Genomic DNA, 144,179 nt, shown 5'->3' with positions numbered 1-144,179 from the left:
TGACACAATCAACATAGTAAAAGCGCTATAGAAATAAAAATTAATTTAACTGAATTATACATGTGTCCAACTTATTGTGTTTTTATTAACATCTGCACCAAAACCAACCCAAAACCTACTCCTTAAAGTGATAAAAAACTGTAATAATTGTTGTACAGGATCACAAAAACGATGCTATATTAATTATATTATAGCCTTAATCCAACCTACCCTGACCAGAAGTCCCATCCACTCAGAGGTCTCCAGGCTGCATCAATGCATAGTTGCATTTTAATGGATGTGTGTAAATAATAACATTGTCTGTTTGTAAAACATTTTTAAAATATAAAAAGCATTCATTTTTAGTTGTGTAAATAGTAGAAGCCAGCATTTTATTTAACCATTTCAAACACACTATTTGCAAGGTTATGAAATTAAATGTTGTCTACATAAGCAGCTGACTGGCTTCCTTTTAAAATAATCTACACTGTAACAAATATCTGTAAATTGACAGTTTTCCGTATTTTGTGATTCATTCATTTGTTTTCTCACTTATTTATGCTTTTGAATTGCATTATGGGACCTTGATCTTTCCTGCAAAAGCTTTTTATGTTGAAAAGTTAAAAAAAATACACTTTTATTGACATTTTTAATAGTTTGAAATAATATTGTAGGGCTGGGCAATATGGCAAAAATGCAATCTCAATAATTATTTTCCATATTGAAAGATAACGATATATATTTCTATATAAGTTGTTGCTTCCAGATTTAAAAGAGCACCCCAACAATGACTGAAGTCACAAAAATTAGAGGATCCATTAAATGGCATAACATATTTTCGGCTGATAAATTTTTGTTGGCCAAAAATTCTGTACATCTGTAATAAACACACTTTTAGATTTCCATTGTTGCACATTTCTGATTTGTGATTGGCTCTTAGATCAATATAGAGTAAAAAAGTCCAGAGCTTATCATTGTTATTGACATAAATTATATCGTGATTCGATATAATATTGTTTATCAGCCCAGCCCTAATATATTGTCTGGGTTGGTACTAGGGCTGGGTGATTAATCAAAATGTAATCGAAATCCGACATTCAGAACCTAAAATCTTATTTTTCCAGGTCAGTTATTTCAATTACTTTCACTACTGCATGTGGAGTCACGTAACCCTGTTCTGTTAAAGCTGATTAATACTTCTGCGTAGAACGCACAGGTATCGAGCTTCGCAAGCTCGTATACCTGTGCACCTCTCAAAAAATGTAACTACACATCCCACGTTTGCACTACATTGACGGCAATTGGAAGCTGCACCAGAGATGCCTTGAGACGGCCCTAGTTGGTGTTGTAAGTTACGGTACAAAAACCTGGTAATAAGCTGCTATTTTCTGTTATTTTACAAACTTAGTTCTCTATATATTATTTATAAAACAATGTCAATATAAGAATTTTGAACATCAAAAGTAGACAGAGCAAAGACAAAACTCCCATAATGCAATTCACAACCGTTAACAAACAGAAAACACCTGTGAATCACAAAATATGGAATATTTTTACAGTGTACAGTCCAAGAGGCCTAATAGCTGCTAGGCTAATCAACCAAGACAGTGAAAATAGAAAATTTCAAAAGGTTAAATCATTATAACGAGACCAATCAACATAATCATTCCATAAGCATCCATGATGCTTATCACCTGTCTGAGGCTGATAACAATCTATTAAAATGTCTGTTTAACTGTGTGCATTTTCCACTTAACAATCCCTCACTAAGCTGTGTACATTTTTACAGCAAGGCAGCTATTACAGCAATTCAGCCTAACTATTCATCTCTGGGGTGCATTTTAGCATGCAGGGTAATTATCTCAAAATACTTGGCATTTACCATTTGGAAAGCTCATAAAATCTTCATTAACCATAGGTCATGCGTGATAGTTACTGAAGTGTGAGGGTATTTTTGTCATTTGAAAGTCTCAAGAGGCAAATTCAGCTCAAACGTGGCCTGACGTACACGTGATGTGAGAGGCTAACAAAAACAGCAGCACGCAAAACAGTTAAGGACGCCTAGCGTTTATAGGGTCAGCCAAGACAACCAACACACAAAAATCACTCCAACTGCAGGATTTCCTCATTTTGTGTCACTCGAGGCTGTTTGATCGTTCTGTTCAGCCGGATTAGAGCTTCCCGTGACCCTCGAGAACTGGAAACTATGATACAAAACACAAATAAAAGCCTACCGAAGGAGAAACCCAACCAAAACCACAAATCACATCAAAATCACTTTACTATTCAATACTTCAAGAGGAAAACAGATCTATCCTCCATTTGTTATATTTTTGAATATATTTGAATATATTTAGAATATATTTTGAATATTTTTAGAAGTCATATTTTTAGTCTTTATTGAACATTGGGGTCAAATCTCTGGTCACATTGTGTCATGGCTTAGTGGTGCATGGGGTAGGGTTCTGATAGGATGGTCTACTGTTCCACTGCATCAAAGCTCAAGGGCATACACTAAAAATACACACACACAAAGTTTTCAGGCACATAAATCAGGAAGCGGCAGCACAGAGTAAGGCCAAGTGCTAACTGTGAGCACGCAGCATTATAGCTGGTCAGCAATGATAGAGGACACTGGCTGATCTGCACTGTCACTGAGGTTTGTGTATCACTAAACTATCCCTTATTTATATGGACAGTTCACCCGAAAATGAAAATCCTGTCATTATTTACTCGCTAGATCTCCAATCTTGTTCCAAATCTGTAAGTCTCAATGTTTTTCTCTCTTTGTGGAAAGTCTAAATCTGCTTTGTCTTTCACTGTATCAGCCAGGGAAGGGTTGAACAGCATTTATCATAATTGTTGTGCTAGCAATGAGAAAGCTGACAAAAACGAATCTTTAGAGTGCAAAGGCATTCACCGTGTGATGAAGTCTATTAGAATACAGTGGAGATGACACTATAATTTAAATCATAAAAGCAAATAGTGCGTTTAAAATAGGGCCGAATGATATTGGAAAAAACTGACATTGCATTACCAGTGCTTCCCACACATAGACTTTACTTGAGCTCTGCAGAGACCCACAAAGTTGCGCCTTTTCCGGACTTTAAAATGCGTCCATCCGGGGTTTCTAAATCTCAGAAAATGTCTGGGATTCGGCTTTTGGTTTCGCTTTCTAAAGCCCTGCTCACACTGTGAGATTTCAGCCACGATTCTGTCATCTGAGACAAATTTGTGAAATCCTAAAAGATTCCTGAAATCCTAGACTAAAATCGGTGATCTTTGATCGTTGGTTTGACATGTTCACAGACAGCCGCTTAGTGACCATTGCGATCAGATTTTGCCTCCAATAAAGTTCTGGCAGTGTCAGAAGATTTCAATAAAGTTCTTGCAGTGTCAGAAGATTTCAGACACTTTCCTACAGTGTGACAACAGCTGCGATGAGCGTCAATCCAAGAACCAATAAGAGCTTCGAAATTGATGACGCGATTCATGCGACAATTCAAGTGACCGCGGGGAAATGTCAAAACTGTTTTTTTCTTACTGGTTTTATTATTGAGACATGTCGTGTGCAAAATTGCCCCTACAGATTGTTTACATTTGCTGCTAGAATCATTTCAGAACGCATGATAGTGAAAGTGTGATGGATGACGTCAAACTCCGGGGGCGTTTTCTTTCGTGTTTATGACAGCTGAGATCTTACAGTGTGACATGGGAGCCATGTTCATGGAGTCTGACATGCTACAATCGTTCCAAAGCTTGTGAAAACGTATAGCGTACGTTAATGGTTTTAATTTATATTGGGTTATTTATTAAGAAATGTATCTGTACAGTATATGACAGGCATGGGCAAACTCGATCCTCGAGGGCCGGTGTCCCTGCAGAGTTTTGCTCCAACACTAATCAAACACACCTGAACACCCTAATTAGTGTCTTCAAGATCACTAGAAAGCTACAAGCAGGTGTGTTTGATTAGGGTTGGTGCAAAACTATGCAGGGACACCGGCCCTCCAGGATCGAGTTTGCCCATCCCTGGTGTATGACATGAGCCTGTTGGTTAGAAGATTTCTGCAGTGGTTTGAAAGTGTCAAATTGTAAAAGTAAACTTTTCAAAAAAATAAATAAACAATATCCTACTTAATAATATTTTTTTTTATTATTGTTATTAAGTAGGATTTTTTGTTTTATTTGATAAATAGTCTACTGTAAATGAGGCCTACAACCATTAACGATTTATATGATTTATATAATTTAATTATGAGATTACAATACAAGCTAGCTAAGTGATTTTATATGGAATACTCTCATTAATATGTGTAAAGGAAACATATATAGGTCCTACATGTGTTGTTGACATTTATTTCAATTAATATGGAAAACGAGTGCATGTTTATACCAAAACTAATATCGGATTTTTTAAAAACGTGTGTGCTTGTAAAACAATATAGTTTGCACAAAAAAAAAAAATTTTTCTCTAAAGAAGTAGTTACTCCAGCCCGTTTAGAGCATCGTTTAACGTTATAACTAACGTGTTTGAAATGATGGATCTGCGACAAAGCAACTATGGTTTTGGGAATTTCTCGTCACTACATCGTTCTTTTCCCAAACAATGCATCGTACTATTATAGTTCAGCCGCGAGTTATGTCGTTGTTTGGGAAACCCTTGATTAAATAACCAAGTAAGGCCTTTAAATTGCTCATTTCTACAAGTATTTTCAAAAAATTTCTAGTAAAATATTATTTACTGTCATCATGGCAAACATAAAAGAAATCAGTCATTAGAAATGAGTTATTAAAACTATTAGGTTTAGAAATGTGTTGAGAAATTGTAGAAAAAAAATCTAATAATTTAAATTCAACAGATGGGCTATTCATTTTTACCTCAACTGTACAATTGTTACTAAATTATGTACCATATTTAATCTTTAAACAGCAGACATTCACATGACTGCAGCATTTCGCTTTTGTTTGCAGCATGGTCAAATGTCACCAGTGCTTTTCTCAAATCTCAAATGCCAATTGAAACCAAGTCTGTGTCCGTTATATTCCTGTGCCAATGCTGGCACCAGGAATCATCAGACTGATTAAGACGCTTGCCAATTGAAAACTAGGATACATTGAGAAAAAGACAGAGATCGCGACGACAGCGCGTGGGCATCAAACAGCTGTCTCACAAGCCCCTTCATACTGCACATCAGAGCACTGAGTCAGCACTTCCATGCAAATCTGCCCTTAGCCTGAGCGGAGTGCAACAATCCTTCATCTTCAGTGTGCAATGGAGGGTCTCAGAGCACCAGTGGACTGCAGTGTTGGCTATCGTGCGTGTCTATCTCCAGTGACAGATCTGTAATAGTGAAACACACCCTAAACGTGTCTGAATCCATACACAATGACAAAAACACCCTCTTCCCATATATGTATGTGTACAGACTACAGCTTCAGGCATGGGCGGGCTTCTGAGTGTACAATGTTAGCACTAAATAAGATGTTCCTGTTTGACTGTGCTGGAGGGTGTGCTGACGGAGAGTGGGAATGGAGACGGATGAGGCAGAAGAGGTGAATTCTTTGGCTTTAAACCATACTATTACAGGCGAGCGATCCAAGCCAAGCCCTCAGCAGGAGAAACATCATGTGACAGGGAAGAACAATGCATCCAGATCTCTGCAGTGCCGAGGCTTTATTTTGGGAGTTTGGCATTGCTTTTACACCTCAGTGTGGAGCAGCTCAGGGGTCTGGCATGCCTCGCATTTTAGCAGGACGTGTAAGTATGCAGAGGATGGACTGTGAAATCCTGTCACATTGCCACGTGTCCAATGACTTCACTTTTAAATGTACTATTAGACAAATAATAACATAGGACAAAAACTGCTAAAATAAATTAATTGAAAACAATTGTAAACAAACTTTTCTCTTGTCATGAAAACAAAATATAATGGTAGCACCATGGTAATAGCTCAGAATTTTTTATATATATTAGTATTGTCACGATACTGGTATTCGATACCAATTGGTACTAAAATTTTTAATTTCTCGTAAATTTCGATTTCCCGTTAACATTTGAACGCTGTTGAGCGCATTCTTAAACACAGCTGATTTGCCATTGTGTTCACGTACTCAACAGAAATGACTGTGATTGGCCATGATTGTACAAGAGACAATATAGGCGGTCGCCTATGGCCCCACGTTTCTTGGAGAGCCCCACGAACGCAGATCTTGCATATTTACTATAAACCTAAGCGTAAGGACAAGTATGTACATATAATTCATAAACAATGTGCATTACAATGCACAAACCCTATTAAACGCAATATAAGACATACATGACCAACAGCTGAAAACACAACAACAGTATGGATAAAAGCTGAAAATATTAGAAACATACTCAGCAGCACCACACTCTATTTTGCATAACACTGCCCGCGATCGACTATTGGATGAACAAGAATGATGTAACTATTCCTACACAGATTCCACATATATCTCCAAATTGTTCACATTTGATATTTTGATATTCGAAAATTGTCTTAAAGTCTTAAGTAATAAGGCTGATTTATACTTCTGCATCAAGCGCACGCTGCATCAAGCGAAACGATCTTCATCAGTTTGACAGCACACGTGTTGCAAATTCTCACAACACAAACAACTGAAGAAACGCGCAGCAATTGGTCACAACACAAACAACTGAAGAAACGTGCAGCAATTGGTCACAACACAAACAACTGAAGAAACGCGCAGCAATTGGTCCTGACAAAAATCTACGTAAATATCCACGTGACACAACGGAAATGTTTCGACCCAAAACCATGACGGACCCTGCTGAGATATGGATGTGTTATTATGTCGTGTAATCAGGATACTAAAATAAATGAAAAACAACTCACCTTTCAAAGACCACCAACAACTTCACTGAGCAACAGTGATGGCATAATTAGCATATAAAGAGTTCAGATGCAAAAACCTCTAAATGCCATCTGAAATTTTCTTCTAAAATTAGCATTTAGCTCTTGTGTGTATGTTCAGTGGATACACTTTTATGACAAAGAATAGGTGCTTTGCATTGCCTTTAAAGTGAAATAACTGACAAAATTTAAGAAGCTGAGAAAAATGATCATTTTAGAAGAAAATTTCTGAGGTTTTTGCATCTGAACTCTTCAAATTCACATAGCATGTGTTTACATCACAAACCAAGAAAACTAAGCAAATACCATAATATTACCACAGCAACATGTACTGGACAACAAACAATGGCAAGTACTTTATGAAAGGATTACTAAAAAGGTTTTCCAAATGCTTTTGCCATGAGAACAAACAACCAAAATGCATAAAAGGTTTTCCATTAACACTGTTGTGTAAACACCCCTAAATGTTGTCGGTTCTGGAACGTAGCAAGGGAATACCGGTTTAACCTACTGCATGGTTTAATGAATGTATCATGTGGGAAACCCCGTCAAACCCTTCCCCAAGCTGCCTCCAAGCTGTCCTCTACGGGGTCAGTCAAGGGAAAGCAAATGAAAAGCTCAAGTATGTACGCATCTTTGCCAATTGGCCCTAGATCTATTTCAGTGAAAGCCCAAGGAGCCAGCATGAATTCAGTCATTTTTTACAATGACAAAATAATCAGTACAATACAATATGGCTCTGGGTCACTGGTCTAGACTTGGTTGGCAAAGAAAGCCAAGGAAATGCATATGAATCATTCATTATGCGTCTCATGCATGCATTTCTCTAAAGGACTGGGACATTCCAGGGGGTTTCACATATAATTGTAGCTTCGCAGCCTTGTCTCAACATACATGTGATTCTCATTATGTTGTAGTACATTGTGAAGGCCTCAAGGCTCCAATTACGATCCGTCAACGCTGAATGTGGAATCCTCATCACTGATCTACCTAAACCATAATAACTGGCTGATGCGTGCACTGAAATTGTGTTTATGAAGTGCCGTCAGACGTTGAGGAAAACCAGAGCGACCAGCCAAATTCGTCTCCTGACTGCCTTTAGCTTTACAAAACTACGCTGGAGTGGATTTTAGAGAGAAAAAAAATGGAGGCAGTAAAAATGTGTTAGTGTGTCATTAAGAAGCAAGACACAAAGTCCCCTGAGGAGCTAAATTTGACCTTGGTAACAATAAACTGTGACTTTGGTCTGTGTGCCAACAACAGCGATGTACATTCTAATGTGAATGAATGAGTGAGTGTGTGCTAATGAGCTCATGAGTGAGTGACCTATCCAGTCACTCTTTAAATAGGCAGGTCTACAAAGGGACAAACACAATACGCAGCCGTTTCCCCGTATGACATCATGTGTCCAGCGGCTCAGCAGAGTTTCCTGACGCTGCCCTACTGAGACTCCCTACAGGAAAACGGCACTTACAATTTTTTCGCATAAGCACACATGCACTATGATGCACAATATCTCTATCTATAAGGTTCTGACCTAGTGATATACACTGCATCTGAAAAGTATTTATAGCGCTTCACTTTTTCCACTTTTTTTGTGTTACAGCTTTATTACAAAATGGATAAAATTTATTTATTTCCTCAAAATTCTACACACAATAGCCCATAATGACAATGTGAAAAATTATTAAAGAGTTTTTGCAATTGTTGCAAATTTATTAAAAATAAAAAAGCTGAAAAATCACATGTACATAAGTATTCACAGCCTTTGTTCAATACTTTGTTGATGCACCTTTGGCAGCAATTACAGCCTCAAGTCTTTTTGAATATGATGCCACAAGCTTGGCACACCAGTCTTTGGGAATTTTTGCCCATTCCTCTTTGGATTAGCTCTGAAGCTCTATCAGGTTGGATGGGAAGCGACAGTGTACAGCCATTTTCAGCTCTTTCCAGAGGATTTAGATATGGGCCCTGGCTGGGCCACTCAAGGACATTCCCCGAGTTGTTGTGAAGCCACTCCATTGATATTTTGGCTGTGTGCTTTGGGTCATTGTCCTGCTGTAAGATGAACTGTCGCCCCAGTCCGAGGTTAAGAGCACTCTGAAGCAGGTTTTCATTCAGGACGTCTCTGTACATTGCTGCATTCATCTTTCCCTCTATCCTGACTAGTCTTCCAGTTCCTGCTGCTGAAAAACATCCCCACAGCATGATGCTGCCACCACCATGCTTCATTGTAGGGATGGTATTAGCCTGGTGATGAGCGGTGCCTGGTTTTTTCAAACGTAACGCCTGGCATTCACTCCAAAGAGTTCAATTTTAGTCTCATCAGAGATTTAGTTTCTTATGGTCTGAGAGTCCTTCAGATGCCTTTTGGCAAGTTCCAGGTGGGGAGTGGCTTCCGTCTGGCCACTCTACCATACAGGCCTGATTGGTGAATTACTGCACAGATTGTTGTTCTTCTGTAAGGTTCTCCTCTCTCCACAGAAAAATGCTGGAGCTCAGACAGAGTGACCATCGGGTTATTGATCACTTTCTTGACTAATGCCCTTCTCCCCTGATCACTAGGCCCACACGGAATCTGCGTGCGCAGAATTCCGCCGATTTCTGCAGATTTTTAGCCCATCATTAATTCTGTTTATTTACTTGAGTAAATGTGTGTAAATCTATATTTATTCGCATAATATGAAAATGTTCATCTGATTTATGTACAGTGCAGTTTGTACAGTAATATTTTCTGTCTTTTAGTAGATATATTATATGAGAGACTTGCTTTGTTTACCAAATAAAGTGAATCTAATTGGATTTGCATTTTAAACATTAAATAAAAGTTTAAAAGATTAAAAAAAATTCACATATTAAGATTTTAGTTATGATACTCCCAAAATAATTCCACAGAAATCCGCAGATTTTTACCAAAATTCTCAGCAGAAATAGCAAAAAACGTCCACAGAGTCCGTCTGGCCCTACCAATCACTCAGATGGCTCTTACCTCTTACAGATGGCCGGCGAGCTCTAGGAAGAGTCCTGGTGGTTCCAAACATCTTCCTCTTACAGATGATGGAGGCCACTGTGCTCATTGTAACTTTCAGAGCAGCAGAAATTGTTCTGTAACCTTCCCCAGCCTTAGGTCTCGAGACAATCCTGTCTCGGATGTCTACAGACAATTCCTTTGTCTTCATGCTTGGTTTGTGCTTTGACCCAGGGACCTTATATAGACAGGTGTATGCCTTTTCAAATCATGTCCAATCAACTGAATTTACCACTGGTGAACTCCAATTAAGCTGCTAAAACATCTCAAAAATGATCAGTGGAAACAGAATGTACCTTCATTTTTAATAAATTTGCAACAATTTCAAAAACGTTTTTTTCACATTGTCATTATGGGGTATTGTGTGTAGAATTTTGAGGAAATAAATGAATTTAATCCATTTTGGAATAAGGCTGTAACATAAAAAATGTAGAAAAATGCTATGAATACTTTCCGGATGCACTGTAGTCACTGTGGCCATTATTAATCCCTTATGCCCTTAACTGTCACCGTCCAACAGGTTAGTTGTTATTCACTACATACTTAATGCACCATATTAATTGCATCCAAACCTCAACTTATTTTGACTATATATAATATGCATGAATCAAATCTAATTTTCTAGTTTGATCTCGAAAAGTAGGGTAGCAGTTAAGAGGATAAAGACATGTTCGATTTTCATTTTCATTGAAATTTAAGGACAGAGGAATGTAAACAAAACACCAAAACTAAGCAGGGACTTTGCTGTGAATTGGCACTGCATTCAGATGATGTGCCGGTGAATCTAAACCCATGCTGTTTGTTGCATTCTATTCATTTCTCAGAAAGTTACGTAACATGACAGTTAGTTGAGCCAAACTTTTTTTTTTCTAGAGACAGAAGGCCATTTCTGCTCCATTTTAAACTAGCAATTAGATCATTCACAGATGCAGGGTGAACTCTGGCTCTATTCAAGGTTGCCTGTTTCATTTAAAGTAGGGTTTTGTTTACATTCAGCATCTTGGTCTAAGAGTACCAGTGTTTTAAAACATGATACTGACACATGCTGGCATGGATGGCTGAAGTTCATACTGGTAAATATATACCAGGGCTGCATGCAAATTCATGCATAATTCCCTACTATATACAGAACATAACACAGAATGTGACAAATGAAGACTGTCTGAATTGATTGTATTCTTAAGGACTATGAACAAAATACAACCTATTACTTCCAGCCACAATCAAAAGTGTGTATATATTTGATAGGTACCTTAATATTTCCAATGTCCACACGGGACAGGATTTGTGAAAAGCAGTGAAGCAACATAACCGGTAGCAAGCCGAAAGTAGTACATCCAAATTACATTTATACTAAAATGCTATTAAGAACAGAAGTACTTAGTGTTACCCAGGGTTATGTCAGGTAATTGAAGTTTACATAGTTTATTTCATTTCCAATTATGTGGTACTTTAAAATTATATAAAACCACTTTAAGATACTTTAAGACAGGGGTGCCCAAACTTGATCCTGGAGGGCCGGTGTCCTGCATATTTTAGTTCTAACCCCAATTAAACACACCTGAAACAGCTAATCAAGCTCTTTCCAGGTATATAGAAACTTCCATGCAGGTGTGTTGAAGGAAGATAGAGCTAAACTATGAAGGACACCAGCCCTCCAGGACCGAGTTTGGGCACCACTGCTTTAAGACATTCATACATGCATTCATTTTCCTTTAGCTTAGTCCCTTTATTTATCAGGGGTCACCACAGTGGAATGAACCGCCAACTTATCTAGCACATGTTTTACACAGTGGATGCTCTTCCAGCTGCAACCCAGTACTTGGAAACTAGGTTACACACTCATTCACAGACATACACTAAGCCCATTCACCCACAGCACATGTGTTTGGACTCGTGGTTAGCACCCGGAGGAAACCCACATAAACATTGGGAGAACATGCAAACTCCACACAGAAATGCCCAATGGCCCAGCCGAGACTCGAACCAGCGACCTTCTTGCTGTGAGGCGACAGTGCTAACTACAAAACTACCAATGTTGCCCACATTAAGATATTAAAAAATGCTAATAAAAGGTTAAAAGGAGAATAAGTGACAAAAGGAAAAAAGACTATGTTGGGTTTGTGGAATGTATATATTGTGTATGTGCTATTGTTGGTGTTCTTGTTTTACTTTAACATGTTGTGCTTAGAACTTTAGCAATTCTGTGTAGTAAGGTGGCTTTACCCAAGACTGAAACTGGTATTTAAAATAAACATATTAATTTTCAATTGCATGACAAGGCTGGTCATGTGACCCCCAAAATGCCGGCGCCCATGAACAACCGATCATGAAGAATAAAACAGCTTTTTCTTGACTTGTTTTCTATTCTTCAGCTCCTCAAAACCTTACTAAGTGAACATTTATTTTTTAAACATCAAAAGTAAACATAGACACGAATATGCTACAGTAATAATACACACTGGTACGTCAGAATAATATTCTTCCATGCTATTCTGAATCCATAAATAAAAGATTTCTTCAGACATGTCAAAGCGAAGGCCTGCTGCAGAGTATCCACCTTGCTTCAGCAGTAGGACTCATAAAGGTGAGCTTCACATTCCACATTCATGCACAAACCAGTCCAGCGATGATGTCATCTTCATTTCTGTTCCCCCCTCGAAAAACAACTCAATGAGTTTTCCGTACAGCAACTTTTGTCTGGAAGCAGCTGGCTAACGTCAGACGATAAAACAATAGTTTGTTTGCCTCTCGCATATGTCAGTGAATGAATAACTAAACAACTGACGTGTGGGACGCGTGAAAAGACAAGCCGTGCAATGCATGAAATGTGCGTCTTACCCCAGTCTAGAAACTCCAGGACGTTTTTCTCTCTTCTGATGGGAGAACTGCTGCACTCGTCGTACAGGCAAACTAAGATATCCAACAAGGTCTCCATGCTGAAGCACTGGCCGCTGGACTGAGACGGGCCATCCATAATCAGTTTCTCCAGCTTCTTTAAACGCACCTCCACAGACATGGTTTCAAATGGTGCTGATGCCTCACAGTATGCTCAGTATTTGCTCTTTGCAAAATAAAGCTTAATGACTCAAAATTATAAGGAGTCAATCATGGTCCCTCTCGCAAGGATTCCTCCATATATCAATCCACAACATCATGAATTCGCAGTCCGTAGGTGCAGAGAACTTACAGCCATCGACCCTGCCCTGGCCGGTGGATTTGACGTATATAACCTAGGCTTATGTATTCCCGACTGCAGCGTCTCCTTTGAAGGACACTTTGCACAAAAGAAGTCACCAAAGAAGTTTAAAGCAATCCCCTGAGATATGGTGATATCTGTGGTTATCCATTATGCAGTAACAAAAGCGCATCAGCAGCACGGGATCTGCATTGCTACAAAGCCCCATATGCCCCTCCTCTGGCAGGACTGCGAAAGCCTTAGCAAGCTGTTTTTTCCTTTAAATTCCTCTCTTCTTGGATACAAAACGCTGGCGGAGGGAGCAAGTCTTGCTTTCGGAGACTGTTATGCACTTGTCGAGGCGAGGGGCTGGAAATGTGCGTCCTCCTCGGTCATGTCGGTGCGTGGAGGACTCTCTGCCGCCGCTGCTCCCGGTCACCGTGTGTCTGTGTGTGTGTGTGTGTGTCTCTCTCACTGCTCGCTGCTGCTGCTGCAGGCAAAAACCGACATCATCATGGCGACCGGCACGGCATCTGCTGACGGGAACGGACTGAGGGATATGCTGGAGGAAAACAGCTCGAGTAGTGTGTACTAAAGCAGTTAGCAAATTTTCCACCAATTATTCGCTGACCTTCGGGGGGGTCGACCCTTTTTTGAGAGATTTCTGTCAGTAATTTGCTGTTTCGCGTATGCGAAGATGTATTTTAGTGCAGTGCGCTATCAGTTGTAAGTACTGAAGGAATGAAAAAAACGCTTTAGTTTTGTGGTGAATAAAGTGATAATAACAGCAGGACTTTTTTGTTGACGTATGTCTGAAGGTGACGGAAACAGCTCGAACTACGTACTGTTGCTATGGTTACTGGGCAAACGCGACTTGTGTTCTTGAGCGTCTTGTCTAACGCAGTTTGACTAACTTTTATGCTAAGCTGATTTGGTTGCTTCTTTGGTTTCAAATTGTTTTGAGTTCCACATGGGTTTATTTGAGTTTAAGATTACTAAAAGTTAACTTCTTAACGGCGTTGAACTTTTGTCTTCACAAAATAAACAAAAAATAACACTAAACACCTTCAAACAGAAAATGGTCATGCTTGCTAACACCAGTGTAAATGCATGACTTATTAATTCAAGTCACTGATGAAAAGAATATTGGGAAAAGAATATTTTTCACTCTTTTTGCCTCTAAAGTAAGAGGTGTTTTCTTGTTATTGTGAAAATTGAGCTCGTGCGCCCTCTTGTGCCCGCTGTACCGCATTGCAATTGCAGTAAAAAACTATGACTGTACAGAGAAAAATCACCACATAAAACATCAGCAGTTTATAGAATAAAACAAAATATATGTTTTAATTAAATGTATAATTTGTAATTCTAGGGAAACAATTTCAAGCACTGAAAAAAATGAAAACATTTCATCCATCCATCCATCCATCCATCCATCCATCCATCCATCCATCCATCCATCCATCCATCCATCCATCCATCCATCCATCTATCTATCTATCTATCTATCTATCTATCTATCTATCTATCTATCTATCTATCTGCCTGTCTGTCTTATGTTTAACAGAGCAAGGAAATGTTTACCGTATGTCTGATAATATTTTTTCTTCTGGAAAGTCTTATTTGTTTTATTTCGGCTAGAATAAAAGCGGTTTTTAATTTTTTAAAAACAATTTTAGGGTCAAAATTATTAGCCCCTTTAAGCTATTTTTTTCTATAGTCTCCAGAACAAACCATCAATATACAATAACTTGCCGAATTACCCTAACCTAGTTAAGCCTTTAAATGTCACTTTAAGCTGTATAAAAGTGTCTTGAAAAATATGGCAAAGATAAAATAAATCAGTTATTAGAAATAAGTTGAAGAAATGTGTTTAAAAAAATCTCTCTGTTAAACAGAAATTGGGGCTAAAAATTTAGGGGGGCTAATAATTCTGACTTCAACTGTATATATGCACCTCATTAGAGAAACTCAAGATTCATCACCTGAAAGAAATGTATCAATTCAAGACAGATTTAGAAACAAAAGTTAACAGAAATGTATAGAAATATGCTTGACATATTATGAAAACTTCATTCATTCATTGCCCTTCGGTTTGGTCAATTTATTCATCGGGGGTTGCCCCAGCAGAATGAACCGCCAACTTATCCAGCAAATGTGTTACACATTGCCTCAATGTTGTCGATGACCTGTTATAATACATTTTGATCAACATGCAATAGGACATTAGAGAATTGCACCAAATTGACTGTAATATTTTCTACAGGATTCTATACATCCCAGAAAAAAATGATATCTGCAAAATTGTTGCAGACAATTTATGTGTTGAATTTGAACAAACAAATTAATTTTAGTAATGTTCAACTTAATTTTTTTGTTTAAATTCAGCCCAAATAAATTGCTTACAATCACTTTCCCTAAAAAAAAAAAAGAGTAAATGCAAGGAATCATCTTTGAATAATTTTTTCAGTGTACATATTTGTGTATATACATTACATTAGTAGGTACCAAAGTCAAAACTAAAGCTATTTTAACAAAATAACTTAAGATCATATAATAAGTGTGTCGCGGTGGCACAGTGGGTAGCACGATCGCTTCACAGCAAGAAGGTTGCTGGTTCGTCCCCTGACTGGGTCAGTTTGCATTTCTGTGTGGAGTTTGCATGTTCTCCCCCTGTTCGCGTGGGTTTCCTCCAGGTGCTCCAGTTTCCCCCACAGTCCAAAGACATGCACTATAGGTGAATTGAATAAACTAAATTGTCCGTAGTGTATGTGTGTGAATGCAAGAGTGTATGGATGTTTCCTAGTGTTTGGTTATGGCTGGAAAGAGTAAGATGGCAGTTCATTCCGCTGTGGCGATCCCTGATAAATAAAGGGATTAAGCCGAAAAGAAAATGAATGAATGTATAAGTAAAAATCAAAAGAAACAAAACAAATATTAAATTATTTTGAAATTTTGTAGTGATTTAAATGTATTATCTTTCTACTCCTGATAATGTTTAGTGGCCAAACTCTTATTTAAATTAATATAATTGTTTAAAATAACTATATATTTACTGAGAAATGGATAAGTATTGAATAAAAGGGTGTATGATGTAAGGGTGTAATATATATAAGCATTTCTATCTTCTATCTTTATAGATATGTATATTCAGTTGAAGTCAGAAGTATTAGCCCCCCTGAATTATTAGCCCCCTTGTTTATTTTTCTCCCAATTTCTATTTAACAGAGAGATTTTATCAACACATTTCTAAACATGATAGTTTTAATAACTCATCTCTAATAACTGATTTATTTTCTCTTTGCCATGATGACAGTAAATAATATTTTAGATATTTTTCAAGACACTTCTATACAGCTTAAAGTGACATTTAAAGGCTTAACTAGGTTAATTAGGTTAACTAGGCAGGTTAGGGTAATTAGGCAAGTTATTGTATAACGATGGTTTGTTCTGTAGACTATCGAAAAAAAAATAGCTTAGGGGGCTAATCATTTTGACCTTAAAATGGCTTTTGAAAAATTAAAAACTGCTTTTATTTTAGCCGAAATAAAACAAATAAGGCTTTCTCCAGAAGAAAAAATATTATCAGACATACTGTGAAAATTTCCTTGCTCCGTTAAACATCATTTAGGAAATATTTAAAAAAGAAAAACTAAATTCAAAGGGGGGCTAATAATTCTGACTTCAACTGCCCTACCTAAACAAGCAGGCTGTTTATTCATTCATTTTCTTTTCGGCTTAGTCCCTTTATTAATCAGGGGTTGCCACAGCAGAATGAACCGCCAAATTATCCAGCATATGTATTCCGCAGTGGATGCCCTTCCAGCTGCAACCCATCACTGGGAAACATCCATACACACTCTTGGACACACTCACATACACTTTGGCCAATTTAGCTTATTCAACTCACCTATAGAGCATGTCTTTGGACTGTGGGGGAAACCGGAGCACCCGGAGGAAACCCACGCAAACAGAAACGCCAACTGACCCAGCCGAGGCTCGAACCAGTGACCTTCCTGCTGTGAGACGAACGTGCTACCCACCTACTTGCATTTGTGTATATGCTGAATTTTGCCAACAAAAGGAATAAATTGATCAAAAAGTACTCTTTGAAAAATAAATAAAAAAAACATTTTTAAACAAAGCTGAAAACTGGGCATAAAGTTGATTCCAATAAAAGAGCAGAAATTCAACCAAAAATTAACTACATATGGGCAACTCCAAAACAAATGATAATATGTTTCTGTATGTAGACCACAAAACGTACAGCATGCGTCAATTTAACAATTAAACCTGCTTGCAAGAAAATAATTACTGGGATAATATTTATGAATAAGATTGAAAGAAATTTCTTTTACTTTATTTGTTATTAATTATTTATGAGGTCATAATAAATCATTACCATAGCTATTCCAGAAAGCCATTATATGAGGTTTAGAGACAACATCTCTTTGAAAAAGAGTTTGAATTTCTTTTTTTTTATTATTATTATTTATTGTGTTTTAACAATACAATCATATTAACCATAGCAATGGATGACATCAAGTACAATAACAAAAAAGAAAAATTAATAATAATAAAATAATAATAATAAAAAATTATGATAATAAAAATAGGGTACAGAGGCAAACTATCAAATTAAATAATATTTACAAAGTCCTCATAAAATTTCACAGTTTTAACACTTTTTTGCTGTAAACATTTTGTAAAGTAGTAATTAAACAATTTAGGTCACAAAGAAAATTCTGCAACTTAGCTAATGATGAAGAAAATGTACATTTGTGAATATAATATTTACCCATTAAAATAAATAAATTGCCTATAAATCCTATGTTATGTTTGTCATGAGCAGGGGCGGATTTAGTGATTTGTGGGTCCTAAGCAACTCCTGCCATGGGGCCCAACAGTCCTAAACTGCACAATTTCTACTTTTATTTAATTTTTATTAACAGTTCAGTTGATATGAAGTAAACTAGAAATCCACTAGAGCTGCGAAATGAATCAACGCAACTCAATGTAATTGTTGTGATTAATTATAAATGTTATTTTCTCTACAAAACAAAGCATAATCTCACAGACGTGTCTTATTTCTGTTTTATTTCTTTGCTTAACCAAAACAAAACAATATGATCTAGGCTATCACAATCATCTTAAAGTTTACAAATAAGTAAGTATAAAAAATTGCCAAACATTAAAACCAGTACATTTTAATGTTGTTTTGAGATATTTTGGGGACCAACAGTTCTAAAATGCACCCTTTCTTTTTTTATTAAATTTTTATTTATTTAGATTTTTAATTTTTATATTACATAAAACGTCTTTTCTATGCTTTACTTTTTAAATGATTAGTCTTCTTAAAATTAATTTACAACTAAAAGCTGGACTGCACTATGATTGGGGGTGGTTGACAAATTTGTGCAGATGTAATAATAATAATATTATTTTACAACTTTAAATTATTACAATAATATTTTATTTCAATTCATTCATTTATTTTCTTTTTAGCTTAGTCCCTTTACTAATCTTGGGTCACCACACTAGAATAAACCACCAATTCATTCAGAACATGTTTTATACAGCGGATGCCCTTCCAGCTGCAACTCATCACTGGGAAACATCCATACATACTCATTCACACACATACACTACGGACAATTTAGCCAACTCAATTCACTAATGCCACATGTCTTTGGACTTAAGGGGGAAAACGGAGCACACTCACGCGAACACGGGAAGAACATGCAAACTCCACGAAGAAACACCAACTGACCCAGCCAAGGCTCGAACCAGCGACCTTCTTTCTGTGTGGCGATTGTGCTACCCACTGCGCCACCACGTCGCCTATTTTAATTTATATTAAATAATATTTAATTACGTTAAAATTGTAATAGCTTGACTCTCACCTTACAAAATATGATAGAAAACAATGTTATATATAGTTTAAAGGTATAATTTATACTTCTAGATATTTATTGGGGGCCCTCAGATTTCCTGGGGCCCTAAGCGGCCACTTACTTCGCTTATTGGTTAAATCCGCCTGGTAATAAGAAAAGTAACAAATTATATCACACATGGAAATATAAACGTTAAACTTACATTTTAGTGTAAAAAAGACGGAGAAATCAGACCAAAACACTTCAACATGTGGGCATTTGACAAAAAGATAATCAATCGATTTTATACTTGAGTTACAGAAGACACCATTTGAATTAGGAAGAGTTCGAATCTGGAAAGTTTACTTGTAAGCTTTGACGTTTGAGAACAACGTCTTCTCTTAAAATGGCGTACAACACAAACCTCTATAAATCTCAATCTGACAATCGCCACACCAGCCCTAATAAGGTGCTAATCGTGTCTTTCATGTCAAAAACATTTGATGTTAGAACCAAACTGGCGGCAGGATGTAGGAAATTTTGAACAGGAAGTTAACATTCGGCGATTATCTCATTTGTGCTGACCATGAGAATTTTAGTCAATAAACATCCTCCACCAGCACGCTTACATTTTTCAAAAAAGAAAAAAAAGAAATTAAGTAAATAAATATACAATCTCAATTACTGATAGAGAGTACACACGGTTTTTAACGCAGCAATGTTTACAGTCGTTAGCCTACCTCTTTATGACGTCGCAGAATAGTTTGTTGTTTTATCAAACCGAGGCGGGATCCGCTTGAATAGGTCTGTCTTTCGTATGCAGTGCAGAGGTGTTAATTAGCACATGTTTTGTTGATTGGCATGTACCATCCTTTGATTAGGAGATATACTACCCGTGAGAATTAGATGGTACTTATATTGACAATAGGGCCTCAAAATAATCGACAAGGGAAGGAAAGAAGACTGAAACAAATCACACAGGGTCTTGGACTTGCGTTTACTCATGCACGGATCATGTGTATTGTGCAAAGAGAGTCAGCAGACCCGTAGACAGAGGATTGTTGGTGGTTATTTCACATCTATTTACAGTTGTTAGCATTAAAAATATGTGCAAAATATAAATATTGCATGGCATTTACAGCATGCATTTTTTAATATGTATGTGTTTGTTCATATTTCATAGTCCATGGTTATTAAAAGATTGTCAAACAAACATGTTCATAAAATGTTGTATATAGATTATTTCAAAGTTTATTTCATGAAAAACACCAAAATCTAAACAGATGACTACTAATCATCTCTTGTAGCCAATATGGTAATACTCCTGTTGCCTCAAACAGTGAGCTCTTTTGTCTGATTCTGCATTTGTATTGCATTAATTTGCCTCCATCTCAGGCCAGTCATTTGTCATCTGTTCTTCCTGTGAGCTCCTTCAGTCTGTCTGACATCTTAGAGCAAATAGAGGGGCCAATACACATACTCAGACACTGGGCCCTCAGTGCCACTAGCCCCTCTTCTAATGTTAGTGTGACCAAACAAGGCATGGCAAATCTGGCAATGGAATCAGATAATCACCAACCTGTGAAGAGCTTCCCAATCCACATCCATGCAGTAGCCCTGGATTAAATAGTCTGTTTGCCTAATAATTTTAATCTGCGCACCAAGCAGAAGGATGGTGGTCTTGGAATAAACATCTAATCCCTTCTCGGGCCACCCAATGATGATGGACCCACAATGGTGCTTAGAGGTATACTGGGCACTCCACGCTGACGGACTCTCGCCAGACAAGGAATGTTTTACAATGTCCAGGGGAATGTACACATGAGGAACAAGGGTGCTACATCAGCGTGCACATGCAAACTGGGAAAGGAGGGTGCATTGTAGGTTCACTATGTCTGGAAGGTCATCGGTAAAGCCATACAACGTGAACATCATGTGTCAGCAATATAGACAGAATTAAAGACAAGAGACGCATACAGTAAAACATACTCATGTTCATATTTGAATGCATCACAAAGAACAAATCTATCTATCTATCTATCTATCTATCTATCTATCTATCTATCTACCTATCTAAAGCATATCTATCTATCTATCTATCTATCTATCTATCTATCTAAATATAGCATATCTATCTATCTATCCACATATGTATATATATATATATATATATATATATATATATATATATATATATATAGAGAGAGAGAGAGAGAGAGAGAGAGAGAGAGAGAGAGAGAGAAATAGAGATAGATAGATAGATAGATAGATAGATAGATAGATAGATAGATAGATAGATAGATAGATAGATAGATAGATAGATAGATAGATAGATAGATAGATAGATAGATAGATAGATATGCTATATATATAATATATATATATATATATATATATATATATATATATATATATATATATATATATATATATATATATATATATATATAGCATATAAATTTTATCTATCTATATATAGCATATCAATTTTTCAATTGAATTGTTCAAATATCAATCTATCTTTTCACATTTTAGAAAGAATCTATAAAATATAATGTATATAATAAGAAATTACAAATGATTATTATTTATTGTAAATATTAGTTCAATTTTCTCTAAATTAGAAAATGGATCATATTAACTGTTATTGTAGTTCAAAGTTGTGTATTTTGCTTTAATTTCTCCGATGAACCGTGGCTTTCATGTATCACCTTCCCTCTGATGTCGGTCCCCTCCCCTTTGTCAAAGCGCGAACAGCTTGGGGGTCAGTCTGCATATAAGGCCGGGAGGCCCGGGCCCCTGTCAAAGAGTCATTAGAGCCCGAGCACAGCATCAGCACAGCACAGCAGTGACAGCCTCTCCTGCACCTTCACTGAAAAGATGACTTCAGTCCGCGCCGCGTGCCTCCTTTGCGCAGCACTTTTCGCGATGGTAAGGGGTTTCACCCACGAAGACATGAAAGACGCTCTGCTGAAGAAACTGGGACTAAATGAAGTTCCGCAAATTCACAAGAGAGATCTGGAGAACCTTGTGATCCCAACGCACGTAAAGAACAAATATACCTCCATGCTGAAACTTCACCACTCAAGGAAACGCCGCTCGCTTCCCAGTTTGGCCGGCATCCTGAGGGGAATTCCTGGAAATGCAGGTAAGATTACTGAAATGAAACAAAAAATATATTTTGAACCAGTCAAATTATTATACATTTATAATGTATATACAGTGTTATATACCTAGCCTATATTTATATACAAATACTGTACTTTAATAGTTCAGTGTGTTATGAAAATTACCATAAAGGGTAATGCATTTCTTTTTAAAATAAAGATTTCATTTTAACATAAATTGCTGGAATCTTTTCAGACATATCTGGTGAATTCCTATATTCTGACTCGACACGTCAGCGTGTTGTCTTTGAAATGACATCAAGAATCCCTGAGAACAGTGAAGTGACCATGGCAGAACTGAAGCTCTACAAGAAGGCCCCACACAAGCGCTCCATACCGGAGAGAAAGGGCCACAGACCGGTCAACAACGCCCGAGTTAGCATCTACTGGGTGGAACTTCTGAAAGACGGGTCAAACCGAACTTCACTAGTGGATTCCAGGTAAGCAGAGACGGCCACAGACCGTCCTTTCATTATGTTAATTCCTCGGCTGATTGGCGTTAAGGGACATGCGTGCTAATTGTCACGACCATTACTTCCTCAGGTTGATTCCCATTCACGAAACCGGCTGGAAGAGCTTTGATGTCACCCAGGCGGTGCAATATTGGTCTAGGAGCCGAATGGAGATGCCCATGCACCTTGAGGTGTGGATCGAGGGCGAGAGACCCGGCAGTTACGCGGCAGAGATGGCCAAGTGTGTCCACTTCACAACTCAAGACCCAGACGAGAACACTCTGGGAAAACCCGAGCTCGTGCTTTACACACTCAACCTAGAGGAGTTCGGGTAAGCATGCCAATCAGAATTATTTCAGTAGTTTTTACCAATTGCTTAAATTAGTTAATATTTTTTGTAATTTTTCGTTTTAATTTCATTTGATAAAGTGTCATTAATTTTTGTGTTTATTGTTATTATTATTATTATCATTATTATTATTATTATCAGTTTCTGCTTTTTAATGTCTGTTTTTACGCATAATTCTCGTTTTAGTTTTTTCATCATGTAAATAAAACTAAATTAAACTACTTAAAATTACCATGGCAGATTAAATTAAAGGCTTTTTTGTAAAACAAAATACTCAACATTTTTTAATGTAAAGTAGCCTATCTGTCAAAACTGGTGTTGTTGTTATTAAAAAACATTTAGCCTACTACCTTTACAAAACTCATAGGTACCACTGGCTATTTGATCATTTAAATGTAATTAGGCATATAGCCTATATTAAATTATATTTGATTAATAAATATAACAGATGCCTTTACTTAAAAAAAGATTTTGCTGCTTGTTCAAACTACTTAGGCCTGTTTAAAACGAGCTGGAACAACAAAATTCTTGAGTTTTTTTTTTGACAACTTAATTGTTTTTTGTTCTATCCACATAAATTTGTTGCATTTAATCGATTTGTGTTGGGACATCATGAATAAATTGTGTGAAACCCTGCGTTTTCACATAGTGTCCAATATATTTATCAGTGTGTTAAAATACATTTCCTTCACTTTGCAGGTCTAGTGGAGACTGTGAAAACAACAAAAATCGCGAAATGTGCTGCAGGGAAAAATACTTCATCAATTTCCGAGCTCTGACTTGGACGCAGTACTGGATCATCGAGCCGTCCGGTTACCAGGCGTTCAGGTGTAACGGCGGCTGCCGGCAGCCAAAGCGCAACTACGGCTACGGAGAAAGGAAATGCGCAGTCGTCGAGAGCGCGCCACTACCGATGATGTATCTAGTAAAAAAGGGAGATTACACAGAAATAGAGGTGGCTGAATTCCCAAATATGATTGTGGAAAAGTGTGGATGCGCAATGGACAATATTTCAGTTGTATAAGTAGCCTGTTTGTATCGACCAGCAAACTTCATGACGCACTATACTACCTAAAGTTAAAAGGTCCAGAATGGGTGTTATCAATTTAACCCTTGCTAGATACAACCTCAAGCACTTTGTGTAGACTTGTAAATAGAGCTAATCTGATATGCGTTTATTTTTGCATTTGTATATGAGGCCATTGATTTGTAGATGTTATATTTTGAGCATAGCACGGGTTTGTTGTATATGTGAGACTGACTGAATATAAATTAAACTATTTTCATTGAAACTTTGCTCATTTAGTGATTTTATTCGCCCCTTTGTCGACCGAATTTGCATATTGTAATGTTTGCAGATGGCCACATGCAGAGCAGATGTAAACATACAAATAATCACTTATTAAACAGAACAATTTGTAAAGTCTAAAAGGTGCTAACTGTCAATATCCTTATTTAAATATACCTATAAACATCTGCAAATTGTTCTGATGCAAATTCCAAGGTTATTTTCACATGTAAAATAAATAGTAAATTATATACAAAAATGAGGCATTTATGAATCTTGCAAACACGTCTAATCATTTTATGAGTTCTTGCCTCTGTTTAGTCTATCCTGTAAAGCTCGAATGTCTTTAGCCATGTATTTTATCAGCCATTTTAAAGTTAGCAGGCCCACCACTAAAAAGCACAATAACCAATCCCAAAATTATCCATAAAAAGGTGTTTTAGATTTCCCCAGTTGCTTTGGCACGTTCCTCAAGTCAGAATTAATATTCTAAAAATGACCTGAATAACCTCCACATCATAGGCACATGATTCAAAGTCCCTTATGCAGATCATAAAAGCAGTTTATTATTCTTTTGAACAAGTTGCTTTTGTTCTTTCAACTGATTGCTCCAAATTAATTCTAGTTCTCTGTGCAATAGTCTTTCCCAGCAAAAACAAAAGTCATTGAAGGCAAAACTGTTGTTTGACATAATCTGTCAATCATATTTTCTACACATTTCTGTCATACTTTTTGTGAATTTGCCATGACGTGTGCAAGTAAATCTTTTACTAATGAAGGAAATGTAGATCAGTAAATGGTAAACCAGTTTTCTGAAATAGCACATTCTTCAATTGGAAAGCATGGACAGAGGACAACCAAAGAGTTACAAAGTTTGACAATGGATGAACGATCATGGTTAAAATTAAAGTTCTGCCTCAGGGGTGTTTCCATGTGTTTCTATTTTAGCATCTGTACCCATTTATTTTACAGTGCACTGCATACTTCCTTTTATCTTTTCTATATCACAATGTCATGTTGTGTTTTCTTTGGTCAGACCAGTAAAAGTGTAATTGTGAATCTTTTCTAATGTCTTTAAATCAACATCCTAGGTTCAAATGCACAGTGCTCAGCATAACTGAGTACACCCCATTTTAAAAAAGATTTTTTTATGCATTTATCAGTGAATATGGGTAATATATATTGGTGCATTTGAACAAAACAGGTTTATTGAACAGATATTTTTATTACCAATATTTAAACATCTTTAGAAATGGAAAGACAATACATTTAAATTCAGGCAAAATATTGAAAAAAAATGACAAACTCCAACATTTCAACAAAATTGTATATATTATTTATTTCTCTTGATTTTTGCTATTTTTGAAAATGTTATTTAATATTTTTCTCTAACATATAAATTTGGGCTACTAAACCATTATTGTAAGTTATTTTGTTAGATTAGCTCCAGATCTGGCTTCAGTACTGACTAAACTAATGTATATGCACAAATATAATACTGTAAAGCATCTTACAGAAAATATTAATTTAAATGAGAGATATGTGGGGGGTGTACTCATATGTGCTGAGCACTGTACTTTTAAAAGGGATATATGACATGAGAAGTGTAGCCGTCTGAAATTCAGCACAGTAACTGTCAACCAAACAGCTGCCATAGTTTACATCAATGTGACTAGTATTTCTCAAGTGGTATTTACAGTATTCACAGTTTTTACTATTTTCTTTGAATATTTTCTCATGGAGAAAGTCTTACTTGTTTTATTTCTGCTAAAATAAATGCAGTTGACAATTTTTAAAACATTTTAAGGTTGAGAATATTGAATACATCTTGAAAAATATGTAGTAAAATATTATCTACTGTCATCATGGCAAAGATAAAATAATCATTTTTTAGAAATGCGGTATTAAAACTACTATGTTTAAAAATGTGTTGGGGGAAAAAAATCTCTCCGTTAAACAGATATTGGGAAAAAATATAAAATAATAAAAAATTAACAGAAAGGCTAATAATTCTGACAACAACTGTGTACAATTATATATATATATATATATATATATATATATATATATATATATATATATATATATATATATATATATATATACACACACACACTTGTAAATCCAATGGTTGAAAAAAAGTAAGCTGTCATTTTTGTAATATTTTTAAATCCATGTTACACATATGACATTTATATATGTGAAATCCAGATATGAACTTTTATGTCATGCATGTTGTATAAATGCATATTGGCTTATATTAGATTTCTGTGTATTGGCTGACTGCTTGTGAACAATCACACATTAACTTTTGATGGCACTGATGTGTTTATAGACAGAAATACTTACTTTTAAAGGAGATGACAATGGATCTTGAGTGAGTTCCAGAATCAAGGCTTTGCAGGTAATTCGTGCCGTACTTTATTTTGAGAAATACATTCTTCTTTGAAAATATTAATGATTGATTACATACAACTAATGAAATTTAATTAACCAAGTATGGTAGGCTACTTTCAGTAGACCATGAGTAGGCTAACCCCAAAAAGAATATGTATGCAGCTATTTTATTTGTTAAACATTACTCCGGTTATCTTCCATTATCTAAAATGTATTGTTGTGGTAGTTTTGAAAGAACGTTTCATAAACCGGAAGTGCAAGCAATAGTTTCAAACGCGCTTGTTAATGTAAAACTGGATTGTTTTATCCCCTCCAAATTTCATTCATGTTTCAAATGATGTCAAAGAAGAAGCTTTAAAAAACATTTTGAAAATCCGAATAATCCTTTTCACTTGGGAATAAAGGTTATTATGTAGAATAGAAAGCTTCCAGGTGTCAAAAGTTATTCATTTAAACACTGATGTCAATAATTTAAAGAGTAAAGCAATTGAAAAAATTAAATGAAACATTTTCTTACATGTATCTCCTGTTTAAAGGTCCCGTGAAATGCTTTGAAATGTGGAGGTGAAGTGAAAAAAAATCGTCAAACGTTATTTCAGCGGGAGTGGCAAACTGCAAGCTCGGGACGTTTATATCAGTTTTATATTTTCTTAAGGCGAATGGTCACTTTTTTTTAAGAGCACACTAGCTATTATTAACCCTCAAATCAGACTGAAAAACTCTATCAGACTGAAACTAACATCTAAAAAAAGTTATGAGACCTTTAAAGCAGGATGTATTCTGATTAATCGTTAATGTTTTCATTGTTCGTTAGCTGAAAAAAACAATACCCTTCGTCAGTTTATCATTACTAGAAGAACCATTCATAAAACGATATCTTTATTGCATCTTGAATGAGCCTTTATCATAGTTCTAATAGGAATGAAGGAAAGTAGATAATAAAAATAAAACAAATTTACCTCAAAGGTGTATTACATCATTTAATAACACATTTCCTTACATTATGAAACAATTTAACATTCATCTTGTTGAAAAACTAACTCAATCCCAAAATACATACCGACTGCAGTCTCCCAATAACACATAATGCCACATTTTAGAACAATTTAGAAAAGAAACTTCCATCCTCAAAACAGCAAATTTTGCACAAGCAAGGTCTCTCTAGTAAAACACTATCACAAAATCCCCCATGCCATGCTATCCAGTTAGAAAAAAAATCCCTTGTTTCATTTAAGGACGGGGTCAATATATAATTCAAAAGCATTAGAGAGAAGAAAACATTCCCCAAAATAAATTACTTTTATAAAGTCAAACAAATATTCCACTTAAACCATTACATCAGGATAAATTACACCAATTTTAAGTCAAAAATAGCTGCCCTTTTTCTTTGGCCATTTGGCACTCCATAAGAAATATATCCATTCAAAACATCAAGGGCTTGTCTTCATGAAAATCAGCATGGACGTAGATGAGACATTATTGTGTCCAAAATAACGAGTATTAAAATGCAGGTCATATTTAAATTCCTTTTAATAATTGAATCCAGAAATGTTGATATGCTGACTATAACTCCATGTAAGAAAGCATTTAACAGACCTCGGTTATGTGCTGGCTAGAAGATGACGATTTATCATTATGGACACTATTTGACAAATTAATGCAAAAGAAAAAAGATCCAGGAACAAATGAGTCTAAATAGTCTAATGCATATAATGTGCACCAGAAATAGACTAGTGCATTATTAAACAGATCAATATAGTGGTTACAGTTCAAATAACATGATTAGCTTTGGATAATGGGTTAGCAAGGACATTTTATAATGCATCGGCACAAAATGAACAGAATTGATAAGCTTAGTGCACAAGTTTTATGATGGAGTTACTGGATCGGAGTTGAATTGTGTAATGCAATAAGCACAATAAAGTGCTTGATGAATTCACAAGTTTCCTCATTTTTTTAGATATAAAAAGGCATTAAATTACTTGTGAAACAATGCAATGCATTAAAAATAAAATAGCCACACCAACTCAAACCATTTTAAATTTAAGACAGGAAGACCATTAAAAAAAAGGACAGTCTGAGAATAAACCAATTGACATTCAAAGGCTCTTTGAAATCAAAATGTTCAAGGTATCAGTCAAAAGCCATAATAAAAGGTCATAGAAAAGCAAGCACATCGTTTATTGCAAACCTATGAAGTAACTGTTACAGTCTGGGCTTAAACAAACAGTAAAAAGTAAAAATCCAGAACAATATTTTCACTCCTCCACTGAACATGAAGTTGCTTCATTAATGACAAAAGCTTCAAAAAGACCGTATATATGGATTCTTTCACACTAGAACACAAGTCTTGCACAAAAAAAACCTTGACGAATAATAAAATAATAATTTACATTGCGTAAAAAAAAAAAAAAAAACGACATTTTACAGAATAAAAATGCATAACCCTGAAATTCAAAGCATCACTCGCACAAGACAAACGCTGTGATTTCTGATAGAACAATATCAATCAAAGCTGTGACACAAAATTAAAGGGGAAGGAAAAACTTTTCTACGAAAAAATCTGAGCGTGAAGCCATCACACATCCGTCAAACGTAGACTGTTTACTTCAGAGGCGGAATGTTTGTTTGCCACTTGCTTCTTATTTAAAAATGGACTATCTTTTTTAAAAAATTATTTTAAACAAGGACCATAAAAGTGGATGGTTGTTTTGTTTTTTCAGTGGCTGCGCACCAGAGGCCACGAGTCTTTAATACAAATGTGCATTCAATAATATCCTGGATGGTACTGTTGATTCCATGGCTTCTGGTTCCAGAACTAAAAAAGGTCAAACAGAGATTAGTCAGTCAAATTAGACAACAATCTGATTTTGTGAGGAAAACAATTGCAAATCATTTAATCTTACAAATCGTATTAATTGGATACAAATGTAAAATTAATTTTAGTTTAGGTCATAATTCATGCCATTAACTACTGGCTTATTACCTGCCTATTATTAAGATATTAACTGCTCATTAGTAGTTATAAAAGTATGATATTATTCTGCTTTCCTAAGCCTACCCAAAACCTAAACCCAACCACCACAAAAAAACTACTACATGCATTTAAACTACTTATTTAAAATAAGCTAAAGCACAGTTCTTGATTTTTGTTTTATGATCAATTCGGTTAAATTTGTAAAAAACTAATAGGTTGAATCAATTCCTTCCCAAAGCAAGTTATGTAAAACCCAGCATTTTTTTGTGTACCAACTATTAATAAACTGGTAATTAGTAGTTTACTCAGCCAGCAGTGTTAGCTGAGAGAAAAGCTGTACTCACCCCTTGTTGCCAGCTCTGGTTAAAGGCTTGGGCAAAAGAGCCGTTTTTGTTGCCATAACCTCCACGATTCTGCTGGTGGCCTCCTCTGCCGTGGAATTTCTAGAAATGTGCAAACATTCAACATTATTCTCATGTCAAACTCAAAAGTCGATTGTGTACAGTACTGATTTCTTGTTTGAGGTCAGCAAGACACAGAGATTGCCAAATTCAGTAGATCAGGTAATGGACATGTAGGATAATTATTGTGGGTGCTTTAAAATACAGCGATTGAGTAATTATCACTTTAAAGGATGTTTTGCTGTATTCACAGTGGTGTGACAATTCACTTATTAAAGAAAAGCATTTCTAATCTGACCTATGCCACACAACACACTCATTAATATATTTCTTGTAGGTCTATTTAGCTCATTTGTCATCACTGGTAAACCTGGATTAATAATTACCTTATAAGTTGTTTTTAGTATAAGGTGATATTAATTGTATTCATTTATTTCTCCTTTATCAGGGGTCACCACAGCAGAATGAACCACCAAGTAATCCAGCATTTGTTTTACACAGCTGATACCTTTCCTGCTGCAACCCAGTACTGGAAACATCCATACACACACACTACGGCATATTTAGTTTACTCAATTCACCTATACTGCATGTCTTTGGGGGCAACATGGGAAGAACATGCAAACTCCGAACAGAAATGCCAACTGGCCCAGCTTGGGCTCAAACCAGCGACCTTCTTGTTTTGAGGTTTTGTGCCACCATGCAACCCAATTTGTTCATTTTAGAAAATAAAATAAAATCATTAATATAATACATACTTTTAGTTTAATAAAAAAATCCAACATTTAAATTGAGCTAAAAAAGTTTAAATAAGAGATTAATAATTTCTGTAACATGAAGCAGCTTCTTACTGCTGATGCTAATGCACTAACTACCATTTACTAATGAGACCTTACTGTAAAGTTACAAATAATGTTGCAACATTTGTTAGAAATACATGTTTAATACAGCATCAATACACAAATGTTGTTATTATACCTATTTAATACTAGGCTGTTTCTAGGAAAATGACCAAAAACATGGTATTTATAATTTGCACTATTCAAAATTGTTGGTTTTCTCACTCGTAAACTAATTACATGGGTTTGTTCACTCAATAGTGTACACTGAGCACTGAAAGTGAAAAGAATTAGAATCAGAAAGAGCATTATTTGCTTTACAGGATTTTAGGGTACATGCTAATGCTGCACGATATTGAAAAAAAAAAAATTCTAACATTTCAATATTTTGTTATTGCGATACGAATACAATTTTACCAGATAAATTCATTATTTTTAGTTGGAAAAGATTAATAATTCTACATTTAGGATGCCTGCAGTAGAAGTGCATCTGCATAAAATCAAATAGACAATCTATAAATACAATAAAGAGCATGATGCAATTAAAATAAACTGTATTTTTGTCAGTTTCCAAGTCGAACAGTATTCAAGTACACTAATTGTGTGAAAAATATAAAAATCATTCAAAATCAATCATTATGTAAAGCTACAAACAGTACAATTTCTTATGCCTTTTAAAATTACACAGTCACGGGCCACAAAAACATATGCAAACAATAAACTCAACATTGCACTTCCTGCGATGGGACTATTGCAAATGATCACATTACAATATCGATGCTGAAATGATATTGTGCATATAATACATGGGGACAGAAATGAAAGTGAGAGAAATTTATTTCTTTGTCAATAAGCATGCAGTCATTTATAATAAGATTATATTTAAGTGATATAGTGTTAAGTTCGCTGAGTGCTGTCGGTATGACAAAATACGCTTCAACAAAATTGATCTGCATCTTAACACTAAATACAAACAAGTGTCTCTGTTTACCACCAGTGATCAGATCGCAAAACAAAAACCTCACAAAAAGAAAGTTTACAGTATGTAGAAACAAGACCACATTATAGTATGTACTGACCTGCTGGTAGTGTCCTCTGTGGCTGGGACCACCTTGTCCACCTCCGCGGTGGTGCATGTTTCCTCCTCTGTTGGCATGTCCTCCGCGGCTCATTCCACCACCTCTGCTAGCCATGTTACCCCTCATCTGTCCACCGCGCGGAGACATTCCCCTGCTCTGCATCCCACCAGACCCTCCTCTGCTGTAACCCTCTCTGCTAGGAAAACCTCTGTAGACTGGTGGTGGTGGTGGAGGTGGCAGAATGTAACCCCGTGGGCGACGATCAAATCCACTAACACGGGGTGGTGCAAGCACTGAAAGAAGAAAAGAGATCAATTCCAATGGGAAATTCAGGCCAAAAAAAAAAAAAAAAAAACTTTTTTTAAATGAAGAAAAATGTTGGGGAGACATCTTTTTGGGCTAAACTATCCTTCGAACATTGATGACACAAAACACTTGAAATTCATTTAAAAACTGAAATAACAGAATAAAAATAAATAAATAAATAAATTCCCTTCATGAAATACCAAATTAAGCAAATGCTTAAAGCAGGTTTTTGCATTATGCTATAACTTTTTTCCCCTCAAAGTTGAAACGTTTAAATAAACTCAGATTTTTCACTTTTTTTGGGGAAAAAAAATAAAAAATAAATAAAAAAATTAAAATTCTCCTGCATTGCATTGAATCAGTAGAATGAAATATAAACAAACTGCTGTAATAATCTTTCAAACATAAGTAGAAATAAAACTATGCGAGTAATTCCATGCAAATGTCAACCTTGCCATGAAAAAATTAAATCAAGTTCTCACCAAAATAGCGAAACCCTTTCTAAGTTTGAGTAGGTTTGTATTTTACAGGACTGTAAAAATACTCAAAATGTCTCAATGTTTTCAAACAATTATATTTGATTTACCAAAGTCACACATCTGTCACATCCATAACGGAGAGACAGCACATCCATAATGAAGCGGTTTAATTCATGGAATTTCTACAAAGTATGCTGTATACTGTAAACTCGCTAACGTTTTTTGTCACATCCATAACGTACGTTTATTTTATACATAATCATATACTTCCTCTGTGAATTCATATTTTGAGATTTTACTGTAAATGTCACATCCATAACACTGGAAATGCTCATATGCAAGTGCATTGGATCAATGCTTTAAACAGGGTCTCTGCAGGTCTCATCAACACAAATTTAAGACCCTTTTAAGACCATTATGAATGAAGTTTTACACGGCTAAACACTAATGATCATTTTGGGCCAATGGATTTTTGCTTGCCACAAAAAAAAAAAAAAAAAAGGAATTATTTCCTAGCGACATACTTCAAAGTATCAAAACAAGAAAACTCTAGTTGTATACACTATTTTCAATATAATATTTCTTTTTTTTTATTGAAAAGTTTAACATTATTATAGTATATTTATTGTGTAGACAATTACATAAACATATTTGATGACTTTGTCCAAATTGATATTGAATTGAGTATAACTTCCATTAAACCTAATACATTTGTTATAAAACCTTAAGTTTCATGTCCATTTATAAATATTATGTCTACTCCCCTTTTGTAAATAGTTTTTGTATGAATGGAAGATAAAGGGATAAAATGCTGTGATATTATCATGAGGAACTGTGTTGTTGTTTTTAGTTTTCTTTGCCTGATTTTATTAAGATGCATTGTTGGTGATTGGATGGATGCCGGCCCGATTGGGTAGCTTTACTTGGACAGGAAAATTGAGACCAGTTTAAAATTATTTAAGACACACAACATTTAAGTGAATTTAAAGTATAGTTTTTAAAATTTAAGACATTAAGACCCTGCGGATACCCCGTTTAAAGAATGTATAAAAATAAGAATGTTTATTCTTATTTATAAGAATGTTCGCCACCAAATACATAAGATATTCTAATCTATAAATACAAAATGAGAAAGGTCAATTCATTTCCTTATATTTTGTCTTTCCAACAGAAGGAAACATTTTTTTTCCTCAACTAATTTTAACAATAAAAAAAAAAAAAAAAAAAAAAACAAGCTAGAAAGACAGATTGAAGAAAATGCTTCTTACAGGCTCTGTAGTTTCCTCTGGCCTGGAATCCACCCCTGCCTCCACGATTGCCTTGACCACTACCACCACCACTCCTGTTGAACTGGTTCTTTTGCCCTCTGCCTCGTCGGGATCCCCGTTTGGGGGTTGGGGGTCCCTGGTTGGGCTTCTTCTCTGGAGGCAAAGCATTCTTACTCTCTTCCTTGTACTTCTCCAAAAGCTTGGTGGCCTCGTCCTTCTGCAGCTCAACATAGGTGACCTCTGAAAAGCAGTCCCCTTGTTCTGGAAGCGTGTAGAGAGCTGTACAGAGAACAATTTTTTTTTAATCCTGATATTCATATTTTGGGTGTCAGGGTTTTAAATTCATTAAGAACATGCTGGTTTTAGAATGCAACAGTGAACAGTAAAATCACACCATGTCTCACCTTTCATTTTGAGAAGGGCGTGCTCAGGTATATCTTTACCATCCGCTTCTGCCTTCTTCTGCGCTCTCTCCTTTAAGTCTTCATCTGTGGGAAAGACCACTACAGCTTTGCGCTGGAAACCAGCAAACAGACACATCTTCCTTCTTTGGGCTGCTGAAGAGACGTTCGTCTGATCCAAAATGTAGTTTCTTTTTTTGCGGGCAGCAATTTCAATCAACTTGCCCAGGTAAAAAGGAACACGCTGGGAAATGGCCATAAGTTTTGTTATGTCTTTGTTTTGCCTCTTTACGCTGTTAATCTGGGGGAGAAAAAAAAAAAAAAGAGAGATTAGACCACAAAAGAAAAAAGATTTAAAGGGCAGTAAATAATACCTAACTAAAAATACTCACCATCAGTTTCTCCAAGACTGTGTTGGTGCTGAGGATGTTGAACTTCCCAGGATTCTCTTCAACATGCTTAATTACCCAGGTAGTTTTTCCAGATCCAGGAAGGCCGACCATAACAATCACCTTGAAAGCAACACAGTGATTATATTTACTGCATGCAATAATTTATCCACATACATTGAGAACACTTATTAGAAGACTTATTTAAAATATAAGTCCATTGCAACCTTGTTATCTCCTTTGATAAAAAAATAAATAAATAAACAAACAAACAAATATATAAATATATATATTTTTTGAATGGAAATGTATAAGTACCTCGCAGTCTTTCTTGGCCCCGGGTCCTTTAGGACCTCTGATACGCTCTTCCAGAGGAATCTGCTGCATAAAGGTGAAGTCCTCCAACTTGGGGAAGAATGGCGTCTCGTTCTGACCAAAATTGAACTCAACAGTACAGTTGTGACAAAGAACATGAGGGAACAGGGCTTTGTCAGCCAATGAATCCTTATTGACCTTGAAAGCCACACCAAGGTCCTTGCCATTTTTAGAAAAGGAAATCTCCACTTCTTCAGCCTCGAAATTCTAGATTTAAAAAATAAAAAAAGTATATAAGAATAACTGTGACGTAAATGTAAACCATTATTGAAGAGAGATGCGAATGGCTTACGATGAAGCAGCCGATGACATCATTTTCATCAAAGCCCTCCCCATAGTCTTCAGTCACACAGTTTGAAGCCTTCTTCCCTTTATCAGAATAGGAGTAGGAAAACTCCTCCTCACCTACAACAGTAGTAAAAATCATATATATATTTAAAAAAAAAAAAAAAACTTCAATCATACACTATGGTCTTGTAGACACATGTTAATAGTACTTAGCTGAACCTACCCAGTGACAGACATCCATTAGCCAGAGACCAGCCAATATGGACATCATGGAAGTCCATGATTTTGCTGTTTAAATGCTTGATTGGGGTTTTCTCAGTGACCTGCGAATGAAGAGCAACATGTAGATATCCAAAACTTACAACTTGTCAATCAATATGAAGCAGGGCAACACAAAATAAAATACGGCAACATGTCTTAGGTTCACTGCAAATTGTGAATGCACAGTACAATATATGCACTACTTCTTTAAGAGTGAACTGCAGCTTTGTAGTTTATAATTTTGTTTAAGCATTTTAAAACGGTTAAATTTCTGTGAATCAAGGTGTTGAGCTGCATGAGGACAAATGAACAGTGGAAAGTTTCAATCTGAAACTAGTAGTTTTTTTTTCCACTTAAAACAAAGGTTAATTAAAAATAAGTTTGATGCAATTGTTTTATTACTCTATTCTCATACAACACTGATATATTGCCTGAATAATAGTTGCTGCTTAAATTTCCAAAAACAAACAAAAAAAAAAAAACACATTAGTTAACACAAAGTGGATAGAGATGTTATTATAAAGAAAAAGTATAAAAAATATATATATATTTATTAAAAAAAAACAGTATTATTATTAAAATAGTTCTAAGAAAAAAAACAAGTATTGTTCAATATACATTTTGGTTTTAGGACAACTTAAAGGTTTTGATCCAAATGTCAACCAGTGTATATATATAAAAATAATGTCACTAAAATAGCAAAAAACTGTGGGACTGTGACCCAAAAAAAATGTGAGGAAAAACATGTAAACAATTTATGCTTTAAAGCAAAACTAGTTATTTTTCTACAAAAAAAGTCAAGTACATTGGAATAAAAAAGAAAAAAAAGAAGAAAAAAAAGACCAAATCTTAACTTAACCAAATAAACAGTAGCTTTTATGGTTATCATGCAATACAATAACCCAAGTTTCTTACACTCGAGTGAGGTCCTAATACAAAAGCTGTAGGCCTCACCTTCATTTCAAAGCAGACTTTGCCTTTGTTTACACCATAAGATGCACGGCCACCTGCCCAAAGGTGAGCAAAACTCTCCATGGTAAGAGAGGAGGCGCTGTAACGGTTCCGGGACACTTTGAAGTGAAGGTCACAATTGTCTAAAACCAATAAAGATACATGTGTTAGTCTAACTTTGCACAGTTTTTAAAACTTAACACTGGTCAGTACACTTCTTAACATATAAAAAGTCACCCACAGGGATCCAAGCAGACCAGGGTGTCATCAAACTCTTCATCCACTTCCTCCAAAGGCGGCTGAGGAGACTTGGTCCTGAAAGAAAGGCAAAATGCCATTAATGCAATGAGTGAATCAGGAAAAATTGGGGAGTGATGGAATGGCATGCTTCCCACGTCCAGGTACGGTCCTCCATCACAGCCAGGGCAGCAACAATTTATTTTACCTTACATTGATGAATTCATTTTTATGAATGCAAAATTTACCAACATTGCTTACCAGTGTACCCCAAGGAGAAGCCTGAAACAAAACTGAAGATGAATGTCATATTTGTTTTCCTATGTGGAGAGGGCTGTGACCTTTCTGCTTCATCAAATTACAATATGAAAAGGTCTAAGGTTATGCATGTACATCCACATCTTTTTGGAAAGGTCAAATCACGCTAAAAAGCACAGTTGTTTCAACCGATCTTTGTATATACAGAAAGGAAAATGACAAACGCATGAAAAGGGTCAAAATTAATATATTCTCTATACACAGCAAACTTAAGTTTAAATGGCCCTAAAATACTTCAAGCAAAACTTGACATTTAGGACTAAAAGCCAAACTGAAGCTTGTTTTTTTTAAATTGTTTTGTTTTTTGGGAAACTGAAGTGCGATTTTGAGCACAACTGATTCATTGTATGTATGATAATGTAAAGCTACTTGCTTAAAAACCTGCTGTATAAAGAGCTAAATATGTATGCATCACTAAGATTGAATGTTTGTTTGTTACGAAAGTTAAAATGCAAAGCCCAATTATAGTGATTTGCACAGGTTTATATTTATCATTTGATGATCATGTGATCACTAAATCAGGGATGCACTGAATTTTATTGCCAAAAACAAAATCAATGGATTTTTTTTTTGTTTCAGCCAAAAGAGAAAACCAGCTATAAAAAAGGCTATGCTGCGTTGCACTACCTATCAGTTTTCAGTAGACTGGTTACACTCTCCCTCCAGTTAAAATGTCTGCCCAGATTTAATTGGCTTTCACACTGGATGCAGAAAGTGCTGCACTTAAAAACCTATTCATTTCAGCAGAGTGCACCAACTAGCTTTAGTTTTAAATAGCTCAATATTCTGCTTTGTGGATACTAACTGTATTTATATCCAAGCGCACATGCTCAATAGAAAAGTCAATACAATATCATTGCCGAGAAAATATAGGTATGATGTTTATTTTTAATATGTATAATTTAAATTACATTTACAAAGTCTCACAAAATTACTATTAATAAAATAAATATTTACAAAACCTTTATAGTTACAGCTTTTGGCATGCAGAATTTTCCGTTTCAGTGCAACCCTACTTTGAACACTTCAGTGTTGGCGGTAACAAAATGTTTGTCAAAATCATACTATGGCTCAAGTTTCAAGCGTTTTACCTAAAAAAATAAAAACTTTTTTTTTTTTTGCAATGAGCAAATTAGGGCCTTTGGGGGCACCTTGAAGATTTTTAGCCATTACCAAAAATAAATAAGATTGACTTAACCATGTACTACGATTACTGGAAAGATTTCTGTAGAATTCATAATTCCAAACTGAAGACGTTTACATAGCCACAGATGTTATTTGAGGCCCTGTATTGACGGGAGCCATTAAATTGTACATTTCATGATGTGTAGGGGGATGCCACCATTATTATGTCCTCCAGGGCCCCATGAGATCCCCCCAATAAACTAATGGATGTCATTAGTGAATGGATCACTTATTAAAACTGCTTTCTTTGTTAGAAACAATAAATCCTACAGTTTAGGCTCAGAAAGTCAAACAGCCATGAAGATTTTCATGGTTGCAACTCTCCGTTTGGAATTTTATTACAATAAAATGTTTTCAGCCACAAACAATGGTTCACTATAGATGACAAGTACAAAAAAAGATAGTTAATGTATTCAGTCTGAATCTGAGCACCACACACACACACACAAATAACATGCATTAAGATAATAAACAGATTTCCTTTTCTTAATACAATGTGAAGAATCTGCAGATGTTGTACTTACCTGCCGATCACGAATGAAAAACTTTAAAAGGAAGAGTTATTACAGTTCTTTACCCAAATATACACAAATTACATTACATATAAAATCGTAAAAAATAACAGTTTACTTTTCAGAATAAGATTTTACAAACAAAACGGAAAAAAAAAAATTACTACAAGCAACTAAAGATAACAATTTGCTTTATTACCATCAATAACCGCCCCATTACGTCATGACACTGTGCGATAAGCTCTACGTCACTGCCACTGACAGAAAAGCCGTATCCCGTACTATCATGATTGCTTTATTCACTGTCTGAACTGCCACACGCGCACAGTGAGCCTGAGGAGAGTGTGTGTGTGTAACAATAATATTTATCGTTTCTGCATCTGAGGACTGTTGTGGTTCCATGATCTCACTGAAGGTAAGGTGCTTGAATTACTCAATGACCCCCAACAAAATTGTCATTTATTTAAGAGGTAGATGAGGGTTGCATTTCTTTTCAAGGTAAGGCATTGGCACTTAAAGCCAATACACAGAAATATATTAAAATTGGCACTTCGTGGGATAATGAAGGCCTTTACTCCCATCCTTACCGGCTGTATTTGCTTTCTTCAATAAATTCAAAGTAGCCCCTTCCATGATCCTCTCGGCGTCTCTTAACACCCTTCTTATTCTTCTGATCAGCACTGCTGTCTTTGTCCGCATCCCCTTTGAAAATAAAACAAACAGTAATGAAATGGCCGGACGTGTTGGACCCTGGGTTTTAAGGGTGGCCCACACAACAGGAGTGCTCGGACTCCACCAGTTAGAAGATGAGCCGACCACCTCTGATCAGACAGAATATTTTGTTTGGTTATATCATTATGGCATTCAGGATTCAAACTGCAACATTGATCTGACTGTATTAAGCAGATCAGACAAAAATAATGTGGGTGGTGCAATTACAATGATGTATCAAGTGCTTTTCTCTGCAACAATGCAATGCATTCACAAATGAATATTATGTTACAATATGTGTTTTATATGTAGGCTTCTGCAGCTGGCTAGACAATAAAAGCGCACATCTTGGATGATCAACAATAGGCGAACAGTGTCAATATATTGTCCTGAACTGACCTCGAACGGAAGCAGATGGCGCCATCTTGCATTCTGAACAGAAACTAAACAATGCCCGTCTTTCGACGCTCCACCTTATGTAAATTAAATAAAAAAACTCCAACCATAGGACCTATTTTTCCACTATAATCCCCCTATTTCTGAATTATCTACAATAAGGTTTTCTGCACAACAACGTCCAAGTCCACGCGAGGGCAGCGCGCCTCGAGCATGCAGCGAGGCGATTCTCTCGCGAGACATTTCGCCGTTACCTAAATTAGCCAAACCGACCAAAATCGAAAAATAAAACATAGGGACCAGTTACATTGTAGATTAGAGCGTAAATATAACGTTATTCCGAATAAAACATACGCAATAACCAACAAACCAAAAGACAAAAGGCTAAGTTAGCTAGCGCGGCCGTTTCGACTAGCTTAACTAACAAAACGTTAACGTTATATTAAAGACAAATAACTGAAAAATAAAACTCAAAACTCAATCTTTAAAAGCACAAGCTAGTACGTAAGCTAAACTCAAATCCAAAAGATTAGCACGTCGGCTACATACACAAAAGCCCCCGGTTAGCCGTTAGCCACCTATGCTAAAAGATGATCTCACCGGCTTCAATGCGCACGTGAACTCAATCCTCCCGGCGTCCTGAAAACCGCTTTTTTTACACAAAAAAACTCATCCTCTAATAGATGAGATCGAGTCTCACCGTCTTCAACGTCGATTTTGTCAATGATGTCGTCTTCCTCATCCTCTTCATCGTCTAAGGCTTTGTCTATTTCCACCCCGGCGTCCCCATCCTCCTCCTCTCCCATTTCGTCGTCCTGACCGGCGGCTTCTTCGTCGTCCCCATTCTGCTCCTCGGCTTCCATGCTTTCCCCCTCCGGCTCTTCTTCACCCAAAGCTTCTTGTTCGGCTGCAACGCCGTTTCCATCGGCATCGTTTCCTTCCGTAGTTTCTGGCGCGGTCGCTTCTTCCTCTTGGGCCTGGGCCTCTGCGTCGAGCGCGGCCTGCAGACGCTCCATGAGCTCGGCCTTCAGCCCCTTGTCGGAGAGCTGCCGCTTCTTTAGCTCGTCCTTCAGCTCGTTCACCTTAAGCTTTTTCACGTTGATTTCACTCATCTTGTCGATTTAGCGTAGATGGTCTAATAAAAACAGAGAGACTCGCTTGTTAGAATATAGCAATGCAGGGGAGCCGACGGCCGCTTCGCTTCTGTGAGTTGCACACAGCCGCGGTGATTCTGCGTCTGTCCACCGGCAAAACAATTCAATGGCGCCTTGGGTGCTCAGACCCCTCCCAGATCTACTGTACCGAGGAAACATGGGCGTGTCCAGCACAAATGATCCTCCTCGGATTTTACATACCCTCAATAGAATTTTCAAGAATAGTACTTAATAGTTTGTAGTACTTTTCTAATTGGTAATTCATATTGTGTGTAGATAAACCCTTCACTTGTAAAGACTGTCAAAACAGATTCATTTGTTGATCATTTTAATTAAACGATATTATGGGGATACAGCTTACCATTGCAGTTTGTCTCTTTCCTGTTCTCAGTAATGCAAACGTGTGAATAAATGTAAGAAATGCATAGATATTAACTGTCATTTAACGTGATCGAAGGATTTTTCCTCGTTTTTTTCTTCATTTAAAAATTCACATTTAACGCTGTCATAACTTTAATATTTACACTCCTCCTTAAATGTATAGCATATGTGACTGTATGAACTGCTTTTCGCTGTAATCGTGAAAAAAGAGAGTATTAAATGTTGTTCTGTGTCCAAGATGGAACTTGCAGGCATATAGACATGTCCCTCACGCCTCATTTCAGTCTGTTACTAAGGAAAGCGGCTGTGTGCATGTGAGTGATAAACTTATTTAAATATGTCTGATGATAATACTATGTAGGCACATTTATACACACAGTTTCAAAACGTTTACAACAACCGTAAAGGAAAAACAAAATGTATTTCCCACGTAAAAAACTATCCAAAAGGCACATAGGTCTATGTGTTTTTGCGTATATTTGTTTAGAATATATAGCGTGGATTGTAATATAATAAACCGAGAGAGTAAATCTTTGTCATGGACCATATTTCTAATAATAAGCTTGAAAAGTTGTCGTTGGCAGGGCGGTGCTGGCGTCACAGGCGAGCGCCCCAAAAGCACTGTAGTCCGTTTATAGCCTAATGTTAGCATTTTAATTCTTGCGTTTGCATTTAAGATCCAAAAGTGCTAAAAGTTGGTAATTTGGTGTGAGGATTATCTGGCTGGACAAAACATGTAAGTGTAATGAACTGTGTTTGAACACAGTGCTTATTAATTGCAATCTTCAAAACCCTATGGGAAAATCCCGTGGGGGTTTTATTGAGGGAACCAGTTTTATGCTAGCAGCCGATTAGCCTACAAGGTGACATCATAGTTCCCCCACTCTATTCTCGCTCCATGTGGAGGGCGGGTGTAGTGACGTCGGCGCGCAGGGGTGGGGCGGGGCGGGCTGTGGATTCTGGTATAAATACGCATGTCAGCAATTTATTCAGTTTGCCAGTTCGCTTGTTTGCTAAGCTCTCCGCTAATAACGTCAAACAAACAAATGCTCCAAACACTGGAAAGGATTCACGCCATTTACCGCCAAAAGCTTTTTGGCCTGAATGCGACACATCATCCACAAAATCACACCAGGAGTTTGAAACCCATCTGTAAAGCAGCTTACGAAAGGTATATTTTGTTCGTTTGTGTTATTGATCAACGTAGCGGTGATGCTAACCTGCAGCCCGGTTTGAATTGAGCAAAGTTTTGTTTGTGATAAAATAATAGCTTTGCATTTGAATTGAATTGTGCTTAATGTTTAGCCTCAACGAGAAACTGTTATACTTCAGTTTGCTTTGTTTTTTAAGAGTTTTTGTAATGCACTCAGCCGTTTTTATCGTCGTCATGCAGACAGTGATGGTGGAGTGAGTGTTGAATTAAACATTTATTATTTGTATATGCGGATGTGCCCTGTTTTAAATAAACTAGATTCAGTGTGTGTGTTTGTTAATATTTGGGGTGGTTTTATGAGAGCAGGCCTCAGATTGTTGTGCAGGATGAGTGATGTTGAATTGAGGTAAAGTTGGTTTGATATTCGCGCATTCATTCCAGTGTTTCCTTAGGAGCTTTTCCAGCTGTGGTGGCAGACCTTTTACACAAATCTAACTACCTATGGCGTTATTTCAATGACAAATTGAGAAATGTCGTGAGCACAGTATTACAAGTCGAGATCGTATTTACGTACAGTACTCTTTGCTTGCGCGCCGATTTCCTCTGCTTGTGCACAAAACCTCTTGCACGCCCTCTCAAATATACGCGGCTCAAGCGCAGATCTTCTTGTGCGCTCTCAAATAAACGCTGCTGAAATGCGATTTAGCGAGTTTATGTAGTGAGTATGTCTCCAAAATGTATAAGATTTGCTAGAAATGTTTATGAACGTCTCCAATTAGACCTACAGAGCGGTATAAATGCGTCCTGAAGTAAAGTGAAACGGCAATAAACTCCAGCAAGATACAGTGATTATATGCAGAGCCATAGACCTTTCTCTATAAATAAAGTATAATTATGGAAACTGTTCATCTTAACTGAAAGCTACGTTGCGTTTGCTAGCCTCACGCATCATGCACCTGTCAGTCAGTCAGCACGTAACCTTATAGGGTTAAACAGATCTGCAGAACTACTGCGGTTACAGAAAAGTTTGCGCTGTTATAAATCACTTACATTTTAATACGTTTTGGTGCGATTATAGTCCGCTTTTAAAAACAACAACAACAATGACTGAATGTTTTGAATGGGTAATGTAGCCGTGGAGGGATGCATTTTAATGTGGCGCCCCGCCATGGAAGAATGAATGTAGCGGAAACCATGCATTCAATTATATAGTACAGTATATATGACTAAGGTAGACTAAAGATATTCCGTACACAACGATGTTTCGTACAGATTAACTTTTAACACCAATCTCTGAGTAAAAACCGACGGGTCGTAGACAAGTTATATATATCTGTGTAATCTGTGTATCGCTCTTATTCCTGATCACAGCAGAGACTTGGGTTTTTTCAATGGGATTTCAGTTAAATCGCTTAAATAAGGTCCGTGACTAACACAAACTCAAGATACTTTCACGTTTTATTCTACGACATAAAACGCATCAGTTACATCTCACTCTTGATTGTTTTTTAATCGTTTACGCTTCTTTAAAAAGACGGTTGCTGTCAAGTTGCTAAATGGGACTACAAGCGGTGTCGGAGACATTATACGCTTATACGCTTAGAGCTCGCTTGTGTTGGACTTTTGGATTTGTCTGATATTTAAGAATTTTCATGAATAGTATTTCATAGTTTGTAGTACTTTTCTAATTGGGAATTCATTTGATGATCATTTATTTTAATTAAACGATATTATGGGGATACAGCTTACCAGTGCAGCCTGTCTCTTTCCTGCTCTCAGTAATGCAAACGTGTGAATAAATGTAAGAAATGCATACATATTAACTGTCATTTTAACGTGATCAAAGGATTTTTCCTCGGTTTTTTCTTCATCTGAACACATTTAACGCTGTCATAACTGTAATATTTACACTCCTCCTTAAAATGTATAGATTATGTGACTGTATGGGCTGCTTTTCGCTTCAAAAAAAAAAAAAAAAAAAAAAAGAATATTGAATGTTGTTCTGTGTCCATGATGGAACTTTCTGTCGTCTGTTACTGAGGAAAGCGGCTGTGTGCATGCGAGTGATACATGCTATATATATATATATATATATATATATATATATATATATATGTATATGTATATATGTGTGTGTGTGTGTGTGTGTATATATATATATATATATATATATATATATATATATATATATATATATATATATATATATATATATATATATATGAGAATTCATTTTGGAAATTAAAACTGTAGTTGCAATGAAACTTTTAGTCAACAAAATGTGCAATAGGGACCATCAAAGTAAAGTCTTACCAGTGTGGAAAATATCTTTTGAATGCTTTTACAATGTTATTAAATTATTTACACTTTTGTGAAAAAAGATGAGATATGAACATAAGAAATTATATGAATCAAAAATATATTGCAATATATATATATATATATATATATATATATATATATATATATATATATATATATATATATATAAAATTGTTTGAAATGGGAAATAACATTATATCAACCTAATTTCTTCCAATTTTATGCATTGCAGTTAAAATGCAGACCTGCATATTAATTTATAAATAAACAACAACATCGTACTATGAAAAGTTTTAAAGCAAAATCAATAAATTTAAATGTTTATGAATCAAATTTAGTCCCAAAAGTTAAGTATGGGACAAGTTTTTAACTCCATATAGAATTCTTTATTTCAAAAGGACCCAAATGCATTGAGCATTAAATTTGTATTTAATTAAGTATAATATGATGTTATATTATATTAGTACGTGGAAAGTATCACAAAATAAACCAGGATACTCAGAACCCTGACGCAAGGCAATAATGACAAAATGACTCTATTTATTTTGGCTAAGCATAATATAAAATAAATGCTGGCATCACGCTGGCGCAGTAGGTAGCACGATCGCCTCACAGCAAAAAGGTCCCAGGTTCAAGCCTCAGCTGGGTCAGTTGACATTTCTGTGTGGAGTTTGCATGTTCTCCCCGTGTTGGTGTGGGTTTCCTCCTGGTGCTCCGGTTTCCCCCACAAGTCCAAAAACGTGGTATAGGTGAGTTGGGTAAGCTAAATTGTCCATAGTGTATGTGTGTGAATGAGTGTGTATGGTTGTTTCCCAGTACTGGGTTTCAGCTAGAAGGGCATCCGCTGCATAAAACATATGCTGGATAAGTTGGCGGTTCATTCCACTGTGGCGACCCCTGATTAATAAAGGGACTAAGTCGAAAAGACAATGAATGAATGAATAAAATAAAATGCACTTGCAAAAAATAATTTGTAAAAATAAGAAAAGCTACACAATAATTACACACACTTGAAAAAAAAAATTGTCTCAAACAAATATACTTCTTGTGATTGAAAGCGTCAATCCAGTCTTATACACTCACACAATCATTGCTGATTATTCTCAAAATAAAAGGTCAGCAAATGTTCTGACATCTAAAGCAAATACACCAGGCATTCAGTACCAACTGCTACAACACAAACAGACATAAGAGCCTTTTTACGCTTTTACCCAGATCAGCCACTTTCAATCACAACAGTGCAAACCTAGAATTAATCTAGTGCTAACTGTTGATCCTAAAGCACAGCACTGAACAGTCTTCCTGCATTCTCTTTCTGTGCTCCACCAAACAGCATCAGGTCCACCATGGAGCTTCATTTGGAGGAGAAGGACATTATTTCTTTTCTGGGTCTAGACAGTCTTCCGGAGGAAATTACTTTGGCTAAAGCTGCAGAAATCTGGAGGTTTGCAGTGCAGTTCAAACACTGAGATGTTCTTGAGTTAAAATTAATAATGCTAATGTGATGTTGCTTTAAAATGATAGATTTATGATTGATCACAGTAGATTTTCCTTTGTATGGTTTTTATTGTAAATCCAGTTGGTTCGAAATAATGTATTTAGGACTTCAGATTTGTCCTTAAATTGTTGAGCACTTTATTGTTTAGAGATTTCCAAAGTTGATTCAGGGATTATTAATAATTAATTGAACAGTACTGTAATATTGAAATGTCTTGTGTCATTTATTATGCTTCATTCCATTGTTTTCCAATAATCAGGATCAAATAAAGTTGTACGATTGATTAATACAACATTTACAGAATTTAGTACACACACACATACATTAGCACACACAGACAAAAACATTTAAATACAATAGTTAACTTGGAAAATAAATATAAGCTGATTGTTTATCTTGGTTAACGTTAATTATAATGTTAATTCTTTATTATTGAATGGAACTGAGCTAATATGAACTAACAATGCAAATGTGTATTCATTAACTAACATTGAAGAAGTGTAATAAGTTAATTCCTCATTATTAATAATATGAAAAGAGTTTTGAACTCCGTATTGAAGGTAATGAGTTAACCTCATTACTTCAACTTATAGATAAGACTCATAGATTAGTTTTTTAGCTCAAATGGTTTGTGGCGATCGGTTTCCTCAAACGGTTTGAGTTGCCTTAAGTTATTGGGTTTTACAGTACTCAGTTTGTTTCAGTTCTCTTCATTTATTGGGTTTTACTGTGCTCAAATTGCTTCATTTACTCAAATGGATTAAGTTCACAGTACTCATTAGGATTAGTTATTGGACTTAAATGGTTTGTTGCAGTTGGTTTCCTCAAACGCTTTGAGTCACCTTAACTTTTTAGGTTTTACAGTTCTAGGGGGTCAGTTTCAGTTCCTGTTACAATTCTAATTATATATGAGCAATTCCAGCGTTATGGATGTGACATTTGCAGTAAAAACTCAAAACAGTATATGTTAACATTATATTGAAACATTTGTTATATTTTTAAAAACAACTAACCACAGAGTAATGGAATCAGAAAAATATCAATCTGTAAACATTTTTTAGACTTTAAATGAGGGAAATAAACATGCGTTATGAATGTGACAAAAATGCGAGTTTACAGTATACAACATACTTTGTAGAAATTCTGTGAATTAAACTGCATAACCCAAAAGAAATAATGCTAATCAAAAGGACAAGAGTTGGCTCTCTGTAGAACAAAAAGGATTGATTTTATTTTATTTGACATTTTTTGCATTAATGGGAAAAAGCTTTGATATGGATGTGACAGATGTGAAATTTCTTGTGTGATTTCAGTAAATTAAATATAATAGTTTGAAAACATTGACTGAGACATTTGAAGTGTTTTTAAAGTACCGTAAAATACTTGCTTACGCAAAAATGTTTTGCTATTTTGCTGAAAACATTTTTTTTTTCATGGCAAGGTTGACATTTGCATGGAATTGCTCATATATAAAAAAGCAACATTAAAAATACACTACTATTATTAGTGTATTTATGTCACGTTTCAGACCCGTAGCCAGGTCAGGTTTGGGTGATTCGGTCGACCCACTCTCATTGACAAAAGTCCAGAATTTGTCCCATTCATGAGCTCATTTGTCCTATTTTGACTGCTATACTATCATAAATAGTAAAAATAACCCATTGAAAAAGGCTTTAATAGTTAATCAATTGTGGAAAATTCAAGCAATTATTTTTCAAGAGTCCAACATCCAGCTGTGCAAGAAAACATCTGACATAAGCTAAGTCATCTTTCGCTACTGTTTTTATTCTTGAAAGAAAACATGACCTCTAAAAAGTGTGAAACACCAAAAGCGCCCAATATTAAAATCTATTTCAATACTATTTTGGCTATTGTTGTTATCCATTAATTTTCAAATGTACTTTTTTTTACAAGAGAGGCTAGGAAAATTGTGAAGCTCTAAATTATTATTAATAATATTATTATTATGTTAACATTTTTATTATTTGTTAATAAATACAGTTTTTAATTACATTTTTTTTCTAATGATATATGATGTAATAAATTAGTATTTTATAAATAAATATGTCATATTCCTTTATTCTAAATATTTACGAAATAAATTTGGTACATCAAAAAGTGTGGTGAACATCCAAAAAGCTAATTCAGCTAAAAATGGTGCTTTAATGTCATTTAACATTAAATTCAGTATTTAAATCTCATAATAAATAGAAATTTATACGAATAACTACAAAAAGTTCCAGAACCCCACTACCCCTATCACCAGACTGGCTACAGGCCTGGGTTTAAACTTCATTATAACATGTAATCTTTAATAATTGACCTCAGTAACCTGATAATTGAATTCGAGGTGTTTTTTTAATCTTATTTATTTATTTAAATGGGGGAATACAGATTTATGCATAAAATAGTATACAAAGGAATTAAAAAAAACCATTTAATTCAAGCATATTATTCATGTACATTTAAGTATTTATTCAGCAGTAGAGTGAAATTGGGGTGCTAAACAGGGATTTTAAAATGCAGTAATTATAGTTGCATATATGGACCAGAAAACGATGTGTCTTTTTTACTGAAATTTATACATAATCTGAAAGCTGAATAAACAAGCTTTCCATTGATGTACGTTTTGTTAGGATAGGAAAATGTTTGGCCGAAACAACTATTTGGATCTAAAATCTGGATTCTGAAGATTCCCAAAAATCTAAATACTGAAATAATAGGCTTTAAATTTGACCAAATTAAGCAATGCACAGGGTGACACAGTGGCTCAGTGGTTAGCATTGTTGCCTCACTACAAGAAGGTCGCTGGTTCAAGCCTCGGCTGGGTCAGTTGGCATTTCTGTGTGGAGTTTGCATGTTGTCCCTGTGTTCGTGTGGGTTTCCTTCAGGTGATCGGTTTCCCCCACAGGCCCAAAGACATATGGTACAGATGAATTGGGTCAGCTAAATTGTCTGTAGTCAGGGATGGGCAAAGACGCATTTTAATGTATTTTAAAATAAAATACCAAATACCTCAATGTTGCATGTATCAAAATAAACTACAAAATACAGCAGCCAGAAATTGTATCAAAATAAATACTGTATTTTGTATTTTGAAAATACTACATAATACTTTTACAAGGGAGCATGACATTTCTTCGCAAACATTCAATCCAATAGGCGTATTTGATCAATCCCATCACTATAAAACTGACGCTTTTCTCTGAACAAGTTTAAGTCGACTTCTCTGCTATCTCATTCACCTCTACTGTACATGAGGAGGTATTCATAAAAATGTAACTTGTGTTAGTTTTTATTCATAAAACTTGTTGTTCTCTTTGGTTTTAGTGTAGATTTTTGTGCAAATTTCATACAGAAAGTCCTGTCATGAAGATTATCTCTTCATCTACTGTAAAAACCATGGAATGCAGATAATGAGCTGGAATATAGTAATATATCTCTTCATTGTTAAAATTGACACAATCTCTTTATCAAGTCTTTTTAAGATTTTCTGAAAACTACTCAAATTTCCATAAATCATGTTTTGTTTGTAATTGTAATCTTTGAAACAAAATTTAAAAAAAAGAATTGAGTTTTGACAAGTAGACTGGAATATTATTTAATATTTTTTGTCTCAAATTGATTTATTATGTCAGAGTTTGTAGTTAACTATAAAGAGCATCTACAGATCAGCTACTGGCATTTGAAACAGCCAATAGGCATTGACTTATTTATACTGTTTGTTTTATTTTCCTGTATTTCCCGAATCAACTCCTGCTATTTGTCTGTTACTTTCTTTATATGTGATGCATAATTTCCATCCCTACTCCAAGCATTGAACAACTTCAATATTTATCAATTTTCTGTTCTGATCTCAGACCTTGGCAAATAACTAAGCAAGCATAAATCTGAGGCTGAATTTTTATGACGTCATATGCGACATATGTTTTACCCAGCGGATGCCCTTCCAGCTGTATCCAAGTACTGGAAAACACCCATAGACACTTATTCACATACATACACAATGGCCAATTTAGCTTACCCAATTCATCTATACCACATGTCTTTGGACTGTGGGGGAAACCGGAGCACCTGGAGGAAACCCATGCGCAGGGGCAGATTTAACCAATAAGCAAAGTATGCAGCCCCCAAAATTAATACCTAGAAGTATAAATGATACTATAAATTATACATAACATCGTTTTCTAGCATAATTTGTAGGGTGAGGGTCTAAAAATTTTAATTTGAACGTAATTAAAACATCTGCGCAAATGTGTCCCCCACCTTCAATCATGGACCAGTCTAGCAGTCAAATCATTAAAGATTTAGCTTTAAAAATGAAAATAGTTTATTTATTACACTGTAGAAAACGTGATCAAATAATATAAGAAAAAAACAGCAAAATAATAATAATAAAAAAATGTTTTTAAAAATGCATTTTAGAACTTTCGGGCCCCTTGGCTGGAATTGCTTAGGACCCCAAAATCACTAAATCCGCCCCTGCCCACGCGAACACTGGGAGAACATGAAAACTCCAAACATAAACGCCAACTGACCCAGCCGGGGCTCGAACCAGTGACTTTTTTGCTGTGAGGCGATGACGCTACCCACTGCACCACCGTGTTGCCCAATAGCAAAAATTTTAATACAAAAATAAAGTCTTTAAAAAAATGATGAATGGCTGACACATATTTCCACATTATAACCATTTATTAATATCCAGGCTCCTACATGTTGAGGTCCTGGGAAGCAAGACAAACCATATGCAAGAATCTGAACACAAACTCAGTGTCTAACTTGTGTTTGACTTACGTTGTTTGTTTACAACTAGGTTGCTGCATCCATGATAAGCTCAAGATTGATTATCATAAACAATAAGCCAGACGCATTTTACCTTGCTGTTGTAAACAATCAGTGTCAACTCCCATGTGAGTTAGCATACATCATTATCTTCTCCAGACTGTCTTGAACCTCCTCAGGGCCATTAGCAAGGGTGCAAATTGTACATTGGCCATTAGGGAGGTCAGATATATAGTAATGTAAAAAAAGTTAGGACACCATATTGAATTTCATGGTGTTCTGTAATAAAAATAATTTTAAAAACGACATGGTCTCTGACAGGCCCAAAAAGTAAAACCTTAGATAAACAACATAACATGACATTTCACACTGATATTCTTTATTCACCAAAAATAAAGCCAACAGAAAAGCACAGAAGGGTAACAAACTTAGGACACCTTTATTTAGACAGGTGCCCGTAGATCTATTTTAGCAGTAGTTAGTTAAAGTAATCATTTTCTGTTGCACAGTTTTTTTTTTTTTGCTCAGCATTTCAGTCAGGATAATGTCTGGACTTTGTCTGGAATATTGCAACACTTTGATTATTATTATTTTTTTTCATTTACAGCTGTTGTAGATTTGCTGGTGATCATTGTCTGGTTGCATGACCCAGGTTTGGCTGAGCTTCAGCTGTGAGATGGGCATTGTGTTCACACACACCTGAAGCCTCTGACCAGCTTCTGCTGAGGACCAGTTCAGGCATTTAATTGGCATTGCATGACTTTCTTTATGCTATGTTGTTCATCTGAGGTTTTATTTTTTTAAATTTCAAAACCTGCCAAAGATCAGATACTTTTTATGACCTGATATGGAAAAAAATATTTCATAGTGTCCTAATTTGACTGTATGTGTGTTTGTTTATTGTTGATTTTTGTTTTAGTTTGAGTTTTTTGAGTGCTAAAGGCAAGTTAAACACTTAATTCCCTGATGTCCATAATAAGTCCCTTGAATGTTTGGAGTTTTACTGCACATTTAAATCAAGTGCTTAGTCTTAGGGGTGAGAAAATTCATTCATTCATTCATTTTCTTTTGGCTTAGTCCCTTTATTCATCAGGGGTTGCCAAAGCGGAATGAACCACCAACTTATCCAGCATATGTTTTACGCAGCGGATGCCCTTCCAGCTGTAACCCAGTACTAGGAAACATCCATACACTCTCATTCACACACATACACTACGGCCAATTTAGTTTATTCAATTGACTTACAGTGCTTGTCTTGGACTGTGGGGGCAACTGGAGCACCCGGAGGAGACCCACAGGAACACGGAAAGAACAAGCAAACTCCACACAGCAACTGACCCAGCCGGGACTTGAACCAGCGACATTGCTGTGAGGCAACAGTGCTAACCACTGAGCAACTGTGTCGCTTGGGTGAGAAAAATTACAATTTAATTATTATTTCATGATTGTTTTATGACACTCTTGATCCGCTATCAAGAGTTGTGGTTGATCAGATCTCTCACAGTTTTGTTTGTCTTGTATAGACTTTTTAGTTTGTTTGTTTGTTGTGTTCAAAAGGACTGGCATCAAGCTGACTTGATGACATTTTATGCACCGTGTATTAAAAATGATTGCTTAAAGTTCTATTAAGAAAAAAAAAAGCTTAAATCTTGAATGACCTGATAGTGAGTAGGTCTAACTATCCTTTTAATTGCTAAAAAATATTGATTTAAACAAAACATTTGTGTTTGTTTAGAGGATCTTATGCCATCATTAGTTCATCAACATCTAGGCAACATTTTTATACGTTTGTTTGTGCTGAAAAAGTTTCTTTCGATTTTTAAAATGTTCTTCTGATGAAGAAAATAATGGTTCAAATTGTTTTTTAAAGATTATCTGAAGAAACCACAATGCATGGCACAACTGATGCTGTATTTTATCTTTAAAAGGATAGTTCACCCAAATATTTCAGTTCTGTATTATTTACTCACCCTCCACTTATTCCAAACACGTTTGAGTGTCTGTCTTTTGTTGAACACAAAGGAAATTATAATCATGGATGTTAGGGAAAGAACAGACATTACGTACTTCCATATTCTTTGCTACTACTATTGATGATGCCAATGGCTGCTTTTCCCAAACATTCTTCACAATATTTTGTTTTGTGTTCAATAGAAGAAAGAAATTCTAAAAGTTTAGAAGTACTTGAGTATAAGTAAATGGTGAGGGGAAAAAGCTGTTTGGGTGAACTATCGCTTGAAGAGTGCATTTTATCTCAAAATCATTAGCAATGAAGCAACAAAGCCATTATCTCAAAGCCCTGACAACATTTGATTTCCAGGCTATAACAGCAGCACATTCAGCATGCAACCCTTTATGGAGCTGCCAAATAATATCTGATTTCTGGACTGTGTCCTGCGGTTAGGTCCCAATTTCAGTTTTTAAGTGCAGAAAGTAAATTATTGTAGCGGTTCTTTTTTCCTTATTACATATTGTGTTTCTCTTTTCATAAGTTACACTAATGATCAATGTACAGATTATTTAGTGCAATATCACATCCATGAGTTTGCAATGTCTGAGTTTTTCGGTTTAAAAGTAAATCAGGTTTAAATGGCAAGAGCTCCTGTGGGGACTAAAGTAACACTGTTATTTATGTCCCACCGCTAATTGCCAAGCCTTATTTTTCAGTGTTCTGACTCGTTTGTTTTATTAGAATAATGTATATTGCCAATAATAATGAAAAATATTTTAAAAATTATAGAAATATTTAGCATTTTGTGTTGTTGGATTGCTTTTGAAACATTTGATGGAACTGAAATTTAAAATAAAAATGCGTTTATTTATTTATTTTTCATTTTTTTGCAAAATTAAAGAACAAGCCATGTTTGCAGTTAACATTACCAAGGTCATAGTCAGATATATTTAACATAAACAAGATTAATCCAATAAATCTAGCAAATATTGTTGTGTTACTTTCGTCCCTGCCATGGGGGTCAAAAGTAACAATGTGCAACTCTTGTTAAAAGTGAAATTATATTGGAGTTGTTCTACATTGATACAAAATAACACCTGATTTTGTTCACCGCTCTTGTGAGTTAGTAACCACAGCAAAATGTATTTATGCAAAAAAAATTATCTTTTAAAATAAGGTTTTTATGAAAAATGTTACGTTTGTCCCCGCTCTCCCCTACACTGTAAAACATAACAGTCGACTTTATCAAAAGAAATGAGTGTAGTTAACTCAAAATTGACTGAAAGTTAATTTAACTCATTTAAAAAGAGTTTTGAACTCTAATTAAATACCTCATTACTTCAACTTAAATGGAGAAAGTTCACAGTACTCAAATGATTTGTAGAAATCGGTTTCCTAAAATGTTTGAGTTGCCTTAACTTATTGGGTACTCGGCTGGTTTGAGTTCACTTCATTTATTGGGTTTTACTGTGCTCAAATTGCTTCATTTACTCAAATGGATTAAGTTCACAGTACTCTTATTAGTTTTTGAACTTAAATGGTTTGTTGCAATCGGTTTCATCAAATGGTTTGAGTTACCTTAACCTTTTTGGGTTTTACAGTGAATGCAACAACAAAAAAGTTAAATGTCAAATGAAATTAAATTTGACATTTCCTTTCTCTTTCACTAAAATGCATTAATCTCCGAATTTTGCATTAAACTGTGAATCTCCCGAACCATGCACACGCAGCCTGTTGCAGATGTAAATGTTAACCGATGGGTGGCGCTATCTCATGATCAATCTCACTAAACCGTAACCACAACAGCCCGTGATCTCTATTCCTTAGAGCAATGACAAGTGGGTGGTACTGTAACGGAGAACAAAAAAGATGAAGACATAATGCAACAACAACCGAAGGATGAATATAAAAAAGCTTCTTTAACAATACGATCTTTGCATACAGAGTTTTCTTAAGGAAACTTAACGAGTTTCAAAACAACGCTAATTAAACGAACACCTCGCATGGAGGTTTAATTCAAGGACTTTTTACATCTGCGTAAAAACGGAAATCTAATTTCACTTCTGCTCAACTGTATCGCCAAGTCTTTAAAGAGCAAAAAGAGAAATCCCTTCATGTGAGAAGAACATCTCATCTTTTAAAACCAGGTGAATCGGATTTTTTGTCGTGAAACAACGAATGGAAACTTGTAAAGGACGCACTCAGATGAATATATTAAGCATCTGTACGTTGAGAATATGAGGAATCAAACGGGATACTGTGAAACAACAGGCGGTCAGCGGCTCACGGTACGTGTCTTTACTACATAATTTATGTTGCATCATGACTAAATATGATTCATATTGACATGTTTAAATATCACAAACTATAATAACCCTCCAAAAATAATATAACTCGCTAGCATGTGTGTGTTATTTTCACAGATGGCCAATGTTAAAACGGCTCCGGTGCTGAGGGGTCCCGCCGCGCAGAAGGAGCGTCCCGCACCCGAAGGCGCAGGATCTTCAGCTTATGATTCCCATGCAGCACCATGGACAGGGTTTGCAGGCTCGCTGCCGACACCCCTCACAAACTCTCTCCTTCGATCAAAATGGCCCAAAGACTCGTTAAACGGTTACCAGCCTGAATACAGCTCCACTGGGACGAAAAGAGAGTTTTTGGACACCGGACATTTATGCAAAAAGTGCATCTCTCATTTCAACGTCTTCAGAGGGGAAGCGTTAAAACAAGTAATCGACGGAAACCTTTCTACTAAAGTAAGTATATTTGTTAAAATAGAAAGAAATCGCACGCATTTCAGTGCACTGCACTTTATAGGGGGGTGTTGAGTCAGTGAGCTGCATTTCCACCCCATCAGCACAGATTCTGTCTCATATTTCAATTACATATGAGGCGCATGCTTTTTTTCTACTCCTTTCCCTTGAAACGAGTTTAAATCGATTAGCCTTTGCAGTTGGTCTGTGATTCATGTGACACTCGACTAGCCCTGATTACAGAATATGGAGCGTAATGGGCGGAATATGAAAACTCAGTTCCTACTGAGGAGAACAATAAAGTAAATGACACCATAATGCGATCATCTGAGACACAAATGCATTTGCTGCTGGTGGCATTTGTCTCAGTGTTTGGTGAATGTGAAGAGAAATAGGTTACTGGAACATTTTTTTTTCTTTTTTAAAGCAATTACGGTGAAGGAATTTATGATGAATCTAGGTTTTAAAATGTGAGAGATTTGGGTAATTTTAAGTTTCAATTGGTTATAAATTTTCTTTGTTAACATAACCTGCTTTAGTTAACTTAAAAATACTTAATAATATCTTTACTTTTTATGACTAGTTTATGATCTTATGTTAATTTCAATTTTAGTGTTTACTAATGGTTTTCTTTTGCCAAAAAATATATATAAAATGTAAAAACAATCAATAATAATAAATTAATAAATACAATGTAAATCATGGAAAATATGTCTAAATAATAAAAGATTTGAATTACTCAACATACATGATTTAGCATGTAAAATTCAGTCCTTAGACTTACTTAAAAATAAATGGGAGACAGATTTATATGAACCAATCTCAGATGAAATTTGGCAAAGAATAATACAAAGAATTTTCTCATCATCCATATGCCTCAGACATGCTTTAAAACAATTCCAAATTGTTCATCGTTTGCACTGGTCTAAAGTCAGAGACCCTAAGATCAATGCTGACATAGATCCCATAGTGGTAGATCCCATAGATCCAGTGGTAGTAGAGCCATCGTCATTAGTTGCGTTGTTTAGGGTCTTGAGAAGGCCATGAGAACGCTCCCCTCGCATTAAGACAAATTAAAGTGTTTGTCTTTGGCTCTCTTCTGGCTAGAAGATGAATATTGTTAAAATGGAAAGACCCTTCCAACACCTAATCACTGGATCAGAGAAGTGATGTCTCATCCTAAATTTGAGAAAATAAGGCATACTATCAAAGGGTCTGACATTTTATAAGGTCTGGCAACCTTTTTGTGATGGAAATGGACGCACACAACATGACAATATGAGAAAAAAGTAACTAGTGTCATATTTTCCTGTCATGTTTTCATCTTTCATCTTATTTTCTCTATGGGCATTTGATTATATAGACCATTTTGAGGGATGTAAACAAAAACAATGGTCCCAACGTATTTCCTTTTTTACGTTTTTTAATTTCTATCGCTCCCGAAAAGCCAAAAAGAGCAACATGTTGATTAATAATGTCATGATAGCTGTTTTCATATTAAGTTATGATTGAATTGCCTCTTGTTACAGTTATAAAATAGTTTAACAAGGAGGAAATGTTCATGGGCCAATGACATGACCACATTGAAATGATCTATATTGTTCCTAGGTCTGTTGGTCTGGGAAAGGGATGTTTTGTTTTAGTTTTTTGATTGCTTTGTATAACGTGAAAAACAAAACAAAAAACTCTTTATATCTAGACATTTCCTCATAGTGTCATACTTATTTTGGCATGTAAAAAATAAATAAATAAATAAAATATTTCTTTATTAAGATAAAAAACAAGTTCTTCGTATCAAAGAAACAAATGTAAATAATTTAATAAAATACCTGTTTGTTATTATTCATTAATTCAATTTGATAAAATATTAAATTAGGGGGTTTATTCCAACACAATCTCACGGCAATTCGTAACTTTTTTTATTTAGTGGCTAATTTGTACGAATTCGTTGGGTTTAGGGGTGGGGTTAGGTGCCACGCCTCCTTTTTAAAATCGTACAATTTCGTACGACTGAACTCGTACGAATTCATACGAATTAGCCACTAAACTGTCAAAACGTAAAATACTTACGTTTTCTCGTGAGATCAGGCTGTTTATTCCACTGTGGCGACCCCAAATTAATAAAGGGACTGAGCCAAAAAGAAAATGAATGAAAGAATTAAATAGTAAAAAATACATCAAATGTAAATGTATATTTACTATCATGAATTAAACATTTATAACTTAATAAAAAGTACATATTTGACAAATAATATTTTAGAAAAATGTATGATATGAGAGTTGTATATATGTGAATATTTTTAATATCCCTGAACTGCCATGAATTAACAATAACATAAAACAATAAAATCAATATTTTACTTAATCGAACTAATATTAACTAATATCAAACCTAAAGTGTTAACAATTACTGTCATATTTCCAAATTTCATGAAATATTTTTACATTTACAAATACCTGACACAATTCAAATAAGCTTTATTAGAACCACATTACCAATTATTCATTAATTAAACAAATACATATTCATTTACTAGTTGTTAGTAGTTGTTTTTTTTCTCCAAGTAAGTCAACTATCATGAGCAACATCTATCTTTCCATGCTCCCCACAGGATCCCAAAGTTTCCATTCATCTTTATGAGAGCATGAAAGCCCCTGCTAGTGTGGAGTCCTGGGGCAGTGTGGAGGGCCGATGCAGCGTCTGCTCCGCTCACTATAGCCAGCTGAAGCAGGAGGCCATCCGCACCATCCTCACCCAGGACCGGGCCATATGGACTCCCCCATCCACTGCCAACATCCCGTCCACAACCCCAGACCCGGGCTCACAAACGCTCCCCAGAACCTGGAGCCACCGATCTGTCGTCTCAGACCCCCATCAGAGGCCCAGCGAAGCAGCTCCGCATTGCTGGATTAAGGGTCGTCAGCATTTGGAGGCCCTGTGGCCCCTGTCCTCATGCAAAGGAATTCATCCAGAATCCCAGAGGGTAAGTCTTGGGTTTTGTTTATTTATTTGATAACATGGTAACACTTTATGATAAGGTTTTATTGGTAATATTAGCTTGTGCATTAAGTAGCATGAAATAACAATGAGCGCCAAATTTATTAGCCTTCTTTAAGGTTAGTTTATAGAAACGTTGCATTAGCTGTTGTGAAAAATACAAGGCAATCTCAAGCAATTCGTCATTTTTTAATTTAGTGGCTAAATTTAGTTTGTTAGTTCTCGTTTGTATGTTTTACTATGATTTACTCATTCCTCAATGGAATTTGGGTTTAGGGATGGGGCTAAGGGGCATGCCTCTTTTTAAAGCTTTTACATTTTTATACGGATTAAAACGTACAGATTTGTGCAAATTAGTAAATTTTCAGACACTATTTTAAATATTTAAATATTAAGTGTCACATATGGATGCTGACAATGAATCCATGTGCAGTTCTTTAATAATAAGAGTAGCCAGACAGGCAATGGTCAAAACAGAAGCATAAAGGTAATCCAAAATTCGTGGTCAGAATACAGACAAAAGGTCAGGCTAGGCGGCAAAGAATCAAAATGGTTAAACAAAGCAAGGATAGAAACATGGCAAGACAAACAAGGAAAAACGCTTTGTAATGTTACACAGAGTAAAACAAGACTCAGCAATGTGTGTGTGTGTCATCATGAGTGATCTGGAACGGGTGTGTGTGAACAGATAAAATGGGATTTGTAGTTCTTTTGGTGGCAGATTTGTGGTTCTCCAGCCAGGTTGAAAAAAAAAACCATTTGTCTTTATTTTGTATTTAAAATAGCAAAGAAAATTTATGTTTTAAATGTTTCAGTGTTTTTTGTTGTTGTTGAATACTTTGAATAAATGTTTATCTAATCATTATGCATTAGATAATGCATTCAAAATTATAATCTTATTTTTATTTTAAATGAATTGGGGTCTTTTGAAGATTTTTGTTATCAACAAACCCTGAAAAAATATGGCATGTTTTTTAACATTCATAAAAATACTAAAGGTTTTTTTGTGCATGAAAAATCTGCTTTTTACATTAATTTGTACCACAGAAAGAAATGATATATGCATTTATATATATATATATATATATATATATATATATATATATATATATATATATATATATATATATATATATATATATATATATATATATATATATATATATATATATATATATATATGAAAATATAAACAGTTTATTTTATATTAAGTTTCAATTTGTTAACATAACTTGCTTTAGTTACCTTAAAAATACTTTGTAAAATACTTTGTAATATTTTCATTTTTTGTGACTAGCTTATGATCTTATATTAATGCTGAAAAAACATATATATGTAAAAACATTAAATAATAAATTAATGAATATAATGTAAATCAGGGAAAATATGTCTAAATAACAAAATATTTTATTAAGATAAAAACTAATTCTAAGTGTCAAACAAATAAATGTAAATTTAATAAAATACCTGTTTTTTATTATTCATTAATTAAATTTGATAAAATATTAAAATAAAATCAAAAACACATCAAATGTAAATCTATAATTACTATAATGAATTAGAAAAATATAGTTGTATGAAAATTTGTAAAAAATGTACAATTAGCCACATTTAAATTGACTATTTTGTCTGCATCTTTCTAATAAGGGATATATTGTTATGCCTTTATAGCTTTTTTTACTTGAAAGAAATAATTAAAACAAATCTAGTAGTTCAATGAACAGTAGGCACCAGTTAATACAGTTCAAATTTCTATCATCGCCTACACAATACCAAAAATAAATTACACTTTTTTTTTTCCTTCTGTTTCACCTATGTGTAATAAGTGTAAAATTACAGTGGACGCCACAGCTCAAGAATTTTTGTTTTGCCTGGTTTATTTGATTTTTGGACAAACCTTTTTCATTTATATTCCAAGGCCTATAACATTTCCCTCCAGAAACAGAGCTTGCTATTTTTGGTGTTTCAGAACACTCTCTCACCCTTCCAAAACATCTCCAACAAGGCCTGACTCTAGGACTGTGGCCAAGCAGGTAATACTAAAAAAACTGGAACTCTCCTTTACCTCCTTTTCGAATCTGGTTAATGTATATGCCATCAATCATCCATTTGGCAAGGCTCCAATTTATAAGGTCCGATTCTAATTTAGGGATTCGAATCCCTTTCTTGCATCCTTAGACCTAAAACATGCTCAATCCAAATCCAGCATCCCTAAAAACGGACTGGCACACTACCTTTTAGGACTTTGATAACTACACACTACATTTCTATTTTTGTATCTCCAACAGATGAAACCACATGTATGGCAATTCATATTATATTTACATGTAAAGTGTGAAATATTCTGAGACAGTGTTGTTTGTTTGTTCTGTTGTACTTAAAAAAATTTGGTGTCTGTTTTTAACACCATGATTTATATAAAATTCACTTTAATGTGTGTATTGACTAAGAAGTGGTCATAAACAAATATTTTCTCAGTTCAAATGAGTAGCGGCTTGGACCCAGAAGCAGTATTTCATACGTCACGACTTAAAAAGCGAATACCTATTGACAAAGCATTGCAGCATAAAACATAAATCGCTTTATTTATCTGAAAATTCAGATTAAAAGTCAAATAAATTAATTTCGTCTGACAATCTTTTGTTTTTTTTTTTATATATATATAAATTTGACCTTTTAGTGCAATTGTTCACTACTCTTTCACAATATTTTTACAATTTTCTTACCATCCCCAAACTTCTGAATATTAGTAAATGTATTCCTTTTCCAAACACTTGTGATAAAGAGAGAAACTATTTCTCCAATTCATATTTTATATCTAGTGCATCGTCCATGTGCATAATGTAAGAGTGTATGCATTAAATATACATAACTGCGTCTGCTCACCACATGTGTGTCATTTCACGATATACAGCCCGAGCTGACCTTGATAAAATCCAGAGGAAGCAGATACAGGAATGCTGCTGGTTAATGGTTAAAGCCACATACTATCCACACCACAGAGAAGCCTATTAGAAAAAAAACAAGAAGCTTGATCGATATCGCTGTAATATTTAATGAGCAGTGAAATATTCATACAGTGCGCTCGTAAATACAGATGAAATGAGAATGCATTATGAAAGTGAGGCCGAGAGTGAATATCACAGACAGCTCAATCAGCACTCACTATAGCAGATCTTTAGATGATGCCGAGCGAGGGCATGACGGCACATGGGTCCATTAGTCCAGCTCCATTTCATTACACAAACATCCATGGTGGATTCACTCAGTGCTTAAAGGGGAAGTTCACACTAAAAGGAACATTTGCTGTAATTTACTCACCTTCAAGGCATCCATAATGTTGGTGACTCTTTTTTTTTTTTTTTTTCAATCAATCACTGAGGAAGCTTTTTAGTTGTTTTAGTCCTTGGTGATTCATAAAATGCAAGTCACTGGCAACTTTGAGAGTAAAAAAAACATCTAAAGGCAAAACAAAATTATTACTGATGGTTCCTCGCAGGCCTATGAAGGGAAACAATTAGAGTATGCAAGGAACAGAACACTATTTACAACATTATTACTTGATTTAATTTAGGTATTTTGATCATGGAATGTTTATCTTTACATTTAAAGGGAAAAAATAAACATCTAATAAATAAATTATTAAATAAAAAATAAAAGTGTAAAAAAAAGAACAGCAAAAAACACAAAGTATAAAATAAATAATAAATAAATAATAATAATAATTATAAACAATATAAAACTACATCTCAAAGCAGAGAAAAAGTATTATACACTATTTTACATATTATTATACATATTATATACAATATTGTACCGAAGAAGAAACAAACACTTGTCACTGCATTGGGCAGTATCATTTAAAAATACCTTAACATAAAGACACAAATGTATATCCAGTTTTGTATCTTTAAGGATATAATTGTATTTTGGGCAATGAAAATGTGTACCATTTGGTTTTTAAAAGGCACATTGTACATTAGGTGTCAAATGTTTTCTTTTAAGAACTTTTAAAAGCTTAAACTAGGCAAATAACATTGTTTTTACAGTTTTTTTGGTGTAGAAAAGTGTTCTTGGAGCTTCGTACAGTCTCAGAAATATGGCTAGCCAGTGAGACTACATTTCTCACATGGTCACTCGCTGAAGCTAAGTAGGGCTGCACCCAGACAGTCCTTGGATGGGAGACTACATGGGAAAGCTAGGTTGCTGCCGGAAATGGTGTTAGTGAGAGCAGCAGGGGGTGCTCAACCTGCGCTGTGTGTGGGTCCTAACGCCCCAGTATAGTGAAGGGGACTCTATAGTGCTCAATGAGCACCATGTTTTGAATAAGACGTTAAACCGAGGTTCTGACTTAAAAATCCCAGGATGTCCTTCGAAAAAAGAATACGGGTTTAACCCCGGCATCCTGGCCAAATTTGTTCACTGGCCTCTGTCTATCATGGCCTCCTAACCATCCCTATATCATAATTGGCTTCACCACTCTGTCTCTTTTTCACCAATCAAGCTGGTGTGTGGTTGTGCGATCTGGCGCAATATGGCTGCCGTCGCATCATCCAGTTGGATGCTGCACACTGGTGGTGAATGAGGAGATTCCCCCCAAAACTGTGTAAAGCGCTTGGAGTGTCCAGAAAAGTGCTATATAAATGTAAAGAATTATTATTAATTATTATTTTTGTTCCTAACAGGTCCTTAAAGGTACATATTAATACCTAAAACGTACAAATGTGAACCTCATGGTACATTAAAAGTACAAAAGTGTACCCTAAAGGTACTAATGTTCACCTGTACAGTACCTTTATTTTTGAGTGTGTATGATTACATTTGAACCACTGAAGTCACATGGAACATTTTTAGTCCCTTTTCTAAACGTCTCGTAGCTGTCTATGTAGGACAAGAGAGCTCTCAGATTTCATCTAAAATATCTTAATTTGTGTACCAAAGATGAACAAAGATCTCAGGGGATTGGAACGAAATATGGGTGAATAATTAATAACAGACATTTCATTTTTGGGTGAACAAAGCCTTTAATGCTTTGCTGGAGGAAAAAAAGGCAAAATATTGGCCTAAGAGAGAGCGAGAGTAAATTAACAGTGAATTTTCATTGGTGGGTGAACTACGCCTTTATAGTAAAACTCAAATAAGCATGTATTAAAAGCAGAAGAGATACATTTTATTTGAAATAGTGAGCAGACCACTGATAGGCATGCTTTTATAGAAAGCGTAACAGCGGAAATCAGATGTGCACATAATTAAATCTCAGATTCTCTCTGGAGGACAGACAAGTGAGAAAGAAAGAAGGAAGAGATGGAGAAAAGAATAACAGTCGAGCCAATATTGCTGGCTTTGCCCGAGGGTTGATCCCAGCGCTAATTGGCGTTACAGTCTGCCAATAGAGGGGGGCAAAGAAGGGGCTCCTATTTCGCATGGCTGGACTAAAGCATTGATGAGACATAACGGCAGAGAGTGACTCTGTATATAAGGATGACTGCAGGCAAGCCATGGTTTACTCGAGCAGAGGCAGAAAAAAGCAGTCTGAAGAGGTTAGGTTTTGGACTGAAGGATGACTTGCAGGCCCTTAGGCACTCACTGCCTGTTTGCTGAGACACTTATAAAGAGCTTCATGACTTCATCTGCACATCTGACTCAGCTTGTAGTGACATTCCCTAATAATAGTGTCTGACTGACTGCAGTGCATTACACACAGTCATGTTCATGGTGTAGAGTTCACCCAGACGTCAGGTTTACATCAGAAAGACATTCAGTCAGAACAGAAAACACTAATGGAGTACTGCTAATAGAGTGAATTAGCCGGAAAAAAGAAAAGAAAAAGTACTAATATGTTATCCAAGATGAAGATTTGCTTCTTAAAGGGACTGAAAATTGAAAGCTAAAAATCTAAATATATACACAATTCACTTTTTTCTGGAAAGCTGGAAACTAGTAACCTATGAGTTCCATATAGGACAAACCAATACATTGGAAGTCAATGGTTACTGGTTTACAGCATTCTTCAAAATATTTTCTTTTAGGTTAAAAAAAAAGGTTTGGAACCAACTGAAGACGAGTAAATAGTGGGTGAACCATCTATTAATATAGAAAAATGTGTGCAAAAAATAAGTGTAAACAGATGATAAAAACATCACATCAGTTTAATAGTTGGCCACTCAGCTACAGTCCAGCAATTAAGGATAGTTCACCAGGAAAGGACAATTTTCTCACACTCCCTCAAGTGGTTCCAATTTTTTATGAATTTCTTTATTCTGTTTAAAACTAAAGCAGATCATTTTAATAAAGCTGGAAATCTGTAACCATTGACTTGCGTATAAGAAAACAAAACAAAACACAAAGTTAATTTCAGCTTTAGTTATTTTATTCTGAACTCCTTCAGAAACACCTTAGTTGTTTTTCTGTGTTTTCTTCCAAGAAAGTACACAGCACACTATTCCAAACTTTTGAGGTTTCCCCTGTAAGTATGTTAATAAAACCTCTGAAAGGACTCCTGACCCTTAATCTGTTCTTTCAGAGTAGTATGACTCTGAACAAAGGGCTGTGACACAGACAGTAATACAGAAATATGAAAATTCTAATTACAAATAATAAGAAACAAAAGAGGGTGATGCGGTGGGTCAGTGGTTAGCACTGTCGCCTCACAGCAAGAAGGTCACTGGTTCGAGTACCGGCTGGGTCAGTTGGCATTTCTGTGTGGAATTTGCACGTTATCCCTATGTTCCGTTTTTTTTCCCCACAGTCCAAAGACATGTGGTATAGGTGAACTGAATAAGCTAAATTGGCCCTAGCTAGTGTATGTGTGTGAATGAGTGTGTATGGATGTTTCACAATACTGGGTTGCAGCTGGAAGGGCATCCGCTCTCGTCATCCGCCATTTACAAGAACAAATAATCCACATTAGTTTTAAAAAATATCCTGGTGGATTTTGACGTTAGATGAGCAATTTATTTTAATGATGGAAGAGTTTTTTTGTTGTGAATAATAGCTATAAGGTAAAATGCCTGGTCACACTTTATTTTGATGGTCCGTTTGTTGAATTTAAATTATATTGCATCAACATGCAAACTAATTCTCATTAGATTATAAGTAGACTGTGAGGTTGGGGTTAGGTTTATGGTTAGTGTAAGTTGACATGTACTTGCAAGGTTACTTATAATCAGTTAAATGTCTGTTGAAGGAGCATATCAACAGATATTAAGTAGACAGTCTACCAATACTCAAATGGACCATCAAAATAAAGTGTTACCAAATGCCTTGATGGATTTCTTCCATACAAACATGCTGCTAATCAACTCAAAACACATTATTTATGATAATGGGTATCGTAAAGTGTAGTTCACCTAAAAATAAAATCCTGTCATCCTTTATACTCACCCCTTGTTCCAAACCTGTTTGACTTTCTTTGTTCTGTTGAACACAAAAGAAGATACACTGAAGAATGTTGGGAGAAAAAACAGCCATTAACTTCCAGAGTATTTTTCATCCTACTGTATGCCAGTACACTGTAAAAAACAGGCAGGGTTCCGCACAGTTTATTCATATTGTACCAACATAAATCTGTTAAGTTAACTGAACAATTGAAAGTGGATTGAACATAAAACAATTAAGTTGTCCCTCCAAAAATCTCAAGAATTGTGTTGTTTTAGCTCATTTTAAATAAGCAGTTTGAACACAGCAAAAATCTTCAGAATGTAAAATGGTGAACTATCCCTTTAACTGATTATTGTAATGTGAGCAAGTGGTGTAATACCAAGTTTTTAAAATGAGTTCATGCGCTGTAAAAAATGCTATGTTTCACACAATCGATTTGTGTTGGGACAACATGAAGGAAATAAGTTAACTCATTAAGTTTTTACAAATTTAAACTTAAATATATTATTTTTGCAACATAGGCTTGTTCTGAAAACATAGCCCTATCTGCAGGGCCGGCACGTTCATAGAGGCAACCTAGGCACAGCTATAATAGTGAGGGCGGCAAACACGCAACACACCCCAACCCCCACCCCGGTCCTCACTTTTATCCGCAACCAACCCTCCCGGTCCTCACTTTTATCTGTGACAAACCCTCCCGGTCCTCACTTTTACACCCCCCCCCCCCCCCCCCTTCCAGTCCTTACTTCTCTTTCTTTTTCACTTTCGGGTTGAGGGCGGCGTGATAGTCCTTTGCCTAGAGCAGCAGTTCAGCTTGCTCCGGCCCTGCCAATATCTTTCTAGAGATCACAAATTATGTAGCCAGAAATATGTATGGCTGTATTAGTTTTTACAATGAATGATACAGGGCAGTATGATGATGTTCCTTTTCGCGCTTACCAGCTGACCGCTTATGTCCGTATGGACTGCTTTCCTACTGTTACCAGTTTGTCCAGTTAGCTCAGAGAGGAGATGACCATAACGACAGGGTACGAGTCTGGTGAAGAACAGTTCCAGAAAGCACGCAAGACAAAAACAGAATCCTAAAAATAAAATAAACGAGTAAAAAACAGGGTGAGAATGTGGTAAAATCAGGCGAGGGCTTTTTTTTCTGGATAGCTTTTAAAATTTGTTGGTTGGGTTTAGGGAAGGGGGAGGGTGGGTCAGTTGATCGGTCAGTCAGTCAGTCATTTGGTCAGTCAGTCAAACAGTCAGTCAACAGCAGCCTCTGGTGCATTCATGTGAGACCAGCAGGCGCAAATGGCACTCCCGAGAGAAATTTAAGATCTCAAAAAGCATAGACAGCCGCCTCCGGTGGATTCGTGAAAACAAAAACTGCAAAAAAAGTACCTCCTGGGACATATTTGGCGCTCTCCAGAAATATAAATAGGGGTACGTTTTCATATGAGCCTGGGTTGTATTTTTTTTAGTGGATGACCTGAATATGTATGACGTTTCAGCATATTTACATTTTTTGGTAATTACTAATCCACAGTCTCAGTGAAGATAAATCTCTCTCAGTCCTCCCAGAGTCCTTCACATTCAGGAAAGGTGTGTGAGAAGGACAACATGACCTCTACAGCTCTGTGCAACTACAGCCCGTCACGGCCATCCCGTTCATCCAGCATGTCCTCTCTGCTCCCTGCTGGAACCTCCGCCGCCTTGTCCTTCTTTGTCAAGTAACCGCTTCTGAAAAAATCTTATTAAAAATCAACTAGAAGGATCATGGTTTAAGCTAAACTCTGACCAATAACTGAACATTCACAGGGCTGCACAGAAGCTGAATGGGATGGTGAGGAGAGGAAGGGCGTTCTCAGAAAGCGGCGCTTCTCCACATCTGACAAACTTCAGTGGTGTCCTGCAGAAATCTCCTCCTCCAGCACCGGCCAGCATCTTTCAAACCACTGGGAAAGGCAAGGAGACTTCTGGGATGGGGAAGGTATGGCTGAACGCTCTACATTTTGGTTGTTAAGTAGTAAAGAAACATCAAACAATGTATGGGTGATTAAATGACTATTAAACACTCTATTTATGTGTGGCATTAAATGATTAGTATGACAGTATGATTTTGTTTAATGCTGTAAATATAATATAATATAATATAATATATTGTAATATAATATAATATAATATATTAAAATATAATATAATATAATATAATATAATAAAATAATATAATATAATATAATATAATATAATATAATATAATATAATATAATATAATATATTGTAATATAATATAATATAATATATTAAAATATAATATAATATAATATAATATAATATAATATAATATAATATAATATAATACAATATAATAATATAATATAATATAATATAATATAATATAATATAATATAATATAATATATTGTAATATAATATAATATAATATATTGTAATATAATATAATATAATATATTAAAATATTAAAATATAATAAAATAATATAATATAATATAATATAATATAATATAATATAATATAATATAATATAATATAATATAATATAATATAATATAATATAATATAATATAATATAGTTCACGTGGGTTTTCTCCTCTGGTTTCCCCCACAGTCCAAAGACATGCGGTATAGGTGAATTGATTAAACTGAATTGGTCGTAGTGTGTAAATGAGTGTGGATGTTTCCCAGTACTAGTTTGCAGTGTAAAACGTGTAAAACATATGCTGGATAAGTTGGCGGTTCATTCCACTGTGGCTGATGAATAAAGGGACTAAGTCGAAGGAAAATGAATAATATAATATAATATAATATAATATAATATAATATAATATAATATAATATAATATAATATAATATATACAGAAATAAGACATATATATCCGTCTTTATTACACCAGTATTTTCCTTTTCTTCTTTCAGTTTCCTATTTATACTACACAATTATCGTGCTTAACTTACATGTACATAACCATGATTGAATCAAATACCCACAATCAAATAAATCTCAAAAGTATTTCTAGATATGGTACTTATTCACTTTGCTATTCAATTATTAATAGAAATCATAAATGTAATTTTGTTTCTGATCTTTTCCTGTCTCTTTTCATCCCTTTAATGCAGCTATACTGAATAAGATAATGAATTACTTATTGATTAATATCTGACTTCAAACTAAACTTAATGCTAAACTTTTCTTACTTGTTTTCATAGTATCAAAATACATTTTTTATGGTAAAGAAAAAGTCCTCTTCAAATGAAGTGCTCTTCATATACAACCATTAATAATTTATTCTGTGTGTCCACATGTACAATAATGGGGTCACCAAGACAAAGCAAATACTATTTGGCTGGTCACGTGATTTCAACATGGTGGCCCCAATGAGCTTCATGTAAAATTAAACAGCTATTAATTTTTAATTAATTTGATTAATTGATTTATTTATTAATTTCTTCATCTCAAGAGAGTGTACGTCATTTTAAGGCAAGATGCTGCAGGCCGAAACACTTTCATTCACCTGTTGACATTTTGTGATGGCTTTTTATTAAAGAAAGTATACGCCGAAAATAAATTGAAACATTTGTTTACTTTCCAAAACTACAAACCACACAGTCATTGGATCGGAAAAATATTAATCTGTAAACACATTTTATATTTTAAATGAGGAAAATAAGCATGCGTTATGGATGTGACCAAAGATGTATGCGAGTTTGCAGTATGAAACATATTCTGTGAATTAAACTGCACAACCCAAAATAATAATGCTAATCAATGGGATTTGGCTCACTGTAGAACAAACATGATTGATTATATTATATTTTACAATTATGAGGAAAAAGCTTTGTTATGGATGTGACAATGGCAAGCCGTTTTGACATTTAATCTATAACCCGTACTAATATTTATTTTCATACTACTAGTGCTTATTTTTTAGATACTCGTATCTTTTCCATTAAGTACTACTTATTCATTAAATACTAGTGCTTATTCATTAGGTACTAGTGCCTATTCTTTAGATACTAGTGCTTTTTAAAAATATACTAGTGCTTAGACACTAGTTCTTTTTATTAGATACTAGCACTCATTCATTAGATACTACCTATTAAATAAATACTAGTACTTATGTATTAGATACTAGTACTTATTCATTTCTATATTAGTTCTTATTAAATAAACCTCTTATTTATTAGATACTAGTACTTATTTTAATAGTGACTAGTAGCTATTCTGTTGTTACGGAATATGTTTTTATGTACTAGTGGTTAATCATTAGTTACTAGTGCTTATTAATTAGATACTAGTACCTAATTAATAGATAACAAGTACTTATGTATTAGATATTAGTACTTATTCATTAGGTAGTACTTATTTAATGGATACTAGTATCTATTTAATAGATATAGTGTTTATTAAATCGATACTACTTATTTAATAGATACATGTACTAATGAAATAGATACTACATCTTATTTAAAAGATACTAGTACACATTTATTACATACTAGTACTTGTTTGAAATGTTATTAGTAAAATGATTAACTGAACTCTACTTTTCCGTTTTGGACTAGTTATAATAATAATACATTTTATTTATATAGCCCCTTTCCAGAGCTCAAGGACACTTTACAAAGAATGTAACAAAAAGAGATAGTACAAGCAGACATAGGTAGAGACAAAATTAGGAATACAGACATACAGGAAGTCAAATATAACAAACTGGAAATACAAAACAAGACCTGTGAGACACATAAGAAGAGTGTAGGTGGATCAAATTAAGTGGTCAGTTTGTCAGATCTGAAATGAAGAATTCAGTAAATAAGTGAGTTTTAAGTAGAGATTTGAATACTGAGATGTTTTTAACAGAACGGAGTGAGCGTGGTAGAGAGTTCCGGAGTTTGGGTGCAATAACATTAAATGATCTGCCCCCCCCACCCATTGAAGAGAGGCGGTACCGAGGGACAGCAGGAAGGCCAGAGTCAGAGGAACGTAATGAGAGAGTAGGGGTGTAGGGGACAAGCATGTAGAAAAGATAAGAGGGAGTTAGGCCATTGAAGGATCTAAATGCAAGGAGGAGAATTTTGAATTTAAGCCAATGGAGGTCATACAAGATTGGGGTTATATGAGCAGAACATTTGGTATGAGTGAGTATTCTAGCCACAGAGTTTTGAATATATTGTAATCTTGAGATGAGGCTGGCAGACCAATGAAAAGAGCGTTACAGTAGTCAATGCATAAGACAGAGCAGAACTGACTAGTTGAATAAGAATACTAGTAATAGTTTTAAAATATATAGTGTCTAATAAATAAATACTAGTACTAATGAATAACTATTAGTATCTATTTAATAGTTACTAGAATCTAATGAATTGGTACCAGTATCTATTTAATAAGAACTAGTATAAATGAATACTATGAATCTAATGAATAAGCTCTAGTATCTATTACTAGTATCTAATGAGTATTCAATTCAATTCAATTCAATTCACCTTTATTTGTATAGCGCTTATACAATGTAGATTGTGTCAAAGCAGCTTCACATAAAAGGTCACAGTAAATAGGAACAGTGTAGTTAAGTTTGTAGTGTTTAAGTTCAGTTCAGTTTAGCTCAGTTCAGTGTGGTTTAATAATCACTACTGAGAGTCCAAATACTGAAGAGCAAATCCAACGATGCGCAGCTCTACAGATCCTGAACCATGCAAGCCAGTGGCGACAGCGGAGAGGGAAAAAAAACTTCACTAAAGGCGGAAGTGAAGAAAAAAAACCTTGAGAGAAACCAGGCTCAGTTGGGCATGACCATTTTAATTTCTCCGCTGGCCAAACGTCTTGTGCAGAGCTGCAGTCTCAGTGGCGGAGGCTGGAAGCTGGCCTCAGCGAAGACTCGTCTGTCTCTGGAGCGTCACAGGAAACAGTCTCATGTTCTCCACTCTTCCATGACCATCGCAGTAGTTGCTCAGGATTCGGCCAGGTCCAGGATATGGAAACCTTGGGATCATCTCGTCGTTGGTCTTGGATCGAATCAGTGACTCTGCATAGTCTGAGGGCCTCGGGAAGAGTATCCCGAGGTGGAAATGGAGAATAAAGAAAATAATTAGCGTAGCTGATGTTCACAGTGTATATCAGCAAGATGCATAAGATGAGTAAGCACTAGTATCTAATGAATAAACACTATTATCTAATGAATAAGCACTACTATCTATTACTAGTATCTAATGAATAAGCACTACTATCTATTACTAGTATCTAATGAATAAGCACTACTATCTATTACTAGTATCTAATGAATAAGCACTACTATCTATTACTAGTATCTAATGAGTAAGCACTATCTAATGAATAAGCACTAGTATCTAATGAATAAGCACTACTATCTATTACTAGTATCTAATGAGTAAGCACTACTATCTATTACTAGTATCTAATGAGTAAGCACTACTATCTATTACTAGTATCTAATGAGTAAGCACTACTATCTATTACTAGTATCTAATGAGTAAGCACTACTATCTATTACTAGTATCTAATGAGTAAGCACTACTATCTATTACTAGTATCTAATGAGTAAGCACTACTATCTATTACTAGTATCTGATGAATAAGCACTAGTATCTATTACTAGTATCTAATGAGTAAGCACTACTATCTATTACTAGTATCTGATGAATAAGCACTATTATCTAATGAGTAAGCACTACTATCTATTACTAGTATCTGATGAATAAGCACTAGTATCTAATGAATAAGCACTACTATCTATTACTAGTATCTAATGAATAAGCACGAGTATCTAATGAGTAAGCACTAGTATCTAATGAATAAGCAACATATGTAATGAATAAGTATTAGTACTAAATGGAAAACATACTAGTATCTAAAAAATAAGCACTAGTAACATGAAAATAGATACTAGTGTGGGTTATAGATTAAATGTCAAAACGGCTTGCTATATGTGAGACCTCTCCGTTATGGATGTGACGAATGTGAAACTGCACTTGTGTGACTTTGGTAAATTGAGCTGACACTGTTCCAATTCACTATAATCTATAATCTTCTATGTGAAGCTGTTTTGACACAATCTACATTGTAAAAATGCTATAAAAATAAAGATGAACTGAATAAATCAAATATAATTGTTTGAAAACATTGACAGAGTATTTCTGCAGTGCTGTAAAATACAAGCCTAGACAAAAAAAGGTTTTGCTATTTTGGTTAAGTTTTGCATGGAATTGTTCAATTCTAAATGAATCAGCTTTAAAAGTACAGCGCAGTGCCTTGCCTTAAACCCATGTTTTTTTTTGTGTACAACTTTCTGAATAAGCAAAAATGTCTCTTACTTGCAATCCAGACCTCTGATCAGTTGATTTAGATGTCCTTCAGCCTGTCATTGAGATATATCTGATCTCAGGCTTTAGAGACGGCGCTCATACTGTAACCTTTAAAAGTGATGCTAATGGTGGCTCATTCCATCACACTTCCTCCTCCTCCTCCTTTAAAGAAGCCAAATCACTTTAACTGCCTGCTCAGCCTGACTTCACCCTCCGCATCCACACTGATGGGACGAGTCTTGAGTTTCACATTCAATCGCTCTCGGGGCAGCACCTGCTCGCCATCGCACTCAGCCCTGCACATAGCAGAGATAATGGATTCTTAAATAATTCATTTCGTGTAAATATGATTTGACAGAGTCGGGACGGAGAAGATAATATCACTAGACAAACGCATTAGATATCAGACAGAGCATTAACCTAAACCCGGTTTACATGTGCGTCCAGTGACGTCATGCTTGTAAAAAGTGAGATACTTTACATTTTAAATATTACTGTTGTGGTTGTAGTTACAGGAATAGGAATATTTATGTCTCAGTTCATATCGGCACTCTGCAATGTAGATGGCATTAAATCATAGACTGTTCACCAACTTTATGATCAGCACTACATTAGCGTAGAAGATTTTTATATTGACCACAGTGGTTTAACATTTCCTCACCTGTCTTATCCTGTAATTTATCAGTGGTAATAAAGATAAATGCATAGTCAAGATAATAATAATGATTGTAACATTGATGAACGATATAGGAATAAAGATGAAAATATATTATAATTCTTTTAAATATGATATATTTTGGACAATATTATATGTATTTAAAAAAATTAGTTATATAAGTTTTATATATATATATATATATATATATATATATATATATATATATATATAAATACGTGGTCATATATAGGTTATTTTTGAGTAAAATGTTTTTTTTTCTGTAAACTACTGATCACATTCTTACAAATTTCAAATAAAATTGTCGTTTAGAACTTTTTTGGCATAAAATAAAAAAGTACCTGTCACGATCACCAGCGATCTAGCATTTGCAGATTGCTGGAGAACTACAAATCTGCCACTTTAATGAACTACTGATCCCATCATGCAATTCATTCACACACCTGGCCCCGATTCCCCTTGATTGCAAACACACACAGCTGAAACTGTTCAGGACTAATCTGATGGACTATAGGCACACACACACACACACACACACACACATTATTACTGAGTCTTGTTAGCTGTAAGTGAGCAACTCTAAACGTTTTCCCTGCCTTGTCTAGCCTTTTTTTGACCTTTGTTTGTTTCATTGTTGTTCATACGTTGTTTTGCTGCCTGTTCCGACCATTCGCCTTTGACTTCAACTATGCTTTGCATTACCTGCATGCTCCTGCCTGCCCCTGTTTTGAACTTGCCTACCTGACAATTCTCAAATAAAGCTGCATTTGGATCCTCACCTCTTTTGATCCCCAGCTCTTATGTTACAGTACCATTTTTCATAAGTTTATACTAATTTTTAGACCACAGTACTACTGTTTTAATGACATGAGCGCAAAGAAATCAATAGTTATTGGAACATTCTTGTTTTTTAATCACAACAAATGAATATACTTTCATTTTTTTATAAGTATTTTATTTTATATATTTTTATTTGAGATTTGTTATCAGACATTTAAATAATAAAAAAAATAAATAAACATTTATACGTACTGAACCAATAGCTAAACCTTCAAATAGTCTTTTAAGTTAACACCATTACACACACACACACACACACACACACACACACACACACACACGCGCGCACTTTTAAAGCTATCATTATGGGGACCTCCCATAGACGTAATGACTTTTATATTGTATTTTATGCTGTAAAATCTATATATTCTCTCCCCTACCCCAACCCTATCCCGAAACCCAATTTTCACAGGAAACAATCTGTACTTTTACATTTTCAAAATACAGCATTCAATATGATTTATAAGCCTTTTTGAGCGGTCCAAAGATTGTCCCCACAAAATCAAAATTTACTTGTAATGCTATAATTGGTGGCCAAGAAGGTTCACACTAAACAATTTATCAAATAAACACCAGAGAAAAAGAACATTTGGTGACATTGGTAAAAGATATTTGGTGAACATACACATGGTGGTCTTATATAGCTGGAGGTTTTAATGTAAATGTTTTTAAAAAATCCACATTTATATATAATACCCAGATATTTTTCTGTCTGCTCCACCGTTGCAGGTGAAAGTGATGCTGCGAGTCTGTTCAGCGCCTGTATCAGATCCATCCCAGTCATACTCTTTCAAACTGGACCCACAGAAGAGGCAGATGACGGTGCTGAATGTGCCTCAGAGACAGACTTCTGCTGCTTCGCTTTCTTCCAAGACCTTCAGTTTTGATGCTGTGTTTGGCCACGAGTCAGCTCAGGTCAGGCTCACTGCTGTGTTATTTCTGTCCGATGGCTGAAAACTGATCATGTCTGGAGCCCATCTGAGTCATAAGAGCATGCAGGGATTTGGTCACTTGAGTGCGGATATTCAATATCTGGATATTCTCATCCAGTACGATCAATAAAACTCATTTCACTCAGTATTAGATGCACATTTGGCCAAATAATTCCATATCACTGGATATTCAGAATAAAAGATGTGAATGGCGTGAAACTGTCATAAAACATATATATATATATATATATATATATATATATATATATTATTTATTTTTTTTTTTTTTCAGGCTGAGATTTGTGAAAACAGCTTGTGTGAGGTGCTTCAGTGTGTACTGGCAGGAGCAGATGGTTGCATACTTAGCTTTGGACAAAACAATGTGGGTAAGTGAGTGAAATTCAACTGTTTAAACCTATAAAACTGACAGGAAGATTACAAAAAAGATTTTCAAAAAACTAAATATATTAAAACAAAACCAAAGCAATTCTTTAAATTCTGACTATATGTTTTGCATTTCTGCAATGTTAACTTGCAAATTAGTTTGCAGATCTCAGAGGAAAAATCTCAATTGTAAGACAAACTCACATGAGTTCGAAAAAAAGTCATAATTATGAGATTTAAAAAAAGTCATAATCAGCTTTTTTTATTATTTCATGTGTGTTTTTCATTTCGTGATGAGAAAAAGCTTCTTTTAAATGCTAATTCTTATCTCCCAAATGTCTTTTTATTAGTGCTGGGCAAAAATTAATCACAATTAATCGCATCCAAGAAAAAAAAGAGTTTGTTTTGACATAATATCTGTGTGTGAATTATAAATATCTATTACATTTATTGTATTTTCTTACATAAATATTTCATTTTACATATAATTTGAATCACACAAATATACAGTATATATTTTATTAAAAAAATAAAAATTTTTATTATCATATATGCATGGATGTGTGTATTTATACATGCATAATAAATATACACAGTTCACACACATATTGTATATGATGTCAATACAAACTTTTATTTTGGATGTGATAAATTTTGATTAATCATTGCATTGCACAGCATAATTTTTATATATGTATAATATATATATGTCTATTATATTTAATATATTTAATTTAATATATAATAATATATATTTATCAATCTCAATTTTACATCTGAATAACACTATGATATTTTGCTGCATGATTTTATGGGCCAGATTTACTACACAGTAAAGGCAAATTAACATGAGAGCTTGCAATTATATAAACGCACCAATATAAGTGGAAAGTTTTGCAAGTGAGACAATGTGCAATATGCAAATTTGCAAATTTGCAATGTGCAAATTAAAGAAATGCAAAAAAAGCCTATGATGAAACAACATACATGCATCTAACAACACAGGATTAATACAAGCTTTTTGGGGGCATTTAATAATGGCACAAAAACCAGTAAACTGACAGCTGTGAGCCATACTAAATCACTGTACTGTACATGCTAAAAATGTAAATATTCTCCTTTCATAAATATTGCGTCTGAAAGGGAGGAAACTCCCACATATGCATATTTAATAAGGTCAGTTGCAAGAATGACTATCTACAGCCAGTGTTGCCAGATTGGGCGGTTTTGAATTTGATTGAAAAAAATGGCATAGGTGAGTTAACAAAATTTGGGTGGCTTTGAAATGTAAATTTTATATGCAATTTATTTAATTAAATGTAACTGTGTGCTCCTACTCCATTCAGTTAGTAGTGACCAGTGCATAGCGCAAACTGCATGGGCCCACCTGCAAGAGTAGGAGAAGGAAAGTTATATCAACATCTGACTGCCCGGACAAACCTGACTTGCCTTGCATGCATGTGCATCACGCAGCACCTGCAGTTAAACACAGCGGTTTATCATGACAATTTTATCGATGCTTTCTTTCCGCAATTGACAGCAAGAACCAACAATGAAGCGTTCTCTGATTAACAAGGAACACCTAATTATGCTCAAAAGAATTTAAAATACCAAAATGCATGAATTTATACCCCATTTCAAAAGTAAAACACACTCTTAATAGTTAGTGTAATCTACACAACAATAAGTGCTGTGTGTGGGTTAGAGGGGGCGGTGTTTCGATGTGGTCAGGTTATGTTGTGTTTCTGTGACTGCTGGTGTTGGTTGCTGTATGGTTAAAAAATTATGATAGTTGAATTAACTAGGTTGATTTAGATTTAAATAAATTAAAATGAAAACATTAATCTAATATTTTGTGCATTTTTTGTGCGTTTGGGCAGGTTTTGGGCTGAAAGTCAGGTATATCTGGCAACACTGTCCATGGCTTTTTATTGCTATTGTTTCACAGTGTGTCTTTAGTAAATCCTGACAGAAGTTTTTTATTGCCGAAATCTGGAACTTTATCTCAAAATTAACATTTACTCATAGTGTTGACACAAAAAGGTTTAGAATTACATATATTTTTGCCACCTTGTGTGACTTGTAGTGTTTCTTAATGAATGCGCATTAATTGTTGTCCCTTTAATGGACGGCGTAGAGACTACACAGTGGGTCATCACAGGTCATTTACCTTTAAGGTTATTAATTGTTATCCACCCAAAATCCTGACAAGAACCTCTACATGGCATTTGAGGTATGACATCATTCTCTATTAGCTAGATTGAATTACCCGGCCTCCATGTTGGCCCTTGGCTCCCAGCCAGACATCATAAATCTTTTAAACCGGCCCATGCTTGGCTGCCAGTAAAGTGCTTTACATTTAATTGGTCATGACATTGCCACAACGCATTTTACACCCCAGTTTGTAAAGTCGTTGGCCATGAATTTGAGCATATTTTAGGCTGTGGCTTTTTTGTCATTCTGAATGGTGATTTATTTGGCACAACCCCAATGGAGGGCTTTTCAAATGACTATCTATTATGAAAAATGGCATTCTCGCTCTCTTTCTGTTGGTTCGCAGGAATGTCTTACACAATGATCGGCCACGATGCTTGCACTCAAAGCCTTGGAGTCATTCCGTGCGCAATTTCGTGGCTTTTCAAGCTTATTAACAGGAAGAAAGACAAGACATGGGCGAACATCTCAGTTTCCGTGTCTGCTCTGGAGGTCTGCGGGGAAAACAATGGCATCAGGGATTTACTCTGCGATGTTGACACGAGCAACTGCAAGGAGACCTATAAGCCAGATGCTTACCTCACTGTGGACCCTGCCTATGGAGTACAGGCAAGTGTGCACTTCCTGTGTGCAATGTTTGTTCTAATATTATACATTTACATTACTATTTATTTGTGCAACTCTTTTTGCAAAGGGCTGTGTTCCAAAGCAGCTTTCCTAAAATTGTACCTTACAACCTGAGGGCATAGTTACATAAAAAAAATCCTGCATTAATTAGCTGGATGATTAAATGAAATGCTGTATGTTTGTTTTTTTATTGTTTTGGAGCACATAAGGATAGCTAATTTGTCAAACACAAAAGAAAAATGTCCTGCTCGCACTCGTCCATATAGTGAAGTGGGATAACACAATAATATTAAACTTTAAAAAAGCAAAAGGATAACTTGCCAAAATATGGCAAATCCTTTTTCACTCGAAAGGAAATTGAGTTTTGAAGCAAAGGAATATTATTCAAGTGAACTGGGCTCAATTACCCCTTTTTTGTTTGTTTAATTCTTTGTTTATTGTTTTTTAATGAACATAGAAACAAGCAAAACAAAAACAAGATGAACATACAGACAAAAACAAAAAAAGACAAAAACAAGAATACCAGTAAACATAAGTTTAGTAATAAAAGTAAAAAAAAAATGTCAAGAGTTCACACTTAGCTGACGATTGATTATAAAGCTTGTTTGGCATGCTGTCCCGGGAGAGAGCCCTGAGCTCATAAGATCCTCAAGCCCGGGGCTCCCTCCTGTTTGCAATGCGAGAGGGGAGTTTGAGCTCAGGCAGATCTCGAGAACTCCCCTGCTGTAGTAGATAATAAACAGAAGATTGCTCTTAACTACTTACTAGGTGCATGTCTATGGTGCCGATTTGGATTAGTCAATTAACTTAAGTTGCATTTTTTTTATACGGTGGGAGTAAACTGGGGAACTCAGGGAAACCCACGTGAGCACGGGGAGAATGTGTAAACTCCGCACAGAAACGTCAGCTGGCTTGGTAAGGACTAGAACCAGTGACGTTCTTGCTGTGAGGCAACAGTGCTAACCACCGGGCCACCGTGGAAAGGAGGAGTAGAGGTGGAAGGGGGGATTCTTCAAAACAAAAATGGCTGTTACATGGAACTTAGGGTATTTATAGTGGCTTAGGAATCATCTGATGGGTGAATCATAAATTAGATAATGCGGGACCAGCCGCAAACAATCATAAGCATGTGATCCTCTCGAAATTATTTTATAAATAAACTTCACTTAAAAAAGCAGAATACAAAAATCTGAATAAACAGAGACAACTAAGTTCTGCTGTGATAGAGTAAAGTCACACTTATTATGAAAATACATCTGAGGTGGTCAGACAGTTGGAGGTTTATTAGAGACATCCATATTTTCCGAAAGACATCCCCCCTGTTTCCTAAGTAGTATGTATTAGTATGTAAATTGTTCCAATAGCATTGTACACAGTTGTACACAATCTGAAAACAACATTTCTGCATCTTCAAAATAAGTTATAAAATCCTCTTTTCTAGTGAAATGAGTCATTAAAAAGGATTTCATTATATAATTTTTTATTATAAATGCTGGTCACACTTTTTGTGTACACTTCTCACCATTAAACTATTGACTGTGACATTTAGCTCAATAAACTCCTAATTTGCTTCTTATTAATAGTTATTAAAGTGCAAAATTCGCTTTCATAAGGAGTTTAAACAGAGTTGTGTGGCAATAGTGTGTAAATATAGCCAGCCATAAGGGGTCCAAATTAATCAACTACATTTTTTATAATCACACTTCACTCAAAAAAACATTTTTCGTTACTTGTTCAAACTACTTGTTTAAAATGAGCTGAAACAACACAATTCTTTAGATTTTTTGGGACAACTTAATTGTTTAAAGTTCAATCCACTTAAATTTGTAAATATTAATAAATCAACTTAATTTCTTCATGTTGACCTAACACATTCTCCCTTTGTAAATGTTATCAGAGAGGGAAAGCCCCGTCTATGAGTGACAACCTTTCACTTATTAGCACAAATAGCCCTGAGTGAGAAGCAGCCGTCGGTCATTAGTTTTCACACATACCTGCCAAAGATAATGTGAGTGACTACCTTTAGCCACTTCTTTTTAAATTTTCAGATTTTCACAGAGACAATTGTAGCTCTGCTCTCTTTTGAAAATATCAAAATCTCAGGCACCAAAATGGCATAGTTTAGGTCAAAGCCTAAAAGGAGCCATTTTATTGAGCCATAAACATTATTTGTGGGCTCTTTTGAGCTGAAACTTCACATACACGCTCTAGGGAGACCTGATACTTATTTTATACATTGTAAAAATGCGCATAATAGGTCCCCCTTAAGGTAATAGTTAGATTTAGGTAGTGAGAAAGATTAGGGATTCCAATAAACAGCCAACATCTTAATAACAGACAGATAATAAGCCACTAGTTAATAGTGAGAATTGGTACTTAAACTAAAGTGTTCCTGAAATATTTGCATTGGTCTCACTCTGCCACAACCTCTTGCATGATGTATGTTGTGACAGATTTACATCATGCCTCTCATCGACCAAAGGAAGACTTGAGATTTTCATTAATAGACGAACTCTTCCTTTAATTTGTTCCAAACCCCAAATATTCCTTTAAGATGCATTTTGCATGCCATTTATAACCCTTTGCGATCAATACAAATCTAATGCGGACTCATTGATATGTTAATTGAGACATTTCCATTTACTTGAGAGTCTCATTATTGGATTGTGTTATCTTGATTCCAGCTCTGCAGCCACAATGTACTAAATGCTCAGACTCCAGAGAGAGCTGCTTTCTTGCTGGATGCTGCAATCGCGTCTCGCAGTGGGACGCTGGACAGTGAAGGGAAGCACTGCTGTCACATGTTCTTCACCCTGCATGTTCGCCAACAGCACATAGGAAGCAGCAAATCTGGGAGTGAGTTCAAATGCTTCTTTATGATGCTAATTAGGGATTGTCAGTCCAGTTCGTGATAATTGGATGTACAGAGGCCTAATGGGCAGTATTTGTAATGGAATACGGCTTTGCTATTTGTCCTAAGTTTCTGTTTCTTTTAAATCACTTGTTTAATTTGCTGATAACTTGTGTTTTCCTCAGTGAATGTGGATCAAAGTAAGCTGAGCCTGATTGATTTAGGGAGCTGCGTTGGGGAGAGGGAAGAAAGCAACTGTGGGGTCTGCCTCGCTGAGCTTGGAAACTTTATCACAGCCAATCTCAACAGACATAAACATGTATCTAATAGGTATGTCTATGTATAACTCAATTATAAAGGCAGACATTTACTATTTATTTTGACAGTTATTTTAATAAAGGGGACCCATTCTGCAGTATTTATGTCCTTAAACTGTGTTTAAACACAGATGTTTGTATACAGTGGGTGCAAAAAAAAGCTATAATGATAAAAATCCACCCATTGAAAATTAGTTGTCTCTGCCGAAACTTGTGTGTACTCAATAAAATGTATATCAAGAGTTTAAACTGGCAAGACTTTAAATATCAGGTGAGAGAATGTCTGAGACACAGGCTGTTAAGTCTCCACCTTGTTCCGGAAAGGGGGCAGGGAGCAGTGCCTCATTCGTATTTAAAGATCCACAAAAACTAAAATGAAATTTACAGCATGGCATAATAAATAATCTGTGTGTTATTTTGAACTGAAATTCATATTTTGAAGACACCTGAAACATATATTACATCTTGTGAAAAGTTTCTCCTTTAAGAAAAAACAAATTAAAGGGATAGTTCACACAAAAAAAAAATAGTTTTGAATGAAACTAAAGTTGAAATTAAGTTTCTTGTTCTGTTGAGCACAAAAAAGAGATATACTGAAGAATGCTGTAAACCTGTAACCATTGACTTCCATGGCATTTGCTTTTCCTACTATGGAAATCTATGGTTAAAGGTTTACAACATTCTTCAGTATATCTTCTTTTGTGCTGAACAGTACAAAAAAAATCTGCAAACTTGTATGTAAAAAGCGTGAGCAGATGATGACAGAAATGATCATTTTTGTGTGAATTTAAGTAAATTTGATTATCTGTGATAATTTGTTCATTACAGGGGAAATACATTAGCCATGCTTCTGCAAGACTCTCTTAATGATGTCAACTGCTGCACTACAATTATTGCCCATATATCCACTTTATCTGAAGACCTCACAGAAAGCCTCTGTACAATGCAGACTGTGTCTCGAATGCGAAGGCAGAAAAAGAAGACAAGGGTAATCTTTTATATAAAGAAATTGTATTTTATTGTATTAAAATATTTAATTTCTATTATTAAATATTTAATTTATATAATAAAATAATTAATTTTAAATATTAATTTAATTTAATTTAATTTAATTTAATTTAATTTAATTTAATTTAATTTAATTTAATTTAATTTAATTTAATCATTTTCTTTTCGGCTTAGTCCCTTTATTATGTCGCCACAGCAGAATATAACGGCAACTTATCTAGCACATGTTATACACAGTGGATGCCCTTCCAGCTGCAACCCATCTTGGGGAAACATCCATACACACTCATTCACACTCATACACTACGGACAATTTAGCCTACCCAATTCACCTGTACCACATGTCTTTGGACTGTGGGGGAAACCGGAGCACCCGGAGGAAACCCATGCGAACACAGCGAGAACATGCAAACTCCACACAGAAACGCTAACTGACCCAGCTGAGGCTCAAACCAGTGACCTTCTTGCTGTGAGCACTACCTACTGCGCCACTGCGTCGCCCCTTAATTTCATTTCATTTCATTTCATTCAGATGTCTTTTCCTGTTTTTGAATTTAGGAAATTCACAGATCATTCAGAAACAGGTCAACATGTCTGAATTGGATTAAATTAAATTTATTCAATTTAATTCAATTAAACAAAATTAAATTCAATGAAATATTAAATTTTTAAGATTTAATTTAATTTAATTTAATTCAGACGTGTTGTGCTTTTTTTAATGCTGAGAATTTCGGTCTAGTTTTATTTTTCCTTTTTTTTTTTTTACACAGAAATCTTCCTCAAGCTCACCTGGAGGAAGAAGCTTAGGCAATGAGAGGAAAGTGAATAATTCCACCAAAATGAGATTCCAATCTACAGGAACCCTGGATCAAGATCTCTCCTCTCCTGGTTTCTCTAGCGATCCAGCATTTTATCCTGGGAGCGACAACTCTTGTGATACCATTATCTCAATGGATCGGACTGGCCTCCTGGATAAAGAGGTTACACACAGAAGCAGAGAGGTTTTGCCTATTATTCCATCTTTACTCAAAAACAAATTAGAGACCAAGAAGCTCTCGCTGATGAGGTTTTGTGAAATCTCTCCACCAATTGGCAATCGCATGAAGCAGATATCAAAAGACAAGGTCAAAGAAGAGCCAACACCAACAATATTGCAAAATAAATCAGATTTTGAGTGTCTAAAGTGCAACACATTTGCAGAACTCCAGAATCGACTGGGAAGTATAGATGGAACAGAGCTGGATCCATGCAAAGATCAGGAAGTGCATGCTATGAACCAAAACCCTCACTTAAGTCACGCTGAGAAAAAATCTAATTCATTGGACAATCCAGCATCAAGCCAATCTGAAATGACCAGACAAGGAAGCTCTTCAAAAACAATTGCCATAATTCACAACAGTGAACAAATCCCATGTACCACCAATTCACAGATTATTAACACATGTCCACAACAGTCACATATTATCAAACCAATCAATTCCATGTTGTCTAGTCAATCTCCAAGCAAATCTATGCTTTACAATAAAAAAATAGATGCGATGCCCACTTCACTACCTTTGAAATTTGAAGACCAAGATAAAACAAGAGTATCCGATAATTCCACAATGCAAACTCAAACACGAATTTCACCCATTGGCAAGAGTTCTCCAAGATCTACCTCGTCCTCTTCTTTTTCATCATCTCTGTCTTCCAGTTTGAGCTCCCCAGCCGTTTCTGCCTCTTTGAATGGAGACGTTCCACCTTGTACCTTAAAGAACCAACGAGAGATGAAGGCCACCATTACTGTGACTGTTCAACAGCCGCTGGATCTTAATGGACAAGATGAACTTGTGTATACTGTAGTTGAGGAGGTAACAATAAACGGGGCCACTGACCAAGGAAAGGCAAAAATATTAAGTATTCATGAGTCACACTCTCTCCAGGCTTTAACGCCAGGAAATCAGTCTGTCAGGATTATCGGCAGTGTAGGTGAAGAACAAACAGAGGGTTTTTATAGTTGCACCTCTAATGCACAGACATCAGAGACTGAAATCTCCACGGCCTCGTCTGATACAGCTGCTCAACATTCTAAAATCAAAGCACCTATTGATTCGAAAGGCCTATCACAGCATGAGACTTGGTCTGAAGTGTGTCTGACAGAAGATGTGAAGGAGATACCTAAAGAAGCCAAGGTTAAACTTGACCCTCACTGTGAAATCTCGAAATCCAGACAGTATGCTTGTGAAATTAAACCTGAGCAGAGCTGGTTGTGCCAAAACAAAAAGAAAGATGTCAAGGATTGTCCACACTTAAACAAAGAACACAAAAACCCATGCAGTCCCGAAGAAACTCTTGGGAAAAAACAATATACGAAGAAAGAGTTGACCAATGGTCAATCTGCAGGCAACAGTCCCAATCTGAAAAGGAAAGATGCAAAAGAAGAGGCTAGAACAGCCAGAAGTGCAATGCTAAACCTGGCTACGAAATCTCATTTTGAAGAGAGCAGTAAGTTGTTTAATGCAAAACTGAAAGCATTATCCGGTAGGAGCCAAACTTGGGATCAGAGTAATAGCGGGAGCTTAACAGGAAGCTTGAAAGGAAATTCTAGCTCACCAAGACTTAAAAGCAAGTACCTTGAAGAGACTGCTTTCATCAACGTGGCTCCTAAATGCATATTAGATGAAGAATCCATTCCATCTCAAACCAGCCCGCTTGCTTTTAGAGAAGACTTTGAGGATTTTGTAAGGTGTCGAGCTAGTCAGAGTCTTGGTAGGGTTCCACAGTTCTTTCCAATGCATGATGCCAATGACACAACCCGGACATCCAAAAATGGTCACTCTAAGACAACCACTGGAAATAAATTCATCACTAGTTCAAAGATCCACAAGATGCCAAACTTGTCTCCCAAACCCACCAGACACCCGCTCAACAGAAGCTCAAGTTTTTCTCCAAATGGAGCACCTGTCAACCAAAGCTCTTGGACAACACACTCCCTGTCCCGAAGTCAAAACAATGGGGGTTTGAAGTCCCCCGGAACAATCCGGAAAGGAAGGGTTGAGCTTTTAAGAAGCAGTCGAGACTCTCTTTCTGCATTTAGTCAAGGTGGGTCTGATTTAGATGAAAATGAGGAATTGGAAACAATGGAGCCATTTGTTCACACATTGCCATCCCCGTATAGTCGGATTACAGCTCCACGGGCACCACACTGCAGCGGGCATGCCAGTGATACCACCAGTGTTCTCAGTGGTGAGCTTCCTCCTGCCATGTGTAAAACGGCTTTGCTCTATAACAGGAGCAGTATGGTTAGTAGTGGCTATGAAAGCATGCTTAGAGATAGTGAGGCTACAATCAGCAGCAGTTCAACACACAACTCCATCAGTGATCAGAGCTGTTCACTCGGTGCTGCAAAAGGGGCAAGAAGTGCCAAGAAAAGAAGCAACATTGGTGAGAAGTGTTCAGAATCAACACAATATGCACTATATTTAATAGGTTGTTCACTTCATTGTCTTTATTCGCAGGATCCAGTGTAAGACGTCCATCTCAAGAGAACCTCATGTCACTGAAGAGATCCTTGAGCGGGCCCAAGATGCACCGAGTGGATCGGAGTGTTTCTGACTCTTATGAAATTAAAGTCTATGAGATTGATAATGTAGATGGCGTACAGAAGAGAGGTGGGGCAGGGAACAAGGTGAGGTTTAAAATGTGTCAGTGAAACAAATCCTCTGTCTGTCTGTCTGTCTGTCTGCCTGTCCGCTTTTGTATTTCTTTCAAAATCTGCTACCTTTGTATGGTCCAATAAATAGGTAATGCTTGACTCAACTCCCATTTTATCAGTTGCTTAAATGCTACTGTTTTGCAAAGTACCCTGTTTCACAACTCTGTTTTCTGAAAGTAAAGGCTGGAACACACTATTATTTTCATGCTCAACAAACCAAACTGTGATTGGTTATTAAGGTATCAGTCAGGTGGCTTTTTGGGTGGTCTTTGGCGAATAAAACAATGCAAGACTAAGGGTGCATTCACACTTGTTTGGTTCCACTGAATCAAATTTGTTTTCCGTTTGGTGTTGACCTTTTGGTCAGGTTTTAAATATAGCAATTGCATTCTGATGTGCACCAAACAAATGGGCCAAGACCCAGCTGTAGAGGTGGGCTTAATCCACTTTAAAACAAACTCTAATACAGTTCACTTAAGGTGTAAATATCATCAGACTTTGATCCGACTCATTTGCAGAAATCCCTGTGCCTTTTGAGTAATCCGGTTCCCGTAGTTTGAGTTGTGTTCCCGTGGCATCTGCTGATGCTCAGCAACCTTCAACCACACTCTCCAATGAACCACCACTAACAAACCCCAATCTATGCCCTCTAGCTCTGATACAAGTTTTATTATAGATAAAAGAAAAAGGCTTGGCAATGTTCAGCTGTTCTGCATTTGTCTGAGGTAACTACACACCTCAATACAGGTTAGTGCACATTTCATGACAGAGTTGCTCTGTTTGTGTGTGTCTACTTTCAAAGCAAATAGCTTGTGCAAGAAAAAGGCACAATATGTAAAGGATCCCTCTAAGCTACGGCAAGAGTTTGTCAATGGCAGTTTTTCATACAGTACAGCTGACAGTTGAATGGCAGACACCATGCCAAAGGAGCACAAGCATTTCTGTCTAATAAATGTCTGACTTTAGTAGACATGGTTTAGTTTAGAATCTCTGGTTCACTACCAAAAAGGATATTGTAAATGCAAACCAGTTAAAAATATATCAACATTGTGTTTGGTCCCGACCAAAGCAAATGAACTATTGGACTTTCCTGGTGTGAATACATCCTAAGTGATATCAAAAAAGCTTGATATTTTGTTCAATCCCCTTAAAGTTTTACATTTTGTTATATTGCAGCCACTGCTAAAGTTCATTTTTTCCTCATTAATGTACACACAGCACCCCATATTGACAGAAAAACACAGAATTGTTGACATTTTTTGCGGGTTTATTAAAAAAGATAAACCGAAATATCACATGGTCCTAATTATTCAGACCCTTTGCTCAGTATTTAGTAGAAGCACCCTTTTGATCTAAGACAGCCATGAGGGAAAGGTGCAAGTTTTTCACACCGGTATTTTGGGATCCTTTGCCATTCCTCCTTGCAGATCCTCTCCAGTTCTGTCAGGTTGGATAGTAAACATTGGTGGACAGCCATTTTTAGGTCTCTCCGAAGATGCTCAATTGGGTTTAAGTCAGGGCTCTGGCTGGGCCATTGAAGAACTGTCTTGGAGTTGTTGTAAAGCCTGTGTTTTTCTGTCAATGTGGGATGCTGTGTGTACATTAATGAGGAAAAAAGGGAACTTTGATTTTAGAAAAATGGCTGCAATATAACAAAGAGTGAAAAATTTAAGGGGGTCTAAATACTTTCCGTTCCCACTGTATTGTTTCTTTTGACATGTTCCTTCTAGCAATGTGAGATCAGAATGAGCGGAAAGTGCTCAAATCTTGTAGTGTTTTCCAGTCTAATTTCTTAAAACCTTAAACAATATACCTGTTTCTTTTTTGTTAACTCTGACTTGAATCATTTCAGAGTAAATGTGACTTTTATATACATGTTTTTTCATCATTACTGAAAAATATGCAAATATTTGGCATTATATTGTTTTTCAAATGTCTTTTTATCATATTTATTGAAGGATTTAAGTTTTCATTCAGCAATGTACTGTACAGAAGGAGGGATTTTTAACATTGTTGTGTTCATTCCTATTTATTCTTATTTAATTATTTGTTAATATACTGTACTGTTGCTCAAAAGGTGCTTGATTTTGTCAAAACAATGTTGTTATCACAGAAACCAAAACTGTATGTTCAAGAATTGCTTTTTTACGTGACTGTTAAGTTAATGTAGTAGTATTTTGTTGTACAGTTTCAAATGTACAGTTGCTCATTCATTGTTCTGTTTTAAATAAATCTCACAGTGTGTAATCCGGTGTATCTGTGTATTTGCTTTGTGCCTCATTTGAAGGCAAGATTTGAATTGTTTGTACTGTATATAATAAGTAGAATTAAAACTGTAATGGTAAACCTGTGGTGTGATGCTAATCTCAGATCACTCACATTTCATATGGAGGGAAACTGACATTTTGTCATCCCCGTTTTCAGGGTGTAGTCCTCTTTAGTGCAAAGCTGAAATTCCTGGAGCATCGACAGCAGAGAATAGCAGAGGTGAGGCTCAAGTACGGTGCTCTCAAGCGGGAGCTGGAACATGCCAAGCATCATCTGATGTTGGACCCTGCAAAATGGACCCGTGAATGTAAGGGTTAAAAAATATTGCTCATGCATATTAATAAATGTTAAGAACACTGTCGGGTTCTTTATGGCTCTGCTTAAACTCCAGAGTATGACTTCATTAATTATGATGCTATTTGTTTCATGTATTTTGCAGTTGACTTATGGCAAACGTTTGAGGTAGACTCCCTGGAGCATTTGGAGGCTTTGGAGCTGGTCACAGAGCGACTAGAGCGTCATGTTAACCTCTGTAAAGCACATGTCTTGATGGTCACCAGCTTCGACGTTACACCCAAGTGCAGACTAAAGTGGAGGCATCGGCCCACAATAGATCATACTGCATTTGTAGGAATATAGCATGCAGAGTATTTACATGTTATGCAGTGTATCAAATTGTATGCAAATGAATGCCTCTAAATCATCTCAAAAGCTTCCACTGGCATTTACTTGAAATATAATTAGCTGTAAATGGTTTGTGCTGTTAGCATTAGCCTTAAAGCTAACAACAATAGGTTGTAGATACTGTCCTACTTGAATGGGCTGATAGGCTTTTCACACCTGAAACTGTTAAGCTAGGGTGATGTTTTTGGACAATCATGTTTTGTTTTTTGCATTTGTGTAGCATTTGTTGATCTATAATATAACTGCTTGTTTAGAAATTGAATCTGTTTCTCTCTCAGGAATTATTTTATAATTGTCTGCAAAAGAAAAGACCTTTTGCACCTTGTTTCATGCAATTATATATATTTTGGCCTTATATTTAAACTTAAAAGTCATCACCCACTTCCTTTAAAAATAAAATAAATAAATAAATACATAAAATGAAAACACGTTAAATAAAAAAAATATTAGCCCGGGTTTAGAGGGGGGGAATTTACTGAGAGTTAAAATATTCGTCACTTTTAAGGTCATTTTAATACCTAGTGTGTATTTTGTTGCCCTTGCTGATGCTCTAACAGAAAATAATTTGGAAGTCTTATTGTAAAAGTTATTCATTCCTTGTGTATGCTAAAATAAAAAGCTGTTATGCACTTTTGTATGCATTGTTTTAAGTTATAAATTATTTAATTCAAATTATAGCAATTTATTGACATGCTAAATACTCACTGTCATCATTAGATTCAATTAAACGCGTGATTTTCTATAAAAAAAAAAACATTTTTTTCACATCCTAAAACAGAATCAAAACATTACAAAAACACAACATACTACAATATAAGAGCTACACAGTGAAAAAATGCAGGGTTCCACACAATTCATTAATGTTGTCCCAACACAAATCGATTAAGTTAACAGATTTAATACATTTATGTGGATTGAACATAAACAAATCAAGCTGTCCCAACGAAATGTTAAGAATTGTGTTGTTTCAGCTCATTTTAAATAAGCAGTTTGAGCAAGCCAAAATTTTGAGTGTAGAAATGAGTCAACTGATCAGCTTATAGTCCTGTCACAACACATCTTTCACAGCTATGATGATGTGCAGCCCTTATAAGAGTTCACTAAGATGTTACGATAGCACAGAAACTGCCCTATTATTAAGTCAGGGACATATTGCAGCAAGCCACCATAATGACTCCATTTTGCAAAGGGTTGCATTTACTTTCTGCTCCAATTCCTGCATATTCTACTGTTCGTTTATGTTTGCCCGCAATCTGTAATGTCAGCACATCATAGTTTATTTATTTTTTGGTGGAGGAAAAGATTCTTAAAGATATTAAATATTTTTAAATGTAATGCTGAGGGATTGGCTGTATATAAAACTGTATATAAGCAGGCAGTCTGTTTAATTCAATTATTAATCCAAACAGTCTGAGGAGTTTATGCTTTATTGTTATAACATTGTTGGATATTATTCAGTTTGGGTTTTAGAGAAGAGTTAGTCTTCAGTTTTATTTAGTAATATGTGATGATATATAATATATAACGAATTGTGTTACCATTTAAACTTCAACGAATCATTCGAAAATTAAAACGTAAGTGTAATGATTAATTCAGTTTCTTATTTTTTATCATAAAAACAATGAAGTTGGCTAATGCTAGTAATTTTCACAAGCTACCATCTGAACAAGTTACCATCCGCTAATTAGCGGCTAAGAGCTAATTCATCATGGTTGCATCTAGATTCTTCATATCCTCTGAACAATACGACTATTTTAGACACTCAGATGCAGATTTAAAATATAAAGACGTCTTCTTTATACCTCAATACACATTTCCAGTGTCAGTGCTCTGTTGAACCGATGGGTGGCACTAAACGCCCAGCAAGACCGGTTATCGAAACCTTGAAAAGAAACGCCCCTGTTTGGGTCATAAACAACTGCACAGATGCGGAGACAGACAGACAGGGTGTCGAAACTGATTTCAGATCGGTCTGTATTTCACTGAGAGTGGTCGGGGGTCGTTGGATGAACAGCTCTGAGAACAGATATATGACCGCGGCGCGTGCACGCGCGTACAGATGCGGACTCCTGTAACATTCGTACAGAAACTAAACGTAAGTACGACAGACATTTCCGTGAGTGGTGCGTCTGTGTGTCGTTTTTGAAATGTCTGGTAAAAATAAAATAGTGATAAAGGGCAAGGCGCAGAGACATGTTTACAGGACATTACAGCGAGCACGCGCCCATCAGCTTTCAATGATGCGTATTTCGGTGCAGAACAGCGTTGTGTTTGCAAATAATACATAAATTGGGGCTGTAATGTCAATATAAATGCAATTTACCAGTTTGCTTTATGATGTTGAGCTCCATCTAAGCCGCTTATATATGCATTTAATCAGTTAGCAGACGCATTGAATAAAATGTGCAGATGTAGAAGTTTAATTAGGTTACGTTTCACAGTTGACCAAAAAGGCCACAGGAGAGGACAGCTTTTTCTTTTCTTTTCTTTTCTTTTCTTTTCAGTTTTATTGTATGATTTATTTATTGTAAAGTCTCCCTAAGGCATGTTGGTGAACACCTGGCTGCTGTTAAACAAACATGTCCTGACTTTACTTTGCAGGCAACAGCACACATTAATGATTTTGACTGTCAGATTATATTAAATCCTGGTAGCAGTGGTTTTCTAACGTAAGAACTGCCAGAGGGCCACAAGGGAGTGTTCGGGGTCCTAGAATTTATTGTAAAAGACCAAAAGCATAAAAAAGTGGTTCATATGACTTTTAACAAAAGACTTCTTACAAAAGTCTGGGGACAACAAAAATTGTAACATTTTTTTTAATGTTTGTTTTTTAAAGAATTTTATTATTATTGCTTTGTTATAAGTTATTTGAACTTTATTTATTTAAAAAAAAATCTAAGAATAAAAATATAAAAATCCTGATTTGTGCGAACAAATCTTTCACACTAATGGTTTAGGTTTAGTGTCAATCAAAGCAGTCTGTTTAGATGTTTACTCTGTTTTTGGTTCATTGACACCAATCTGGCCAGTTGTGGTCATGTCTTCTTTCAGCATTTTTCCCCTCTTTGTTTGCCCTTTTCCGTTTCCACATAGACAACAACACTTTATTTACGATGACACACTCATCCACACCTTCTTCCATCCTTCTGTCTCTGGTTTCAGTGACCATTCTTCAAAATGCCTAGATAGAGTGAAAGACAAGAGCCCCCACTTCATGTATTATTCATTGCTTTTATGAGCAGCCCTGGTTTTGAACACACCTGGGCAGTTTGTGGTTGTGTCAGCTTCATGAGTCCCATTTAGAAAAATAAGACATATGTTTATACATTTTTTACATTTATTTTCTTATTGGGACGACTATATATGCTAGTATTACCAATTTTCACAATATATAAAGAATCCCCCAAAATATATATTTGCTGAAATTTTATTTAAAAAAGGGGCAACGCAGTGGCGCAGTAGGTACTGTTGCCTCACAGCAAGAAGGTCACTGGTTCGAGCCGTGGCTGGCTCAGTTGGCGTTTCTGTGCTCTTTGTCTTTGGTACACCCCTTATAAATCTGTCTTTTAAATTGATATTTTTTATAGGATGCTTTACAGTATTACAATATTATTACATTAGATTAGTCAGCACTGAAGTCAAATCTGGAGCTCATCTATAGCAAAAAAAATGTAAGATAACGGTCCGAAATTTGTACACCCAAATTTCTATGATGGGAAAATGTTAAATAAAATGTTTAAAAAGATGAAAAACAAGAGAAACAAATAAATATATAAAATGTAGTTGAAATTTTGTAGTATTTTTTTCTATTATCTTTCTATTTCGAAAGATGTTTGGTAACCAAAGTATTATTTTAATGGATATACCAGTAGCAATTAATAAATCAGTTTTGTTCAAATGCACCGAAATATATTGTCGATATTCACTGAGAAATGGATAAAAATATTCATAGTCAAAATGGGATGAAGGGCAACACAGTGGCTCAGTGGTTAGCACTGTCGCCTCACAGCAAGAAGGTTGCTGGTTCAAACCCCGGCTGGGCCAGTTGGCATTTCTGTGTTGAGTTTGCGTGTTCTCCTCGTGTTCTCGTGGGTTTCCTCTGGGTGCTCTGGTTTCCCCTACAGTCCAAAGACATGCGCTATAGTGAATTGAATAAACTAAATTGTCCGTAGTGTATGTGTGTGAATGTGAGAGTGATGGGTTGCGGCTGGAAGGGCATCCGCTGTGTAAAACATATGCTTGATAAGTTGGCGGTTCATTCCGCTGTGGCGATCCCTGATGAATAAAGGCACTAAGCCGAAGGAAAATGAATGACTGAAATTGGGGTGTACTCGATTATGCTGAGCATTGTACATAAAATCATGAAACAATATATTTGCCTAGTTATTTTATAAGAAAACACATTACGATGTAACACTGGAAGACAGTCTATCAAACATTCAGATTTATGTTACCCTATTTTGTTAATTTTTAGAATGCAATGTATCTAAATCATTTTTTGATTAAATAATGAAAACTTGCTGTCTTGGCAATGGATTTTCTTGACCCTGAAATACATTTCTAAATATATTTTGGTATATAAAGTTTCAATTAAATATATTTTAAATTAGTCAGAAGTTAGAAAATATATTTAATAAAAATGTACAATATATTTTGTCAGGAAAAAAGCATAAAACAACTCAAGGCCCAAAAATCTGCCTTAAAAAATGTTCAGCAACCCCAAACCTGTCCTTCTAGTGTTTCCCCTCTGAATTCTTTCAGAGGAAAAGGTTGAGTTTATGATCTCTGTGATGCTGATGGCTGATATGACATGCATAAGTGACAGAAGGGTGCAGAATTTGAAAAACATTTTCAAAATATGGTTTCATTTTGATTATGGTTTATCTTCTTTGTCATCACATCACAGTTATGGGGGAGTCCGAAAGCAGGAAATCGGTGAGATGGAAAGAGACGAGTGGAATCAACAATGCCTCAGAGGACATGATCACGTCTTACCTGACAGTCTCTGATGAGAATCAGAACAAACTGCCAGAAACAGAAGTTATGATTGCGGAGGATGATACACATGAGCTTGAGAACAGAAACCCAGAAGAGAGATGTCCAGCAAATACTAAGAGCCAGAGCTGCTCTGGAGATCATGGTAAGATTTTTCTTCTCTTGGTGAATAAATAAAAGCTATATTCAGTCAAAAATGTATATTAAAACATTGATTGAACACAACATTTAAGAATACACTGATAAATTATAATTGTTTAAAATATGAATTAACTTTTTTTGTCATTTTACAAGTTTGGAATGAGATGTGGACCAGAAAGTTATGACAGAAATGTCATTTTAGAAAAAACTTTATTCAAAATTTAGACAGACTGGCGAGTCATAATTAAACTCTCCTCAATTTTGAGGAGGGGGGGGGGTTATTATTAGCAAAAATTTCATTGTACATTAGATTCAGTTCAAGAGTAAATAGTTACATGTAATGGCATTACATAACTTATAAAATATATGTAACTGTAGCCTGTCACAGTTACTGAGAAAAACTATGTAATTAAATGACAGTTATACTGTATATGAAAATGTTAAAGAGACATCTGAACATTTTATTGTAAAACCTAGGATATGTTAAATGTTGGGATCTCATCTTTATTTGCAGCACCCTTAGTCTGTTATAATATAATAATAGTGTACTGTATGTATAGTATAATAATAGAATAATACCTATCAATCCTATCAATAATTTAAATCTGTATTTGCCCTAAGAATGATCTCAAGAATTTATGGTGGGTGTGTTTTAAAAGACTATTATTATATTATAATATAGGAAAGTCTGACAGTAATCAGTGTTAAGTACTGCTGTCAGGTTATAAGTTGAAACCCATTAAAATGTAAAAAGTAATCAAACATAATACATAAATATTAAAGTAATTGAAATAATTTAAACTACTGGTTACATTTTAAATAGGGAAATCTGTAATCCATTACATTTTCAAATTAACCTTCCCAAAACTAAACTGACCTAAATTGAACTAAAATATAAAGTAATCTCATGTAACTTGGTTACCTTATTTTAGTAGACACACACACACTTGTATACAATATATGGTTTATGAGGACTCTCCATGAGCATAATTTATATTATACTGTAAAAACCACTAACCTAACCTTATATGGCCTTATCCCTAAACTCAACCCTCAAAAAAAAAACCTACCTAAAATATGATTTTTAATGGACACAATGCATCCTCGTAATGCCCTTGTAAACCACCTTAATGTAACATCTAGGTCAGGGGTTCTCAACCTTTTTTTACTTCTGGGCCCACTTTTTTCTCTGATCAATTTTTGAAGGCCCACCTCTCTGACATTTTCTCAAAAACGTTTGTATGAAATACTCATTTAAATGTTTATTTATTAATAAAAATATATAAATATTTCAATTATAAGCATTTTATAAAAAAATATAATTTTATTAAAATTTTATTAAATATAAAATTAAAACTATAAAACAAATAATATATTAAAGCTATATCTTTATATATTTATATACTTATATATTTATTTATATATATATATATATATTTTTTTTTATTTATTTATTTTTTTTATTTTTTTTATTTATTTATTTATTTATTTTTTAAACATGCACATATTCAAAGAGCACCACAGGTCAACAGGGAGATTGCAAAAGACCAGCTTCTGCTTTAAACTGGACTGACTGAATATCTACTATTAAATATACTATTCAAAAATATACAGACAAATGTAAAATACAGTAAAACACCCTAAATCTGTTGAAACACGTCGATCTGATAACGGTTGAGTTTGCAGCTGTATATTATTAGGAGTTCTCTGACAGGAACAGTGAATAGCTCCCCAGAGCGCGTCTGAAACTCATATGCAAGTTTATTTTAGATTCTGTGGCAGAAACACCATTGAGCCTCGCTAGATCCTCCTGTTCGAGCGCACGTCCGTTATAAAACATTTGCAGGACAGTAATGTGGACAGCTATGCAGATATATTAAATAGTTTACACAAAAATACACAAAGGGAGACTTTCAGAGAATCAATCAGAGAACAGGAGAAAGTGCATTATTTTGATCATTTTAATATAGCACATTAATAATGATATCCAAAACTTATAGTATAATATTGAGAGTCAATTTTAGGCAATCTCGCGGCCCACCTGCAGGATCGCTGAGGCCCACTAGTGGGCTGCGGACCACCGGTTGAGAATCACTGATCTAGGTCATACCCATGTCATTACACATTTTTTGTCCTCGTAAACCCAAAGTACAAATTACACACACACACCAAAAAAATCTTTTATTTTACAGTGATGGTCAAAATTCACCGGCTTTACCAAAAAACTGAAGTTATAATTCTGCAGTGTTTGTGAATTTCCTCATAAGGTGATCTCTCTCTCTCTCTCTCTCTCTCTCTCTCTCTCTCTCTCTCTCTCTCTCTCTCTCTCTCTCTGCTCAGGCGGTCTCCCTGGGATTTTGGCACCTGGACCAAGTCCTTCTCTTCTGGCTTCACTGCATGCTCTGGTTGAACACAATGATCACATGCTCCTCCCACATTCCTTACACCAGGTGTGTGTGTTTTGAAGGGGTTAATCCAGCATTTCTCAATCCTGGTCCTTACACCCCACCACTCTCCACATTTCATATGTTTCTCTGTTTAATTCAGACATTTATTCCAATTCGACAATAAGTGGGCTACAAAGTTGACTGTTTAATTCAATGTGGCTTTATGTTTAATTCAAATGGCTTTTTATTTTGTGATACACTCAAAAAGGATTTCTAATGCTTGTTCAAACTACTTATTTACAAATTAGCTGAAACAACACAATTCTTGAGAGTTTTTGGAAAAACTTGTTTAATGTTTTATGTTTAATCCACATACATTTGTAAAGACAATTAAGTTTTAGCTTAAAATACTTGTGTTGGGACAATATGAAAACGTTTTGTGGAACTCAGTAGTTTTTACAGTGTACGTGAATTTATATTGTACTTATTTCCGAAGGTATTTTATGTCACACTTCATTGTTTAGTAAGAAGACCAACATTCTGAAAACGTAGCCTTATATACATTTCTGGAGATCGCAAATTATGTAGCCAGAGTTACGTATGGCTGCATTTCATCTTTAAAATGAACGATCAGGGCGGTATAACGCCATTCCAAGGCCGTTGAAAGAGGTGTGCCAGAGTGTGGTTCACTTGAGCTTTGGCGCGGAACGCTTGTAGTGCAAAGCGCGCCTGAGCCCGAAACTGAAGACGAGACGTGACTTTTACGGGATTGGGGTACGGAATCTGAATGAGCCTGGGTTGAAGAAGACACTGTTGGCAAAGCCATTGTGTAAGTCCATGAAGATGCACTCAAAATGATTTTTGCTGCCTGTTCAAACTACTTATTTAAAATGAGTTCAAACAACACAATTCTTAAGTTTTTTGGGGATTTTTACTAAGGATTTTTGGATAATAGGTCCCCTTTAAGTAATAATAGTCTTTAAACCCCTTTCTCCTCTTAACATACTCTTAAATTTCTCTCTCTCTCTCTCTCTCTTAAAGTACATGTAATAGAAAAAGGCAGTCAAAAAGTCGTTTTTTTTTCTGCATGTAATAAAACTTCAAAACTTTTGGACTAAACATGCACATTTATAATCAGATCTGTCATCAAGACAAACTAGCCAAATGTTCTCACTGGAGTTGTTTTGGTAATCTCCCATTAGAGTTATAAATAGGAAGAGAGAATTTCCCCTAAATGAGATTATTTTAGTTAGATAAAATCAACAGTACAGGAGTAAACTATTCATTTTCCTGCATTACGCTAAACACTGGTACTCCACATAAGCAAATGCATTAGATGAGCAAAGATAAAAGAGTTATTTCAGTTCTCATCCACACTCACTAGCATTAAAACTCCTCATGAACGTTAGTCTTTACTTCAGCTTTTCCTGATCTGAGTTCTATTAGCTGAGGCTGAGAGGCATGTAAATCGTCTTTGGGAGATAGAAATGATGATCCAGGAATTGGTAAGCTAAATTAATATTTGTTTTTCTTTCATAACAGATAGCGGAGGGCTACTTCCTTGAAGAGGACTGTATCCTTTTGCATATTACACTTGACTTCTGTCTGTTTTCCCTTTGTCTTTCCTTTACTACCATTAAATGGTCCCTGTTGATGCTGTTGTCATGTCGACGAGGGCAAGCGTAGCCATGAGGGAGCTCGTTAGGGTGTGTCTTTCCATGTTGACTTTTTAGGGTGTTGCGCTAAAGGAAGGATGTTGATAGATTTTGAAGTCATTTCGTGAAAAGCGGAAAGGTGTTTTACCTCTGATAATTATATGATCTTTCTTTAAAAGTTAAGTTTTTTGGTATTGGGTAGTTTTTTGTTTATTAGTTTATGCTCAGCAAGGCTGGATTTATTTGATCAAAAGGACAGTAAATCTGTGAAATATTATTTCAATTTTGCAACGTGAAGTGCTTTTTTGCACCTGTCAATTTGGACTTTTTGGCTTTTCATAAAGTGTTTTTTTTGTCTAATGGAAAGAAAACATCCAAATTACACAGTAAAATGTTTATTTTATAGCACTTTATCAATATTTGTAGATTTTAACCACAATACATATATTTAATGCCATTTTTCTTTAATTATTTTTGCACGGATCTATAAATCTCCATTTCACCAGCACTGACACATAGTTTTATTATTATTATTATTATTATTATTATTATTATTATTATTATTATTTTATTCTACTGAATATTGTAAAAATTTATTTTTTTTTCTGGCTGTGCATAGGATTTTCAGAAATATACAGTGATAAAATAAGATTCCCAAAATGCCCCTCTTTAAAAAAAAGCTTTGATTTTAATATGTCAAAACAATGAAATAATAACTAAACGTTAAACCTGACTTCATCCTATGTTCAGACTTGCAGATTTGTTTTTGCTGGAAATAAATGAAAGCAAATTAGTGCATTTAATAACGTAGCGTTTAATAATTTAAACAACATTTTAGAAAATTTCCAATACAAAAATGCTAATTCATTCATTAAAACGTTATTTATTTTTATTTTAGTCTTCAACATCCATTACACATAACATCAGGCAAGTCTTTGTTATCTTTTTGACCAATTGTATGCATTCTTGTTGAATGAAAGTACTAAATTCTAAAATACATAAATAAGAAAATAAATAAATATCTCAAACATTTGAATGGTCTTGTATGTACTGTACACACACATGAATGTATGAACAACAAATTGTATGAAGTGAATCCATTTGCAAATGAAAGAATTAATAACTATTTTGAAAATGGACACGGTCAGATTATAAATAAAAGATGTAGAATTGACCACTCAAGACTTAAACACTCACATATATTTCCAGAACAGGGAAGAAACACCTATTTGTAGATTGGGTATTATTATAACGTGTATTTTAAAATAATACTAGAGAACATTTTTATTCATGGAGTATTTGACGAGAAAGGTTCTAAAAGGTGTCTTCTGGAGGAATTTTAGATTATTTATCATTGATAAAGACCTAATATGGCTCTTTATTAGTGATGTTGATATGTTTTTGTAATGCATGGCTATTAAGAAACAGTTATGATTGTAAATTATATACAGTGCTCAGCATAATTGAGTACCCCCTATTTTGAACATGAATATGTTTATTCATTTCTCAGTGAATATAGGCAATGTATTTTGGTGCATTTAAACGAAACAGATTTATTAAACAGATATATATATATTAAAATAATATTTTAGTCACCAAACATATTTAAAAATTGAAAGATAATACAATTAAATTCAAGCAAAATATTGCAAAAACAATTACAACCTACAAAATTTCAACTAAATTTTTCAATTAGTTTTGCTTCTTTTGATTTTTACTATTTTTAAATTTGTATTTAATATTTTTCTACTACATATAAATTTGGGTGTACTAGTTTTTGGACCGTTATCGTAAGTTATTTTGTTAGATAACCTCTAGATTTGGCTTCAGTACTGACTAATCTAATGTATATGCAAAAATATAATATTGTATGGCTTCCTATACAAATATGAATTTAAAAGATAGATTTGTGAGGGGAGTACTTATATATGCTGAGCACTGTATTAAATACTTAGTACAAGTCGTGAATATAACCAATGCTGCTGATATCAATAAATAACTAAGTATGTACGCACAGTCACACATTTTTAAGCATTTATTTCTTTAACCCTCGACCATCTCAGATAAGTGGGCAGTGGAGTTTCTTCATCTGGAAAAACTCTATCATGAAAGACTGCTCTCTAATCTGGCCTCCGTACAAGAGAAATGGGGTAAATATGTCAGATCATAATGCTTGATAATAAAAAACACATTGTTTGCGTGAGAGGATTTCCTAAAGTATTGTTTTATCTTTTAAGGATGAGACTAGTGGGCCAATACTGTTGTATGTTGAGTAACTAGTCTTATCCTGTGTATGTAAACCGCAGCGGTACGGTGTGATCTGAGGAAATGTACTCATTTCCCAACTCAGACTCTGTAACTTTACTTCACCATATCACTGAAGTCCAGAGGTCAGACTCTCCCTCCTTATCTGAACTCACTGTGAAAGTGAAACATCAAACGTCACAGAGTTCAAGTTTTAATAGAAATTTTTTGTTGTTGTTGTAGAAAGTGATATGCATTATTTTATAGATATCTCGATTCTGTGAGCATATACAGCATACAGCTGAAGTAAACTTATAGGCCTTCCTGTGAATTTAGTTATTTTTAAAATATTTCCCAAATGATGTTTAACAGAGCAAGGAAATTTTCACAGTATTTCCTATATTTTTTTCTGGAGAAAGTCTGATTTGTTTTTAATTTGGCTAGAATAAAAGCAGTTTTGACTATTTTAAACCATTTTTTCCATTATCTACAGAATAAACCACTGTTATACAATGATTTGCCTAATTACCTTAACTTGCCTATCTAATTAATCTAATTAAGCCTTTAAATGTCACTTTAAGCTGAATATTAGTATCTTAAAAAACATCTAGTGAAATATTATTTACTGTCATCATGGCAAAGATCAAATAAATCAGTTATTAAAGATGAGTTATTAAAACTATTATGTTTAGAAATGTGGAAATTGGGGAAAAAATATACAGGGGGGCTAAAAATTCAGGAGGGCTAATAATTTAGATTAAAATTTTATGTATGGAAGGAATAGAGAAAAGGAGACAGACCGGGTAAAAATTTAAATGTGTGTGTTTGGTTTCAGAGGCTCAGAGGAAAATGAGTGATGAAACTGAAAGTAACTCTCCCTCAGTCACTAATGGAGCTGAGAAAGAGAGAGAGCGAATGGAAGTGTTGAGTCAAATCTGCAGAACGCACCAGAGGTAAGGCCCTGTCCAAACCAACAGAAAATAATAGTCTTTTTTTCTAATTTCTCATTATTTTTCATTATATTAGCCTTTTTCCCTACTGTCTCACCTTGTAAGATCAAGTTAAACTAATGGAAAGAACTATGACATAAATGGGGACTTTTATTTTACTTTACTTGCTGTGAGCTTTACAAACATACTTTACATTAATATTTAATTTATGGCGTCACGGTGGCGCAGTGGGTAGCACGATCACCTCACAGCAAGAAGGTCGCTGGTTCGAGCCTCGGCTGGGTCAGTTGGCGTTTCTGTGTGGAGTTTGCATGTTCTCCCCATGTTGGCGTGGGTTTCCTCCGGGTGCTCTGGTTTCCCCCACAAGTCCAAAGACATGTGGTACAGGGGAACTGGGTAAGCTAAATTGTCCGTAGTGTATGAGTGTGGATTTTTCCCAGTGATGGGTTGCAGTTAAAAGGTCATCAGCTGAGTAAAACATATGCTGGATAAGTTGGCGGTTCATTGCGCAATTTTATTTTATTAATATTTCCCAAATGATGTTTAACAAAGCAAGGGTATTTGTTCTGGAGAAAGTCGTATTTCTTTTATTGTACCTGGAATGAAAGCAGTAATTCATTGACATCACCTCGTCCAAAATCCCCCCCACCCCCCCCATTCCCCCTTTCCTTTTTTTCTATCATGTTTTCATTATTTGTTTCATTAATATTATTTTTATTTACTTCTTTTTATTTACTAATGTTGCTGTTATTATTATTATTATTATTAAGGCATGCTATTTATTATTGTTTTATTATTTATAAATGTTTTATTGTCGCTAAGAAAGTTTAAAAGGCAAAAGTGGAAAGTCTTTCACTATGACTGTCATATCACATCAAGCACTCAATTAAAAAACCTTAAGAAATTATTATTTTTGATTAGCTATTACAGAACAAACCACTGTCATACAATAACTTGCCTAATTACCCTAACTTGACTAGTTATCTAAATTAACATAGCTATGTCTTTTAATGGAACTTATAAGCTGAATCCTAGTGTCTTGCAAAAAAAAAAACAAATACTAGTAAAATATTATGTACAGTCATAATGGCAAAGACAAAAGAAATTAGCTATTGTGTATGTGTGTGAATGAATGTGTATGGATGTTTCCCAGTGATGGATTGCAGCTGGAAGGGCATCCGCTGCGTAAAACATATGCTGGATAAGTTGGCGGTTCATTCCACTGTGGCGACCTCTGATAAATAAAGGGACTAAGCTGAAAAGAACATGAGTGAATGAATATCAATTATTAACACTATTATGTTTAAACATTTGTGCTGACATTCAGAATTGTAACCAAACAAAATAAACAAATTCCTCTTTTAATAATCTGACAAATCTTTTTTTCAGACCAAACCTCTCTTTGCAAAAGGTAAAACATTAAAATTTCCTCATTCTCCTCCAATGCAGTTTATTTTCTATTTCTGTGAGTGTGATCAAAGAGTCTGTTGTTGTAGAACATGGAGGCCGTAAAACTGCGCACCAGCCCAAACCATGTGACAGAAAGCAGATCAAAACAAGAGCAAGCTTCAGTGAACCGGGGCTCACTGGAGGCTGAACGCGAGCCAGAAGATGACTGCGAGTTCAGTGAGGAAGAGGAGGAAGGAGAGGATGAAGGTCTCGAGGAAGACGAGTGCTGGAATGAGGAGCTGCAGGAGGACACAGAGCTCCAGACTCCTGTGGACGAGCTGGACAACCTCATTCAGGTAGAAGAGGTAGGCCACAGCAGGAGCCATGTTAATCTCTCTCTTATTACCATCTGCCTTGAGAAAAAACAAGCATGCTGAGACACCATCCGTCTGCTGCAGTCTGCAACAAACCAGAGCTGGGTAATGATTCAGATGTCCTGATTCAATTCCCATTCAGAAGCTCTTAGAATTTAATTATTAATTCGATTAGTTATTGATATTTCTGATAAAAACATCAGTGAACACTTCATATTAGCTTCATGGGTGCATTAGAACCAGGGTGTAAATTACAAGGGGGTTTGGGGGGGATTCACTCTCCTAATTAATGCTTGATCCCTCTTGAAGGACGTTTAAACAAGATGTATGGGAGGTCAGAACTTTAACAGTAAGAAATAGTTTCTCTGTTTCTTAAATATTAATAATTGAAAAAAAAAATGATCATATAAATATACATTTGACCACCCCTATAAGGGTTCATACCATTGTGAATGTATAATCTGCAGATCTAGAGCACCGATAGACATTGTAAGTGTTATGAACAAGACACTTTTCCCGTTTGGATCTACATATATAGCCTAAAAGTAAAGTAAAATAATTTGACCTACAGTAACCTCTAAAATGGCTAATCAGAGGTTACTTTAGGTAAGAAATGTACTAAATATCCTTCAAAACACTAAAAACTTAAATATGTTCTATTAAAGAGCCCATATTATGGGTTTTTGAAAATGCCCTTCCATGTAGTGTGTCACACAGCTCTAAGTGAAGTGAAATATCCAGCTAAGGCTTAAATCTGTAAGTGTACAGTGTTTAAAACTATTGATTCATCTATAAAAGAGTCGACTTATAGTGCTTCAAACGAGTCGTCTTGATAACGAGTCATTAGGTGTTTCGCGATGACGCAGCTACGAAACACAAGTAGTTGGGCGCGCAAACCCGGGAGATTTGAAACCTGCGGCCCCGCCCACTAACAGAAAAAAAGTCACACACACACACAGAGACACACACAGACACTGGTCGAATGAAGTCACGCTCTGCTGATGGATATTATGGACAGTCTAATCAAAGATGAAACATCAGCAATATAGCCCAGCCTTGAGCAGTTCTGAGTTCTTCTGAAAATTACATGCTTTCAAAGAAGACTTCTTCAGTTTGTTAAAGGAAGGATCAGTATAGACTGTCAGAACATGGATCAGTGGATCATGAATCATTTTCTACCCCCATTTCACCAGTGTAAGTACGTGCGATTAAAACTGTTGCCTCGTTTACTCTATCTTGCACATGATGTATTTAGTTGTGTTTTGTTACTTGTAACCGCGTGTGCTGTATCAGGTTAACTCTTTATATTCTCATATCGCGTGTAAAGCCACGTTGAAAACGCGACGCGTGCCGCTTTGATTACGGATCGTCAGCTGTTTACACACATGCAACGGACAAGTTTCAAAATATTTCAGCTCAATATTATTGTCTCCTCGTGTGTGTAACGCACGGGTATTCGCGGATATAACTGAGCTCCGCTCCTCTATGGACGCGCCGGCCCTGTGTGTGTGTGTGTCTGTGTCTCCTCGTGTGTGTAACGCACGGGTTTTCGTGGATATAACTGAGCGCCGCGCCGCGCCCTCTCTATTCAGCCGCTCCTTTATGGACGCGCCGGCCCTCTGTGTGTGTGTGTCTCCTCGTGTGTGTAACGCACGGGTTTTCGCGGATATAACTGAGCGCCGCGCCCTCTCTATTCAGCCGGTCCTCTATGGACGCGCAGGCCCTGTGTGTGTGTGTGTGTGTGTGTGCGTGTGTGTGTGTGAAAAGAGCAAGAAGACTGTGACCTCCTCGCCAGTTCTTGGACTTTTTGCTCAATAAAATAGTTAGTCGTCAGTATTTTCTAGTCCATCGTCTGTGTTTACATTCACCCACTGGCAGCCAAAATCCACTATGAAGCGTTTGTGCACTGTGACTACTTTTATATTGTAGATTAGCAGCTGGGCATTTCACTCTGTCTGGCGCTGAAGCATTGTCCGTGTCGACCAATCGCAGCAGGCTGTCATCGGTCCAATCAGCGAAGATTAGCTTCGCGCTGAGGAGGGGGTTGGGAACAAATGAATCGCTGAACGATTCATATGGGAGTCGTTGGGATAATTAGGTAAAAATAAATGCAGATTATTAAGACCATCAAAGTGTTTTTTGACCTTGCATGCATATTAGACTGTTGTTGGAGACCCTTACAACCTAAATATGACCCTATTTCATGTATAATATGGGCTCTTTAAAAAATTAAATGTAATTTAAATAAATCCTTAACTTTGATTTAGGGGCAGTGCGGTGGCTCAGTGGTTAGCACTGTTGCCTCACAACAAGAAAGTCGCTGGTTCGTGTCCCGGCTGGGCCAGTTGACGTCGGAATATTTGGCGGTTCATTCCACTGTGGTGACCTCTGAATAAGGAACTAAGCTGAAGGAAAATGAATGAATGAACTTTGATATACCGACGCATGCATTACACAAACTAATATTACTAAAGAAGTTGACCCCCATCAGCAAAGTATAATTTAGAACCGAGCCCATTGCTTTATTTTAGATGCATGGAATAAGAATTGCCCTTCACTTGCTTCACAAATCCTCTTTCTTTCTTTTGTTGAACGGGAAAGAAGATCATTTGAAGAATGTTTGAAAGCAGCAGTCATTGACTTTTATTTTGTTGCTACTCTACACTGTAAAAATATCCGTAAATTAGTGGTCTTCCATATTTTGTGACTCATGTTTTTTCACTTATTTATTTTTTGAATTTCAAACCTTCATCTTTCCTCCAAAAGCTTTTGATGTTGTAAAGACTTTTATTGACATTTTTAATAGCTTGATATATTGTCTAGGTTGGTGTTGTAAATGATGGTACAAAAACCTTGTATTAAACTGCCAGTAATTTCTTAGTTATTTTATTGTCTTAGTTATTATCTTAATTATTATTATTATTATTTATTAACAATATCTTGTCTCAAACTACTAAAATGTCAATAAAAGTCACTTTGTTAAACTGCACTGTTGAACTTTCAACATAAAAAGTCAACAGAGCAAAGATAAAACTCCCATAATGCAATTCACAACCGCAAATAAACTGAAAACACCATGTGAATCAGTAAATACGGAACCTGCTAATTTCCACATATTTTCTTACAGTGTAGATGTCAATGGCTGCCGGTTTACAGTATTTTTCATAATGTCTTATTTTGTGTTCAACAAAAGAAAGAAATTCATGAAATTTTAGGAGCACTTGAGTGAGAGTAAATGAAGAGGACATGTTCATTTTTAAGTGAACTATCCCTTTAGAAGTTTAGTCCCTTTAGTAAACCCAAAGATTTTACTAAAATGAAGAAACAATGAACAATACATTTATTACAGTATTCCTTAATCTTTTGTAATGTTCATAAAAATAAAGCTGCTGCTTCTTGTTAACTTGCAGTGTGTTAACTAATGTTAACAAGCACAACTTTGGATTTTAATAATGCATTAGTAAATGCTTCACTATATGATTAATACATGCTGTACAAGTATTGTTCGTTCTCTGCTCATGTTATTAAATACACTCATTGCATGAACAGGTAGTTGCTGCAGACTTTTATTTCAGTACAATGATGTATCTCCAACAAAAACTGAATATTGAGTAGGGGGCAGGGTTTATTTTTGCACTCCTCCCCTCATCTTTCGATTGCAGCAAACAAACAGTTGGGGGGCGGGCATGTCTAAGGATATTTCACCCAAGCATCAAACTGAAATCATGGAGAATTGGACTGCCATTCCAAAGTTTTTTCAGTGGATTCATTTGTGTGGATTAATCGTTTACCTTATAACTATTCATTCATTCATTCATTCATTTTCTTTTCGGCTTAGTCCCTTTATTAATCTGGGGTCGCCACAGCGGAATGAACCGCCAACTTATCCAGCTTATGTTTTACGCAGCGGATGCCCTTCCGTCTGCAACCCATCACTGGGAAACCCACACACACTCATTCACACACTATGGACAATTTAGCCTACCCAATTCACCTGTACCGCATGTCTTTGGACTGTGGGGGGAAACCTGAGCACCCGGAGGAAACCCACGCAAACGCAGGGAGAACATGCAAACTCCACACAGAAATGCCAACTGACCCAGCCGAGACTCGAACGCTGGGTGTAAAAAGAGAGAATGTATGCTCGAACCTACTACTTACAGTGCCACTGCGTTGCCCACCTTATAACTAACAATGTGCTAATTGTAAATTCTGATTTCATGCACTTTAACTAACACAAACTAATTGAATCTTATTATAAAGTGTGTATAAAGAACCTCATTTTCTTTTGTTTTTTATGACTCAAACACATCCCACTCTTTCTTCAAGCTCGAGGTCTTTAAAAGTCTAAAATTTGTTGCAATATTGCAATGTTCATCTTTAATTATTATAATCAGGTCTTAATTTCCTGTGTGCAAGTACAGCTACCAAATCTGGCCAACACCCATCCAACCAAAAGTGTCATTTATTAACTCTGTTTACCAATATTATTTAATTATCTTTCTTACAATTACATTTGTTTAAAAGTTGTGCATATATTTACTTTATTATATTTTTTAAAACTTGTACATTTTGTAAAGAAGTTATGTTGAAAAAATGTGTATGCTTACAACTAGAGTTTGCTTGTTTTGACAATATAATATTTAAAATGTGTGGCTAAGAAATTATTAAATTAGATTTTTTTATGAGGCCAGTAAAAATATTTTAACCTCATCGTTTAGCCCTGTATAAGTCAGACATTTCATTTTATAAGGTCTTAAAATGTCTTAAATTTGACTTGGTGAAACCTGCAGAAATCCAGATATAAGCATTTCTACGCTGCATGCAGATTAAATATATAGAAACATCTGTTGATTCACATTATTTATTATATTATGCTCTTAGAAAAAACACATTATGAAAGCCCTGAGATACAAAATTTATAAAAAAAGACGATTGACTAAAATCTATTTTACATCTATAATGCATTTTTACCCAGCCCTGCCGCAAAGCAATCGCTCACTCAATGGTTTGTGTTCCACAGTGCAGTGATGTATTAATTCGGGTCCCCAAATGGATTTCTTTATGACTTTGTGAAAGGTCAGTCAAGGCTTTTTTCCAACTCTCAGACCACATCTCTTAGCCGCAGGGTTTCTGTGCTTTATGGAAAGCAGATAGTGTGATGTCATCCCTGTGTTATTGCAGCCAGATGCAGGAATTTTATAAAGAAGCGTCGTTTGGGGAGTGTATGGTTTGCCAAAGCTGTTGGGTGTGGTTGTCTTAAATAACAACCCGACTGCATGAACCTTCTCCAGCACTGCGACACACACACACATACACACACACAAGCTGTCAGAGAGTCCTTCAGTCAACAAACAGAATTACGACTGCACGATTTGTTTGTTTACTTGGTGTACAGCAACAATTAGACAAAAGTATGCACCTCCTTTAGCCAAAAACTCAGCAAGAGTGTTTCACCACTAAAACAACAACAAAAAAGAAACTGTTGGCACGTCACAGCTCCAAAAATAGAAACACTTTCTGTTGCTGTTTCTGTTACTGACTAAAAGTGATCTCTTGAGTCAAATAAGATGTCCATCAGACTTCAGTTGTAGACGGTTATTTAACAGTGTTGTGAAGACTCTCAGCACTTATGTTTAGGCCTCTGATTTAACTCGATGAGTTAACTAGAAACAGGCATATTAAAGAAACAAGCTTATAAGGACCAACTTTATAGGGTACGTTCATTTAAATGAGAAATTCTGTCAATTTAATTAACTCTCGTGTTGTTGCACTGAACCTTAGTTTGACAGTACAATGTAAGTGGCTTGTACTTTTTCGAATTTTTTCACTTTGACTGTAGTACTGTGTTTTATGGAAGAAAGAAAGTCATACCTGATTGATATGTCATGAGGATGAGGAAATGCAGGGCTATAGTAAGGGGGTGGGAGAGTGGGGTGTTCGGATGTTTCGAAAAATCATCCCCTCACTGACAAAGGTGCAGAATTTGTCCCATACATAAGCTCATTTGTCCTATTTTGAGTGCTATGCCATCATAAATAGTGAAAATAACCATAAAAAAGGCTTTAAGACCAAGTAAAATCCTCTGTTGGCTGTCGCTTCGGTGTGACTTCAGCTAAACAGTTTTGGCCAATGCTAACAATTATATTTCATGACATCCAGCTGTGCAAGAAAACATACAATCTGATGAAGTGAAGTCATCTTTCGCTACAATATTGTTTTTAAATAGAGAAATTATTGTACAAGTAATTTTTATTCTAAATCTTGGAACAAAAAATTACCAATGAAAAGGTGTGAAGCACCACAGGTGAATGATATTAAAATTAATTTGAATACTACTTTGGCTATTGTTGTTATCCATGACTTTTCAAATGTACTTTTTTGGTTATGATGACCATCCGACATCAGCAAAAGTAATTTCAGCAAAAGTAGTAGTTTAAAATGCCACTAAAATGCTGTATTTAAATCTCACAATTATACAGTAAAACTGCAAAAATGTCTACTTCTTGAGAAAAAAACCCCACCCCTTTCACCTGGCTGGCTACGGGCCTGAAATGATAACCGCATTTTTATTTTTGGGTGGACTATTATTGTAACTACGTTTTTAATTGAAGTAATTGTGGACCAAGATATAGATAGCATTATATTATTAAAGTAGATGATACTTAAGTGTACTTATAGGTATTATGAAACAGCTATGCAAGTGCTCCTTAAGTGCACTTTTAATTGTCAAATTAATTGGACAATCAAAAGAGAGAGAAATAGTTTTATACTCATCTTAAGTATTTTAAAGAGCACCTATGATGAAAATCTTCTTTTGTAAGCTGTTTGGACAGAACTGTGTGTAGGTGTCCACGGTCATATTGGAGTGATAGAAACACAATGAGTCTCTTTTTTTTAATTTTCCTGACGTTTAAATGGTGTTGGAATATCAAGCCAATTCCATGTGTGTTCAATAAAAAAAGGTCAGGAGAGGGTTTTCTTCAATGCCAAAAATATTAGTAATTTATTAGATACAAATGAATAATTCGATGACAGAGCTCTGGGTTACGTTACCCTAATGCAATACAAGAATTACATTCAAGAGGTTCGCAACTAACATACATTTCCTGACTCCAGCATATATACACAACTGATATTAACAGGTGGAGTTATGGTGTAACGTCACTTATCAGTCATTCTGCAGTCCTTTTGGCTCTTGTACCCAAACATACTTCCTCTTTCTGCAACCCTTCTCTGCATACCAGAACTGAACAATTATGTGCATCTTCATGCTCCATGCTCCTTGTGATCTGTCTAGACTTCTTATTACACAGCAGTCTGGAGCAAGGGCCCCCACACTATATTCTTATTCTGCTATTTCTCTCTTGTCAGCAGTTCCTTCTAAAAGTATGCAGCACAGTAAAAAAGAAGGAGTATGCCTGGTCAATATGTGGTTTCATTCAAAAGAAAAAGATTGATTAATCTGTTGTTGATCTAAACATTTTCATAATAAAAAATAAAGACACAAAAGTAATAAAAAAACATTCCCTTTTCCAACAATAGGATCCAAACCCCTCCCATTTTGAGGCCCACCGCAACGTGACGTAGGAGCGTAGATTCCCTGCCCACCAAATTAATTGACAGCTGCGTATTAACATGTCTCCGTAGTAATGCATATAATCAAATCAACAAGACAGGAAGTGCGCAAAGCATACAGGATTAAAAGAATGAGTTTTACAAGTTTAAAATGTTTTTAAAACAGAGCATGTATGTAATAAAGGGAAACAGTAAAAATTGCTACGTAATTCATCACCATGCCGCATGTCAGTACAATTATAAAAGAAGATGCTTCAATCCCAGTTTGTGGACGTTAAATCACCTTATTTTATACATTAATTTGTGTCTGTGTGTGTACGTGAACTTTGTAACAATATTGTGTGTAAATTATGAAAAGCTTAAATTAAACTTAAATACATCAAGTAATTATTGGTAAAGTTCTTACTGTAGTATTTCTCACAAATGTTTCTTACAAATGTTACATGAGATCTGCTTCCTTCATGCCTGTCACTATGCTGTTTATCTAACATATATCCAACCATCTCCAACTAACACCTGCTTAATAGTCTCTTGTAGTTTTGAACACCTTGATTAGTTGGATCAGCTGTGTTTGATTAGAGTTGGAACAAAACTGTGCAGAGCTGCGGCCCTCCAAGAATTGAGTTTGAGATCTATGTTAAAGATTGTTCTAGAGTGATAACAGAGATCATGCATCTTTTATGAATCCTATAAGAACTTACAATGTACAAACATGTACAACATACAAACTAGTAAAGACACCTAATAAAATGTAGGCCCTGTATATATTTAAACCATAATATGCTTTTCTTTTTCTGGAAACATACAGTCAAGTGTCTGGTATTTTTATGTTCAGTTTACACTTAAAGGAACACTCCACTTTTTGGCTCATTACAAGTCTCTTAGATTTAAACAGTTACCTCAAAACATTTAATAATCCGTTCAGCCAATTTCTTTTTCTGGCAGGGTCACTTTTAGCTTAGCATAGCATAATGAATGGAATCGGGAGTGGAGTGTTCCTTCAGGGGTCTATTTCATTATGCTGTTGCACATACCGACCCCTTGTGGTGAATAAGTGGTGTTACATTATTTGCTAAATCTTGTTTGTTAACAATTGATCGATTTAGTACAGCCTCTTTCTCACGGCCTTTCTGATTTTTCTGTAGATGTTTCCCTCAAATGGCTTAGTGTCTATTTTAAAGAAGAAAGTCTGCATCAAGGAAGCAGAGAACGGCGATTCAGAAAAAGACTCAACCAAACGCAAAGTCCGCTTCAGAGAGCCAGACAATACCTTTGAACAAGGTAAGATTTCACTACATTTTTACGCCTTTATACGGTGTCCTCTGCTAATATTGGCACCCTTGGTAAATATTCTAAAAAAAGTCTATTTCTTAAATGTTAAAACATTTTAACAAAATTAGTAAATTACATTATTACAACATATTAAATATACCAATTAAAGCTTAATACAATGCAAAATATAATGGTACACCTATGAATTCATATAAGCTAAATATGTATTTGCCCATTGGTATTTAAAATTTTTAGCACATCTGGTTGACTAGGAGCAGAAAATTGTTCAACCTTGACCTGCTGTTTTACAAGGCTATAAATATGAAGAAACACTCAGGCCAAATGATATATATACTGCAAGCTTCATATAATATAAAGTGGCTTTAAAAGCAAGGCATATTTCACCCAAAAATAAAAATGTTGTCATCATTTACTCATATATTTACTTTATATATATTTTTTTTTTTACACAAAAGTAGATATTTTGAAGAATGTTGTAAGTAGGTAACCACTGACTTCCATAGGATTTGTTTTTCCTACTATGTGAATCAACGGTTACCAGTTTACAACATTTTTCAAAATATGTTTTCTGTTTCACAGGAAAAATAAGTTTAGTGTGAATAAATGATGAAAAAAATGTTTTAGAGTGAACTATTCCTTTAGGAAAATAACCAAAACACTGAAAATGACCACCACTAGAGGAGTAATGAAGAAACTCCAGTCCACTGAAAGTGTAATGAATCAGCCTGGACAAAGATGTGTGTCTGTCTGTTCCAATGCATTTTAAGAGAATAGTTCTAAAAATCTCCAAGAATCACAGATGGAAAATTGCTGAAGCGTGTCAGAAAGTCTTTAAATACAACAAGAAAAATAGTTTGAAACCATTTAAAAAAAAGCCAACTCCTAATACTTTAAGGAATAAAACAAAAGGCTAAACAATAGACAAATATTTAATAGCTAATAGAATACAATTCGAATTTGTATGCGAAAACCCAGAAGCAAATTAGTATTTTAGCACTTCTGGTTCCATCAGTAAAGTTTTTTTAATAGAATTTCAGGTCTGTAATAAACTCAAGATACTTTTACATTTTATTCTAAGGCATAAAACACACCAATTACACTCCCAATATGTGAAGATTATCTAAATGGACTAAATGTCTTAAGTATAATGAACTATCTATGAACATAGCAATAGCACAGAACAGTTATTTGCAATAACAGAAAAGGCTTTGGGAAAATATATGAGGATTTTATCGAGGGAACCAGTGTAATGCTAACAGCCGATTGGCCTACAAAGTGACCTCATAGTTCCTTCACTCTATATTAATAGAGAGCACAGTATGTACACTAATCTCTCTTTTTACTGTATATATACTGATATCTATTTGCACAAATGTTCGAAATATCTACTGTAAGCAAATTTTTGTCATCTCATGCACACAGAAGAGTCGGCGAGGGCGTCCTGCCTCATCCTCCTCCTCATGTGTGTTGTTACGGTGGTGGTCAGTCTGGGTGGGACGGCTCTCTATTGTCTGCTTGGAGAAGCGTACTCGAATGTGTGTGTCGACTTTTCTCAGAACATGGAATTTTACTTTGGACCTGTACGACGAACAGTGGCTGCTCTTACACAGTGGTTCTCTTCCGGTGCTTCATAGCAGCTGTTTCACGATAACTTAAGTGGAACTATTACTTTATATAATCATTTTCCGATGATAACAGTATTTCTGTTAAAAAAATATGCACTAATGCACATTACCAGACTGGCCTTATTAAATGTTTCTTTAGAGAGTCTTTATAAATCACACAGGGCTTCCTAATGCATTAATACATTTGTGTAATGTGTTTATAATTGATGCTAAAACCGGTGTTTTAACCTTCGGGTGTTGTTCAATCAAAAGAAACAAAATCATGGTTTCCACTACATTCATTCTTCTATGGTGGGGTGCCACACCAAAATTCATTCCCGCCATGGCTACATTCCAGCTTCTCATTCAAAACCTTCAGTTGTTGCAATTTTTTTTATATAGTAGCAGGTTTTAATTGAAAACGTTAAAGCGTTATTTAATCCTCTAGGGTTACATTCGACTGACTGACAGGGATGCATGAGGCCAGCAAATACGACACAGCTTTCAGTTATGATGAATAGAGTTTCCATAATTATACTTTATTTAAAGATAATGGTCTATGGTTCTGCATACAACACCTTTATCTTGCTAGGTATTATGGCTGCTTCATTTTACTTTAGGATGCATCAATACCATTCTGTTGGTCTATTCATTCATTCGTTTTCTTTTCTGCTTAGTCCCTTTATTAATCTGGGGTCGCCACTGCAGAATGAACCGCCAGTGTATCCAGCATATGTTTTACGTAGCTGATGCCCTTCCAGCTGCAACCCATCACTGGGAAACATCCATACACATTCACTGACACACACACATACACACACACACACAGTACGGACAATTTAGCTTACCCAATTCACCTGTACCACATGTCTTTGGACTGTGGGGGGAAACCAGAGCACTCTGACGAAACCCACGCCAGCATGGGGAGAACATGCACACAGAAATGCCAACTGACCCAGCAGGGGCCTCAAACCAGTGACCTTCTTGCTGTGAGGTGATTGTGCTACCCACTGCGCCACCGTGCTGCCATTCTGTAGGTCTATTGGAGACATAAATATTCCTGGCAAGTCTAATAAATGTTGGATACATTTACATAAATGCACTAAATCGTACTTCAGCTGCGTTTATTTGAGAGAGCACAAGAAAACCTGTGCTTGAACAGCGTATATTTGAGGCCGTACAAGAAGTTTTGTGCACAAAGGCGTGCAAGCAAAGAGATTCGCATGGTCGTATTACATGAATCCGATCTCGACTTGTAATACTGCGCTCACGACATTTGTCATTGAAATAACACCACAGGTAGATCTGTGTAAAAGGCCTGCCACCACAGCTGGAAAAATCCTAGAGGAAACACTGAAAATCTAATGAAACACTCAAAATGCCAAAAATAGTTTTGAATTATAAATAATTACTTCAATGGTTTGGTACAAAACTCAACACACACACACGCACACACACACACACACACACATGCACACGCACACACACACACACACACACACACGCACACACACAACTACTAAAATACTGGACAATTTTTGAAAGGTTCAATCTACAATTCAGCCACAATACATAAACTATACAGTATACAGTAGTGAAAGGGTGAAACTCTCCCACTACACAGACACACACTTCCATGTTTCATGTGGATTTTTTATTAAATGTAATGATATACTGATTTTTATAAATTACATACTGAATAAAAACGTGTTTGGTATGATTTATTAGCTGTTTTTCCTCACAACCTAAAGCATATCAGTATGTAAGTAGTGTGTTTTTCTATACCAAATTTATTGTGTATGGCCATACACTTAAAGCAGCCACAGGGCAAGGGCGCCAGTGCTTCAACACACACCAGCTATTGGTGGAGTGAAGAGACAGTGATAGAGGCAATTCAGTGGATGGGGATGATTGGGAGGCCATGATGGGTAAGGGCCGATGGAGGGAATTTGGCCAGGACACCAGTGGTTACACCCTACTCTTTACGAGAAGTGCCATGGGATTTGTAATGACCACAGAGATTCATGACCTCGGATTAACGTCTTATCCGAAAGACGGCACCCACTGACAGTATAGTGTCCCCTTCGCTTTTACTTGGGCATTAGGGCTTTTAAACACACAGACAGGACCACAAATACACACACACACACGCACACACAGTTTTAGAAACAGTTTAAATCACATTTTTGTTTATTTCAGTTAAATTCTGACTTAATTTTGGTGTTTAAATTAGATTATGAGTAACAACAGCTTGCCTTGTCTTCTGATGTGACTGAAAACACGATGGAAATAATGATATTCATATCGTAAATTATCAGAAATCTTTGATGATCTCTAAAGAAATATGCATCTAAATGCTAAACTTAAAGAAAAAACTCCTCAGTAACTACTGAATACACATATCTGAATACACACAGTACTTGCCCTAAATACATACACACAAAATTTACATTTGATATAGTAATAAAGGTTTCATTTTCCCAGTGATGGGTAGCAGCTGGAAGGGTATCCGCTGTGTAAAACATATGAAGGATAAGTTGGCGGTTCATTCCTCTGTGGTGACCCCAGATTAATAAAGGGACTAAGTCAAAAAGAAAATGAATGGATGAATAATGGGTTCATGAATTTGTTGCATGAATTCCTTTAAATATATCAAATATTAAAGTAAAAACATGACTCAAAATTGACTGAAAACTAAATATTCATAGAAATATAATTATTATTTACTCTTTGTTTAGTTTTGACCATAAAGAACACAAGTTTGACTCCATAATGAGCAATACCTGAGCAATAAATGTTAAGTATAACAATAACTGTCTGTATCAATGCAAAACTATTTGTTTATTGTAAACATGGACTCAGTTTTGCCATTTGCCTCTTTAAATGTTCAAGCTTTTTAGAGCAGGGTGGATTCTGTTTGAGTGTCAGTGTTTTATTGTTTATCAGATTTTTGTTTTAATCATGTTGTAAGCTCTTACATTTGAACCTTTATCATTTTAGCTAGTTATAATACTTGGTGTAAATAGGCCGTTGCAGATGATCCTAATATACCACTGCCATTCCTCGTAACAATAACTGCACACATTGAAAACTGCCTTTGAGGCCAGTTCAGGACACTACATTCCTTGTTAATGTTTATATGATATTTTTAACTTTGAAGATACTTTGACTTGGCACTTTACAGTATATTGGTGCTGTAACCACTGAAATTCATAGAGTATAAAAATAATAAGCAAAATATAGGTTAACAGCATGTAGCAGTGTTATCTTAAGTAGATGGCTTAGTTATGATGGATTTACTGTATAAAGCACATAATGAATAGCACGACCAGACTGAAGTGCAATTATGGCAATCTTATTTTGTTGTTGTTGTTGCAATTTTTATGGTCCACTGGAATAAATATGAAAATTGTATAATGTTGTGAAAGACAGCATGCAATCATTTGTTTTAGATATCAAAAATTCTAAACTGAATTTTTTAAATATTTTAAAATTAATGTTACTTATGCATCAGAAACTTTTTTTATTTTGTTTTGTTTTTCTGCATTTTATTTCCAACTAGTACATGATAACTGCTGAATTATGACTGGAAATTATACATATATTATACAACTGTACAAACATGATTTCTGAAAGTTACAAAATAAAACTCCAAAAAGCTAAAAACAGTTTTAGTCATTTTCATAAATCATCAATCAAATTTTCACTCTTCAATGCACAACAAAAACAAAATGATATTTGAAAATGTAACAATATGTTGTCTTTTTTGTTGAAAATAAACTCTTCATTTATATTTAGAAAGTAGGTTTATGCTGTAGCTCAATCTATAAATGTAGATCAGAAATTGACTTAAAAGTAAATGGAATTGCCGCACATAATAAAACCTACAGTGAATGACGAGGCAATCTGACTCATAGCTAAACTCACTTCAGAATCCAATAAAACATTTCTCAAACGATGCATTAAGATGCACAGTGCACCTTCATGATCATTTCACCCAATATTTAAATGCTAAATGAACAATATCCTTGAAATGTTGGGTTATTCTACAAAGTTTAATCTTTTTTTACAAAATGTGAACCATCACAAAAACATACCGTAAAACACATTGAATATGGAAGTGTAATTATGAACAAAAAGTTGACTGTTCAAAAAATTAAAATCAGTTTCAGTTTTGTGGAGTGAACTCTTGTAAAAGTTTATTATTAAGTTAGAAGTAATTTACAGTTATTTTATTTGTGCACTCATGAAATCAACACACATGAAAAAAATGCTTTAGTAATTTATAGTAAATAATATTGTTTTTACCCACATTATAGTAAAGTATATTACTGTGTATTAAATATATTCTATTATATCTTTGTAGATGAATGCTTCAGCATACTGTAGTATTAACTGATAAACCATAATAAATCCTATAGTATACTTGCAGTAAACTGTGATGTATTTTAGTGTGTGTGTGTATATATATATAGGCAGCACGGTGGCACAGTGGGTAGCACAATAGCCTCACAGCCAGAAAGTCACTAGTTCAAGCCCCCGCTGGGTCAGTTGGCATTTCTGTGTGGAGTTTGCATGTTCTCCCCGTGTTCGCGTGGGTTTTCTCCGGGTGCTCCGGTTTTCCCCACAAGTCCAAAGACATGTGGTATATATGAATTGAATAAGCTAAATTGGCTGTAGTGTATGTGTGTGAATGTGAGAGTGTATGGGTGTTTCCTGGTGTTGGGTTGCAGCTGGAATGGCATCAGTTGTGTAAAACATATGCTGTATAAATTGGCTGTTCATTATATAACATATATATTATATGACCATAGCAGTTATAGATTTACCACAACAGATTAATTTAAGTTCTTGACAATAATATTTTCTACAAATTACTATAGTATTTTTTTCTTGTGGGAAGGTTAGTGCTGGTGAGGTTGAATCAGATAAATGCAGATGAAGTTACTTGTTATAATAATATTAATAATATCTTAAAATGTAAATAAATAGAAGCAGATTCCGAAGTAGTCTGACTTTTATTTTGACAGCATTTTACTGATTTAATTTAATAAAATCTTACATTTTATTAATCGAAATTCAACTGCCATTTATGGTTTTATTTGTGTATTTAAATATTTGCTTTTATGTATAAAATATGTTACATTGTTAAAATATGTGGTGACAATATCTGAGTATCCACCGGCTTGCATCTTTATCTGTAATATCGTCTTTCCAGCGCAAGATGTCGCTCTACTTCAACGTGTGTGTCAGTTCCTGGAATTTGCGCCACAAACGGCTTATGGCTGATCTGCAGTTTATCAGTAACAAAATCTGATCAAAAACTGTACCTCAGCAGTATTTTTGCACTAATACTGCAGAGACTGACTCTGGAGGAGCAACAGAAGTGATCGTCCCGACCTCGTCACGTCACGCGGATCTCAGACACAATGGCGGCGCTCAAAACGTCCAGCAAGAGACCGTATCACCTCATAGTTTTCGGCGCGAGCGGCTTCACCGGACAGTTCGTGGTGGAGGAGGTCGCGCGGTCCATTGACGAGGGTCCAGGAGGGACCTTACAGTGGGCTGTAGCGGGACGAAGTCGAAACCGACTGGAGAAAACCCTCAGTCAGGCAGCTGACGCTCTGTGTACGTCTTTGACACTGTTTACATTTGCGTTTGACAGGAACTTCTCAGTTTACTCAGTGCCCATAACAATTTAAAATATTTAAGAAAAGAATAGAAAGGCGAACTGTATTTAAAAGTAACGTTAGTGCCACAAAATATAAATTTTGTACATAAACGTAATGATTTTTAACTATAAACACATACACTATATAGCTACAGCCTAATATTACGTGAGAGTGGGGGCAGTTGCAACAAGACTTATTCCTCCATTCAGGAATGGGCTAGAGCAGTGGTTCTCAACCACGTTCCTGGAGGACCACCAGTACTGCATGTTTTAGATGACCCCTTTGTCTTTCACACCCATTACAGGTCTTTCAGTCTCTTTTCAGTCTGTTTGGTCAAGGAGACATGGAAAATGTGCAGAGCGGGTGCTCCTCCAGGAATGGGGTTGAGAAACACTGAGCTAGAGTGGTGATATTCATAGCTACTACATATTCTCAATCTGAGTAAAATCTACCATATGTGACCATTGCTTAAGTATAAAACAAATTTTTAGGTAAAAAGAAAGTAATTTTTTAATGTTCAGAAATACATACTGTCAAAATATCTGTTTTTGTGAAACATTAATCATTTGTGTAATTTAAATCACTGTTTTCTTAGCTTTAAATATGAATAGCTATCACAGGGTGTCCGCGGGGTCTTAAAAAGTATTAAAAGTTTATAAATCAATTTAGAGAAATGTTAAGGCCCTTAAAAAGTCTTAAATGCTGTTACAAGCTATTAAATTTTGCATCATATTTGAATCTATAGTTGTATACTAAAGTTTGAAATTTTGGGATGCTGTGTAGTTTGTGAAATTGTTAAAATCCTGCTATATTTGATGTCTCACTGCTTTGTTTACTGCAGTAACCAAGGCAGCACTTCTATAGGTGAAAACTTCTGGATTAATATTTTCATGTGAATAATGTTTTATTTTTATTTTATTTTTATTTATTTTTTTTATTGGATTTTTCAAAATTGGTTGTATGTACACAGTACTGAGTAGAACATGAACAGTATACATTATTTTAAGGGGGAAAAAGAGAAAATAGAAAAGAAAAATAAATAAATAGAAATTATAAGATAAAAAAATAAAATAAAAATTAATAAATAAAACTAAACAAATGAAATTAAAAACAGCAGTGTGGTGTAATTCAAAACAATATTAAAATATTGTGGTGTGTACAATTAAGGACACATAGTACAATTATAATCAATGCCAAGACAGTTCAAAGGAGTTTCCCACATTTTCTGGAATGATTTGGATTTTCCTTTTAATATATGTCCAATTTTTTCCATCACTATGATTTCTTTAATCAGGATTATACAGTCCTTGACAAGAGGGGGTTCTGTCCCGACCCATTTATTCATAATTATTTTCCTCCCCAGCATCAGTGGAGATTTGAAGACATCTGAATGTTCCAAAAATCAGAAGGGCAGAATACCTAGTAAGCACATCAATGGGGAGGCTGTAACCTTCTGTTTAGGTATTATGGACAGTTTGTCACAAATGTCATTCCAAAAATCAGCAATCAAAGGACATTCCCACAGACAATGAAAAAAAGTGCCGATACTATTGTTGCATTTTGGACATTGAGGTGAGACAGTGTTATTTATTTGGGGATATATAGGCTCTATGTACAATATTAAATTGCATTTCAAAATTAACTTTATATCCGGAAATAACTCCAAATTGCTTAATCAAATCAGTTAATTCAGGTAATGATCTTTGTGGGTTAGTTATTGTTAGCAAAATATCATCTGCGTAAAGCAGTATCTTATGTTGTCTATTATTGCCAATAGTTACACCATAGATTTCTGGATTGTTTCAAATGTAAGATGCCAGGGGCTCGATCGCTATGGCAAATATAGGGGGGACAAGGGACAACCCTGACGAGTTCCCCTATGAAGTACAAACGAGTCAGAAAGAACGCCGTTAGTTAATACAGCCGCTTTGGGTGATGTATAGAGCAATCGGACCCATTTTATAAATTTTTCGCCAATACCAAATCTAGACATAACATCAAACATATAACTCCACTCCATGAATAATATTTTAGTTTAGGATTTAATTTACAATCAATATTTAGTGAATATATTTAAAATGTCGCCAATGTTACCTGTTCAGACCTAAAGTTGCGAAAAAAGGTCTTAAAAGGTGTTGAATTTTACCATCTAATTCCTTTATTTACCCTGTATCAAGCGTTAATTTGTTGTATCTCCCTAGCATAGACAGTTTAATCAGGGTTTACAGAGTTGGGACATGCTGTTGCAACTGTCCCCAATTAAAAAATTGCCATATTAACAATGTACAATTTTTATTTTATCACAGTTTCAATGTAATTTAATTTGAAAAAATGAATTCTTTGATTAATGCATTTCAAAGTTCAAAGTAGTGAAGTAAAGGTTCAGTCTAGATTTTCAGTGTTTTTTTAGGCCTGATAATTTGTTGTTGCCTGTTCTTTTAATAGTCTGTCTGTATGGGGCCAATTTAACACATTTAACATTTTAAACAATTTACATTTAGTCTGTTTACCAAAAATAAAAATAAAATCCATAATCCAGTTTTATAACATTTTAATGAATGTTGCAACTGTCCCTGTGGGTTGTTGCAACTGTCTCCCTGCTTGGGGTCAGTTGCAACATTTGACTTTGTCTGTTCTAGTTTAAATTCTGCATAAATTATCATATGTTCACATATTATAGCAATGTGGATGGGTGCCCAATAGAGGTGGGGTTATTAAATTGAAATTTTGGGTTTCCAGAGATATTGAAGGAAATGCAAAAAGGGTTGCAACTGTCCCCACTCTCCTCTAATCTAAATAAAGATAGAACACAGTATGGTAGCTCATGGAGCTTTACTATATATTTTTTTCTTATATTACTATACATTATTTTATTATCAAAAATATTTAAATAATAAAACTTAAAAAAAATGATTTAATGTTTAAGTAAAGTTTCCTGATATACCATTTTAACTTCGGTATTTAATTGAGTTTTATATGTATTAAAAATTTAAATAAGCTTTAAATAATTAATATACAATTGAAGTCAGAATTATTAGCTCCCTTTGAATTTTGTTTTTCTTTTTAAAATATTTCCTAAATGATGTTTAACAGAGCAAGGAAACATTTCTTCTTCCGGAGAAAGTCTTATTTGTGTTATTTCGGCTAGAATAAAAGCAGCTTTACATTTTTTAAGCTATTTGTTTCGATAGTCTACAAAACAAACCATCGTTATACAATAACTAACCTGCCTAGTTAGCCTAATTAACCTAGTTAAGCCTTTAAATGCCACTTTAAGCTGAATAGAAGTGTCTTGAAAAATAAGTAGTAAAATATTTTTTACTGTCATCATGGCAAAGATAAAATTAATCAGCTATTAGAAATGAGTTAGTAAAACTATTATGTTTAGAAATGTGTTGAAAAAAAAATCTCTCCGTTAAACAGAAATTGGGGGAAAAAATAAACAGGGGGGGCTAATAATTCAGGAGGGCTAATGATTCTGACTTCAACTGTATATGTAGCAGTATATATACTACATTTTTACTTTCTAATGCAGTGCTACACCACAGTACAATTTTAATAGGACACACAGAATGACAACGTACATATGTTGTTTAAGATAGGTCATAACTTGTATTAGGTGTACATTGAATTTCCATACTGTCATTATGAGCAGACATGAAACAGTCAGTTCATGGTATTAGATGAGCTTCAGAGGATTTTGTCTGTTGAGATTATCCGATGAGATTACAGGGATTGAGAATATTGTTGATTAAAGGCATAATGTTTGGGCAATCCCATCATCATCAAATTGCCTGTACTGATATTCCAGGATTTGAAAACTGTGTGATAGGTCGTAGAGTAAAAGGATGCAGCGGTGAAGATTATATAGTGTTATAAAACAATATATGTATATGTGCATCTCACAGTTTTTGTAAAGCTATAAAAAGTAAAATAAAAATAAACATTGTAGGTCTTAATAAGTCATGAATTCACTTAGGAATTATGTTCTACAGTAGGTCTTAAATTATATTTAAATCGGATATCAGTTATCAGAACTTAACCTCTAATATACATTTTTTCACTAATATAACCTCTAATATACATCATATATATGTTTTTTTAAATATGTGTGGCTTTTTTGTTCTTGTTGTAGATCTTTTTTGCTAGTCTAAATATAAATAAAATATGTATTGTGACAACATTGTGAAATAGGTTTTAAATTTCATTCATGAAAGTCTTTAAATTTTACTTTTCTCATGCATTAACCAGCAACAAAGTGAATAAACTGCATCATTTTGCTCTGTTCAGAGAGATCCATCCGTCTCTTACTGTCCAATATTTGTGTGCAGGTAAACCCGAACTGAAGTCTGTGGAGGTTATTGTAGCAGATGTAGCCGAGACAGAGTCACTGGCCATCATGTGCAAACAAGCTGTCATCGTGCTCAACTGTGTGGGACCAGTAAGTCAATAAAGTCTATTGTAAAAAAAAAAAAAAAGGACAGGAAGAGGTCAGTTTACACATCTGTGCATTCATACTGCAGTGCCACGATAGCTGAATGCAGAAAAAATGATAAATAAAGCTGTGTTATTGTGAGTGAACTGTTGAGTGTAAAGTGCCATATTGCATATATGGAAGTATATGAGGCTCAGATGCGTTTTCTCAACAGTATCGCTTCTATGGGGAGCCGGTGGTGAAGGCCTGTATAGAGAATGGGGCTCACTGCATTGACATTTGTGGAGAACCGCAGGTAGACATTGTTATGCACTAAACACTGTTAATGCTATAATCTGCTTTTGACAAAATACAGACTGATGATTTGGTGTTGGTTGGATTTTTTGGGGGGGATTTTTAAAGTTTGTTTTACTAAAAAACTCAGTTTATTTGATCAAAAACATGGTAAAATCTGCAATGTTCGTTTCTTAATTGAAATGTTTGGTAACAGTTAAGTTAAATGTTTTTATTGTTGTTCTATGAATTATGCATTGTTACATACAACTACCCTAAACCTAATGCTCATCTTAACCCTTATTATATAGTAAGTATATGTAATTGAATTGATGTTACTCAGTACACTGTAAAAATTGCAGGGTTCCACACAATTCATTCATGTTGTCTCAACACAAATTGATGAAGTTAACTTAACATATTTAACAAATTTATTTAGATCGAACATAAAAAATTCCATTGTCCCAATGAAATCTCAAGAATTGTGTTGTTTCAGCTCATTTTAAATAAGTAGTTTGAACGAGCAAGAAAATATTTTTTTTGAGTGTAGTTAAATGAACAGTTACATTGTACAGTTACAACAGACACCTTAAAATAAAGTGTAACTCAACGATCTTAAACATTTTGTCAACAAAATTTGTTTTCTATATTAGTCATTCATTCATTTTCTTTTCGGCTTAGGCCCTTTATTAAATCAGGGTCGCCAAAGCGGAATGAACCGCCAACTTATCCAGCACATGTTTTACGCAGCGGATACCCTTCCAGCCGCAACCCATCTCTGGGAAACATCCACACACACTCACTCACACTCATACACTACGGACAATTTAGTCTTCCCAATTCACCTGTACTGCATGTCTTTGGACTGTGGGGGAAAGCGGAGCACCCGGAGGAAACCCACGCAAAGGCAGGGAGAACATGCAAACTCCACACAAAATCGCCAACTGACCCAGCCGAGGCTCGAACCAGCGACCTTCTTGCTGTGAGGCAACAGCACTACCTACTGCGCCACTGCCTCGCCGTTTTCTATATTAATGTATTTAAAATGTAACTAATTATTAGTGATGGTAAAAGGGAATTTTCAGCAACCACTATTCTTCAGTAGGGATGTTCCGATACACTTTTTCCTTCCCGATACCGATTCCGATACCAGAGCTCAGGGTCTTGACGTATACGAGTACTGATTCGATACCTGAGTGTGTATCTGTACAAACGGTTGTGTACAAATTGACAGAATTAATTTACGCTGTGCTTCAGAATTATCCATTAATAAAACATGAACAAATACATACTGTGAATGTATGTAATTTTATTATGTATATTTTTATTATCAGACGTTCAACAGTAATATTTTTCACTGTACTTTACTGAAACAAGCTCAGCCACAAATCAAAAACTACAAATTAAAGTTTTACAATATAACTATAAAAATCTGTGCAAAAAAATGAAGAAATATAAAAATGAGTATGAATAATATTGAAAAATAACCACTTTGAAACTTTAAATTTAGAATTTTTAAAAAATAAAATAGTGCGTTACCCTCTTCTTCAAAGAAGAACTAACTCTGGATTTGCAGTGTTAAGCAAAGTTAGCGAGCATACTGTATTTCTCTTTTAAAAATATGTTATCAGATCGGGTTTCATATACTCGCCAACACTGATGGCAGAATTTTTGCAGTATCAGCTAGTATTTCCGATACTAGTATCATTATCGAAACAACCCTATGCTTCAATAAACATTGTGTTCAAAAAACCTCTCTTAATTAATGTTGAAAACAGTTGTGCTGCTTATTTTAGTGAAAATGTTTTTGTTGATTTTTGTAGTTTTTAGAGGGGATACAGCTGATGTACCACAGTAAAGCTGAGGAGAACGGTGTGTATATTATTGGAAGCTGCGGGTTTGATTCAATACCTGCAGACATGGGCATCATTTATACACAGAATCACTTCAAAGGTGGGTTGCTTATCTGTCAATATTTTATTATTGGTGTAATTGTTATTATTTTTTATTATTATAAATATAAAAACATAATTAAATTGTAGTAATAAATTATTATTGTATTATATTCAAAGTTGGGCTGAATTTGGGCTGTAATAAAGTTTGGCTGAATTAACTCTTTAAATATTGGGATGCTGTGTAATTTATGACATCAATACAATCTTACTAGATTTGACATCATGCTGCTTTGTTTACTTTGTTTTTCCTGCTCTTATAAAAGAGTCACCTGCTGGATAAGCATTTTTTATTCTGTATTTGAATACAGTTTTAGTTAGGGATTTGTTTCTTGCCATCAGTATTTAGTAAATATACTGTAAGTTAAAATGTCGGCAATGTTACCGGTTGAAGTTACCGGTTGATGAGGTCTTAAAATGTATGCAAAGAGTCTTAAAAAAGGTCTTAAAAGGTCTTAAATTTATTTTAATAAAGTAAATTCAAAGGTATTTATTTAAACGTATTAAATAAAGGTAATCTATGATGCCTGTAAATATTATATTATATTGTACATAGCACATGACTATATTTTATATGCTCGATATTACAGATTTCTATTAAACAAACAGTGTATTAATAATAGTATATATGACTTCATGTGACAACAATATATATGTTTTCCGATGTACAGTACAGTGAAACACCAGTCTGTCACTGAAAAAAAACATGTTTAGAGGTTTAATGTGTATTTGTGTCCTAATGTTAAAGCGGGCATATGTCACTGTTATATTTGCCCTGTGAATGGCCTTTGACCTTTGCTTCACACGAACCCTTGTGCAGTCAGTTCCTTTAATCCCATCCCAATTAGTGGGATGTATCAGTGACACAGGCAAAGCTGCTCGGCTCATTCAGGATGTGCGTGTCTGTCGCTAGTCTTTGAAGTGCTGCTGTGGGCAAATGTGCCTGTAGAGCAGCAGATGCATGACTTCTCTGTCTGGCTTTTACAGGAACTCTCACCGCTGTGGAGAGCTTTTTAACCATCAACACTGGACCTGAGGTGAGCCATAACTCACCACTTTTGAGATCCATATTAACGCTCCAGAAGAATTTGACCGACTGTAATCAAAAACTCGAAGCTTTGATTTGATGGAGGATTAAAGCAGTGCTAATATTAAACTCTGGGAATTCACAGTTGCTGCTGCTGATGAATGAATAATTTTTTATTAGAATGTGAAAGTTTAAGTACCATTAGACAAAGTCTTTATAATGAAAACACTTTGATGTATGTTTTTAACTGAACATTTGAAGTTTTTTTTTTATCTAATATTGAATTGAAAAATATTTAACTTTTCATATTCATTTTTTTGTGAATTTTATTTATTTCTATTTATATATTTGTGTATCATCTCTTCTTGAAATATGAAGTTCTTCTTATCATATAATGTTTTATGTATATTGATCTTGCCACGAAATAGCCGTAAGTTGCTGATGAGGCATTGAATAAATAAACAAATAAACAATTAAGCTAGTAGTGTTAGTTAATAGTTAGTTACTACTGTGAATTGTGACCTAAAATCAAGTGTTACTCTAGTTTCTAATAACTTTTTGCTATGATGACAGTACATATTTTTGTAGTTATTTTACTAGATACTAGTATTCAGCTTAAAGCACAATTTAAGGCTAACTTGACTATTAAACATAATTAACCTTGTTAAGGCTAACACTTTATTTTAAGTCACACTACAAGGTATTAAACCATTAACTAACACTACTAGCCTAATTGTTTGTTTGTTTGTTTGTTTGTTTGTTTGTTTATTGCCACATTGAATAAATTGAATAATGTTGACCTTAAAATGTTTTTAAAAAAAATTAAAGTTGCTTTAATTCCAGGCCACCTAAAGAAAATAAGTCTTAGTTTAGATTAAAAAAATACTAAAGGAAATACTGTGGAAAAAAAATCCTGGTTTCTTGGAAGGGCTAATAATTTAAATCTAATATATATTAATTTCCATTAGTGATATTTTCAATTCCAAATGTCAATTTGTGCACTTTGAAGGGTAGTAGACCATTTTAAGGGATGTAGACAAAAACAATGGTCCCAATGTATTTCCTGTTTTACATTTTTTATTTCTATAGCTTCTGAGAATCCAAAAACAGCCACATATTGATAAATAATATTATGATCGCTGTTTTAACATTTGAGTTATGATTGAACCGCCTCTTGTTAGAGTTATGAAATAGTTTTATGCAGGAAAGCAGGAAATGTTCACGGGCCAAATACATGACCACATTAAAATGGTCGATAGGCACGCAGCTTTTTTGTTAAATTTTGTTAAACAGAGCAGCATCAACACCAAATGCAAGTGGGCAATTTGGCCATGACCACTGATCGATTGAAACCATCACAAATGTGTGCAGTTCAGTGTTTAACTTGCTTTGTTTGTATATTTGTTTTTCATTTGATTAAATTGTTTGGCTATTGCTTGGGCCAGACGGAATCTGCTGACATTTTTAGCTATATCTGCTCAGAATTTTGTAAAAAATCTGCGGATTTATGCGGAATGATTTTGGGAGTCATCATGATTTTGGGAGGATCATAACTAAAACCTTAATATATGAACTAAACAGTAATACATTTTTAACTTTTATTTAATGTTTACAATGCAAATCCATCTAGATTCACTTTATTTGGTAATCAAATCAAGTCTTTTATATAATATATCTACTAAAAGACAGAAAATATTACTGTACAAACTGTATTGTAAATAAATCATATGAACATTTTCATATTAGTCAATAATTATACTGAAATTATTTTAACTGAATAAATATAAATTTACACAAATAAAAAACGGAATCAATGACGGGCTAAAAATCTGCGGAAATCTGCGAAATTCTGCGGAATTATGCACGCGCAGATTCCGTGTGGGCCTAGCTATTGCTTTACAGGTTTAAATGAGTTTTCTCTATGGTCTCAGTACGACACTGATCAGTCAAAGACAAAACAGGCTCAAAAGTAGTCAACAGTGATTTCATTCATTCATTTTCCTTCAGCTTAGTCCCTTATTTATCAGGGGTCTCCACAGTGGAATGAACCAACAACTTATCAAGCATATGTTTTACACAGTGGATGCCCTTCCAGCTGCAAACCAGTACTGAGAAACATCCATACACACTCATTCACACACTCATACACTACGGCCAATTAGGTTTATGTCTTTGGACTGTGGTGGAAACCAGAGCACCCGGAGGAGAAACACACCAACACGGGGAGAACATGCAAACTCCACACAGAAATGCCAACTGATCCAGCCAGGACTCGAACCAGTGACCTTCTTGCTGTGAGGCGACAGTGCTAACCACTGAGCCACCTTGTCGCCACTCATAAAAAAAAAGTTAACTGGATGAAATGTAGATGTTCTTTAAAACTTAAACACGGTTTGTACAATGTGTTATATATGACGTTATATAGTCCATGGCGGTTCCATCTCTGCCCTTGCTGTTTTAAAGAGTCATGAAGACTTCACTAGCAGATTGTGTGCATCAGTCACATTGCATGTCCTCAATAAAGCAGTCGACATCTTGGCTTTTATTCAGCTGTCTTGTCTTCTTCATCAGGGAGGATGTGCCCATGATGCAACATGGCAGTCAGCCATCTTTGGCTTTGCTGACAGTGGCAACCTCAGAAGAATAAGGAAGAAGTTTGGGCATAAACGTCTGCCAGCTGTCGGCGCTCGAATTAAAAAGAGGTGATTTAGAGTTTTTCCAAAATAACATGTCCTTCTAATAATACTATGGTTCGTGTGCTTTATATAGCTGCTGACTCCCAGAGGAGTGGAGGAGAATGGTTGTAAGGATGGAAATCTGTACTGGTGTTAATTTGCTTGCTATTTCGGTGTTACCCCAGGGGAGCTGTATTTTTCAGTAAGGAGATTGAGCAGTATGCCATCCCTTTCATGGGCTCAGATCCGTCTGTGGTGCGCCGGACCCAGCGCTTCATGCATGAGGAACAAAAACACAGTCCTGTGAGTTTGATAGATTGACAGTAATTCACACACGTTTGACACACATGTGATTTGATTTGATTCATTTGAGCATTTGTTTATATGATTATTAAGATTATTATTGTTATATTTCATTTGTTTTGTTATATTGTTTGTTTATTATAAAATAATTCATTAATTTCATTAATTTTCCTTTAGCTTAGTCCCTTTATTCATCTGGGGTCACCACAGTGGAATGAACCACCAACTTATCCAGCATATGTTTTACACAGCAGATGCCATTCCAGATGCAACCCATTACTGGGAAACACCCATACACACTCAATTCACACACATACACTACAGATAATTTAGTTTATTCAGTTAACCTATAGCGCATGTCATTGGACTTGTGGGGGAAACTGGAGCACCCGGTGGAAACTCACACCAACACGGGGAGAACATGCAAACTCAACGCCAACTGACAAAGCGGGATTTAAACCAGCGACCTTCTTGCTGTGAGGCGACAGTGCTAACCACTGAGCCACCATGTCGCCAATTATAAAATTAATCAATTTAATTATTATGTAAATTATTTTATTTAATTTATTGAAAGTACACAGAAATGAAGAGACTCCTTACAATTCTACATAAATGATTTATTCCGTAAACTTCTGATATTTCTTCAAATTGTAAAATATTTAAAGGGATAGTTTACCCAAGAATGAAAATTCTGTCATTGTTTACTCACCCTTCACACATAAACATTAAAATAAACATTCAATTTAAAGCTGTTCCCCCCAAAAAGTGAAATTGCATAATTTTACTGTCCCTCAAGTGGTTTTTAAGCCTTTCGTGAGTTTCTTTTTTCTGATGAACACAAAAGAAGATATTTTGAAGAATGCTAGTTGCTGGCACCCATAGACTTCCACAGAAAGAAAAAAAATACTAGTTAAGTTAATGGGTGCCAACTACCAGCATTTTTCAAAATAAAGTTTTATAATTAACAAAGGCTTACAACCGCTTGAGGGACAGTAAATGATGAGGTAGTTTTTATTTTTGGGTGCACAGTCCATTTAAATTTGATGTGTATTTATATATATATATATATATCATATTATTCAAAATGAAAACATATAGTACATTGAGTAAAAATAATGTTATTTCGTGTATTTTAATATACTTACAGCTTTATCGATTATAACTTTAATTAAAGGGCGCCTATGATGAAAATTTGTAAGTTGTTTGGACAGAACTGTGTGTAGGTATAGTGTGTCCACAGTCATATTGGAGTGATAAAAACACAATGAGTCTCTTTTTTTTATTTCCTGACATTAAAATAGGATCCAAATCCCTCCCATTTTGAGGCCCACCACAACGTGATGTAGGACTGTGGTTTCTTCGCCCACCGATTTGATTGACAGAGGCATATTAACATGTCTCTGTAGTAACGCGTATAATCATATCAACAAGACAGGACGTGTGCAAAGTAACCAGGATTAAAAGGTCTGTTCGGGTCTCTGTGATCATCAATCATCATCAAATGTGATCAAGAATGAGTTTTACAATTTTAAAACGTTTTTAAAACAGTGCATTCTTGTAAAAAAGGTAAACGGTAAAACCGATACGTAATTCATCGCCACAGCCGCAGTCAGTATAATTATAAAAGAAGACGATTCAATCGTGGTTTGTGGATTTAAATCAGTTTTATTTTGTATATTAATATAACAGATATCATACAGCAGTGGATAGTAATGTGTATCCTGTCACATTTGCCTTGCAAAAATGCAAAGCTGAACGTGTGTGGGTACGCTCATGCAAGCGAGTGATCTTTGTAACGACATTGTGTGTGACTCATCATTGCCGAAAGGCTTGAATTAACTCCACAACAAATATAACAAATAATGTTTTTACAGTAGTAAGGGAGATCTGCTTCACTCTTGTCTGTCGCTGGGCTGTTTATCTATATAAAGGCTATGGCTGTGACACACATGTGGGAGTGGTGGGCGGGGAGAACCAGTTTATTCGCATTAAAGGCACAGGCAACAAAAACAGCTACAATGTTTAACAGCTCAAATTTCCCAGATTTAAAAAAGGTATAATAAATAATCTGAAGTGTGTTTTGAGCTGAAACTTTACAGACACATTCTGGAGATACAAAGATTTATTTTAAATCTTGAAATAGGTGCTCTTTAAATTAAACGTTTCTCCTAATTCATTCATTCATTTTCTTTTCAGCTTAGTCCCTTTATTAATCTGGGGTCGCCACAGCGGAATGAACCACCAACTTATCCAGCATATGTTTTACACAGCAGATGCCCTTCCAGCTGCAACCCTTCACTGGGAAACACCCCCCCACACACATATATGCTACGCCCAATTTAGCTTACCCAACTCACTAATAACGCTTGTCTTTGGACTTGTGGGGGAAACCGGAGTACCCAGAGGAAACCCACGCGAACACGGGGAGAACATGCAAACTCCACACAGAAATGCCAACTGACCTTGCCTTTAACCCAATTTCTGAACAAAAAAATAACAGCATTCAGTGTCCAAAAGTGTTATTTCAATGAAGATCTAATGGCTTATTTCCAACCCATCTGCATCCTCTTATAAAAGACGGTCTTTGACATTTTCTTCGCCTTGCTTTCCAAACACAATTATGCCGTTTACCAGTTGTAATGACATTTCTTTGGGCTCTTGTCTTGTGTGAGCGTGATTACAGTGATAGTGCTCTGAAAGCCTGCATGAAAAGAGCAGGAGATGATTCACAGCCTTTGTGATTCACCGTCCTGCTCTTTCATCTCCATAGCAGTGACCACAGTGCACAGGGTGATGTCATGAGGGTCAACAGGGTGATGCCATCATATGGGCTGCAGTTTTCATTGATGTCTTGCTATGGCCTCAGAAGTATGTGTTAAAGTGATAGGTCACTCAAAATTCTGTCATCATTTACTCCTCTCCACTTGTTTTATACTTGTTGAACACAAAAGAAGATATTTTGAAGCATGTTGTAAACAGCCATTGACTTTCATAAATATAAACTCCTACAATGTATGTCAATGGCTACTGGTTTCTACATTCTTCAAAATATCTCATTTTGTATTCATAAAGCTCATAAAGGTTTGCAACTTGAATATGAGTAAATAATGAGTAAATGTTAATTTTAATATACACTTTAATAATGTAACCGTCACAAATGTGTGTAGAATAGTGTTTAACCTGCTTTGTTTGTATATTTGTCTTTCATTTGATTGTATCAGATGACTATTGGTTTAAAGGTTAAATTATTTTTTTCTACGGTATTTCGTCCTCAGGTTCAGTACATGGCATACGTGGGTATTGGTGGGCTTTTTTCTGTGGTGAAGACTCTCTTTGCAGGCATCATGTTCTGGTTCATGGTCAAATTTAGTCTCGGCAGAGGATTGCTGACTCAGGTATGATACCATTTTAAGATAAAAAGAAAATCTAAAAAAGGAAAATCAAGCCTCATTTGTAGTTTGTTTACAATTTTTTTCAGTTGCATTTAAAGCGATTAGTTGACTGATATTAAAGTAAATCTATTGCTTTCAAAGCAATTTGTTGACTTTTCCTTTTAAAAGTGAGTAAACCCTGATGCTTTTAAAGTGATTAGTTGACTTTTCTTACAGTGAGTAAACCCTTTGCTTTAAAGTGATTAGTTGTCAGATTTTTAAAGTATGTAAAGCTGTTGCTTTTAAAGCGATTAGTTGACTTTTCTTAAATAGGTGAGTAAACCCTGATGCTTTTAAAGCAATTAGTTGACTTTTCCTAATAACGTGAGTAAACATTGATTCTTTTAAAGCGATTAATTGACTTTTCTTTAAAAAAAAATTGTAAACCCTTTGCTTTTAAAGCGATTAGTTGACTTTTCTTTAAAAAAAATTGTAAACCCTTTGCTTTTAAAGCGATTAGTTGACTTTTCTTTAAAAAAATTGTAAACCCAATGCTTTTAAAGCGATTAGTTGACTTTTCCTAAAAACGTGAGTAAACATTGATTCTTTTAAAGCGATTTGTTAACTTTTCTTTAAAAAAATTGTAAACCCTTTGCTTTTAAAGCGATTAGTTGACTTTTTCTTACAGTGATTAAACCCTTTGTTTTTAAAGCGATTGGTTGACTTTTTTTTAAAGAATGAGTAAACTCAATGCTTTCAAAGCAATTAGTTGACTTTTAGTCAGCCTAACAGTTTCAAGTTACAACAGGTTTACTGACTTTTTTAAAAGTGCAGTCAACATTGCATCTAAAGCATTGAGTTTATTCACTTGTAGGTAAAGTAACCAATCACTTTTTACAGTGTAGTAACTAATATAAACTCAGGAATGTCAACAATTTTTTTCTTCCTTAGTTCCCAGAATTTTTCTCCTTTGGCTTGTTTTCCAAGACTGGACCATCAAGAAAGCAGGTAACAAAAATGCTTTGAAATTCTGCATCATACACACACCTCGTCTTTATTGTTGAAGTCACATTTGTTTTTTTTCTGCTCTTGTTGTCTTCTTCCAGATGGATGGGACCTCCTTCTGTATGAGGTTTTTGGGGGAGGGCTACAGCACAGGGCAGGAACCCCCTCAGGGCAAGCCAGATTCAACAATCAGCACTGAAGTAACAGGACCAGGTATTGACTCATTCTCCATTGGATTTAAGTTAAAATATTTACCCCAAATACTCAGATATGGCACCGCTGCTGTAATTTGCAGAGCCAGGATACATCGCAACTCCGATTGCCATGGTGCAGGCTGCTATTACACTGCTGAACGAACCTCACTGTCTCCCTAACAAGTGAGTAATGTAGACTCAAAATAATATACAGTTGAAGTCAACATTTGTATTCCTCCTGTGAATTTATTTTCTTTTTTATATATTTCCCAAGTGATATTTAATGAAGCAAGGAGTATTTCACAGTATTTCCTGTAATATTTTTTCTTCTGGAGAAAGTCTTATTTGTTTTATTTCGGCTAGAATAAAAGCAGTTTTTAAACACCATTTTAAGGTCAATATTATTAGACTTCTTAAAAAATAACCTTTTTCGATTGTGTACAGAACAAACAATCGTTACATAATGATTGGCCTAATTACCTTAACTTGCCTAATTAACCTAGTTTTTTAAATTGCACTCTAAGCTGAATACTAGCATCTTGAAAAATATCTAGTGGAATATTATTTACTGTCATCATGACAAAGATAAAAGTTAATTCAGGAGAGTTAATAATTCTGACTTTAACTGTATATGATTCTTTAACTGCTGACACTTTGGTTCTTAAAATCAACTCCTATGAAACAGGCTTTTAATATTTTTGTAGGTTACATATATTTTTTCATGAACAACGTTATTATTGTATATGCGTTATGAAGGAATTTGACTTATTCTTATTTTATTATACTTTTATTCAGCAAGGGTGCATTCAACTCATAAAAAGTGACAGTAAATACATTTATTAAGTAACAAAGGAATTCAGTTTCATTTGGTATTTTCCATTAATCAAAGAATCCTGAAAAAATGTAGCATATTTTATACAGAAATGTTAAGTAGCACAGCTGTTTTTAATATTGATCATGGATATGTCACTGAAAACTGAACTAATAGCTGCTGAACATTCAGCTTTCATTTATTAAATTGAAGTTAGTTTGAATTGTAATAATATTTCATGATATTTTTAAATAAAACTATATTTCATGATAGTTTTTTTTTTAAAAATGCAGCCTTGGTGAGCATAAAAAGTTGTTAAAATTATATTGAAATATGAAATATTCATTAAATAATCTTACTGACCACTTTTTTATATTATAATGTTATAATATATAATGTTTTAATATTATAATTATAATATTTTTTTTTTAAATTATAAAAATTTTTTTTAAAGCTGTTAAATTTTCAGTACAAGTGATTTTTTTTTATTGTAGTATTAATAAAAATGTATCCCATGTGTCACATTTTAACGTCAATATGTGTGATGGCATGATTTTATAAAATTGCTATGGTTAAATCCAAAGACTGATGTCCGTTTTTAGAACTTTCAAACAAAATGACATGTAAATGTGTAAAAATTATTTCAATTTTCCATTATGCATACTAAATGTTATTTGAGCAAAATTTAGGAAAAAGCCCTTTCTTACCCATGGTTGTTTGTTTGTCCTGATAGAGGTGGTGTGTTCACTCCAGGCTCAGTGTTTGCAAGAAGCACCCTAATCGAGCGTCTCAACAAACATGGCATCCGGTTCTCAATCAAGAACCCATAGTAGACAATTATGAGTACTCAGATTCACTAAGCATAGCTCATCGCTGATGTTCAATGAACCAAGAAATTCAGTCAATGTGTGTTGTAGGCATGTTGTTTATGTGTCACACTTCAAATGCTTCAATGACGTTGTATTAAATAAACATGAGGAACAATTGGTGGTGATTGTAAAACAACATGAGAAAATTTGTTCTAGAACCCACTTCTTTTTACTGAAATGTTGTATTAATGAATATCTTGCAAGCAGGGAAAGAACTAACAGGAAAAGTTAGACCAGACGTACAGTTTTAGGTGAATGGATTCTGTCATGTTTGATTATTAGATTTGATTTAGAAACGCTTTCGTTTGTTTTCTGAAATTATATGAAATTTCTGAAGTTTTGGATCAACTTGAGGGTGAGTAAATGGTAACAAACTTTTTATTTTCCAGTAAACTAACTTTTAAACTTCTATTAATTAGTTAATAAGATGAATAATAAATAAAAAATGTATTCACCCTCAAGATATTTTGAATAAAGCTGAAAACCGTGAACCATTGTCTTGCATTGTAGTACTAACAAATAGGCCTACTATGGAAGTCAGTGTTTCAAGGTTTCAACATTCTTCAAAATATCTTCTTTTGTGTTCAACAGAATAAAAAAAACTCAAGTGAATAAGTGAAGGCTGAGTGAATTATGAGAGAATTTTCAGTTTTTTGGATATCCCTTTAATTAATCTCTCTCTGCCTTTGACGGGATTCACCCACTAGAGGTCTCCTTTTTTCATTTTTACATCTGCCAATTGTTTATTTTTTGGAGATGACAGGAAAGGTCATATGGTGTGAGATAGGGTAGAACGTTGTTTGGGGGAGATTAGAAAAGGCAGTGGATTTATGTTTTAAAGGAAAAGATGCAACGTCTGAGGGTCGCAGCGGGTGAATGTTGACGCTTTCTGGCAGACGACGGTTAGTATGACTCAGCTTCAGCTGCTTTCACTGTCTCGCAGCTAATCAAGAGAATTTAATGTGTATTGTCACGCTTGACTAAAGAGTTGGCAACTAAGTGTGTTACAATATAAAGACGTGGAATACATGGATTGAACCCATGTAGATCATTAGAGAAATGAACATGGTGGCATAAAGAAGTTTCGGGTGATATTTGATATGCAACACCTAATGAACTCTTAAAGGAATAGTTCAGTCAAAAAATTTAATTCCGCCATCATTTGATCCTTTCAAACAAACAAGTCGTTACTTTTTATTCGTTCTGAACACACAAGAAGATATTTTGAAAAATGTTAAAAACTGGTAACTATTAATTTTGTTAATGTTTGTTTTTCCTTTGGATGTCAATGGTTATGGGTTTCCAGTGTTTTTTTTTTATTTGTGTTCAACTTCTACTTTGTGTTCAACTGAACTGTCCCACAACTATCTCAAGTATCCTTTTAAAAGTTTTTTATTGTTAAATTGCAAATGCTGCCATTTTAAAAAGTAGTTTATATAAGTTTGGAGTCAAAAAAGACTTTAATATACTCAAGTGAGTCTTTATCAATTTGCTCACGTTTGTGCTGCTACTTGCCAAGTAAAAAAAATCATGTCGCTTCCTGGAAGATGATCTCAGTACTGCATTATTGTTAGCCAGAAAGACATTACAACACTTGTACAAAACGAAAAATAATGAACACATTTTATTTAAAATGTTTTTACACCAATAATTTGACATTGATGCTTTAAAAATAAATTAAAAGTGTGCTCTTAACAATTGTAACTTTATTAAAAAGTGTATATCATTAAAGTATACTTAAAATGACTTGTACCATGAATATCTGTGAGTACAGTTTTATTTTTATGTGTTACATACGGGTTGGGACAACGGACATGAGGATCCATGTGCAGGTCAAAATAACAGGCGAATGGTCAGGACAGACGTCATAACAGTAGGGATGGCTACTGTTATGCGAACCAATGCACCGAAGCATGATCAAAAACACCATACAGCCCGTACAGCTGTACGAAAATGTTGTAGACATTTTCTCGAGCGAGAATGACGTCGACTGAAACTTACTGTCATACACCACGCCCACCAAAAGGGTACCCTTGTTAGTGGAAACGCAAGCCAGCCAGATAAAGGTGACCCGTACCGAACCGAACCATACCGTACCAGTCAGTGGAAACGAGCCATAGAGGAACTAGTTGTTTCTCATGCCATGTTTGAGAACATCTATGGCAAGCCAATTTAACATTTAATCTAGGCTGCAAATCAAAAGGTGATTGAGCTTTTTGTGTTGCAGCCCCAAGGCTTTGGAACAGTCTCCCTCTGAACATTAGGATTTCTCCATCATTGGATGCTTTTAAATCTAATTTAAAGACTTTTTTTACTCCCTTGCCTTTGAGTAATGCATGCATGTTATTTCAAACTTGTTATTTCATGTTATTTGTATTTTAGTTATTATTTTGTTATAATATATATAAATATATATATATATATATATATATATATATATATATATATATATATATATATATAAATTTTTTTTTTATTTTTTTATTATTATTATTTTTTTAATTGTGCTCTATAAATAAAATTGGCTTGCCTAGGCTACTACCGGCTTAATGGATAGATACCACAACTTTTTTTATTAGGTATTCAAACATAGCCTAGTTATTCTGTTTTTATTTATTACACAAACTACTGGCGTTTTCAACTAGATAGTTCTTATTTATTACATTCAGAACTCTGAAGTTGTACTCAGAAGAACCACAGTCAATAAAAAAGGTAGTAAAATAAAAAATCTTACAAGTAACATTTTAAAGAAGTACTACTATTTAATAAACATACCATCTATTTGAAAAGACTTTTTAACTAATCAATAAGAACTAGTAGTATTCAATAGTAATAATAATACGTCTCCAATAGTTGCTAGTATCAAATAATAAAAAAGTATTAAGTACAATTCTCTGGAAATTTTCACACATCTTTTATAGACGAATTACCAGTTTGTAAACATTCAGGATGCTCGCACAGCAAGATTGCAGAACAAAAACGGGAGCGCTAGCATTTACAGTGAGGGAATGGCATTGGATGCAGTACAGAGTTTGTTGTATTAGACATAAGTTATATTGATTTCATATTATATATATTATTTAAATAATGTTTTCAGCGTATTATTACAGTCTGTCACCCAGTGATAGGCACAGTTATTCTGCAAAATAAACGTTAAAGTGAGTGGCGTTCATCAGACAGGTCCATCTGCGACAGCATCCTCCCAATAGATATTTAATAAGAAAAAAATGGCCAAGCATCCAGCCCCAAATATACAATCCCATTGAAGCTCCAAGTGATTTAAAAAGGGAGAAGTTAAAGGCCTGCACGTTTTTGGATGCCAACAATTTTTTGTTCTGTGGTCATGTGCAAGAAATAATGTCCCCTGATTACCAGCTTCAAATTTAGTAATGCTAAAAACTGAGGTTCTGCCTAGCCAAAGACAAGGAAAGAAGATGGAACTGTACAAGGCCTGGGTAATTAATCATCAACAAGCAAAACGACTGCATTCTGACAGCGAACTGCACCTGTATGGCAGGGTATGTGAACTTACACTTTCACATTTCATTCTTAGCATTCAGTGTCCGCAGATTAATTAACCATATTTAACTGTGTTTGCTGAAGCTGTAAACAAATATGAGTAATGTGTATGATTCAGCATAGCCTGAACTTACCTGCTATAAAGTCGAGCATTTTTAATTAGGTCCTCGCTCCATTCAGCTCTTATGATGGCTGTGGTGTACGGTAAAATTTTTCTATTTTTGGACTTTCGATTTTGGCATCCTACCACACAACACAACATGTTTGCTATTGCAACCGGTCTTTTTTTGCAACCGGTATGCACGGTTGTACCCGTGTGACGTCATGTGTGACGTAGGTTGGTAATTTCCCCTATTACAAGCAATACCTATGTATTACAAATAAGATTACATTTTGATTTCATGCCGACTTTAAATATTAAAACGGCTTGCCACAAAATGCCTTTACCGCAAAAGCCTTATGTAAGTCACCAACCCTCCCTTCTCGAGCTCCATTCTGCCCAAACATCTCCCTTCATCTGATCCTCACTCCCTATAGTCTGGTGGAGCGCTTTAACCGGTCAGTGTGTGTGTGTGAGAGAGAGAGAGAGAGAGATCTGGAGGGTTTGGACAGTGTGTGATTGCTTTCGGCTCGCCACAGGAACGTGTCAAAGATCTGGACAGATCCGGTGAAGCCGCGCTAATATGTTGCTGAGAGCGCCGGGCGGAAGTGCAAGATCTGCCGTATGATTTGGACTCTGCTGACTACTTAATAGTGGGCTTGTTTTGTGGTCGCAGGACACAGGGCGGGGGGAAGCGCACTACCGCACTATGCAGCATCGGTTACCGCCACGGGCAGGGAGGGAGGTGCTGGAGAAATTGAGATGGGGAGGGTGACTGAGAAGAAGATGAGAATGTGAACTTCAGTCAGACTCACTCAAAGACACAGCAAAGGCGTGACGTGTCGACTTAATGTGACAGGAAGGGAACATGTTGGTTCAGTGGGACACAAACAGCTGGGAGAAGGAATGAGCGCTGAGGGCAATGTGGTGAAGGAAAGGTTTGATTTTTGATGTTACAGACGAGACAAGGGGACTTTTTAGACGAGAATGCCGAAATATGACAATCACCTTGTCACGAAAGAGATTAATTTGTATCAACATTTTGGTTGCAAGGACATGTTGGTTAGCAAGGAATTATTTCCATTGTACGAAAACAAAATTGGGTCGGCACGGTGGCTCAGTGGTTAGCACTGTCCTCTCACAGCAAGAAGATTTGAGTCCCGACTGGGTCAGTTGGCATTTCTATGCGGAGTTTGCATGTTATCCCCGTGTTCATTTGGGTTTCCTTCGGGTGCTCCGGTTTCCCCCTCAGTCTAAAGACATGCGCTATAGGTGAATTGAATAAACTAAATTGGCCGAGTGTATGGGTGTTTCCCAGTGCTGGGTTGCAGCTGGAAGAGCATCCGCTGCGCAAAACAAATGCTGGATAAGTTGGTGGTTCATTACGCTGTGGCGACCCCTGATAAATAAGGGGACAAGGCGAAGGAAAATGAATGAATGAATGAAAACAAAAGTTCCCTTAAGGTTAGGAAAACGTTCCTGGAACATTCATTTTTTGTTCTATTTAAGTTGTTACACAAAAATCTCCCTTTTACATTCATACATTCTCCCTTTTTACACCCAGCGCTCGAGTCTCGGCTGGGTCAGTTGGCATTTCTGTGTGGAGTTTGCATGTTCTCCCTGTATTGATGTGGGTCCCCTCCAGGTGGGTAAGCTAAATTGTAAGCTAAATTATAATATTTTTTTATGTTAATAACAGCTGCTTATCATTTTTTTTTCTGAAAAGATATTCACTTTTAATATTTCTTAATATATGACGCTATTTTATTTCTTAACACAAACTATCAATTAACTATTATTCTTACATTATTTTTATTTCTTAAATAAAAAACAAATATTCTTATCATAAAACCAAAAATAACATCACTTTAATGTCAATATTAACACTATTAGCTATTATTCATGAAAAAAAGCATCAGGTTTTCCATCAGAATATGAAACTATTTAAATACACATTATTGATGTTATTTGACACTAATTTAAATACTTTTAGGAATGGGACACCATTGCAGATTTAGTTTTGGATGGCGTGAAGCAACAGCCGGTCTGTGAAGGCATTCTGCTGTGTCTCAGGTTAAACTTGCGGCTGAGAGAGGGTGCATCTTCGTCGTAAATCTCCAGTATCTTTAATTACCTCTGGGTCAGCAGAAAAGCACACAACAGCACCTCGTTCATCAGCCAGCCTCACACTCGAGGCCAAAATGAGAGAAAATCACATTTGTTTTTCCTCGGGAGGGAATGCAACTCACAGCACTCCATTTTATTAAGCTGAAGGGTTGCATTTCAGTGAGGAAGATGCAGCATTTCTTGTCTCGCACATCTGCCCATGCACTCACAGATTGCAAATAAACGTGACGCACAGAGCATTTATTCCTGCCAACATGCAGTAACTGACATCATCACATATAAGATCATTCAGCTTTGTTTACAAACACTCAGGCCTATAGAAATCCAGCAGCAGAGGCAATATTGTGACACAACACACATATAATATCTCATTCGCATAATTTGTTCTTTTCTGTGAGACGGCTCTGCTTTGAAAATGGTGTGTAAACAGAAAGTCTGTCCAGCTTTCTCTGCCCGCAGTGTGGATATTTTTACGCTAATGAATATTTAATGTGGCTCGGTGTTGCCTGATATTGCAACACCTTTTCCAAATGTCTCTTACAGCAAGTGTGTATTGATTCAAGAGATGAGCCTGATTCCTGTTAGCTCCATTGTTTAATTATTGCAACTAAAAATGATTTGAAGCAAAGCCTATTTTCAGTAAATATCTGGAGCATCCATTGTTTTACATCTCATTGTCCTTTGCATGAGATGATTTTTAATGAGCTCTAAATTTGTACTACATTACTTCTCAAAGGAGCTATTTGTACAAACTTTTATTTATTAATTGCTTTTTTTATTGTCAGTGTGTGAACATCTTGTATTAATAACTTTAATAGCTATTATTACAGTTATTAAAGCCTGTAATATAAACCCATTAAATAAACTGTAATAGTGTAATAACTTAAGAACAAATAAAAAAAATCCTGTCTTCCTGTAGCCTACTGATTTAAGTGTGAAGGACATTTTTGATGGCAAAATTAAAAAGTTGTGACATTTATGGTTCCACGAAGAACCTTTAACATCTGTAGAACCTTTCGATTTTCTATATAGTGAAATTTGGTTTTCACATTATTAAAATGTTA

The 144,179-nt window shown here is 35.3% G+C and overlaps 6 protein-coding genes across 10 annotated transcripts in view; 4 read left to right on the top strand and 2 right to left on the bottom strand.

Moving 5' to 3' along the window:
* cdc42bpab (CDC42 binding protein kinase alpha (DMPK-like) b) overlaps window positions 1-13,724 on the bottom strand; it is a 119,621-nt gene extending 105,897 nt beyond the window's left edge. The window contains exon 1 of one of the 4 annotated variants that reach the window (XM_056480923.1): window positions 12,748-13,724. In XM_056480923.1, the coding sequence (XP_056336898.1) occupies window positions 12,748-12,925 (178 nt within the window). In that variant the 5' untranslated portion in view covers window positions 12,926-13,724. The remainder of the gene's footprint in view (window positions 1-12,747) is intronic. The other 3 variants (XM_056480924.1, XM_056480920.1, XM_056480925.1) reach the window with 3 other exon arrangements.
* An 8,110-nt stretch (window positions 13,725-21,834) lies between these two features.
* lft1 (lefty1) lies at window positions 21,835-24,170 on the top strand. The gene is made up of 4 exons (XM_056445437.1): window positions 21,835-22,102; window positions 22,318-22,561; window positions 22,665-22,904; window positions 23,622-24,170. Exons 1-4 carry the CDS (start codon window positions 21,835-21,837, stop codon window positions 23,944-23,946), a joined length of 1,077 nt encoding a protein of 358 aa, XP_056301412.1. The 3' UTR covers window positions 23,947-24,170.
* Window positions 24,171-28,767: 4,597 nt separating this feature from the next.
* Window positions 28,768-41,250, bottom strand: hnrnpub (heterogeneous nuclear ribonucleoprotein Ub). Its single transcript, XM_056480815.1, has 13 exons — window positions 40,681-41,250; window positions 39,461-39,575; window positions 36,863-36,936; window positions 36,625-36,764; window positions 35,633-35,732; window positions 35,414-35,526; window positions 35,065-35,328; window positions 34,750-34,869; window positions 34,361-34,658; window positions 33,957-34,235; window positions 31,904-32,196; window positions 29,929-30,027; window positions 28,768-29,425 (listed from the first exon to the last, which is right to left on the bottom strand). Exons 1-13 carry the CDS (start codon window positions 41,090-41,092, stop codon window positions 29,375-29,377), a joined length of 2,358 nt encoding a protein of 785 aa, XP_056336790.1. The 5' UTR covers window positions 41,093-41,250; the 3' UTR covers window positions 28,768-29,374.
* A 14,208-nt stretch (window positions 41,251-55,458) lies between these two features.
* kif26bb (kinesin family member 26Bb) lies at window positions 55,459-90,384 on the top strand. The gene is made up of 15 exons (XM_056480606.1): window positions 55,459-55,509; window positions 55,645-55,977; window positions 58,587-58,958; window positions 67,913-68,070; window positions 68,159-68,330; window positions 75,923-76,108; window positions 76,418-76,511; window positions 79,070-79,332; window positions 82,035-82,206; window positions 82,387-82,531; window positions 83,347-83,506; window positions 84,297-86,949; window positions 87,024-87,193; window positions 89,645-89,795; window positions 89,928-90,384. The coding sequence occupies exons 1-15, from the start codon at window positions 55,459-55,461 to the stop codon at window positions 90,125-90,127; spliced, it is 5,280 nt and encodes a 1,759-aa protein (XP_056336581.1). The 3' UTR covers window positions 90,128-90,384.
* A 1,704-nt stretch (window positions 90,385-92,088) lies between these two features.
* On the top strand, window positions 92,089-118,209 carry cnstb (consortin, connexin sorting protein b). 2 transcript variants are annotated; one of them, XM_056481348.1, is made up of 10 exons: window positions 92,089-92,267; window positions 95,079-95,312; window positions 97,649-97,758; window positions 99,238-99,268; window positions 101,414-101,500; window positions 102,430-102,547; window positions 103,934-103,955; window positions 104,041-104,289; window positions 113,031-113,166; window positions 114,601-118,209. In XM_056481348.1, the coding sequence occupies exons 2-10, from the start codon at window positions 95,081-95,083 to the stop codon at window positions 114,810-114,812; spliced, it is 1,197 nt and encodes a 398-aa protein (XP_056337323.1). In that variant the 5' UTR covers window positions 92,089-92,267; window positions 95,079-95,080; the 3' UTR covers window positions 114,813-118,209. The 2 variants fall into 2 exon arrangements, with proteins under 2 accessions (XP_056337323.1, XP_056337322.1); XM_056481347.1 differs by having other exon boundaries at window positions 104,041-104,298.
* Window positions 118,210-120,013: 1,804 nt separating this feature from the next.
* Window positions 120,014-138,915, top strand: sccpdhb (saccharopine dehydrogenase b). Its single transcript, XM_056481544.1, has 12 exons — window positions 120,014-120,410; window positions 124,786-124,895; window positions 125,104-125,184; window positions 126,986-127,115; window positions 128,102-128,151; window positions 130,713-130,843; window positions 131,002-131,119; window positions 134,395-134,514; window positions 135,442-135,498; window positions 135,597-135,708; window positions 135,791-135,872; window positions 137,234-138,915. The coding sequence occupies exons 1-12, from the start codon at window positions 120,212-120,214 to the stop codon at window positions 137,328-137,330; spliced, it is 1,287 nt and encodes a 428-aa protein (XP_056337519.1). The 5' UTR covers window positions 120,014-120,211; the 3' UTR covers window positions 137,331-138,915.
* Window positions 138,916-144,179: the final 5,264 nt, after the last annotated feature.

This window comes from Danio aesculapii, chromosome 20 (genome assembly GCF_903798145.1).
Source record: "Danio aesculapii chromosome 20, fDanAes4.1, whole genome shotgun sequence".
Taxonomy (NCBI): Eukaryota; Metazoa; Chordata; class Actinopteri; order Cypriniformes; family Danionidae; genus Danio; species Danio aesculapii.
This window is presented reverse-complemented; position numbering and strand designations above follow the sequence as displayed.

Coding starts and splice junctions, on each gene's coding strand:
- lft1 (XM_056445437.1), top strand. CDS start 21,835: ATGACTTCAGTCCGCGCCGCGTGCCTCCTTTGCGCAGCACTTTTCGCG. Junction 22,562..22,664: donor ACTTCACTAGTGGATTCCAG/GTAAGCAGAGAC, acceptor TTACTTCCTCAG/GTTGATTCCCATTCACGAAA. Junction 22,905..23,621: donor CTCAACCTAGAGGAGTTCGG/GTAAGCATGCCA, acceptor TTCACTTTGCAG/GTCTAGTGGAGACTGTGAAA.
- hnrnpub (XM_056480815.1), bottom strand. CDS start 41,092: ATGAGTGAAATCAACGTGAAAAAGCTTAAGGTGAACGAGCTGAAGGAC. Junction 36,937..39,460: donor GAAGAAAGCAAATACAGCCG/GTAAGGATGGGA, acceptor CCTTTCTTTCAG/GACCAAGTCTCCTCAGCCGC. Junction 30,028..31,903: donor ACAGAGGACACTACCAGCAG/GTCAGTACATAC, acceptor GCACATTTCTAG/AAATTCCACGGCAGAGGAGG.
- kif26bb (XM_056480606.1), top strand. CDS start 55,459: ATGAGGAATCAAACGGGATACTGTGAAACAACAGGCGGTCAGCGGCTC. Junction 87,194..89,644: donor GAGGTGGGGCAGGGAACAAG/GTGAGGTTTAAA, acceptor CCCCGTTTTCAG/GGTGTAGTCCTCTTTAGTGC. Junction 89,796..89,927: donor TGCAAAATGGACCCGTGAAT/GTAAGGGTTAAA, acceptor TGTATTTTGCAG/TTGACTTATGGCAAACGTTT.
- cnstb (XM_056481347.1), top strand. CDS start 95,081: ATGGGGGAGTCCGAAAGCAGGAAATCGGTGAGATGGAAAGAGACGAGT. Junction 97,759..99,237: donor TCCCACATTCCTTACACCAG/GTGTGTGTGTTT, acceptor CTTTCATAACAG/ATAGCGGAGGGCTACTTCCT. Junction 103,956..104,040: donor CAAACCTCTCTTTGCAAAAG/GTAAAACATTAA, acceptor CTGTTGTTGTAG/AACATGGAGGCCGTAAAACT.
- sccpdhb (XM_056481544.1), top strand. CDS start 120,212: ATGGCGGCGCTCAAAACGTCCAGCAAGAGACCGTATCACCTCATAGTT. Junction 135,499..135,596: donor CTGGACCATCAAGAAAGCAG/GTAACAAAAATG, acceptor GTCTTCTTCCAG/ATGGATGGGACCTCCTTCTG. Junction 135,873..137,233: donor CCTCACTGTCTCCCTAACAA/GTGAGTAATGTA, acceptor TTGTCCTGATAG/AGGTGGTGTGTTCACTCCAG.